The following is a 121,896-nucleotide window of genomic DNA, read 5'->3' as shown; positions in this document are numbered from 1 at the left end:
AATGTGTACATTTTGCATTAAAAAAATACAACAATAGTTACTTTCATGTGGAGAAGTACTCTGAAGTGATGATCTTAAAACTATTACCTTAGATTAAATGGAGTAAATTTATGTTTGGTATGAATGAAATTCCAAAACCTACGAATAAGAATTAATCAGTTATGCGTTTATTTTCATTTTAGTGCAAGTTCCTGAAATTGTGTACTTTAAGTTTAACTCATCAACAATGATTTCACTCATGAAAGCGACTAACAAGTTAATTGAAGCTGAACATGATGTCTCACGGTCATGACTTGGCCTGTCAGACAGTGATCCAGGATTTCTTATTTGTTTTGCTTTATTTACCTTTTTGAACCCTAAAGCTGAAGCCGTTCGTACACCCAGGCATCACAGATGATACAGGGAAACTGAAGCTCAGAATTCCTTGCAGCTTTATGATTCTGCAGGGCATAACAACCAGTATGAGCAGTGGATAATACAAAATTATCTTATTCATGAATCTTTAATGTAATCGAAGTTGTTACATGTCACGCAAGCATAAACACTGTACACAGCCAGAACACCAGCATCTGCTGAGTGACTGAACTGAAGATATTCTGTCAATTAACAATCTCTCTTTTGAAATATAACTTGCATTATTTGGTGTTTCGTCTAGTTTCTCCAATGCTGTAAATAGGTTCTCTTACATTGATCATCATGTTTGATATTTGTAAAGCTGTGTTGTTGCAAGACTGACTCTCTCTCTCTCTCTCTCTCTCTCTCTCTCTCTCTCTCTCTCTCTCTCTTGCACACACACACACACACACACACACACACACACACACACACACACACACACACACACACACACACAGAGGCTAAAGTGGTACCCTTCAGACACATTAGAGAGAGGGAGGGTGGGGCACCAGTAAAGATTTCTTAATGGGCTCTGCTGTCCTCTCGTCTATCTGGCTTGATGATAAACACACAGCTACTCAACATTGGCCTGGTGTGCATCAAAGCCTTCATCTTTTTATTCCCCGTTATTTTTCTGCAAACCATCAGGAGCTGGAGCACAGAGTGAGGACTAACACACGGACCAACTGATCAGGAGGATTTCAGATGGAAATAATGTGAGAAAGGAAGTAAGCTTTAGGAACAGTGGTGAGTCCCGGGATTTCTCTAACTGTGGAGTAAATCTTTTGGATGTCTGGTTACTGTCAGAGCGCATGGGAAGCGCACTCCGTGGGATAGTTTATATGTAAGTGACAGTACCCAGCCGGTCACAGCCATACAATAACCCCAGAAGCATCTGACAGAGAAGAGGATGCCTTCCCTGCATCACGGAGCAATCTTCATCGGAGCCTTCCTCATTGTGACCGGAGGCTCCACAGCCTTCCTGGCCTCAAACCAGAGCCGCCTGCAGGCGTTCTCCCTCTGCTGCGTGGTGCTGGGGGTGGTCATGCTCATCCTGGGGCTATTCTGGGCAATGAACAGCAAAAGTGCAGTGAACTACAACCACCGGGAGTTCGACCCAGAGTGCCCGCACTATCCATACAATGACTACACCAACTACCCGAACCATGCCCTCTTTACTCCCCCAGGGAGTCGCTTCCCTGAGTCCCAGTCAGTGTTTCTGCCCAGGTGGGTGAAGGAAAAAGGAGCTTTACTAAGTTAATCATTGCTCTGCATAGTTCAGGATCTGTGTGACGTCTTTTGTTGTATTGTTGTGATAAACCAGAAAACTTGAAATAAATATTGCTTCTGTATTTCCCAAAAAAATTAAAGTTTACCTTAACAATAGGTTTGACTGCAGTGCAAGTTGTCATTGCACTGCATTTTCTTAAATACTCTTATTATTACTTCATGTTCCTTTGAGCCAATAATTGCCACATACTAATTATTGAAGGGTTCTAAGATTGAATACAAAAGTCTTCAGTTCTGGATGAACACTTCATTTATAATAACAGTTCCTAAAAATAAGACAGGTTACTTACAATGTGACCGTGATCATCACCAAATAAAGAGAGAAGAAATAAGTTCTTTAGATTCAATTTATTCCTGTCAAGTGGTGAAAGATGGGAAACCTAATGGAATAAATTAAATGTAACTCAAAAGGTGAGCAAATTTGTGTTTGGCTGATTGATCAGTGAAAATTTTCTTAATTCAGTGGTGCCACATTTGTAAGAAACAGGTATTGGTGGGATGAGGAGCATAGCTGAGTGTGTGTGGGTTGCACCCATTAAAAATTGTCTTTTTGGCTGCTCTCTTTTTACAAGGATCACCAAAACAAGGCATTGCAGTTTGCACTGCAGACTTGATTAGTTTTTACATCATATGTGTTTACTCCTGCAAGCCAGATTCAAACCCCAAACCCAAGGTGAAGACGTGATTCGATGTACCACCAGGGGGACTTGACTGCACTTATAGGAAAAAATTGCCAGCTCATTTATGAGAAAGCCCAAGAGCTAATTACCCTTGTTTTGAGCTTCTGGTACCCACAGATGCTGACAAGCAGTCATCTTTACTTCACCCTGTGCTAATCATTCTAACCAACACAACCATGCTGACTGACTCGTGACAAATGCTGGCTGCAGGAAGTATGAGCAGGCTCGTCAACAGCATGTTGTGGTCCTGTAGGTCTCTATCTCTTCCATAGTGAGACTCCTCCTTGTTAAATTAATAAATTGTTTAGTTGTTCTAATGTCCTGTTTCTTTGGACTTTATTCATAAATCTACTGAAATAAAACATTGGCAGCAGTGTAGCTTGCTTGGTATAAGCAGTGAAGTTTGAACTTTAATTTAATTGGGGGAATCCTCGTACTCAGTGGTGTTGTTCATCCTACAAATGCGTTTAAATTACAAATGAGCAGGCTGTGATCCATCAGGTGTGGTGGGATCAAGCCCCTGTTCTGACCGAGTATTTTCATGATGGGGGGCCAGAACTGTTCATTCTCATTGGTCAAAAGTAAAACATGCATTGTCTCATGATTAGCAGCCAGTTTTGGTTGATGTCGGACTTCCTGGGGGAATGTCACTTTAGAAGATTTTGTTTTAATGGCTGTTGAGATCAATGAGCAATAAGAGCTTTTACATTAAAAATGGAAGTCAGGTGTGTAGGTCCTGAAATAGCCCCATGTAGCTGTTATGTGTCTTAAATTTGTGGTTGTTCAGCAAAGCTTATTTTGTGATCTTAATTTATCTACTCAACATTTATATTACTTTTAATTCAAAAGATGAGTGTTTTAGTTAAATAATTAACTGGTAAGGAATTATTGAAAGTTAGAAAACAAATAAGATACGCTGGAAAAAGACACAAGCACACTCCCCTCCAACCTCACTCTCTGCTTTGTGCATAAATCACAACAAGAGAACCATCAACCAAGCACAAGTTACCTAGATTTACTAGCTATATTTTACTGAAATAAAAGAAAACCTGTCAAGACATGACCCATATGTGCAGATTGAATTCACAAACCTCTTGTCACCCCACACAAGGATATCATTTATACCTGAGGAAACTCGATTCCTGCGTTTGGCAGGACTTGACAGATTCACATTCAATACCACTGTCTGCTCTCGTGTGTCTTGTTGTTACAGCTGCTGACATCTCGTAATTGTGCTGTACAACTCAGTTTGTGTTTCTGCACAGTCCTCACATGACTCCCTGTCCTTGTTGTGTGCAGGACGATGGAACGCCACAGACATGGCGCTCGTGGCGAAGACTTCGACTATCCACCAATGGACTCTGGAGGCTTCAGCCCCACGCCTCACCCTCCACCGTGGCTGGGGCCGCCGCCTCCCTATGAGGTTGCCATCAAGACCACCTGTAGCTCTACACAACTTCGGCGCGCATACTCGGACACACACCTGGCAACAGAGCCCCTTTTTGGACAGTCGCGAGAAATTAGCTTCGAGGTGTGACAGTGAACGCTCAGCCTCTCTGTACATCACACATTTGAGATAAAAAAAAAAAAAAGAACAGAAAAGCCAGAGATGTTGCTCTAACTCAAATCACTGTGTTTTGACCAAAACAAACTTAAACTTGAAGCATGCTTTTTTGCTTGATCCCTGCATGTTTTCCCTTCATTTCCTGATATTAAAACAGTGTTATTCACACAGACTGAAATCTCAGGCATTTAAAAAGGTAGACCAAACCAATTTCAGCCTTATCTGACCAAAACAAAGAATCGACACATATCATGTATTGAACAAGAGTGTGACTGCTATGAGCAACCACTTCACTGTTTTGACAAACATTATTAGGATGTTTGAAGTTGACTTTAAACAGTTGTCATTTATCTGTTGTTTTGACTTAAAAAACAAAATGGTTTGGCACATGATTTCCTTCTATTTTGTTTAGAGTAACATAAAGAAGCTTCAAGTCAGGTTTTTGATTGTAATCTGTACTTCAGGTTTCCAGGAAATAGTTGAGCATCATCAGTTGGTGTAAGGTAGTTCATTTTTTTGGTATGCTCTCTTGCCAGAGTTAAATGAGAGGAAATAAATTGTCTGCCTTGCTTGCACACAGTTCAAGAAAGCACAAGGTTTTATTTCTGCAGAAATTATGCTGCAGAAACTTCACCAAGTGTGACTGGTGATCCCGGGAATAATTTCAGCAGTGGGTGCATAGGATAGATTTGAGGAGCTAAAAGTCAGAATTTATTTTCTAGATTGGAGGTCTTTTCACTTCAGAGCAGAAATAAAAACACAGCATTGCAATTATTTTTAAGTAGAACAAATAGCACCTTGTGGTAGTGGCACATCAGATCGGAATTTCTTCAATTTGCTTTTTCTAGTTTCTATTTCCTGGTGCTGTGCACACCCCCAAAGTTCTCTGGCTCCCCCTAGAGGAGACACTTCTCATACAGCCCATCATGTCAAGACTTCAAGCCTTTATGCCTCTCTTGGGAACACAGTTAAAATACTGTACACATATACTGAACACAGGACAGCAGCTATTGACTACAATAAAAATAAGTTGAAACAGAAATTCCAGTTCAGTTGAGTTCAACTGAGTTCAGTTCAGTTCAAACAAGATCAAAAACAAAATGAATGGACAGTGTTTGTTTTTTTTCCCCTCATAACATAACCAATCAAATATAAAATGTTCAAATACGAGTAGACTAAGTCAGTAGTATTCACAGGTGGATAAAACACGAGCAGCTGAAGACGACCGTAACCTGACCACTTGCCTCTGAAACACACCAGGATTTCCTTTATTTCAGCTGCACAGACCAGTGGGTGAGTTCTCACTCTGGTCTCTCCTGCCGATCTCATGGGGCAGATGTCTCAGTTTTCTCGCCTGTTGAACACTCCAGTGGTCCTGTGGCTGTGGCCAACCCAAAATCCTGCACAAATGTTTTCCTCATCTTTCAGTTTGTGTGCCACACATGTACTCTTCAGCTTGTTGAAAGCAGGGGAACAATGACTCATCTGACCATATGAGTTTTTCCACAGTGCGGCAGATCCCTGCAGCTGCCTGGCAACTCCGTCAGAGCTTTAAATGCACTGACATGACCTGATGTAAACCACAGACACTCTATATTTTAAAGGATCACCCACAGTTTTGATACATTTCAATTTCTTGTTTCTCCTTCTGAGGCTTTTGATGTTCAACATGCAGTCACAAGGCAAATGCTGTTGTCGCTCCATCAGCCTGGGGCATTCAAGTACTGCCAGCAACTTTGAAGAATCAAAAAGGGGGGCTACTTAGTCTGTTTGCTTTGATTATGCAATGAAAGTGCAAACGTTGAGTAGGAAGGTTGTTAAAAGCAGACCTGAATTGTGAAAAATCACTGGAACATAAAAATAGAGCCAAATTACTTTGATGTATGTACATTTTTTTGCCTGTTAGGTAGTTGAATAAGCAATGTTTTCCGGTTAACCATTGTGCTTTATGTAGATGAGCCTGTATGTTTGTGTGATTCTGTATGATTCCCTATCCCCGATGAAGGTTTTTCCATTGTTTTTGCTGGTTTCTGTCATCTGATGTGTTTCACTGTGTTTCCTTTTTTATTTCTTCACAGTTAATTTTTTTTTTTTTTTTTTTTGCACTTGTAATGTTTGGCAACACAAGCACAAATGACTTCAGCTAATGTGAATCATTGCATAACATTTGTCATCGTGGACTGTTTTTTTGATTATTTGTGCCACTGAATATGCATGTGTCTGTGACTGATATGCTTTACTCTCTGAAGGGAAGCTAGACAGAATCTTGCAATATGGTTTCTATCCCCGAGGGTGTATATTCAACTTTATTTATTAAAAAGTTATGGAAAATGCTCTCTATTCAGACATCATGTTGTACCTTCAACCACCGAGATTATAATCTTCAAGAGTCACCACAAGTCATATGTCCTGCACGTGTTATTTGGATCAGTTCAGAGAAGCAATTTATTTGGGAAAACTTTGGTACAAAAAGACTGAAAATTAAACTCAGTGGCTGAAAAAGAAATATATAAGGAGCATAGAGGCATATGTGTAACAATCAAACAACAAATAAAGAGTTAAAGACAAGACTGAATCAAATTGAGAATGAGCAACGGACAGAAAACTTCTTAAATACAAGATGTCGGTGCACGCAACAGGGAAGGGCAACTGGCAATCAACACAGAGGACATATGCCATGATGAGCAACATCTGCTTTGGAACGAGAGGACATTCAGCAAAAACAGAACAACAAGCCAAACATTTAAACATGACTCACGCCTGTACAAAACAACCAGAACTGGAGAGAAAAGCAGAGAGGTATACAAATAGAACTAAAGACGGAAGCCGGAAAACTGGCCGGAAAAAATTTGTCATGACCTTAACCTGGACCCTGAGCCCTCTGACGCCAAGCATCAGAAATGAGAACACCTGCAGCCAGGAAAGTCAACATTCACTCCGTGTGTGTGTGTGTGTGTGTGTGTGTGTGTGTGTGTGTGTGTGTGTGTGTGTGTGTGTTGGGGGGGGGGCACAGCTTGCACCTCACTTCCTGAATGACTCACTTTTTAACCATCTCAAATGGCAAGAGGCTGCAATGTGTGTGATTTTGGCCAAGATTGAGATGATTGTGTTTTAATATCGTTGGACTGATGTCTTACGGTGAGAGAGCGTTGCAGACGGCCATTGTTGTGGTTGTCATGGACCGACAACTGACGAATTTGGAAAATAACTTTTTCCAAATTCATACAGCAATATAAAACAACAATATAATGTATTTGTTTGTATTTTAATGTGACGTTAAGCTGAATGGAATGTTGCAGTTATATTTTTTGGTCTTTGTGATACATTCTACTGCTTGTCGGTGTTCTGCCAAGACCGGATAAGAATGTCTCGCGTAGAATATCACAAGTCCTCGTTGTCACAAATGTGCTGAGTAGATTTTTGATTGTTTTCTATATTGTCTCCCAGGATCTAATTCTCTCTCCCTTGTCTGCTGTCTAAAAAGTGTATCAACCACACTAAGGACATCAGTCTAATTAACAGCACCAACCACTCATAAGCTAATTTCCAAAGAAATTAGTTGTCTTTGGTTCACTCCAACACAGTCTCACTGAGATGTAAATGTACTTACAACTGGCTGACACAATTTTTCACAACTCCTAAATATCGATATTTGTCATTTTAGGTTTCAGTTCATTCGTTGATTTAGTTTTTTGTTTCATGGAGATATTAAATCAAGACACTAAAACAATGACTCCACAATTTCAGTATATTCTGGAGAGCAGCTTCCAAATGATAACAGTATTACCTTTGTTTGTAGGAGACACAGCCTTTGTATCATGAGCCCACACCGGGGGAAATCCCTCTTTTCCTTTGTTTTTTAGGGCAAATAACGCAGACAAAAAAAACAAAGTCACAAGATATTCCTGTTTAATTGTGTTTTTTATTTTCTCCATTTCCATTCAATTATCTGGTCATGCCTTACTTACTTGATGAAACCTTTCCATTCTGTATTCCTAGAGGTTTTAACTTTTCAACATATTTAACAATTTTACTTCGTCAGATTTCATCTTTTAGCTTTTTACATGTTGTTACTGTTGTCTTTGGTGTTATTGCTCAACATTGTCTGAATGAATATTGTGTGTTTGAACTGAGAACCCATCAATAAATATCCCTTAAAATACAAATAAAGTCATCTGATCCGACTGAAACAATCTGAATTTGGGAATTAATTCATGCCCTTAGCAAGGCACAAAGGTTACTAGCCTGTGAAAGGTGTGACCTGTGTGCACCTCTGCTAGTGACTCAAGCACCAAGAGACGTTTGTTTAAAGATGTTTAGAAGATGGATGGATGGATGGATGGATGAGCACATGGGCCGTACTGGTGGTCCTCATGTGAAACGAGTGAAGCTTGTGTTCAAAGATTTGCAGTTTCACATCCATCTGTTAACATGGTATAGCAGTGAGGAGTGACCCTCAATCCGATGGAAAAGAAAAAAAAAATCCTCAAATTACCATCCTAACAAACAGTGTTGTGCAAGTTAAGTGAAAGTTTTACTTGATTGGTTTCTACTTTCTTTTTTTTATGTAAAATAGTGGTTAGTTGTACCCTGTTACTGCATTTTTTTTGTTGTTGTTAATACCTTCAGTTGTCTCCTTGAAACAGAGAGAGTAGCAAACATGCCAAATTAATGTAAACTAGCAGGACTGTGAATGTGTACAATACAGGCTCGATAGTCGGAATTCTTTCATGCCGTCATTAGACAGACTGAGTTACTAGTCACCAGCATGTCTGTGTTGTATTTACATTTATCCTGAAGTACTTCACTCACAACTTTATCAGCAAAACTATCATCACATAGAAAATTATGGAAGATGAGAGAGGGAAAAAACTGAAATTAAATCTCAACTCATCAAATTAAAAAAATAAAAACAATGAGAAGAATGCAAAAATAAATGACTAAGAATGACTGGAGATGCAGTACACGAACACCACAAAACATACACTGGTTTAACAAATTAAGCTATGCAAATAACAGACTGATATTAAATGTTAATTTTGGTTAGTGAATTAACTGTCACCTAATTCACTACCTGGTGTCAATGTAAGCACATTTATTTTACAAACTGAGTAGTTATTCAAGTTCTAATCAAAGCAAGTTCTAGTAACTATTGCAGTAATCCAGAACTAAAGATCAGTCATTCAAAAAGTAACACCGCTACATTTTAATGCAACGGCGGTCAACCATATTATAATTTAAGAAAATAACTCTAATTTTATTTGAGGCATTATGTATCTGTGAACATTTACAGTAACTTCAACAGTACCCACTTGTAGCAATAGTAATCCCATTACCATTGCAACAACTGGGTGCTGTAAAAGATGAGCTAAACCCAGGTCACCTTCCCGGTGAACAATGGGTGACCAATCCAAAGGTTGATTAGTTCTGTTCTGCAGTGATATTAAAAATTTAAACATACAGCTCCCAGTTAGCATAATACCGTAATCATTTCAATGAGACCACTGTACTGTGCTACAGAAAGCTGTAACAACAGTAGCCGTGACTGGCTATTACTTAGTAATGGATAAACACAATCCACAACTTTTTATTGATGCAACCAAGAAATCATACTTCTAATAAGTTGTCATTTTCATTTTTTCATTTAGTAACTAAAGCTGTAATTTGTAAAATTGTAGGTCTGTAATCAAGTACTCCATTTCAGAACGCAGAAAACAAACTCCATTACTGTTCAAACCAGAGTTCAGTAACTGTAGCAGTAATCAGGTACTGGGTTGTAATTTACAGTAAGAAAAGAAGTAGTGCTTAGCTGCAGTAAACTAAATTTCAGTAACTACAAAAGTAACACCACAGTTATTTAAACCAATAATTACAACAATGTTCCACTTACTAATTTTAAATCCTGATGGTAACTTGTTCATATGAATGCAAATAAGTAATAAATTTCAGTAACTAAAAATAATCCAGTTGAAGAAAAAGCAATGAATTATACTTCATGCACGGACCAGAAACTGTAGCTTAAATTAAATCAGAATTTTTATTTCATTCACCAACTACAAAAGCAACCCACTATTGTTCATTTTTAACTTTCATCACTATTAATTTTCAGCAACTATAAAGTAACTCAATTACTATTGAAAGTATTTATGAGTGGCCATACCTTTAATAAAGTGAAATTTGTCCATATCTTGTAAATTAACTCAAGTTCTAAAACTAATAGCTAATTTTCAGTAACTAGTGAAGTTGATCTAAAAGCAACTAAGATAATTCTGTGTCAAACTGCCTTCACTTATTTAAGCAGATGCACTGTTAATCGGAAAGTATGCATGTATTTAAGTGATATTTCTGGGTAAACTTTGGGATGAAAAAGTAAAGAGGAGGTCAAAGAGCAAAGATGATAACGAAAGTCCTCTGTGAATATAAATATTCTCATCATCACCAGTCCAGATGTTTATTAGACATTCACTTCCCCCTGGAAACCCCCCTCCCACCCTTCCGACGTGGGCCGGGGGGGATCCTCCCGCTCCACCTCAGCTCTGGTTTTTACTTGAAGTTCACGGGTTCATGAGACTATAACTCAGTCTTTGTGCGAGCAGCTCGGCCCAGCAGAGAAGTGGCAGAGTGGAGTGTGTGTGTGTGAGTGTGTGTGTGTGTGTGTGTGTGTGTGTGTGTGTGTGTGTGTGTGTGTGTGTGTGTGTGTGTGTGTGTGTGTGTGTGCGTGCGAACGCCCTGCCCTCCATTCCTCGTCACTGAAACCCTTCCTCGTTAAAACACACACACACACACACACACACACACACACACACACACACACACACATACACACACACACACGCACACGCTGCTGCTGCTGCTGCTGCGGCCAGATGAAAACCACACAGCTCGGCCCACATGCGACACCAACTCCTGTTCGACAGATTTTGGGAGCAGTAATCACTCCCCCTGCGAGGCGGAGGAAGAGAGGGAGCAGCGCGGACATGCAGGCGGAGGCGCGGGGAGCGGAGGTCTCGCTGCGGAGGGGCTCATCATGAGCGAGGCGCGGCGGGCTCGCGGCTTTCACGGAGCGGACGCGACTCTCTCTTCCCCCGCACGTTTTTCCAGGGAGCAGCCGCGGACATGACGGGGATGGCGGGAGCAGCGGACGCGCGGCGGAGGGATGACTGAGCTTCCAGGGCAAACATCAGCTGAACGGCGCGACTTCCTATCTGGTACAGAGGGGATCCGCGTTCATCCACGCCGCACGCCGCGCGCACGCGCCGGCGCGGAGTTGATTTTACATGTTGCACATGTCTCTGTTGTTTCTCACTGAAATCACCCTCTCAGTCCCCTCCGCGCACGCTTCTACCGCCCCATTTCCGCGTCCCTCGCGCACGCAGACATGGTCGTTGGTCTCGTCAGCGTGTGCTCTCTCCAGCAGGCTGGCTGTGGCTGAAGAGGAGGCGTCTGCAAGAAGTGAACTCCTCCAGAGGCAGGCGCTCCGGAGATGCCGATCCGCCAGGGAGCTCTGCTCTGCCTGGGCGTGCTGCTGATGACTGCTGGGGGGATCATCATCCTGGGCGTTGGTCTGCCCTACCAGTCAGTCCTGGGGCTGCTCCTGGGCTTGTTCCTGGGGCTGGGGGGCATGGGGCTGCTGGTCAGTGGACTCTGCATGGCCATGAAGAATCTCCAGGTGACAGTGCCCGGACACTTCCTGCTGCACCCTCGCACGGGGACACGCTTCAGCCCCCAGCAGGCCTTGGCCATTCAGAGGTACACATGCACAGAAACCTTAGATGAAGTTACAGAGTTGAGTTTCTTGTTTGTTTTCTTCCCAGAACAAACGTGTGTGTGAGACACTGTGGACCACATGACAGGGGTGACAGGATGCATTTGAAGGTTGCTCATCAAACAGGGACATAGTTATTGTGCTTCTCCGTGAGAAACCCTCAGTAGTTTCACATCTTCCTGCCTCTAGCAAGTGCAACGTGCAACACGTGACTGCATCTTGGGTCAAAATCTGAGGCTTTGGGAGGATTAAGCAGGCATGGCCATACCAGTGGCTCCGAAAGGCTGGCTGCTTCTGTCAGCTTGCTGTCTGCACATTGCTGAGAGTCAGCAGGTACATGTAGCATGTTCACTCTCTCAAATTACCTCGGTGCCATCCAAAAAGGTGCAAATAAGAGAGCAGGCATTAACTAACCATTAAACTAAAAGCTTCACTGAGCATTATTGAAATGGGAGGATAGAAGCCAGATTCCCTTCATCAGCATCATCATTCTATCATTGTTTTGTGAACAATCAGTTCAAGATGTATATATGTTGTGCTTATCTCATGGTGATGCTAAAGAGGATCAGCAGAGGTGTTACTAAGTGTTGTCGAGGATCAATATCTACATTTCCTGGAAATTCACCTGTCAGTAGCAGACCTTCCTCTGGCAGGTCCAAACGATCGGAAAGCTCTGGCCCTGACAACAAAGGACAGATTTTTTTTTCTTCTCACTGTCGCTAATTTCGACCCTGTAGCTTTTTGGCTTTCCCTGGTGTTGTTCAAATCCTCACTGTGTTTGACAAATTTCATAGTGCACAATCCAACAGACAGGCTCCTTGGCCACATCAGTGTGTGCTGGTTAACATTTGCATTCTGACACTGAGCTGATCAAGACTGCTGACACTTTTGAAACGATCCATTTTCCTCTTCGCATTTGTCTTTTGCTTCATTGCTCACCCAGTCCTTATTTGATAAAGCTGCATAGAAGATGGCTGGATGGATGTGTTGATGGTATATGCTGAACACAAAACTTTTTTCTTTTTTTTCCAAGGTTTTTTTTCATGTCCTGTTTGATATTTTTAACCATGCAGAACTTCTCTCCTTGAAGCACTTCGATGCATGTGAAGCTTGTTGATAATTACGGAAACAGCTCAAACAGTTAAAATGAAGTCAAATTTAATTAAACTAAAACCACTAGTAAAAAAAATGTGGTGCTAAAATCACTTGAAGTAGTGAGGGTAAATGTACATACTGCATGCACAAGCTTTGAGAGGAAGCTTCCAGCTGCTCCTGGGACGTTTGTTCCTATCGCTGTAATCAGTTTTCTATCGACTTTTCAGCCTGGTAAAGAGTTCAGGTCATACAGGCAGAAATCATTTGGAAAAGATGACAGAAAAAAGGTGTTTGTGATGCATTAAAGTGAAAGAAATTGTCACACTGGAAAAACAGTTCTGAGACCAACGAAAATCAATAACCATGGAGTGATACGTGCCGTTCTGAAAGCAGTTGAGGTGAGATGAGACCTCAGAGCATGTGTAAAGTGAGCGGCGATGTCGAAGACGTTTGATGAGATGCTCAGATTGGTCCGCTGTCAGAGTTCACACAGGATGTGGCCAGACACCCAGTCCCCTGGTATCTTATAAAGATTTCAATCCAATACCCAGACTTATAAGAAAGAAGGAGAATGAAAAATGCATCCAAAGCGCTTTCTGTGTAGACCGCCTATTCTGGAGCTCCACAGCCTTTATGGCCAAAACAGACTTTCTTTTTTTTTACCAATCGTCCACCTAATATTGTTTCACATTCAACAACAACAAAAGAACTCATAAACCTTTATAGTCTGCTGCTTTGCTATATGTTCTCAAAACTGTATGTCATGATGCATTTATGAAGCTTAACAGCTGCTATTAAAATCTGATAATATTTTATTATCATAATTGAAAGTCTGGGGTTTTGGTTCTCAGATGCAAAACTACCTTTTATTGTTTGGAGACGTGAGGATGTGACGCATATTTTAGTTGGATAACAACAAAACTATTCTTTTATTGAAGAGCCACATTTTGTCACCTCAGAGTGCAAAATACGAGCAACATTTCAAATCAGATACAAATGTTTCTTTACACATAACCATGTGAAAGCTGCAAGAGGCAATCAGAGAGAGGCTAAAGAGCCAGATGTGGCTCCACAGCTGTTGGTTGCAAAGTTTTTCTCTGTTGAATCATCAGTCACAACTTTATGAGCCCCTTCTTAACATTCTGTAGGTTTCCTTTTTTTTTTTTTTTTTTTTTTTTTTTTTTTTAAACCACAGTCCTGGCCCATTGAAATAGGTTATTTAATTTCTATAAACTTATTCCACATAGAATGTGTTTTTACAACTCATCTCACTGAATTGTGATTAAATTGTGGATACCTGTGGAATTCGAGGGGGATACATCATCCATCCATCCATCCATCCATCCATCCATAGTTTGGTTCTCAGCTCTCAGGCCGCACATAAAGTACTGTCTCACAAAAAGTAGTAACGTTTTGTTGAATGCTGGACGTCCCAGTATTTTTCATATTAAACATGTTGTTGTTGGGAAATAGCAACAAAGTAATTTGTCACCTGCTCATCGTGTTCTTGTATTTTTATATAGTCTGCAACTACCATACCTGCTACACCAAAGCTTTTTTATTTTTTCATTATTTTTTACCTGTCTCCATTATATTTATAATCCATTTTGTTTCAGTAATGTATTTTATTTTGAAGAAGAAAGATCAGTTTTACACTCCACTTACTGCAGGCTATCACTCTTTCTTCTTAAAACAAAACAAAAGAAAGTCAGGCTGAACCCCCTGACGCCCCCCCCCCCATGGTGCTTGGCGAGTGTTGTGCTACCAACGTGGAAAACCATAGTTCTGGACAGGAAACAGTTTGAGGTGATAAAGCTGTTCAAAGTTATTGCCAGATGAACGCCGCAGTTCTTTAATGATTAAATGCTGAAATAAGTGGAAGGCCTTTTAGCTAATACAGTTTGTCTAAATCTTAAAAGAAAAACCACAGGTTTGAATCTTTTCCTTTCACTTCTCATCTTGCCTCATTGCTTCCCGTCTTCAGGAGGCTGGACCGAATACGCCGAGAGATGTCCACGGACTCTGTCAGCAGGGCTCCAGAGCCTGAGCCCTCCCTGCCGTCCACCCCTCCTCCCTGGACTATGGAGCCACCTCCGTCCTATGACACAGTGATGAAGAGTCAGGAGCAAAGCGAGCCACTCTAGCCTCTGCTGGACATCCCACATACATGACAGTGCCTTTTGTCATCAGTTGTCAGTGAGAACAGTGAATGAAATGTCTGTTCTTAATCGTGGACTCGCTGCAGCTTACCTTAAAGCCGGTCAGGATGATCCCAGTCACAAGCCAAGAAGCAAGGGAAGACGGCAGCTGGTTAAAGACTTAACATTTGTGTGGACAGGACCCCCAAGTGGCCTTTATATCTACGAAATATCCTGTTGTGAATGACTGTGAAAGTAATTGAAACGATTACTACAACTGCTTCACTTGATATATTTGGGGGTCTTTCTTGAAGAGCAGCACTATTTAACTTTAACAACTTGGTGGGTTTGTGTCGGCAGACTGGCTGCAAGCCTCCTGTAGACACCTGATTTTATTGCCCTGCTCAAATTTATGTGACCTACTACTGTGGCTGCATGGCACTCTTCTTCAAACACTAAGAACTTTATTTATAACTGCAAAGCTCTTTGAATCTCTAGCTTATTTCAATACAAAGTGCCTTAAACGATGACAGCAGAATGTTAACAGGACAGTGTTATCCCCCTCCCCAGCCTTGTATCCACTGTTTGCAGAAAGTCCACTGTTGTGACATTAGTACAAACTTGAGGTAATGAACAGGACGCTCTGTGCGTATTGGTGCACTCGTAACTATTGGATTGTTTATTTAAAAGAAGAGAACCCCATAAAGATGGAGACGACAACTGTCTGCATACTCTAAATCAAACCCAGACGGAGTAAACACTTGACCAACTCTGCTCTGCGGCTGAGTTTCTGCCAGCAGCTTTTGGCAAGGTGACCCATCAGGCACTCGCTCACACCTGCAATTTTATACCTGAGCCGAGCAGTCTGTCTGCAGGCTGTAATAAGCAGCAGAGTGGAACACTAACTGCCTTACCTCCAGCCTCACCTTCAAGCACTGACACAGGAACCGAGCCACAAGCAGTTTCGAGTTTACACACGAACGAGCTCCGTGAGGCGGTGGCAGCTGGAACAATGGCAGAGGGGAAACCGTACCGCTACGGGCTGATGGTGGCAGGCATGGGCATGGTGGCGTTCGGCCTCTTTATCATGACTCAGGAGCGTACGCACATCTATGCCACGATGTGTGCGCTGGGCGTCACCATGCTGTGCGTCGGGACTGTGTGGAGCCTCTGCCAGTGCTATCCAAAGGTAGACACGAGAGAGAGACACTCAGGAAATATGTGATTGCTGCCAAGAAGAAATAGATCTTGTAATGGAGGGTGTCTGTTCATTAGGTGATTGTGGCTCCTGAGATGGAGAAGGAAAGCCTAGAAGACCTAGTGTGTGCTGCAGCTGAGGCAGAAAATAGAAGGTACAGTCTCGTGCTCACACACACTAACACAATATGCTCATAGGCCACAGACAAGTGAGTGCCTGCTTTGGGTCGTAATGACTGCCTGTTGTCTGTCTGTGCATCTCTAAATGCTAAGTGACCATCATGTGGGTGAATATGGCGACAGCAGCGTGCAATGTGTCTGGTGACGATGGACTCTGCTAATTAACAATAGACACAATTACTGGTCCATCTTTTCTTCTTTTTTTTTTTTTTTTAAGCCGAGAGCACTTAAAATGATCAGAATTGGGGGAAAAGAGAGCCAGTGCTCTCAAGGCTTAGATTTATAAAGAATTGTAATTGAAAACAAAAGGGCATTAATGCTCCTTTGATTAAAGGCACTTGAGTTTCTATTAATTTCTTGGCCAGTGTTGGAAAAAGAAAGGCTCCTATGAGTCAGGGTTTGTAATTACATAAATTTCCAGCAGCCAGATAAAGACATGCGAGCTCAGCAAAACCCTGTCTCAGACGCAGAAAGGAAGAAAATGTCCACAAAATGCTGGAACTAGACTTCTTCCTATTTCTGTCTCTGCCCCCTCCTCCCCTGGTTTTGATTTAATTTTAGGTACACTGAAGCTCGGGAAGGTTCCTGTGGCCAGAAGTCGAGCAGACTTCTCTCTGAGGTCGAGAAGAATCACAGTCACAGCTGTCCCACGCTGCATCTGGTCTGAGGCAGGGACGCCCTCCTCAGAGGATCCAAACCAACCAGGACTCCAAACTGCTCTTCACACTGCAAAGACATCCTCTGATGCATTTTATGGCTCTTTAGTGAATGACAGCATTGCTCAAGCATGGTGCTCTTTGAATGTGCAGTATTTTTACAGCATGGGAAAGCGACTGAATCCTGCATTATGTAACACTTTTGCATAACTTTGTGTCATTGTGAAATAAATGCTTAAATAAAGCCAAACATGTATTCTATGGCATTCCCAGAAGATGGCGCTATTTACTATATGGAAGTTTCCTTGCTTGTCTATTTTTCAGGGACAGTGATAACTTAAAATAAGTGAATTAAGGCAGATCCAAGTTTTGTTGTCTCTTAAAGTTGCATGTTTTGCAGGTGGCTTTCCCTAATGAGAGCCATTAGCAGAAAACACTTGGCCTGTTTTATTTCTTTTCATTTTGTTACCGGTACTGTGCTCAACTTTTGGTAAAATCTGCTTTGAATTGCCAACAAACAGCCATCTCTACAGCTTCCTGATCAAACTACCTTCATTAGCTGGAAGAGCTCTCACTGCAGGGATAAAACGCTTTGCTCACATCCAGCAATTGAATTTCAATGAAAAATGTAGACCACAAAAGAATATTGGTTTGTTTAATTGTCTGTGTAGTTTTTGCCCAGTCTTTGATCTCCTCATGTGAATAACTAAAGTAAAGCAGATCTACTTTGTAGCCTAAGTGATTTCTAAAAACTATTCAGTTATTGGGTTCACAGGTAATAAGATCATGGTCAAGCACTTTTGAATTGAAAATCAGCCCAAACTACTACGTTACAGAGCTTATCAAATGCTTGCATGTTAATTCAGCTTAGAGGGATATAATCGGTCCTTTTCATTAAATCAACAAGGATAATCCTCCTAAACCTTTGTGGTAAGTCTGTCACACTTCGGAATTAGAGTAGCAAAGGTGAGATTTTTGCAACCTTTCTAATTGTAATAGTTGCCAATTCCTGTTTTACAGTGTGTGAGTATTGCCGGAAACTCAGTAAATCAACAGATCAAAGAAGTTCCTTATGCACACCACTTTCGTCCCACAGGCCAAACACTTTTAGGTCTTTCAGATATACTGGTGACTCTGAATGGATAGGTGTGAATTTGTGTTTGTTTTGCTTTTAAATTGTACTCCATCTAATCATTTAAGAAATGTTTACGGGGTTATGAACAATTGCAGAAGTGAACTGAACAGGACTTGCAAAAGTACTTACATTATTTACTGTGTGTAGTGGTGGTCTTTAAACTAATTTTAACTTAAACATCAAAAAGGCCACTGATTGGTTTATTTTTCCTTATGCAAGCACACAAAAGAAGCCACTGTTTCCTGCTGCCTTTCCTGCAAACAAACAAAACAAAACAAAACAAAACAAAACAAAACAAAACAAAACAAAACAAAACAAAACAAAACAAAACAAAAAACAAAACAAAACTATAAGTCCACCCAGCTGCATGCTGGTCCGATACCTGCTGCCTACCTAAATAATCTTCAGGGTACCCATAGCAATATCTAAATCTACAAAAATAAGGCCCACAGAAAATAACGTGTCATTTAACCCAAACCAAACATGCAAAACAAATGTACAATATTATAATAATAAAAAGATAACTATCGAAGAGACATTACGTGAAATAATAAAGATATTTACTGAATAGCTCCTACTCTCTGCTCTGAGTAAAAATGAAACAATTTCAACTACTTTTTTTAATAAGCGCAATCTCTGACAATTGTAAAGCAAAAAGTCCAAATGCCTTATTATTATGGCAGGTTTTTTGGATAAACATGTGTGCACACACACACACAATATCAACCTCAACATCAAAAATCAACAATCAAAACAAGACACTGAATAAAAAGAATGTCACAGCAACAACACAGCAAAGCAACCAAATTCAGAGTGTTTCCATCTTTTAATTGTTTTGAGTAAATAGAACCACTGGAAGAGATTTTTGCTGATGGTAAATGGACTACACTTATATAGCCCTTTTTTCCAACGTGCTTTACACTGCACTACCACATCTACTCATTCACACTCACATTCAGACACCAGTGGAGGCGGCCGCCATGCAAGGTGCTCAGTTCATGCACTGGGGGTAATTTAGGGTTCAGTATCTTGCCCAAAGTCACTTTGACATGCAGACGGGGAGACAGGAATCGAACTGACAACATCCCAATTGTGAGATGACTGCTCTCCCCACTGAACCCCGGCCGCCCACATGATCTGTCAACACCACTAAGAAACCGAAACTTGTTTAAGAAACATATCTGTTTAACATGTCTGTTTTTGTGACTACAATGCAGATGTTACAAACATAATTTAATCACTGTACCCATCAGTTTGAACAGAGATTTTGTTTATTATGCCTGCATTGAAGTTACAGTGAGTACAATTCAGTATTTTTTAGCTCGATCAAAACTCGAAGAGCTTTGACAGTTTTTTACTAACTGTTGCCTCTTTGTAGACACCAGGGATGCTCATCACACCACCTCCTGGTACAAAGTGGCATTACAGAACTGGACAGTCAGGCTTCCTTGCTAACCAGTGTCTCTGTCTTCAGTGACACACAAACAGTAATACTAATTACACAGCATGTCCTTTAAAGTCAGGATCTGGGTGCAGTTTTCTAAACAATGCATGCATGCCCTCATCTGCCACTTTTTTGTTGTAACACTGATTACAGCTTCTTCACCAGAATGGACAAAGCACTTCAAGTGATTATATTGTATCTCCAAGTAAACTCTCATGCATCTTGTTTTTAACTCCAGGATCACACAACTCATGCTAAGTAGCAAATGTTTCCCTTCCTGATAAATCCCACAAAGATTGTATTCTTGACTGTAAATAGCATTAAACATGCTAGTTAGAAATTAGTCAGGTGGACATGACCTTACCATAATTTAAAGTAGGTTTTAAGTTTTAAAAAACATGTTTTTCTTCATTATTACATTCGATTCTGAAAATATGTATTTTAATAAATATATATTTCAAGGTTTGAACTCCCTTTTTTATTTTTTAACATATTATGTGAAAAGTATAACCATGTAAAATTTCTCTTTAGGCAGTATGAGCTGTAAATTATTGAACAGTTTTGGTGGGAGCCGGTCAGTCCACTCATCAGACACTGGAGGGAGTTCAACTCACAGAAAGGTATGCCTGACAGCTCGGGTATCTGAGCGCGTCTCAGCTGCGCACCACTGAACAGGTTCCCTCAAAAGTGATCACCACATAATGGAAATAAACTGCAGATGTTCTGTTATTATAACGTCTTGTTTATGTCTTCGCACAATGGGGAAGTTCAGGAACAAACAAATACTCACAATGTTCACATTAGGCGCACATGTTTCAACGGCATCAGTAAATTTAAGTGAAAATGAAGAGCTAGTTTCAGATGGGCATGCAACAATTGCAGGGTGGTTTAGGGGAGAGGATGAAACATGACTCTTTCTCAAAAAGAGGTGTTTTTAACGGAGGACAATCATTCGATACAAAAACGGTGGCGTGAGCCGAGCAGACGTCACCAGTCCCCGCCTTAATTTATAAGAATCAATTGTTCGATTTTTTTCCTTTTTTTTATTATTATTCTCCCGAATCTGACCAGATGGTCGGAGGCGCTCTCTGGTAGGCACGCGGAGCGCGCGCAGCTCTCGGACGCACCAAAACATCTGGACAAGTCAGACAGAAATTGAAAACTCTAATCAGCGCGTGCAGCTGAAGCGCCGTCTGGATCATTTTAGCGGAGACAGTTGGAGAGGTGTGAACGATGCATCGCACTTCAGCCTGGCTGGGTTGTGCACTGTGCCTGTGCGCATCTCTGGTCGCGTGCGCGCAGGACTACCCCGAGAACGACGAGATGATCCCGGATCCGGTCAGCGAGGACGACACTCAGTCTGACACCGGGGACGAGCCAGCTGCAGAGTTCCTCAGGTGCAACAAGGTAATGGCACATTCACAGCCGTCAGAGGCATCAAAGCGCATCATTTCCATGCACTCACAGTCTCATTAATGTAAAATGCCATCCCGCCATAATTCACCAGGTGCATCAACCTCCGCTCAAACGTGCGCACCTCAACTGGAAACCTGTAACCAGCTACTTTTATTATTTCCTGAGGTTATTAAGGAAATCTGTCTTTCAGGCTCCTGCAGGAATGATTCGTGAGGGTTTTGATAGGTTTATTGGAATGATTTTGCAAGCCTGACTTAAACTGTGTGCATGCGGACGCGCAGACCACCTGTACTCTCTGTTCCCTGCGCTGCATGCGCTCCAGGCAGCGTGGCGCGTGCCCGGCCAGTACCTTGTCATCCTGCGCCGGGAGACGCACGAGTCTCAACTCCAGAGGACCATCAGGAGGCTGAAAGCCAAAGCCAGCAGGAGAGGCCACGACCTGGAGGTCCTGCAGAGCTTCTCCGGCGCGCCGCGCGGATTTGTGGTCAAAATGAACAGTGACGTCATTCACCTGGTAACCTCACCTGACAACAGGCGCCTCACATCAAGAGAACGAAACTTATGACACCACAAACAGACAGGCGGCACTGGTTTGAAGAGTTAGAGACGAACGCGCTGCGATTATCAGTGAAGTAATAATCTGACCATGAAATATCTGAAAAGTAGCAAACTCTCTGTCAGGTGTCTAATTGGGACCGCAGGCTGTTATAAAATGATCTTGAGGCTTGTCAAAAGCCTGACAGCATTTTGTAGCAGCTGCAGTCTGTGGATAGTTCGCCTGCTGAGACTCAAAATAAAATGGATTACAGCAATAAAGCCTGGTTGAGATAAAAGCATGGGTGACCTTCCTAGAGGAAGAAGATGAAAAAAATGTTTTCCCACACAGAGAGAAATAATAATGCAAGTCTTTACACTGTTAAAGATACAGATGTGGAGACTAATGGGCTTTCAGGATCCTCCATTTAGAATAATTCAGCAAACGCAATTTAAGTCCTAAAAGCAATATTGATAGATCGAGCGTTGCATTAAGGCTTTATGTATCAATGAAAGTCTGCATAATATGAGGCAAAGATGTTCGATCGTTGAAGACGATGTCCAATAAAGTAAAAAAGAAAAGAAAAGCATCTCACTAAGTTTTTGAAAGTATGTTTTAGACATTGGTGTAAAAAAAAGTCATTGAATCTATGAGACTCAGGGAGCTAAGGAAAAAGTAAGGTCACCTTTAGATTTCAGTCTCCACTTCAGAACAAGTGAAAATGATCCATTTGAGACTCATATATGGAAACAGGCTGAGAAGTCAACATGTGTTCAGAATATTATGGGAACAAAACCTGTAATGAGACAGCACCTTTTCTTTCATCTGTTTGCAATCATGTTTGTATTTTAGCTTTGCTTTCTTCTGAAACTGACCAGAAAGTTTTATTGTGCTTCTGTCAGGCATTAAAGCTGCCTCACGTCCACTACGTCGAGGAGGACTCATCCATCTTTGCTCAGAGTGCACCCTGGAACCTGCAGAAGCTGCTGCAGCCCCAGGGCATCTTCTCCGAGAATGGGACATACAGACCTCTCAGTGAGTCTCCGTCCGGCTCCCATCTCTCTTTACCCGTCACAAACCATGAGAAAACAAGTGGGTTTTTTTTTCACACAATGCATCCACCAAAACTAACATAGGTGAACATTTTGTTCATTTGTCTGTAATGGTGATAACACGGACACACGTGACATGTCCAAGGAGTCCTCAAAATGCCAGCAAAAGGAAATGCAACTTCTGAGTAACATAAAGTCAGAGTTTGAGAGGCGCCTCACTCAGTGCAAGCTCAATTAAATGAATCAGCACTAACTCAGTGTCACCATGGCAACTCAGGTGTTTCAGATGAGCTGATGAGACCGAAGCGTCTGCGTTGTTTACCAAATGCTTCATGACAACAAACCCCAGCTGAATGTCTCAAACATGCAACTTACCAGAAAAAAAAACATTCAATATTAACTCATATTTGTTAGGAATCTTTACAGCAGCTATCAGGTGGATTTGGGATGAGGAAATTAAAACCCAAATTAAAGGTAGCTGCAGTTTTCAGGAGTCTCTATGGGTGTGAAAGATGAAACATCTTAACCATTCATATATACACAATGAGTTCCACAACAAGAGCTTATTTCTTCATATATAACTCAGTTTGCATTCCTGGGGTCTGTCACATAACTAAATAAATGTTATTCCAGACCACAAAAAGTTAACTTGTATTTATGTTTCAGGCACATTATTAACAGTATGAAGTATTGAACAATCTGGTCTCACGATGAGAACATACCCCTTCATTTGTGTGACTCGCATTTTCTCCCTCTGCCTTTTGAAATCACTTCATACATCCTTATATACATACACTGTTCCCTGTTCCAAAATCTCTACTTTCTGACTCCGTTTCAATAGTTTTTACTCTGCAATATTCATGCGTCTTTTGCTATATGAGCAGAGTTAAGATATTCTGCAATATTCATGCTTCTTTTGCTGTATGAGCGGAGTTAAGCCAGCTGTGCGGTTCAGCTTGTAGCTCCAGGTGCAGCCGTGTAGCTAAATATATGATTTCCACCATCCACTGAAGCTTCATAAGGAACAACTTTTTCTAATCATGTCTGATTCTCTCACTCACTGCCTGTCTTCTGTAGATGATGGAGGGAGGGCGGAGGTGTACCTGATGGATGGCAGCGTTCAGAGCTCTCACCGGGAGATTGAAGGACGGGTGCTTATCACAGACTTCAGTAACGTCCCTGAGGAGGATGGAGTCAGAGTTCATAGACAGGTCACAGACGCCAGCAGCAAAAAAAAAAAAAAAAAAAAAAAAACAAACAAATTTTTTTTCACTGCAGCTGAGCAAAAAAGTTAATCTGTTTCCTCAAACCATGCCTCCTTTGCAGGCCAGTCAGTGTGAGAGTCACGGCACACACGTGGCAGGGGTGGTGAGCGGAGCAGACTCAGGTGTTGCTCGAGGTGCCGGCATCAACCTGGTCCGGGTGCTCAACTGTCAGGGCAAAGGGACGGTGTCAGGAGCTCTGGCAGGTACGGCTTCTTTCCAACCGGAGTACTACTGCTGCCACTACTGCTATTACTATAAGTACCACCACGACTACTACCTATCATAGCATCTTGTTCTCCATGCAGTGTTGTTCACTTTCTGTTTCATTTGCTGGTCAGTCATTCCAGAGCAACACTTGAATTTTCACACAGATATCTGAAGTTTCCTTTTGGCTCCTGCATCGCTCTCACTGCCGGAGTGAAAATAACTGCATGGTTCTGATCTGTGATTTACATCCGTCTGGAGCGTCCCTCTCCCGTCTGTTTCAGGGCTGGAGTACATCAAAGCCACTTTAGAGGCTCGTCCACTGGACCCGATGATCATACTGATGCCGTTTGTCGGGGGCTTCAGCCGTTCGCTCAATGCAGCCTGTCGTGACCTGGTGGCGGATGGCGCCGTGGTCATTGCTGCAGCGGGGAACTACAGAGACGACTCCTGCACGTATTCCCCTGCCTCGGAGCCCGAGGTGACATAACACCCCTCATCTAAACAGCCTGGTGTGCTCACATGCAGTGCAAACATGAAGGTTCGTGTGTGTGTGTGTGTGTGTGTGTGTGTGTGTGTGTGTGTGTGTGTGTGTGTGTGTGTGTGCAGGTCATCACAGTGGGGGCAGTTAACTCGGTGGACCAGCTCATGTCACAGGGAGCAGGTGGCAGCAACTTCGGACGCTGCGTGGATTTGTTTGCGCCCGGCGACGACATTGTGAGCGCCAGCAGTGACTGCGGCACCTGTTTCACCTCCCGCAGTGGAACGTCTCAGGCCGCAGCGCATGTAGCAGGTGTGTGTGAGGCCACACGCGAGCAGCTACAACCAGACAACACACACACACACACACCCACACATACAAAGCACATGTGCAAAGCTGCAGCGTGAGTTTTGAGGAATTTCCCAATTCCAGTCCTCCGGCCCCCTGCCCAGCATGTTTTACATGTTTTACGTCTTCCAACACACCTGAATGAAATGATGTGCTCGTCTTCCAGCTCCGCAGAATGTGTTGGAAGAGGGAAACATCTAAAACATGTTGGACGGGAGGCCTGAGGACTGGATTTGGGAAACATTATAACAAATGTACCATCCATCACGATGAACACACAGGCACACTCAAAGATCTCAGATAAACCAGTTAAAGAAGCACCGTCACTTGGAACCTTTAGCTAGATCTTGAGTCTGCTTTTGTTTCTTTGCAGGTATAGCAGCAGTGATCCTGTCGTCCAGGCAGACCGCGTCCCCGGTGCAGGTTCTGCAAACGATGCTTCATCATTCCGTCAGCAACACAATCAACCTTCTGTCTCTGTCTGAAACACATCAGCTCGCCACTCCCAACCTGGTCGCGGGCATGCCGTCCGCCAGCAATGCAGCAACAAGTCAGTGACGTGCAACCCGAAGCTTCACATACACACACAAATGCGGGCGCGCTCAGAGATCACGAGTAGTTCACACTGTGTGTTTCTTTCTTTTCCGTGTGCAGACGAGGAGCTGCTGTGCCGGTCGGTGTGGTCGGAGAAGTCAGGAGTGGCGAGCGCCGACGGGGTCGCCAGCCGCTGCCGACGCGGGGAGGAAATGATGGGCTGCAGCAGCTACGCTCCAGGCGGCGCCCGCGTGGGAGAAATCATCACTGTGAGTTCGGTCACATTCGCCAACATCTGTAAAATAACTCCGACTTAAAGACTTCCTCTACTTGTTTGCAGGTGACAGATGGGCAGATGGAGTGTGTGGCTTATAACGGTCCTGGAGGTGAAGGCGTGTACGCCGTGGCTCGCTGCTGTGTCATAAGTGGCCTGCAGTGCCAGGTTCATGCGAGTCCAGCGCCAGGGCACGATGCTCACTGTGTTGGTCCGCAGCACCACCTGACTGGTGAGTTACATAGACTTCACATGACTCCGTCAGGGTAGAGTAGGAGACACGTGGTGAGATCTATGTTACTGCTCTCTCCAGTGGAATTGGCACCGGCATCGTGACTGCAGCCGTCAGTTTGACAGGAAACAAGGCCACTGCTATAACAGCTGAGGTCTTCTGCACTCTCACAGCATAAAGAACCTGTCAGAAGGACTCGGTAATATGTTACCTCCAACCAAAGCATTACACTAAAGCGGGGCTGTCTAACTTGAATACACAGCCGGCTAAATATGATTGCTTTTCAAAGTTTTCTTGCTACCACGGGGGACATTTGGTTTTTCCATAAATTGTTTTTGGTTGCTGCCTGTGAGAAAATGTTTTCATTAGAAATGACCATGGAAAGCTGCAGATAGAGCTAAAAGAAATGACTGCAACTGTTACAAAACACACATAGCGTTTCTGTGAAGGTGTTGACAGTTTCCAAGATAAACGTAATATTGAAATTTTTATATGTAAAATAGTGGGTCTCGTGGCTCGGTGAAGGGAATAAAATCATATATTAAAAAAATTATAAAAATTAAAATTAAATTCCTTAAAATATGTGAAAATATTGTGCAGAAGACAATTCTAGAATTTAAATATTGATAAAATATCCACGTAATTAGATTGTTTAAAACCATCAGAAGTGCATCCATTAGAAGCAAATATTGATCGCTGATGGAAAGTTCCATTGATATGAGGAGATAAGGTTATCTGTGGACTTTTTCCACACTTGTTTGCACTGATGAGAATTTATTATCTGCCCATGTTTTAATTTTATTCAGCAATTTTGAAAAAGGCTAACTCTAGGCAAAAATATATTTCCCCTCAATGGATACTGATGGGGAGTGATCAGAAATGCTCTGAATCTATAAAACACTAGGCGTCCGCATAAACTATTATAATGCAAAAAAAAAAAAAAAAGCACGAAGGCAGCTGAGAGAAATTGTGTTTTGATGCAAAAACATGTTTGCATGAAGCTCATATGAGTAATTGGAAGGTAATTTAATCTGACGGCTTCTAAACTGTAAAGTTGGAAATTTGATGGATTTTCAGGAAGACATCTTTCCATCAACGTGAGAAACAGTATTTCATGATGAAGGACTAAGGAGCAGAGCTGGCTTTCATGAGGCCATAGTGGAGACAGCTTCCTTTCTTTGTTTTACAATTTTATATTGCTCCAAGGAACGATAACCGTTTGTCCAGTTAAACGGAAAAGTTTTTTTTCCCTGTTCAACGAATATGACACAATTTATTTGGCATTTTGGTGAACTTTAAAACTGCTGTTAGGGAGACTTTCAATAGAGTAGCTGTGGTTTCAAACATCCTGCTGAACAAGGTGGACGAAACCTTTTCTTCTGGTGAAATATGGGGTGTTGTAGTACTTCTTCATTTCCAGGAAAAATGGCTCTTCTGATCGTTCTGCCTCCACATCGTAGTCGTTGCTTTCATCCAGTTACCATGGCAATCAATCTGAAAATAATCTTCACTCCTTGCTGACATAAACAGCCGCTACTGCACATGTGTGCACAATTTCAGGTGTGATTACAGCACTTGAATGGTTTTACATTGCACCGTTGATTTACCGCCCGCACAGCGATCCCAACGTGCCAGTCTGAGGACGACGACTTGACTATATGTTCAAGATTCACTGGTAACTATAACTGTGAGCATGCGGTTCATATCTCTCCAGGTTGTACGTCTTGGTCAACGTCTGAGATCCTGGCCGACCGGCACCCACACCACAGCCACAGGAGTCGCTGCTCGGGTAAAGATGGCGTCACGTCACACGCGGTGTGCTGCCACGCTCCGTCTCTGGAGTGTCGCGTGTTGGAGGCTGTCTCAGCGGACCAACAGCAGGTGACTGACTTCAACGCAAGCTTTGACCTGTGGCCCCGTGTGGAGAACGGCACATTATAAATATAGTCAAGCAATATTAACTGAAACAAGTCGACTATTGCGCAAAATAAGATGACATGTCCAGAGCCCACGTCCTTCAGCTTTCAGCATGCATGCTGTTCTAAACTCTCCGTCACAGTAAGACTGTGATGCTGATTGTACTATGTTTGCAGTTAATTAGCTGATTTCTTTGTCGCGGATCTCTGGGTGTCAGTGTTGTGTTGTGTCAGCTGCTTTTATCAACGCCGCCTGCTGTAACTACATTCACGTCACCGGTCGTTTCCACTGAGCTCTCAGTGTGGCTGTTCTCTTTGTAATATTTACACTTTGCATCCTGTGGGCCGGAATGAACTGTCTGGCAGGTTTGTTTGGGTCCACGGGCCATATGTTTGACACAGTAGATAGTTAAGCTTAGATTTTGGCCCTCAATGAGGCGTTGAAACGCTTTCAGGCGGCTCGAGTGAAAGTTGAAAGTGAAGTTGGTTTCTCTGCTGCAGGTGGAGGTGTCCTGTCCCTCTGGATGGACTCTGACGGACTGCAGCGCCGTCTCTCGGGACTCTGCCGTTCTGGGACCAGTTGCAAAGGGAAACGGCTGCCATGTCCGCGGCGCCGGGGTAGGGGCGGTCGCCGTCTGCTGTCGCGTGGGACCACAACCCTTCACTGACGCGGCCTCACGACACTCTGCCGTCCCATAAGCAACATCGTCATGTGTTCTAGTCGGTCTTCGTCCTGTCCCTTGGTCCCCCTCGTGTTTTCTTCAGAGCGCTCCGTAGGGCTGTTTGTGTGTCTCAGCTGTAGGATTGAGCCGGCGCTCCTCTGCGCGTGCCGATGCCTCAGACTCCCGGTTGCCTTGACATCCTGTCGGTTATTTTAAAGTCATCTGCCATGCACAGTTTGTAAGATGTAACCAAATATTTTTGTATCTTTTTACTAACCAGGAATAATAAAAAGATCTTTCATGAACACGTCACTGGAGTCACCTGCTGCTTGAACGAGTGGAGCTAGAAATGATTATGGACTTCACCGCTATTTGAGAGACGATACAGTTTAAACTATAAAAGGATGAATATCATGCAATTATAAGTTCGTCAAGCTTTCAAGTTTGAATAAGATTAAAAGGGCAAAACCCTTCTTGTCCCCTCCTTAATCGCCACCTTAGTAGACCCTTGAGCAAGACCTTTAAACCCTTATGATCCTCACAAAATGGCTTAATAAAACCTAATGTATTAATGTCAAAAATAGAGTGTAGGTGAAACAATAAATCAGGCATCTTCCTGAGGTATTTGTGTTATTGTCACATGGGGGGCATCAGGCACAGCTGCAGGTAAACCCTGCCTGATGAGCAGCTTGATTAATAAGTCTTCTACCTTTACCTCACACTGTTTCACTTTCAGTCTGAAACAGCAGGCGCGAAACAAGTTAAAGAGCGGATGTCAAGAGGGGGACGCTGAAATTTCAGCGTGTAGGACACACGGCTGTCCTGAGCAGTGCAGTGCATCGACGCTACAGCAGCTTTTATCATTCCGCAGCTCATGAGACGTTAAATGAGCTAAATAAAGAGTCTGTGTCATGACAACCACGGATTTTACTGGAATTAACCCTTCACGGGGCAGCCAAGACCCCAGAGCTTTATCTCTGGATGTTTCAATACCTAAACGTCAGAGTAAAAGACCCTCGTGTAACATTTACCTTTACTTGAAAGACTTTTTGCGAGCACCGTTTATCAGAGTATTTTGTATAATTTCCAAGTAAAATGTATCAATCAACACAAATGACTGACAAAACGTGTGTAGTGTTCAACTTTTTAATGCATTACCGATTGCTATAGATGCACAGTTATTCATTTGAAAGAACGATGAAGAAATGCAGAAGCTAATGAATGCACGTTAATAATGTGGGAAAATACAGTCACTGGCCTGATACAAGATGAGATTTTGCTGTTATTTTAAAAACAGAGCTGTCTGTGAACCACTGAGGAGTACAGACAGACAGCATGACTCTTGATGAAGATAATCAATCTGTATGATTATTCTCTCAGCAGTGAAGCAAACTGCAGGTAGAGCTAATTTTCATCTATTGGTCAAATGATGTCGATAAACATCTCTAAAGGTGAACTCATCTTAAAATTCCTCACATGCAGCACTTCACAGCCATCAAAGTTTCACAAGCCCACATGGACGCGGCGGCCAAGAAAACGAGCCTGTCAATCTGCGATAATGTCCTGTGCTTAAACTGAACCAAAGTGGAGTCCTTAGAAAAAGCATAGCACGATTAGATTCCATTAAATAAATGATATAAATAGAAATGAAGCCTGCCTGCTGCGACACACGATGGGAGCACCATCACCCTGCAAGGCTGCTTTACTGCTTCTTGAAACTAAATAAGAAGAACGGACGGATGAGATTTGCTTATGTCTGAGGCTCTTTAGATTTAGCCAGGGTCTGAGGTGTGGAAAACTGCTGGTGAAAGTGTGAGGTCAAACAAAGATCTGCAGGTAATTTCTCCAGATTTGTTGTTAAAATCAGCTTTAAACCTGACAATTATTTATATAATACTGGAATAGCAAGGTGAAAATTTCCCAAGTTTTTTGATGAGTTTCTGATGAAAACTTTTCCAAATGAGTAAACTGCTTCCAGCTGCAGACAGTACTGTAACTTCATCACAGATGCAGGTTTTTCAATTCTAATGCCAACCAGGATGGTCTACATCCGCACATCCTGTGACAGCTTCCCAACAATAATTACCAATTTATTTAAACCACTTACATACTGCAGACATGGTGGAGCCATGATTGAGGTCAGATTGCCATAATAAAGTCCCATCAGAACTGCTGCTGGCTGTGGGCCATCGCACCCCCCTTTCACTGGAGTGTTTAATGTTATTACATCCAGTGGATGACAATGTTATCAAAGCAACATCCGGAAGCTTCCTGAAAACTGGAGGATGATCAGTTTCAAAGACCAATTAAATAAATTAGTTGAATGACATATGATGAACACACTCCACAGGTTAAACATGAGGAAAAACATTAACTGTGTGGAATCAAGAAGACATTTAACCTAGGAAAAAGGAATGTTTTCAATGTGGCTGTTAAAAAGCTCTTTAGGCGTAAAGAAGAGGTATTGATTAGTCTGTGTTGTGTCAAACTGTGTTCACAGACACCTGACGTTATTTACAGTAGATGCTGCTCTGGTCATCCATATCTTATCAGTCTCACATAAAGGAACACCTGTCAAACTCTTCACTTTAACTTTCAAAAGCAGAAAAAGTTCCTGAATTGCTTTTTTTTAATGTGACAATATCTATTTTTGACCTCTGAAAATTAAAAGGACAAGAATATTGATCACAAAAGACAAAGGACACTTTGGACCTACACTTCAAAACCTCTGATGTGGGGGAATAAAGACAAGGACAACAAAGGAAACAGCCTGGAGACACATAAAAACAAGGCTTACAAAAAGTTGTGCATTCCAGTTTATTTTATATCAAATTTCCCCTTAATCAAACTCTGATGTACAAATCAAAATTGAATTCAACATGCATTACAGAATCCTGTGGTGTCAGAACAGCGTTTCTAAAACTCAATGATCATAAAAACCCGTAACAGATGCCAGTCCCCACCCACGCACTCACCTATCCTTCCCTGCATCCTAGGATTAAAACAAACAAAAAAAAAGATTGTTCTGAAGTTTGTTTTTCGTCTATTCTTGTGTAGTTGGATGAAGTTGCAGAGGGCCGCACCTGTATGACACACTCTTGGCTCAGTGCGACTCGTTTTGCCAAAGCTTTGGCACAGACCACATGCAGCTTCCTCAGACAGCACGCAACCAGCCAACACAGGAGGATCGTGTTTGTGACAGTAAGCGCAAATGACATCAAATTACACGGCAAACAAAATGTGGAAGAGGGGGAAGGGCTTCTCTTCCCCCCCCCCCCATCACACAGAAAAGACGAACTTCACCACCACTTACTGCCACACATGCAAATGTGCCGGAGAGCACAACGTGACATTCACATCTAGTGAGATCGAGAGGGAAATGAAGCTTGTGTGAAGTGGGTGCACGTGTGTGTGTGTGTGTGTGTCTGTGTGTGTAGAAGGTATAAAAAAAAATAAAAAAATAAAAACAACTTTTCAACTCTCCTCCGGGTCTGAGGATGTGGAGGAGACTTGGTGGATTGACTTCAAGTGGAAGCTGAAACAATGGTTTTGCATGATTGCCCTATGGTCCTCACACTGTAAACATTGACCTGTTAAAGCTGAGAGGCTAATCTGCTAAACTAGTTTAGGCTCATGTCTTCAGAACGACTGTGACTTTTCCGTTCTATAAAAAAAAACAAAAAAACAAAAAACAAAAAAGAAAAAGCTACTTTGCAATAATTGGTATCTACAAAGTGTCTCCGCTGGAGCGTGAAAAGCAGCATTTTTTCCCCCCAACCTCCACCCAAACCTGCGCTGACACCTGCACCCTGTTTCAACAGAGTAAAATGTACACAACCCCCCCGATCCGTCCACACGCGGCATCAACAGTCACATTCCTACAATCCTTTGTCACAACGCGGAGGGAATTCCCTGTCGTAGTTTGGGGAACGATGGACATGAGGCAGCCCTATTGCACTCCTACAGCAGAGCTATGCGGCCACAGGAGAGACCGGTTTGGTGGCACGGATGTCGGCGCACCTCATCTGAGATGCAACGTGTGGAGGGGTGGGGGTGAGGGGCGTGCGGGGTCGGGAGGTTAAGGCACTTCAAGTCTCCCGAAAACAAAGGGGTGGGTGGGTGTGGGGGGGGTGGGGGCAGGTGTTGCTCTCCAGTGAACACCAGAGCTACATTTGTGTTCAGCTCCTCAAGGTGTGTCCAAAGGTAGACGAAATGCAAAAGGTGAAGCAAAAAAGCGAGACGAGCCCACTGGGGGTGGGCTGCAGCCCCGGCATGACAAAAAGCAAAAAGAAACCTGATCAAGTGGAGGTAACGGTGACGTGAGGACAACCTGTTCTGTGAGCGATGTGGAGCAGTGGCACACACGCTTGCATCTTTATCCACAAGTTTTATCCAAGTGTTATTTGTGTGGTGTGTATTTGTGTAATATGTAACCTTGGCACCTAAAATAATAATAATAATGAAAAAAAAAAAAAATCATGAGCCCCCTCCCTACCCTCAGTTGGCACTGGCGGCCCACCACACCTGATGTGTGCGCTTTGAGATCAGCTTTGCTTGCATAAGGCTTGTCAGTCCTTAAAAAAAAAAAAATCCTCTCTGGCATTCAGTCCATCCAGACACACACACACATACACACTAAAAGTCAAAATTAAAAACCGGCAAAGAATAGTAGGGATGCACTGATACCAGAATAAATCCAGTCATTTCCCATAAAAAGCGTCTGGTGTTGATGGCGGGTTTATTTCAGATGTTTGATTGAACACTGCAGCACAGAGCCACGATCTACAGGTCTGCTGCACTCAGTAACATGTCATCCACAAACAAAGCTTTGTGTTCTTAATTAAATGTAAAAAAAAAAACAAAACAAAAAAACTTCAAAGCACGTAGAGTGGTATTCGATTAAAAATCAAACCTTTAAAAAAATAATTTTTTTTTTTCGTTTTTGTTAGAGCTAAGTGTGTAGCCATGTTGAGGGGAAAAAACTGTCAGTGATCAGATGTTCAAAGGAAAATTAAGTCAGAAATTAAAAAAAAAAAGAAAATCTAAGAAAAATAATTGCAAGACAAGATCATAAAAAAGTGGTATCTATGCATCCCTCGACATGAAACAGTCTTAAAAAGAAAAGACAGAAAGAAAAAAACTCTCGCACATGAGGCTGGCTGTCAGCAGGAGGAAGAAAAAAGGAGGCGGGAGGAGTGGAGAGAGAGCTGACGGTGGCACTGCTCCTTTCAGATTTGCTGAGGGCGCTGAAGCCGTCCCGTTTCTGGGACAGCATCTGCCTCCATACTGCATACCCCCTCCCCGAGGCTACAGTGTGACGGCCAGGGGTCAAAGGTCAAGCTGCAGCCTTCGCTATGGGTGGGGGGGGGGGGCGCGTCCGTGTGTCTGCATATGTGGCACTGCAAATATTAAGTTGTTGAAAGCGAAAAGAGGAGGACATGAGTGTGAGGAGGCCCTAGAGGAACCGGCCGGTGCTGCTGCTGCTGCTGTACATCACAAAGGACCGGGCTAGACTATAAAGTGCATACTGAAACCCCACCCTCCTCCCAGGTGCTCGTGTGTGGAGGTGTTCCTGTACAAGTGAGCACGTGTGTCTGTGAGTTCCTCTGGAGCGGCTAAAACCTGACCTCTCGCTATCGGTATGGCTGTGGAAAAGAGCACAGAAGACTTATACTATCTTACAATGGAAATTACATATCTTTACAGTATGAATATGTCTGTGTAGGTACATTGGCAAATATGAGCAGAAAATTGTTAAAACACAACCCAAACCCATCCTCCACCTGGTTGTCATTCTGAGTGAATGAATGAATAAAAAGATAAAACGGAAGTCATCCGTGATTGTGGAGGGTTATTTGCACTTCCCACCCAAATCAACTCTGCTGCCCTTAATGACAATGCATCTCTGCCGCCGCCGCCCCGGCTGGTCTCAAAGGAAGTAATTCATCGCTTATTCAGAGCTCCTTCGTTGCCGTAGCGACCGCGAGACAAACTGTTCTGATTGGCTTTCTGTGGAGTCCCGAAATGTCCAGACCAATCAGAGGTGAAGTGCAGCCCTTTCATTTTTTTTTTTTTTCTTTTCTCATATGGCTGCCGGAGCTGTGCCTCCGCTCCGCGGGGGGGAGTCCCACCGACCGGAGGAACTAGGAGTCGACGTCTTCTAGATCGCTCTTCGAATCACAGAGCATCATGGGAGACTCTGACCCCTGCGGAAGAGAAGAAGAGCACGATCAACACACGGGCCTCTCGTAAAGTAGAGAACACATCTGCTCTGTCAGATGTTTCTTCACTCAAAGAAACTAAAAAGTTTCAAGCATATTTTACTTTGACAAAGTTGGCCAATCGCCTTCAGATCCTGGAGGTTAAAGTGAAGGTTCCAGTTTGTGACATGGTTCCGAACGGGCAAGTTTCACGGACTGAATAAAAAATTGGGAAAAAAGCTCTATTCTATTTCAGTTTTTTGTCCTTTTAAAGAAACTTAATTCTTTAAAAATAATATAGCATTTTCTCAATCACTCTGTTTTTATCTTCTATGCACTCTAATGGAAATCCGTAGTTTCCTTGTGGGAATAATAATAATAATAATAATAATAATAACAATAATAATAATAAAGTGTTATTTTCCTTTAAATACGAGACCAGAGGAAATTTGTTTTTGAGAAAGAAAAGCAACAACAACAACAAAAAAAAAAAGATGTAGAAGCATCCAGCAGTGACAGCGGGATTACAATTCCGATAAAGCGCGCTCATTATCCATGGCGCTCATGCCAGAACAAGTCTGACAATCTGACATTGTGTGAGGATCCTGACGAGCTCAGCGGGAGTCAAAGAAGAATACAGCCGCTTCAAATCTGCCACTAATAACGACCGTGGGAGGTAACGAGCTGCCTTTACAGCTCCTGACAGGAGCCGCCGCCATGATCCATTTCTTTGCCAATGTTCCGTTTCTGGCTGCTGTAACTTCGTGAGTCACGGGCGGCCGCGGCGGAAGGTCACCTGTCGGAGGCTGCGGTCGGCGTTCTCGTTTGCTGGGCTGCCGTCGGAGCCGTTACTGCTGCCGGACTGCTCCTTCTCGTTCAGCAGCGCCGTAGCGTAGGCCAAGGTATCCTGCGGAGTTGAGCACGCACAGACAGAAAGACAGTAAGAGACGCAAGCTCAGCTGAGAGAAGCGTAGAAAAACACACAAGCGTGTGTGCGTGTGTGTGAGTGAGTGCGTGTGTGTGTGTGTGTGTGTGTGTGTACCTGTGCAGAAATGGTGCGCTGGAAGGTTTTATTGGTGGATGTCTCGTTGGAGACGTTGCTCTGTGGGGTCCAGTAATGTTCTGTCATCTGAGAACAGAGGAGACGTGAATCAGGACGAGCAAACGGGATGATTTAATCACAGAGCATGAACTGTGCGGCACACCGGGGACTTCTAACAACGAGGTGCCAGTGGAGTCTGCTGCGTGAGGCTGGTAACTACCGAGAAGCTCAAACAATGTGTAAAAAGAAATAAATCAAACACAAAAACAACACATTGCTTGCGGGCTGTAACAGCGCAGGCTGTCAATGTGATTTATATCATGAGTTAATGTGTGAACAATATCACCTGCCAATTACTGTAACTGTGTGTGTACGACGCACAGCTGCATTCAAATCCTGGAACAGCCAGCTTCATCTTATTTTAGTAATTTGTTAGCCTACCTTTTTCTGAAGCCACTGCACGGCCCAGCTCCAGTGACCCGACAGGTCCTTGAAGTAATCCTTGGCTGGAAGACACCTGGAGGGAAAACGTGTGTACAGTTAAAGGCAATGAGGAATTTCTCATAATAATAAAAGAAAGTGTGACGTTTGTTCTTTTTTCGTACTCACTTCTGGGCTAACGTGACCAGAAACTTGACGCACTGGTAGCAGCGCCGGCTGTCCACGTTGTTGCTCTGATGCATCAAAGCTGTGCCGAGGAAACACGGGGAGAACAATGTTTTATTCATATTTCCAAGTATTTAGGTTGCAAAACAAAAGCCAGACAGAGCATAGCAGCAGCAGTACCTAACAGGCCTTTCTCTGATTCAAAGGCATATTTGAGTCTCTGGGACTGAAGAGGATCTTCCACAACCTGAAAGCAAAACATTTTCTTGAGGTCAGTGAAAGACGACGCACAGCGGTGGCGTGACGGCTGAGAGGCTGGTGGAGACGGTCACTCACCAGCAGCTCCTGCAGCATCTGAAAAACGTTCTTCAGCTCGTGAGGCGGCGCCGTCTCCAGCTGGGTCTGAAGCACAAAACAAGCACCGTGAGACGCACGGGTTCCTGAGCGCGAGCGCCGCCGCTTTTTGAGCTTCCCTCACCTTCAGTAGCTGCAGCACTCCCAGAGAAAACGGCTCGTTGCAGTAGGAGCTGTAGGTCACCATCTCCATGAGGACGGAGAGAGGCCCCGACAGTTCCCGCATGGCAAACATCACCTGGCAGGCGGAGAGAAACACATCAGAGACTTTCCTCCACGGGGACGGTCGGAACAACGCCGGGAGCTGCTGTTCCTTCGGCGTTACCTCCAGAAGATAAGGCTGCCCCTCTGGAGTGAAGAGTGAGGCCAGGATGTCTGCGTGGAGCGGGAGGAGGGGCGTGGACGACGGGATGCTGCAGAGGCGCAGCTTAAATCCTCCTGGAGCTACGCAGGACGGCGAGAGAGACACAAAAACCCCGTCAGTCAGGCCGAGAGCCGCGCTGTGTCAACGTGAGCGAGCGGCAGAGAGAGACGCGCGGGGGGGGGGGGGTCTCACCGTGCGTCTGCTGGGGGCCGAGATCAGAGTGCAGCGTGATGAGCGCCAGAGTGGTGTGGAGGTGAAGAAACTCTCGAGCCTGAGCCGGGCTCCACCGCCGGTTCTGGAAGAACATACAGAACACTCTCAATCACCCACAGCAACCAGACAGTCTATCATATCATTCAAACGCTTCAAACGCTACACTCACTTCAAATTTTAAAAGCTTTTGTGAGTTTTTTTTTCTTTTTCCATGAATTTGTGACAATGAATAAAATTTACAATGAGAAACTGGAAGAGTGGAATAAAGTCTTTTATCACTGTGACAAATGCAAGGAAATTAGGTTCAGTCCTCCTTTGGGAATATAATAACTATCAAAGATGAGATAAGAGCATAATCACAGACAGCACGACTGCTCAAACCCCTTCACAATAATTGTCGTGTTATTCTCTGCTGTATTTGGTCTGTGGACGGCAACGGGATAAAAGCTTTAGTCTGGCTGCTCAAACACCTGTAAGGTCCGTCTGACAGTTAACAGGCTGAATGAGTGTGTGTCTAGTGTATGCACTTTAATCAAAAGAAAAGACTTTGGTTTTATAGGAGCAAAAGGGGAATACCCCCGGGGTTTTAAACACAGCTGGCCGACCACGTTGTGATCTGTGCGTACCTGGTTGTTCTGCCGATTAGGTCCCAACAGGAAGATGAGCATGCGGCGATACGCTGAGTGTTTCAGCAACAGCTGACAAGGACCGCAACCCTGCGAGAGAGTGGACAAATACGATGTAATTTACATATAAATAAATAAATATATAATTTACGTATAAAAACACTGGTTTTATTCTTGATCTGGTGGTGCAGGTCTGATCTTTACAGGATCAAATCACTCATTTGTAAAGTGTCATCAATAGAAATATGCAGAATTACCCTCTGAGCGAAGTTGCTGAAGAGGCTGAAGTACTGCGCGCAGTTTTTCACATTCTCAGGGACGTCTTTGTCCAGCAGGGACAGCAGGGCGTCTATCAAGTTGTCCACCCCCGGGTCTCCGAAGTGCAGCGCGCTCTCCAGCGTCTTCTCCAGGATGGATGCGACCACCACTCTCACCTCCCTCACGCTGCACTCCAGCAGACAGACCCTGAGGAGGAGATAACGTGATAATCAACAGCTGCACTCCAGAGGAAACCCAACGGCGTCGACGCCGTCGCGCTTGTGACGTGATAATGAGTACCGTCGGGATCCCATCAGTGCCACGGCTTTCATCCAAACGCCACTTAGAACTCAGGTAATGACGTTTTGACCCTTTCTAGACAGATGAAGACACTTTGTTTTTTCTTAAGAACACATTAAATTGAGAACAAGGTTGCAATACAACTTTAAGAATCTCCTCATCCATTTTCTCTCCTGCTTCGCCACGTCTCACGCTCGTGGGCCTGGAGCCAGTCCCATCAGAGCGGCCACCAGTTCATCACCACAGGGCAACAACACAAGACACACACAACTAGGGATGGGAATTTTTACTTATTTCCCCGCCGACTAGTCGAAAATTTTATTTGCGCCACGGAGCAGCGCGGAGCGGCGTGGTGCCTGCATGCGGTGTCGGACGGGGGGAGAGTTGTGGAGCGGCGTGGTGACCAACACGCAACGCGCACCTGCGCAGACATGTGAAGCATGGACGGGCCATGCAGCGTTTAACCGACTAGTAAAATACTAAACGTTTATAATCATTATTATTCCTAAACTGTGTAAAGCTCTCTCTCTGATCTGTTGAGTCTGTCTCACACCATGTTTGCTCATTTAAAGAGAATGTGAAGGATTTCAGGCCGGCAACACAAAAAAGAAAACGGAGCAGCGATAAACTACACCAAAAACAAATCCAAGGACACCACAAGTTGTCATTTTAATAACAGTTAAGCCAAGGGGAGTCAGACTCAGAGCTTGGTTTTGGACCCATTCCTGGTCATAACAACAACTCCGGTAATGCTCGATATCCTCGGATAGAGAACGTATGAAAGAAAAGAGAGGAGGTTATAAAACACATGTGCTGACAGACTCTGGTCTTGAGACAGTGTTGAGAATGACACTGTGTACCTCCTTTCTCCGTGAAGAGGCGTGTGGTATGTGAAGGGGGGCGGGTGTAGTATTGCCCAAACATCTGATGTTCAACAACCAATCATGTCTGAGGACTATATGATCACCCCATGCTCCAACACTAAGTAGTAGAAGCCAACACCTTTCTCTGGAAGACACACACACACATACACACACACACACACGCGCGCGCTATGGAGAACAGTCCTCTGGCTCTGCATGCTTGCATTCCTAAAACTGACCTGCCCTTTCAGCCAATCAGCGCTCGAGCAACATGCACACAGGTGTTTCTAATACTCCTGCTGTCAGTGTAGATGCAACTGTGAGCAGACTCTCAGAGGAGTACTACCGACAAGCAGAGAGAGAGAATGTGTGTGTGTGTGTGATGAGACCACGTTATGCAGTAATGAGGACACTCGTGTATCGTCAGGTTAAGCTCAAGCATGTGATTATACGTATATAAGAGAGAAGCTTCAGCAGCTCAGGCAACATTATCAGGCTGCGTTTGACCCTGAGAGTTAAGCGTGCATTGATTAGAGTGAGAGAGCGGCGCCGGGAGCTGCCAAGTCTCTAGTATCACATATCACCAGGACGGCTATGAAAAATGCTGCAGTGATTAAAGCCAGGCCGAGTCCCTGCAAAAAGCACTGCTAGAGAGAGAGAGAGAGAGAGAGAGAGAGAGAAAAACACAGCCGATCCATCTTAAAGGTTTCTTGAGCCAGGACTGGTGTGATTGCACCTTTTCATTTAATCTCTTTGAGAAGTTTCATTTTCTCAAATACTGCAGCTCAAAGTCTAGAATTAAAGCAACCAAAAAGACGAACAGATATTTCAAACTGTCAAACTGCTGCTCTGCTCTTCTGTGAATTAGCAAAGAGACCCTACTGTGAGTGAAGCAGCTTTACCATCAAAGCTGTAACATGTAACGGTCAATATTTGCATAATAAAAGCTTTAATATTAATACGACCTGATACGAAGCACGGCTTTGTGTTTTAATAATTCTCTAATATGCCTGAAGGTCTGAAGTCAAACGATTTGTTGCATTTCTGGATGCAAGTACCTTAAAAATGATTCATCAAGTGAAGGACATTTCACTTCATTCATTAAATTTTCAAGGTTTGAGAAAGATTTTTTAAACGTGCTCATTTTGAGAATGTTGCTGTACTTCTCTGCTACAAAACAAATAGAAATTCTAAAGTTTTTTTCCCCTGTAAATTAAAGGTTAATATGCAAACCTTTTTTGGTCTGGCCCACTGAAACTGGCGTCGCCTAATTTTCTAGACCACGCTGCGGCTGCTCTGTGGGTTCAGCAGGGAGTCAACAGGTGACTGACCTGGTGATTTCGCGTCCCTCCGGTCCCACCAGGTACTGAACCATCCACTGACACGCTTCACTGCTCTTCGACAGCAACACCTCCACCGTTGCCATCCACTCCTCGGTGTCCACGCTGCAGAAAACAAAACACACTTAACGTTTACTTCCATGAGACTTCAGACTTGCAGCACATGAGTGTATGACTGTGTGTGCTCACCGGAGTTTCTTTTTGGTGTGCAGGTAGGTGTGGAAGAGGAAGTTAACGGCCAGCTGAAGACTTTCTTTGGCCATAGGCTGATAGTCCGGATGCTTCAGCTTTGTCTGGAAAAGGTCAAAGTTTTTACAATATTTAAAATGCACGTATGATTCATGCATTTGCCTGTACATTGGTGGAATAGTTCAAATATCCTGTTGGCAAACCGTGCATGACAGCAGTTAGGCTATCTAAAATACAAAGCTGATTTCTGAAACTTCAGTGCTATCATACCTTCAAACCAGCACTGCAATACAGATGTATCGCAAAAACACTGAACAGTATCAAAAAGTTAATTTTGTCTCACTTATGCATACACCAGTTCTGTACATGCTGAAAGGGCTCATGGATTCTTTCAGTATTGAGTGTAAAAGTTCTGGCCTTTTAATGAGGCCCACACACATTTCCCTGCAAAAACCCATGGAATATGAATAAACAACAGAACTAGAGACAAAAACAAACAAAACCTGTTACTGTTAGTGATTTTTGTGACATGATTTCAGACTCAGTCACAAAGTTACCCCTCGACTGAAATGATTGTGAACATTAAACTGAAAAAATCCTGATGCATGAGAGGGAAGAAGTTTTTTGTCAAAACTTGTGACAAATACTGATCTTTTATGATTGCATCTGTTGAATGAAAATATCTCCAGCTACGAAATGGCATCAAGCTCCATGGATTTATTTGCTACAGTCTCACCAGGAACTTGTGCCCTCTTTCTGTGACTGTCACTTTATTTTGCTGTTGATTCTCAAAAGAAAAAATAAATATATTCTTTGAGATACGCAATATTTTCAAGTAATACTTTGTGGGGAATTGTCAATCACTGCACGCCTGTTGAAAATTGCAATTTCTTTTTAAACTGACTTTGAAAGATGAGTCACTTAGCCCCTCGCTGCCATCTCAGTTACAGTTACAGAGAAAGCTACAATGGTGCGCTACGTTTTTGAAGCAGTAGTTTATTCTGTGCTGTTCACTGTTTTTGATGCTGAAGCGACCACCGATGGTTGTTACTTCCTGTCCAATCGCAAGGAGCAGACAGTTTCTGGATTCTTTGCAATGAAGTAGAGACTGTCCTAAGAAGACTTTTGCTGGCGTTCCACCGCAATGATGCACAGAAAGCGTCTCCATTGTCATGCGAGACATTTGGGAATTGTTTTGTGGTTATTTGCACATGGCAGTGTTTTCCTCTGTACTAGCACTGGAAGTAATGCAACATGTTCTAAATATTATTGTGCGGGGGACAAATACCAGTCTGCTAATGAATTTGAAGTGGAGAAAAGATCACAGACTTTTTGTTAATTATTGTCGTCGCAAGATCATGACTTGCTGGACAAACTAACAGAATGAGACAAGAGGTCGACAAAGAGCAAGCTGCGTCTCCACTGAGCGGTGCCAGAGAGCTTCAGGACGCACTCAGAAGCAGAAAACAAGCCTGCCGTGGCAGACCTGAGGGTATAAATACCAATGAATGGTGGCAGATGCCCAAATGAATGCAGAGAACGAATGGAATAGACGTAAATAAACCTCGTTGAATCAAAATCCAAGCATTTCATTATTTCTACCTTAAAATGAATTTACCTTAGTAAACAAGGACTAATGGGTTTTTCTTTTGTAAGTGCTTCTAGACGCCACCATTTTTAAAAACGACTTTTGCGGGGTTCCAGTTACCCATGTCTCTTCTAAAGGTCATTTCCAGCATGTCTGCACCAGTCACAATAGCTGCAGACCTCAATTGTGCTTTTTACTGCCCACGGTTCCCACCAGCCCTTTATATGTACTGTGGAAAAGATCAGGAAGCCGGCAGGTGGCGGACGCAGCGTGACAGTTGGGGTAATTGGGCTCGAGCTGTGTGAGGTGGGCTCATCCTTCAGCGATTTCAAAACCCCGGATCAGACAAACCAGCAAAGTCACATACCGCATTGACTGAGGCCAGGGAGAGGGTGAAGTTGAAGTAGTCGCTGTTGTAGACGTCTCTGTTCCTCATGAATTTCAGATTCTCGTCTCTCACCATCTACACAGCGCACAAACACAGAAGTCCCCCCCCTGAATGCTTGTGACAATTGTCTCTCTGCGTGGCTCACGAGCCACTGAGCTGACGATAAAGACAGACTTGCTTCCGGATGAGCTCTTCATTCCGCAGGCAGCTCGTCGTCCCTTTACCTGATAGATGCTGGCGGGCATCTTCTCCACAAACAGACCCTTCTTTTCCCCCTTGCGGACCAGGCGGGTGAGGATTGTGAGGCGGTCGTTGTTGGCTCGTGGCGGGCGGGGAGAGGACTGTGGGGAAACATCTGGGGAGGATGGGGCAGATCTGGGAAACCGACATGACATAGCTAGTAGATGGAATTGATGAAATGAGGCAACAGTGAATGCTGTTCTTCTCTCACAATGTTAAATGATAAATAAGCACAAAATAAACAACATATAAACATGACTGGTAGCCGTGACGACTCTCAATACTTTTTCTATTGTATTAAACGTAATCTAGGCAGGATCTTAAATAAAACTAACATCAGAGCATTCCACAATATCAATGTATTTCCAGCCTTCTGCACGCTGTAGCAGGGAAAAGTGACTGATGCGCCGTAAATGATGTCGAGGCGAAACGCTCACAAAGTGAGCAACGTTAATAAAGCTGAAGCGTGAACGCGACTCACAGCGTGAGGTCCTCGGCCTCCTGTCTCATGATGCTGACTCTGCTCTTCTTGGGCAGGACTGGCGAGTTTTGATCGCTGATCTTCTGATAGAACAGCATGTAGGCATTCCAGTACCTCCTCCGCACATCAGGGTACGGATTCGCTGTGGACCCACACACAAATTTAAGCATGAGCTCCAATACACACTGATGCACATGTTGTCTCAAAGGCCTGATAACTTACACTGGTCGTAAACTTTGGGACGATACTCTCCTCCAAAGCACTCATACTCCAGAGTTTCATCGTTCATGTCGAACTCCTCCACCACGTTGTCGTTGAACTTGTACCAACGTCCACGGGCGCTGCCACTGCATGACACACAACGATGGGAGAAAGGCAAAAGAGGAGTTTGAAAAAATAAAGCCACAAGAGGGTAAACGCTATCAGTTGAAAGTGTTGCTACTGGACTGGAAACTCAGCAAGAGTGTAGATAAAGCCTGTTTTTCTTGCTTTGTTTTGTGTTTTTAACTTTGCAGGATGTCTATTTCTACAGCATCTGATAAACCTCCCACAGAGCAGGTTTTCCACCTTATCAGTTTTCCACCTGTGACCAATCACACTCCACAGAATATTTTTTTTATTTTTTTTCAATTGTCTGGCAACATAAACACAAATCCTGAATCAACAAACTATACCAGCTTGAGAATTAACTCTACAGTGTGTGCCACGACCTGAAAAGTGCTCGGCATGTTGTTGCAATCCTGAGCGGGTAAGAAAGTTAGGCCGGGGTGCCAAACGTTAGCGTCTGTGGTCTCTTTCCACTTTTCCAGCGAGCATTCCTGCCTCGCAGAGCCAGACATCTGGAGACACTTACAAGCTAAACCATGAGCCCACACAAAGCCTGACGCTGCATTCATGCCAAGGAGGACCCAGGGAGGTCTTCTCATGTTTGCTTTACAAACTAGAAAAACAGTTTTTCTTCCACTCATCACTGGATTCAGGCTCCTCGTATAAAACAGAGAAACACAACAGGGAAACAAACCGCCAGAGGATTCAACAGCATGAAAAACACAGTAGATGTTCATGTTTCAGAGTGTGTTACCAAAACAGAAAGCGAGTCTGATGAGTGATGAGTGTCTCACCGTCTGTCCTTGATGAAGGAGTAGTAGTGTCCAGCGTGCGCCTGTCCACTGTGGACGACAACTCCAACCAGCTCGTAGTTCTCAGAAATGGTGACTTTCTTTCGGGGCGACCCTCCTGAGGTCCCGTCGACTCTTCCCTCACCTCCCTCGCCGCTGCAGTCTTGACGAGCCATTCCAGAGACGGTGTAGGGCTCCATGTTCAACACCCAGGGGAACTATGCACCAAACAAATGAGGCAGATTTAGGACCATAACCAGGAAAAATGCAACATCAGGTGGAGGTGTGGATCACGGGATCAGAGACACTTCTTACCCTGATCTGCTCATCGTATTTGATGGAGCGTCCACTTTCCCAGTCAAAGCCAAAGCGCATGAGGTGAATACAGAGAACGCTGGGCAGAGACTTGATGCACGTCCTTTTTACGGTGGTCCTCTGTGAAAATTAACACACACACACACACACACATTTACATAATTAGAACATAAAGTGCCTGATTTAATATCGGTGCAAAATCAAATGTTGACAGAAACCGACCCTTTGGCTTGAGTGTGTGTGATCAGATAACAATAATAGCGAGACAAAACACAAGTGTGTGACTGTTTTGTGTGTGTGTGTCTGTTTGTGTGTGTGGGAATTGAATGAAGAGCTGAATGCCCACAAGCTCAAAATAAAATGTGACACCTTGGAGCCGCACATCTTTGTGGGGAATGTCAGACATATTTCATTGGAGTGAAAACAGAAAAGAACCTTGGAAAAAAAACAGCATGGAAAATGACAGACCTAGAAGAACTACAGCTGATTTCGATATACATACTGAATTAGAAACAAACTATTGTTTCCAGGTCACATCAAATTTACCACAATATGTACATATGTATGGATGAGGCAAATGTTTTCATTAACATAATTTCCTTTCAGTATTTTATGATGTCTGGTGGAAATGCAGGATATTCCATGTAGTTCAGGAGGTGGTGCTGAATAGCTAACGTGTTATTTTTTTAACCACCTGTCAAATAATCCTCACTGCGTAGACTAGTAGATGAGCATCCACGTGTGTCTGTGTATATCAAGTGAATCTGTGCTCGTTCACACCTTCAAAAAAACCAAGCCTTCAGTTTTTATTTTAGCAGAATGAAAAGCACTCAGTGCAGTAAACCCACCTTCTCTTTACATTTCTCACAGTAGTAGGCATTGCTGCCCTCCAGCACTTCTCCTCTCACGAACTGGTCTAATGAAATCTCCAAACTCTGACAGGAAGTCACGCCGAGGTTCAGCGCCATGAAGGTCTCCTCACGCTCGTAACTGTGAAATGAAAAAAAGAATAACAAATACGTGAGAGAGAGAGAAAAAACAACAACAACAACAGTGAAACATATTTAGGACAGAAATTGAGACTCACCGGTGAGGGCAGTCTTTACAGATCTTCTGGTCTGAGAAAATTCCCTGAAATGTGTTTTTGAAGATCTGCTCTCGACCCATTTTCTAGGAGAAAACAAGTGCATATACAATCATATAGTGAAACAAATAAACAAACCGAAGTATTATAATACTCAGATCAAACGGATGTGTGAGTTTTACCTTGAGATGTTCATCAAGCTGGTCCACCAGGCTGGTGAAGAACTCATAGGCATCTTGCTGCTCTCTCACATAAAGCTCTTTATTCCACATTTTGAAGATCTGAAACACATAGACCACATTTACATAATGAAAATCATGATTATATCTACATCTCTGATAAAGCCATGAGACACTAATATGATTAGAAAGCTTATGATGGCCGTATTTCTCGACAACTGAGTCAACAACATGAAATAATAAGCAGACCTGCCAACCTTGGTGAAATTTCTTGAGTACCACTTGCCGGAACACTTGTCGACCGGGGGGGGGGGGGGGGGGGGGGGGGGGGGGGGGGGGGGGGTTCTTTTAATTTGTTTATTGGCAAAGATTTAACAGATGTTTTTCTTATACACATTACATTGCGGCTGACCGTGCACGTTGTCCCCAGAAAAGAGCTTCAAAATGCTGCTACATGTCCTTTAACTAAGCATTTTTTGCTGTGTGTGTGCGCATGCGTGCGCGTGTGTTCCATTACTAAAACCTTTATAAAGCCGTGAATACGGTGTTTCAAATTAACTGGTGTCCTTGTTACCTGGTGACCGACTTCCTTTAGCATTTCCTGCTGCTGCTGCTAGTAGCCGCAGATGTTGAAATCAGACTCATAAAAGGTCTGACACGACTTTTTGTCTGGTTTTTAATATCTATCAGCAACAAGGGACGTGAAAGAAACCCAGTCGCCAGTTAAAAGGGACTCAGTTATTCCAAAACACCGGCTCCGCTCCGGTTTCGCGACACTCCTCCTCCGCTAGTTAGCTGCTGCGTTCAGGTGACTGGAACTGCTGCGGAAAAGTGAAACTCGGTCGTTAACACGAAAGCAGCGGTGACAGCTGGACTCAGGAGGGACTCAGGAGACACGTGAAGGAAGCGAGGACAATTTGCACAAAGGACCGACTCTCAGACAGCTGTGAACCGGCTCTCGTCGTTCACTTGAAAGAGCCGTTCAAACGAACGACTCGTTCATTGAACGTCGCAGCATTACGAGGGTAGCACACGTGTTTCCTCCCGGTTCCATAGCTGCGGCGCACCAGCCTAATTTACCGGTATTTTTTTTCAGCGTGACAAATACAATGTGTGCCGTGAATGTGTGACAACACACCGAAATGCGTGACACTTCAGAGCCCTGCTGCTGCATCGTGTTGTCAGACATGAGAACGTCCACGGTCCGCATTTATAACAGCGCTCACAGACGTCTGCAGCTTTTTGCGTAGTTTAATGAGGCGGAGCGTACCAGCGTATTTTGATGTCAAATTGCGTACCTGCTACGCAAAATGCGTACAGGTTGGCAGGTCTGAATAAGATGCTGATAACATTTTAAAGAGATTAAGGGAAAGGAACCATTTTGTTTCTGTGTATCATTACGGTATAACAAATCACAGAGTGGCGCTTCATTGAAAAAGTGAATGCATTACAATGACAACACTGGGCAACATAGGTTTTTAAGTGTAAACTGTGAGCTACCTTCCAGAAGTTCTCTGGTACGTAGTACTGCAGTTTGCTCTCCATCAGGTGTCCAAACAAAGACTGGACCTGGTAGAAGACACTCTCTTCTGGCTGGTCTGTGTCATCCTCAATGGACAAGAAAGCCTGGAAGCAGACATGAACACTGTATGCATGAACACGGTTTAACCCTCTGGATCGGGGCCTGTTCTCAAAGACAACAGCCTCATGAGGGCCCTGAAAACCACCATACCTCTGGCAGGCCAGGCTGCATGTAAAGCTGCTGGAATACAGCATTCATGTAGCATGTGGCTCCACCGTTCTTCAGTCCAACAAAACCTGAGACGGATCGGCTCTCCACTGGAGGCAGATACTGACGGGGAGACAACGGGAGGTTACACTTTCAGGCTCGAAAGCAACAACCGATTATTATTGTTAGCAGCAGTAACAAGAACACAGGAAGTCATAGCAACAGAAATAACAACTGAAAGACCGACAGCAGCAGTAACAATAATTTTAGTGGTGGCAGTGTTAGGAATTACAGCGCTGGTAACAGTAGAAGTAGTTACTACTGGTATGATGAGTAGCAGCAGAGACAGTATGAGATGCTTACGTCGAACTCCTTGCAGATGGAAGGGTCTGACTGGTGATGCATGGACAGCAGCTCTCTGGTGATGAGCTGCAGATTGGAGAGCGAGCTGTCTGCCAGCATCACCAGCACCTCGTAGGCCGCCAGCCGGCTGCTGGCTGTGCTGCACCTGACGGCACACGCACATGATTAAGTACTACTGTCAACATGAACATTTGGGTCTTTGTCCAAAAACACTGTGCTTTGTGCAATAGTGCAGAAGACAAAAACCTGACAAGAGAAGTGCCTGAAACATGCTCAGCTGAGCCACAAACACTCTTGCTTTTTTAATAAAAAGAAGAAAAACTAATGACTCATAAAAAAAAATAAATAGAAATGGCATCCGTACTTGGGGTGGAAGTCGTGGCTCGGGGCCGGGGAAGGTGTGGGGTTCGAACTGTTGATGATGATGCGTGAAGCTCGAAACAGGAAGTCATCCAAAAGCTGCTGGATGAGAGACGGACCTGAGGAGAGACACACGGTGTCAGATTACAGGCTCCAGTGACTGTCTGATCGCTGTGAATACGAATGCATGTATTGTTCCGACAGCTCACCGAGATGCTCTTTCTCACTGCCGCAGAGCGAGAGTAACGTCTTGATGAGTCTGAGGTGTCCTGCCAGGAGGATGTTATCCGCCTCGCTGGTCTCCATCTCGGAGCTCCAGCTGGGTTCAAAGTTGTCGAGCCAAGAGATCTCGTCCTCCAGCATGGTGGCTGCACTCACTTTCAGCACCTCCATCTCTGACGCTGTGGAAAAATAAAGTGGAGAAATGCAGGTAAGAATTGTTTGATACACCGCAACCCTGCGATGCTACCGTCCGATACCCCGCTGACCCAGAAGGCTGTTAATGGGGCGCAACTTGGAAAGACAAAATGTTTCTCTTCACTGAATCGAAGGTACCAATGACTGTGACAAGCTTCAGTACATGCCAGTGTCTTCATGAAATAAACACAGTGAACCAAAACTCGCAGCTTTCTTTGGGGGCCGCGAACGAACAAGGAAATATTTTCCAGTGGGATTTACCAGTGGCAGGTTGCAGCAGCTCTTACATTGTGTTGTATAAATCGTCCTAAACCTGGACTAACCCATTCCTGCATACAATACTGAGACCAAAGTTTCATAGCCAAGATGAGATTGTCTTGATTGCCTATCCTCCGTCACTTATGAACATGAATCACAGTGCATCACAGTGCCTGTTGAGTGTGTTCACACTTCTCACATCATTTGGTTAAAATGATCCCGACATGATTGTTGTGTTTAATGTCTTTCATTTGAGGACGTGTGGAAGCTGCCATGGTGCAAGACAAGTGGACTGAGTCAATTTCTTTGAAAAGTGGGTTTCTGTTTGCAAACAAACTGTAATGCGATTCAATTTAGGTTTCATGGGAATCTGACACCAGCATGAGTAAAAACGCTGTAAGCAGATCAAACTCGGAGGTGGTGTATCCTCGCAGTTTAATGTGACAAATGGGCATAATGAAGGAACTCCAGCTGCTGTTTTTATTCCTTTATTTAATTTATAGGCAGCTGGTGAGTTTGTAGTGAGCAAAAATTCCACCGAATGATCTAACATGTACAAGGAGCCACTGTGCATGTTACAGTTCTAAACAAACATCGCAGAGTGTCGAAGCCGTCATTTGGTGTAATTTTAAAAATGTTATTATGAGTGCAAAAAAACCCCGATTGAGGACTGTGCTGCTGCTGCTGCTTCTTCTTTTTTTTGAAATCACCTGGTCCTGTGCGGGCTATTAATAACACAAGTCACTCACTGGTTAGGTCATCCAAGAGCTGACATCTCAGGTCAAAGTACTCGGTGCACTGGGACAGCAGCCTGACAGGAGAACACAACCGAGGTGAGGTGCCTGCAAAGGTTTCTCTGATTTTCTATCTTGTGTTGTCTTTTCCTCCGTACCTCTGGTTGACCCCCCTCATGACAGATGTGGGACTCCACAGTGGCAGCTGGGCAGTGAGGACGACGGAGAGAAGGAACAGGTTCGGCTTCTGGACATCGGGGAAGGCCGACGTGTCCGACTGACTCAGAGTGTACAGCTGATCACAGGCTACGCGGCGGATCTGACAAGCAGAAGACACACATGAAAGGTAATTAAAGGCACTGCTGTGAGAGATAAATTACTTCTGCTCTTCCATTGTCATTTATGGAGTGTGCCGTTTACCTCTCCACTGGGAGACCCCAGCAGAACGTCGATAATAAAATCACTGACAGAAGGAAGGTTGTAAAAAGAACCTGTGGAGGGAGAAACTCCTGTTCAGTCTGTCATCAGCGCTCTGTGCGGATCAATCAATGTGCAGAAAGCACAACAATATATTGAGCTGTTGTATTTGTACTCAAGCACTAGACTTACACAGCTGCTGGCAGCGTAACTGCAGGCAGGTAACCAACAGCGACAAAGCCTCCCTGGCAATGATGGCATCTTTAATGGACACGCTCTGCTGCCGGACGCATATCCCAGCATGCAGCGCTGTGGGCGTAGTTTCACCCTCGCTGCTGGAGCTGCAGTTGCTCCCTGCAAAGGCACGCAACCTTGTTACTTTCATTTCCCATGACAAATGACAACAGGGCATCAAGTACAGGTCATAAATAAGGCGGCTGTTGAAAAATACATATTTATTTCTGCCTGTGTTTATGCACAAAAAAACAAACAAAAACACAGGAAGAGACGTAACTCACCAGTACTGCTGACCCGAGTGCGCACTCCATGCTGCAGAAGAGTGCCGTGGCTCTCTCTGATTGGCTGTGGGCTCCCAACCAGATCCAACCGGCCTGCTGCAGCGGCCCAGGTCAGACGCATGAAACAGGCCACGGTAGATGTAAAGTCCCCCACTTCCATGGTCTACAACAACAACAGCAAACACAATTTTAAAAGGTGCAGTCTAGAGCTAAATGAACTGTGTATCTGTGATGGAAACCATTTGATGCTACGTCCCCAACACCACAGGGCTCCTATGCAGGAGGGAAGAGCTGATCGCCCTCAGGCCAGTCAAAAGCTGTTCATAGGAAGACCCACAGGCGGTACAAAAGGAGAACTAAGCACCGGGAAAGGGATGTTGTCCCACAACAATGGAGACACTGGCGACCAGAAGAAACGATTGGTTTAAAGCCATGTCTCCCATCACTCATCATGGGAAATGCGAGATCGCCGGCTAATAAGATGGATGAGCAGATGGCACTGGGAGTCAGAGGGAGGACCAGGGGGGGTCATTTAATGTGCGCCACCGACACCAGGCTGCACTTTCACTTTCCCGACGACGTTACCATCACTGGCTTTCAGACAGTCCGGGCTTGCACCGAGAGCAATAAGTGGAAGAGAGGTGGGCTTGCTGTGCTCGTTAACAACCGCTGGTGTAATTCCGCTCACATAAACAACAACGAAGGAGGCCACTATTACCCGGACACTGAACTGCTTGCTGTTGGACTCCAGCCATATAATTTACCACGCGAGTTCTCCCACGCCATTACCGTGGCCGTTCATTTTCCTCCATCTGCTGATCTCACATGTGCCTGCAACACCATCCACTCTATAACAGCTCGGTTACAGACCCAACATCCGAATGCCTTCATTGTTATTTCTTACTTCAGCCTCGTTTTTGAGGTGACTGAAGTCCTTCAAATTCAACACTGGCTGCACTACGCTTAAAGTGGTCTATGAGTCTGTGGTTCCTCAATGCTGTTGCATGTTGGGGCAGCAGGCCGAGGGGGGCCGACAACAACAGGCTCAACAAACTCATCAGAAAGTCCAGTGACGATTTGGATCTGATCCAAACTGAGGTCCATCCCAAAAACTCTCACCCCTCCACGATGCTCCAGTCAGCAGCAGGAGAACCTTCAGCAACAGGCTCACATCAGCAAAGTGCAGGAGGGAGCGCCACAACAGATCCTTCTTTCCCGTGGCCATTAAAACGTACTGCTCTTCTTTGTAAATCATGTTTTTACTGTCGGGCCATTCTTCCATGCATATAATAGTCACTGTTAAACTTTGTACAAGTTTATATTTTTGATTATCACATTTAAATTCTGACTTCTTTGACACTCTGCAATTCATTCTATTCAGTGTGGAGCACTGCAGTAAAAGATTTCCCCTCTGGGTTGTAAAAAGCATTTTGTATTTTATTCTTTTCACGCCGACACTGATTATTCAGTACCTGAATAGCAACACGAGCAGCAGGTATGATCTCCTCCACTCGTATGGACGAGCGTTCAGACAGCGACATCTGTCTGTATGAGGACTTCTCTGGAGTTCCACAGAGAGACAACTGCCGCCCGGTTCGTCCAGCATTGCGGAACGGACGGGACGACAGCGCCTCTCCATCTCTGATAACGTCGTCATCCAGCACTGCGGGCATGCTCTGACCAACCAGAAGGAACCTGTAAAACAGCAGCTGCATGAGTCCTGAAGTCTGCCTGAGCATTTACACACAATTATACACCTCTGGAAAAGTTTCAAGGAAAAAAGTGCTGCACCTGGCCAGCTGGAGACAGATGGAATAGACTCCTTGTCTCGTCTCATAGTCCACTTCTGATGGGATAGAATCTCTCTGCATGACATTCACGACCAGACTACAAAGAAAAAAAAAACACACACACTGTCAGGACTAAAAATAAAAAGATTCTGTGAGGCAATTTGGACAGAGGCATATGCCATGTGGCATATGTACGCTCATATATAATGTAGGTCTGGAAGTGTGCTGACACTTTCCACAGTGGAACACAGGGCATAAAGGACAGTAAAGAAAGCTTTCTTTCAACAGGACTGTGGTGTATGTGGTTACCTGAGGCCGGATGCCTTCAGGAAGTTCTCGCAGAAGGATTTGCTGCTGGTTTTGGCCATCTCATCATCAGATGTGGGCATGAGCTTTGAGCTCAACACCTAACAAACAGGTTGGGATGAAAGACAAAAAGAAAACTGATGTAAGACTGAACAACCACTGTGAGGAGGGAGAATATGTGTGAAATACAGGAAAACATCCAGCGTTCGCCACAGAAGGTGGATGGTGAAATTTATAAGCACCTCCAGGTTGTACAGCACTCTGAATGTAGACATTCCAGGGGCGGAAGATCTGAACAATGACTCTAGGATGGATGCAGCGCTGGGCTGATGTTGTTGCTTCGAGGACATGGATGGAGATCGAGAGCCTGCACCTTGGCCGAGGGTGAACAATGTCTTCTGCAGAAAGAAGAACGAGTTACAAAAGCAGAATAATAATGTCGGTGGAGGAAGGAGAAAGAAAGAAAGAAAGATAGAAAAATCCTTCAGCATCACATTTATGTGGAGAAGAAAAAAACCCACAAGAGTGTTACCTTCAGGTTAATCTGACCCAGGTACAAAAGTTAATATGTCACAACTTCATATGCAAATAAATAAAACTGACATGGACTGCTTTATGCTCTTTGCAAATCAAATTATTTATGACAATGTTTAAATAATGGATATTTGATTATTATTCACAGCATTTGTTGTCTTTCCGAGTCAATTTCACCCAGTGAGACATGAAGTGTTTGAAGCCAGTATCCTGAATAAACTTCGAGAACTTCCCGTGTGATACATCCTGTCACTTTGAGTTCCTGATAGTTTAAAAATGTGAGTTTTAGAATGTGTGACAGTTATAGAATGCTTGATATAGGGCTGGGTGATATAGTGAAATGTACGATTAATTGACATTTTCTTAGCATTTTATATTGAACAATACAATATTGGTTAGATTTAAAAAAAACTTTGCTAGTTTTAAGAGTCGTAACGTTTCCCTGCTTCCCTCCTGTCGGCAGCCTCTCTCACTCTGAGCGAGCTGCTCCGCGGCCCGCCCCTCCCTGCACGCTCGCCCTGCTTAACGTCTCAAGTTCGCAGACAGATAAAGCATGGCGATAGACAAAGACACCGAAAAATTTAAAGAGGTGGTGTCCGGTGCTTTTGGGTGATGACAATCTACCAATGGCGCTGTGCAAATTATTGATCACCGATTAGTGCACACGCTCGCCGATCGCACAAATCAACCAAAAGCGCTTTACTGAGGAACTCAATGAAAACTAGGTTTTCTGCAAAAATAGGGCTTCATATGATACATTATACAGTTAAGAACAAAATATATGTCAATGTGCTGGAAACCAGATCAGTAACATCTGGAAGCAAAAAGCAACATGTGATCATTTGATGTGTCTTCATTTAAGTTAAGAACGTTAAAAGATTCATTATTCTCCAACAGCTGTCGCGAGTTAATGCAAAAGGATTGACAGTTTCTGTGCGAGTTACCTGATGGCTCCAGACACTGGACTCTTTGGGAACAAAGTTATCGAGTGCATCTTGAACTTCAGGATCAGTTGGAATGAGCAGCAGCAGCTTCCTCACGCGAAGAGTGATCCTGGAGATAAGAAGGAAACAAAATTCCAAGACGGTCTCATGCAGCCACAGTGATTGTATTGCTACATATACAATGATATAATCCAACCATTAACATTGAAACATTTGTGCACCATCCCATTAAACCAACAAAGTGTGTATCTGGATCATACCTGGATTCATCCAGGTTCGCCAGCTGGTAAAGCATCTCAAACACATTGCAGACCAAAGCCATCACTACCCCAGGTAGCGATTTCTCCTGTGAACAGAACAAAGCGTCGGCGTGTGTTATCTTCAGTGGGTCCACGGTGTGTGACTGCAGCCTGTGTGCGAGACGGTACCTGCTCCAAGGCATAGGCAGAGTTGAAGACAGCAGAGCTGGAACTGCTCGAGGCGGAGGCTGAAGACTCGGAGCTGCCAGAGGGAGTGCCAGTGCCTGAGCTCTTCACAGTCAGGCTCTGCTCGTCGTTGAAGCCAAGCTGGGACAGAAGCTTCTGGTCCCGATTCATGGTCAACTAACATATGGTTAAGGGGCAGCAAAGAAAAGACAGCCGTTGGTTAAAGCTACACGAGCAAACTGTTCAATGACAAGTCGCAGCATCTCCCCCAGAAGAACTGACTGTGCAGTCATTGATAGTTTGTGTACAGATTTTACAGAAAACACCGACCACATCGAAGCATGGGACAAGTACATCAGAGATAAATCTGAGCAAGTAGATTATAAGAGAAACAGAGTCATTAGCACTTACCACGCTATCATTGGCAAAGATCTGAACGTTATCCACCGGACAGCTCAAGTGCTCGGATATTTTCCACCGGATACTTCCTATCGTCTCATTACTGTGGGTCTACAGGGCACAGACGCAAAATGAGAGGACTCATTTCCTTTGTAGTTGGTGACTTGACAAAAAAAGAAAAAAAAAGAAAAATCACAGAATCTAAATACCTCTAAAGTGAAAGTGTCTTTGGTTGACTCATAGGTAATGTGAAGAGTGACAGGGTGTCCATTGAACGAGGCCCCATGAGGTAGAATAGTGCGAGGAACTGAGTACAGGTCCTACAAAAACACACGGAAATTATGAAAATTGGAGACAAACTGTGCAGCACAATTATCATTCATGTCTGCTAAGAATCACAGAGTCAAACCTCTATAGTGATGACGTATCGCTCAGCCAATAGCAGCAGTCTCTCAATGATCACCAGCTTCGTGGACCTGAAAATCAATGTGCAGGGAACAGTTTCAGCAGCACACAGCGAGCAACATTATGCTCAAAATTGTATATTTTCTTGCAGTGTGTGAGGTATAAAATGATCATGGTACAATTGTGCTAAATAATAGGTTTAGTAACGATGTCTTACCCAAACCCCCCTCTGTACCTGGATGGTGATTGTACAGATGTGGCAACTGTTGGCATGGCCGTGGCCGTCAGCATCTTGGTTGCCCTGGTAACAGCGTGCGTTAGAGTTGGCCCACCCAGGGCCGAGCTGGCTGCCTGAGAAAAGAAACACAGAAAGGCACCGTTGGGGGTTGATTTTCTCTGAAATGTGCCAGTAAAACATGGATAATATTCAACCACTTACCTCTAATCGCTTGTAGCAATCAGCAATGAACTTCTTGTGCAACGACACGGAGTCCTGTAAACGTTGTGCAGCTTTGTAATTTCACAATCTACCCATGGCATACTTGCTGAACATAGCTTTTTTTTTTTTAATGTCCCTACATTTAATAGTCTTAAGTTATGTGCTTAATTATTCACTGACCTTCTTCATCTTGGGATTGAGGTTGGTGTAGCTGTATGTGATAATAAGCTGGATTGCTTCATTTGCTATCTCTTCATCGGGGGTTTCCATGGCGATGCGCCAGATGAAATCCATCCCTGCGAGGTCAAGGCGCTCCACGCACTGAAATCAGACCACAGGCATGAATCAAATCTAAATGTCATCCAAGAAATGCGTTGCAACGTGCATGTCTCCGTGTGTCGCCAGCTCTGAACGGTTCAGAGCGATTAGGCAATAAATACAGAGAAAGGGAGGAAGGGACTGACCAGCTGAGTTCCCTGGCGCTTCAGGCGATGATCACAAAGATTAACATTCTCAAAGAAGGTCTTAAACAGATTGAAACCTGAGACACACACAAATCAAGAAATGTTAACTGGTGAATCAAATTCATGCTCAACAGCAATTTTCTGCGAAGCTGCAGGTCAATACGCCGTCTTCTTGCGGAGTCTCTCACCATTCATCGTGATCTCGTAAGGCTCCAGTTTTAAGATCTTCTCCTTGAAGAGCTGCTGTTGCACGTCGCTCTCGAGGTCATGTTGTCCTTTGGTGAACCATTCGAAACACATCTGCACGCATCAAATAAAACATGCTGAAGCTCAGCCGCAGCTAGACAGAACTCGACAAAGACACAACTACATGGATTTCGTTTATCTTCAGTCTGTTGATCATAGCTTTTAACCATGAATCCAGTAGAAGACACAACTGTGGAAAACAACATTTATCATTTCAGACATAATAGAATCCAAAGGGGAGGCAACTCTATCTGTACAGAACATTTCGCTAATGGTGATTGCAACGTCTCCGGAATCAAACTATTTTATTCTATTTGCATCAACATGATTGAAAAACGTTTGCAAGGAAATGAATAGAAAAGTAAAGCACACATAAGCACCACTTAAAATAACACAAATTAAAAAGAAAACATTACTAAATATATGCATAGAAATAAGAAAAAAATTAAAGAAAGTACGTGCGTTTACATGGGACTTTTTATTCCTCTATAAATCCGACTAAAGCCTAATTCCACTCTTTAGGTTTACTCTCCTTTGGAAGCGGAGTTATATATAAATTAGGCACGACTTCATTGTGGTCGTTCTGCGCATGCTTCGTCATGATGATGTAATTATTCAAGATGGCGGCCTGCAGTCCGCATTACGACTCGTATGGAGACGATTTATTTAACGGCAGTTTTACAAGAATTGGGTATAATGAAATGAGCGCATTGCTTAACAACGCGGACATTTTCAAAGCTGTAGCGCCAAAGTGAATCGAGAAAGAAAGAAGAGAAAAACGCCGTTTACTTAAGGGGGACGTCAGTACGTCACGGCCGCCCCCTGTCCAATCAGAACGCTTCACAGACTCCGACGTGAGAGAGGATTTAATCCTTCTTTTCTCCCATGTAAACACAACGCTCATGAATATAATTCCGAATTAAAAACACCATGTAACCACACTCTGCCTTTTTTTCCCTCAACATAAACCAAGGTTTGACCATTCCGCAGGTTTGTGAGTGTTTGCTCCAAATGTTCCGTGCATAAAAACTAAAAACATCTTCTGCGTATTTGGGTCGGGCTCTAAATCAAAAGCAGGTTTGATCTAGATGACCTGAGAGGCCTGGATTGATCACAACATATCAAAAGATCAGAAAAGTGTGAACCAGTCTCGGTCTGAGGTTCGCAGGCTAAGATTAGTATTTCAAAATCAATTCTGTGACTGACAGGAAGCCGGTGCAGAGACTCAAGAACTGATGGGAGCCATTTTATTTGACAAATAGATTTCTTAGAAAGGCCAGTAAAGAGAACATTAAATTGGCTCTGTCTACCGAAGATGAATGTACCAATTAGCGCCTTTTATTCTTGCTGAGACATCAGGCCTTTAACTCTTGCTTGATTCTTCAGGTGGCAGTAGGATGTCTTTATCACCGTCTTGATATGATGGACATACAGAGGCTTTTTCACCTCACAGATTAACCCTGAGCACTTGCTTCCTTCCTTTTTTATTCCAAAAACCACTATACTTCATGACCAACAAATGCCTGATGAGCAGGCTTCATCCGGTTCCATACCTCACGGTCAAGTTCACAAACGTCCGGCCCCGACACCAGACACTCCCAGAGCTCCTTGGCCCTGTTCCAGGCCAGGTAGAGGCTGGCCTCCTGGAGGAAGAAGGCCAGGAAGCGCAGGTGGCTGTCCAGATACTGAAGACAGTCAATCAGAAAGATGTATGTCAGTTTGAATCGTGCACACACACACACACACACACACAATCAAAAAACATAAAACACTTTGTTAAAATGAGCAAAGAGTCTGACATGACCAACGAACCTCTTGGTAGGTGTATCGTCCATCCACCAGGGTTGAGCCTGAGATGCTGTTATTACCCGCCGCCGTCACGGCCAGTCGATGGCAGCACACGAGGGATCCCGTGATCAGTTTGACGATCTCGAAGTTTTTCTTCAGATCCTGAATAATGCTCTGAAAGAAGAATTGAAAGCGGAAGGCGTTAAAACTGCGGGTGCTACTGCAGGACACCGAGATGATGTGTTTGGGTTCCCGTTGGTGCTACCTTGTCTTGCTTCTGGTAGGTCTGCTTTATGAAAGAGCGGGTGATCTCATGCAGCTGACGGAGAGCTGGAACGACCCAGACGGTCTGAGGACTGCTCTGCTGAGAGGCCTGTTGGGACACACAAATAAATTTCACTTATAATATGTTTACTTTTTTTGTGTGGAAAGACTTTATTAAAAAAAAGAAAGAAAGATGGAAAATATTCAGAGCTGGGGATATAAAGCACTTTAATTTAAATTGATCATTTTTTAAAAGGTCGTTCAACAAATGTAAAAACTACACAAACTCTTTTAGGCACCCATGGCTCTGAATAGATTCCTTGTTGTTTGAGTAAATGTGCTTGCACTTCCACCAAAGCTGACTACTCGTCATCCAGCTGCCAAATCGCTCACTGAACTGAGCCAGCTCCCACACAGGACAGGATCAACACCACTGTGTAATCATTAGTAAGTGCCAAAACGTTCTCAGTGCGGCAAGCGGAAGATTAACACACACCTGGTTAAACTACCTTGCATTTAAATCATGTGTGAAATTATCACCCTGTGACCAGTGAAACCCTTTTGTTGGCAAGCCCTTCCACCATGACTGGATGGCAGGCAGGCAGGAAGCAGTGAGATTGGAGCAACAGTCAGATTACACAAAATTCTTCTCTTACTTTAGCCAAAGAGTTTGATTTCTTCTTGCCCCAAGTGCCAATATGAAATGGGATTTGAATGTCGCTGCCTTTACTGTCCTCTGGATTGTGAGTCTAGAGACATACATTTCATTTGAACAGGGACATTTGCACACATTGTGTATACACCCGATAACATCTGAAATCTTTACAAGGGATGCAGATGTAGCATAAACCATTTCTCTGTTGTATTCAGTTAAAAGACTCTACCGCATTCACAGGCTGACTGCTGTGTTGGCTCAGTGATACCGACAAGAAAAAGCAGAACGATGACAGGAAAAACCTCTTCAAAAGGACACTTTGGCAAATCTCTGGTCCATTTTGACATTTTTAAGACATTTCAAAAGATTACTTTCTTATGCCATTAAATTAAATCTTGTCTTTAAAGTTCAGTTTGCAATACTTTATTTTTCTATATGCAAGTAAGTGTTTACAAGTGTGTAGCTAGGAAAATCAACTTCCATTAAAAACATTAATTTTAACATCCCTTCTATACTGGGATTATTTTCCTATTCAAAATATGTGGAGAACAGAAGTGCTGTGCTGCAACAGCACAAACTCAAAAATACATAAAAACAGTATCACTGAGTATCCTGGCAATAATTGTATGAAGAAAAGAAGAAGAAGAAAAAAAAAGCACATCAACAACCTCATAAAAAGCATGAGCTTTAATTTGTGAGTTCTGGCTGCTGTACTTCATGGTTGCCACAGCGGATCATAAAATCAGTTTGGACTTGGCACAGGTTTCACAGTGGATCCCTTTAAACACACAGCCTGAACAGCTGAGGCTGAGGGTCTGGCTCCAGGTCTCACAGAGGGGGGCCTGCACTTTGATTTAAATCTCTGAACTTCCAGCTAAAAGCTCACTTCCTAAAGCTGGAGGCCACCGATTCTAACGCTGCACTGCTCCCTCTAGTGGCGGTCAAACATATTTTTGAAATGTATGATTAATTTGAAAATGTGATGTAATTCACACCAGAACATTTTTTAAATCAAAACTATCTAAAACATGAAACTGATTACTGTTTGTGCATTACTATTAATGTTCAATCTTGTTATACATGAGTGGGTTTCTGCAAAAAGCAGTAAAATTATTAGTGACCTTGATGAGAAGAACTTTTGAAGACTAATGGCTCCGTCAGCCAACTGAATGCAAGTGCGAATGAATAAAACAGCTATTCTTCTCACCTGATGTATTCATGGGTGATAGAGACTGCAAGGATGAATTTAAGTGTTTTTCTTAGTGTGGTTGCATTTCTCCCCCCCCCCCCCAAAAAAATCAATGAATATTCCTGATAAAAGAAGTAAACATTTCTCTTGTGAACTGTCCATGGCTAATCAGAGAAGCTGTTATTGCTTTACAGAGGCTGGTGATACACACGGCAAAATGTTTTATATCCAATGTATAAATTCACCAGAACAAAATTTCATTAAATTTGATGACAACATATAGGGAAAAATGTAATATTATCATCTCAGTTGTTTACTACTATCATTATATATGTCTGTCTTTACTTTTACTATGTACTGAAGCTGCAGACGACTCCGTTAACACAGCCTCTGGTGAACAGGACACCCTGTCATTGCTCCTCAGCTGTGGGCACAGCAAAACAATTCCTGGAAAACTCACTGCACAACAACGTGAACTGACACTATTGCTAAGAAAAAAAAAAAAAAAAAAAAAAAGGAGGACATGGCAGCATTTGTGAAATTGACCCAGCAAAGAAAAGAAAATATATCCTTTAAAATAAATAATGAATTTGCTGTTTGTTATTGGGAGATATATGCCTGTCCTCTACCGCCTGCTGCACCTCCCACAGACTGCAGGACGGTGATGGTGAGTTTAGCAAACTGCTGCAGATCGGCTGGGGGGGGGGGGGGGGGGGGGGGGGGGGGTTAACATGCAGCACTAACAAGGACATGCTAACTTTAAAACAAAACTGTCACAGCAGGTTGAAAAATGCAGAGGCCTCGTGAAGTGCGCTTTTACACAATCTCTTTTCACTCACGTTTAACTACAAAACGGGCAATCGATGCATCCGGCTTTAGCGCAACACAGCAGAGAAACACTAAACCACAGGTTTTGACACCAGCTCTCACGTGTGCAAACACAACACTGCAGCATCTGTCTCACCTTCTTAATGTCCTCAATGCATTTGATGATGTAACTGCGCTTCACAGTCTCCTTGACGGCGTAGGCATCACTCAGGATCCCCAGGTGCTCCTCCAGAGCCTGCTGCACCAGGCTGGTGGGCAGAGTGGGGAGGTGGGCCAGCTCCCACAGCACTTCCAGCACCTAAGCAGACAAAACAACAACACAAGGTGCTTCAGATTCAACACAACAGTCAGCCTTTTATAACAGCTGTCTCAATTATATCTGGGGAAATAAAGAAAAAAAAAAAAAAGAAAAAAGAAAAAGGAGTTTGGCCTGGTGGAAAAAGGTAACCTACCTTTCCTGTTGTAGCTTCGGAGCGAGCTTCTCTGCCTATCCTCCCGATCAGGCTGAGCAGCTTTTGTCTGACCCGGTCACTCTCAACCTCCCAGCTCTAAACAACAAACAGATAAGTCATTTTTAACTATATAGAGAAACTAAATTAATGAATATAAAGTCAAAGCAGACAGAGAAAGACTGACCTTTTGGATGAGGACGAAGAGGTGAGTGAGCTGATCAAAGCTGAACTTCACAGCAGCGGCAGCGATTATTGTGTGAATGTTTTCTATTACAGTTGATGACTGGCCTGCCTGGAATAGTCAAAAGAAAAACACATTTAAATGCTGGGATTTGGAAAGTTCCATTTGTCAAGTTCTCAACAAGTAAGAAAATTTCATTCAGCTGAGAAACCTGCAAAGGATTTACAACGAAATGTTTTACCACATCGCACTAATATACACAGGTGCATTTCAAAAGTTTGAGAAACCAGAGGAGTCATTCATTTTTACCTGTATTCTCCAGATCTTGGACAGTTCATCCAGCGACAGTTTGCTGCCTAGCAGTTCAATGATTCCCTTAATCCTCTCACAGTACTGAGCCTGATCAATGTTCCCTGGATTAAAACAAAAACAGATCCACAATGTATTCTGTTTCCTTGAATCTTCCAGAAGCAATTAGTCTGCAAAACTGCCGTAGTGTCTGTCCTGCAAAGCACTGCCGTGCAATAAACTAAAGTTCAAGTCAATACCACACAGGCATGCTTTCTTACCTTCCAGTGCTATTGACAGGACTGAGTTCTCTACAAGCCAGTCTAACAGTTTATCAGTGTCGATGGCATTTTTCACAGTCTTTGACACCGTGCTCTCTTCTATCAGCTTTGTCACCTGAGACACAAACATACACGATATGAGATCAGCGGCTGTTTAAAAGAAATACCAGAAAAGTTAAAGCAAACAGGGCGAGTCTGAGCCCGACTGGAAAATGCCGACCTCTTTGAGGGAGTTCATCTTGGTGGAGAAGTGAGGCGTTTTGAGCATTCGCAGCAGCGTGTCCAGCCGCAGGTCATCAACGACAGTGACCAGCTCCCTCTGGAACCTCATACACAACAGCTTGATGGCCGACAGCAGATCTGGGATGCTGACGAGACGCTGAGGCGGAAGAACAAACGATAAAGTACTATACGTTGAAAGTCAAAATCAAAATAGCCACTTTTCTGGATCAACTGTACACAAGCAGTCTAGAACTGGGATCCTGACAGTTCATATAAATTCATGTATTCATATACGTTTCATAAAAATCATGTCTGAACTGTGGTCTAATGTGGCTCACAGTATTACACCTGCAATCTCGCCCTAATTGTGGAGGAACCATCAAATGTCACCAGCTGAGAGCAAATGATGAACCCACACCGCACACTGTGAAAATCCAGCACAGTCACATAAAGTGTCTGAAGAAGCTTGTTGTAAACGGTATCTTGAGATGGTCCAAAATAACAATACCTTGTCTTTAAGGTCCTTTTCTTCCAGGTTCTGCACATATGTGATCATCTTGTGGATAACTGGATCTAGCATAGGCTTCAAAAAAAAAGGAAGAAAAAAAAAAAGATATTAAGAAACTTGGTTCAATCTTTGTAGAGGAAAAAATACTGCTGCAGCAGCAGGACAGTAAGAAGATACTGCAAATAAAAATAGAATAGAAATCAAAATGTAGAGCAGGGGTCATGTTAACAAACGTGCACCTTGATACCAACATTGAAATACATCCCATCCGAGACAACAAAGAAAGGACACACCAGGCAATAAAACTGACAGCCTGTAGGGGTCGATATATTTTATGTGGGGGACAAAACAAACAAGTTCTTAGGACATGGTCTACAGTTAGATTAAGGTCGAACTTAAATGGGGGGGAAGTTGACCAGCATTCACAATCGTCTCAAGCAGGTCAGAGCCTCGCAAACACGTCATTTCACGTTTGAACATGCTCAACTTGAACATTTTCGAAACGGCATCATGGTCATATCAGATGTCTCAAACCTGTCAAAACCGGTTTGTTTTGTCTTGGTCTGCAGTAAAACCCATTGGAAAACACCACACGGCATCAACTTTTCATGAGTTAATGCATTATTATTATTGTTGTTGTGAAAATTGGCAGGCGTGCCTGTGAGCGTCACCAGCCCTCTCTGAGGGCAACGTGGTAAACCTTTCTGAAGGCAGTTTCCTGGGTTTCCTCCTGCAGTTTCTATATGCTTGAGGGACTTTGATTCCACTCGATATCTGCTGACAACATGACCGCTGGACCGTTGTTAGATACGCTGCATTTATGGAGAATTTTGTACTGTCACGCCACACTGTTGCACGACTTTTGTGTGTTGGGTGCAAGCATAAAAATCTGCATGATGAATGTCAAGTGACTCCAGCAAGTACCATACACTCAAATTCCAATTGAATTTTGGTACAGATTACATCTTGTTTTGTGTATTTTCTGTAATTTCTGTGCCTTCAAACAGTCACGATTTGTTGTAGCGGAGTGAGACGGAGGCTTTCAGTTCAAGGTTAGGAAAGTTGCTGTGGTTCATTTCAGATTAAAATTGTACGAGGCAGTGGCAAGCTAATGCAACGCCCCTTGAGAGGATGAATATTAAAAGTGTATTTGTGTTTATCAATTATGACAAACACCTGTTTGAAAGTCAGACCTCGTCAGTCTTTAACAAGTAGAAAGGAGGACACGAATGCTGGGTGTCCTCACACAACAGGACATTTGTGTGCTCACCTGGACAAGGCTTGAGTTTAGATATTCAGCACAAACTCCGAGAGGCTGAACCAGAGCTGATACACACTGCAGAGGAGGAGAGATGAAACACAATCACTCAAACAATACACAAACCAAAAGAGAAACCAAATCGTCAGCACCAGGTGTGATATAAACACAACACTGCAACTGAACTAGTTCCTCTTGTGGCATTGATGGGTGTCACTCTTTATTCAATAACATCATCCGAGTTACAAGTGTGCGGGCTACAGGTCAAACTAAAGTGTGTTTAACCCGACACTGTGCTTTTCTGGCTGAGTGAAAGGATCTTAGCATTAACAGGTGTCGGCCCGAGTTTCCATAATCTAAGCCCAGCTGTCACCTGTCATTCAGCGCACACCGACACAGGTCCAGCGAGAGCTCTGAGAGTTTATGCATTTTTATGAATGAGAAAGCGGCATGTTCCTTCTCCCATGCTCCCTTCTCCCCCACCCCTCCACCCCACTTGACTTCCTGCTCAAAGCAGACAAATGAATGCGTCACCCCTGGGAGTCAGGAGAGGACGGAGCACTCAAGAAAAGAGCACTCCTATTATCTCTTCTCCTTTCACTTTCACTGTCTCATTCTCTGTTGTTCTTGGAGTGTGTTAGATATCTGACGGCTTACTCACTCCGCTGAGCTCCCACCACGACCAACAATGCTCCTCAATGAGCTTTTTCCTCCTTAATATTCTAATGGTGTGTGTGTGTGTGTGTGTGTGTGTGTGTGTGTGTGTGTGTGTGTGGTGAATCAATGGCTATGCACTGCAGTGCTTCCGGCCAGGTTCCCTGAAGGAAGCATCAGTACAAGGATTCCTCAGATCACACGCAACAACCGAGTATTTCAACCGCCGCGGAGCAGGCGGATGAGTGTGTGTGTCGGTGTGTAAGAGAATATTACTGAGAAAGACATTCAGCACCCTGCAGCTGAGAGCAGTGGGGTTAAATATGATGACCTTTTGCCTGTATCGACTTTCGATCCATCACAAGAACAGGAACTATCTCTTTTTTTTTTGTTCGCATATGTGATAACAAACAAGAAGATGAAAGTGAGGGCGGGTATTCCTTACAGCAATCTCGATCTCGTCAGTGTTGAGCTTCGTTTGGATGGCTGTAAATCCTCCCAACTCGCCAAACTACGCACACACACACAAAAAGAAAAAGTGAGATGAGGGGGTGGGTCGGTCCATCGGCAGCAGCATATGGAGATCGTGCTGACAGATCATCACTCACTCGATTCACCAAATCAACCAGCCAACCATGAGGCTCCTGAAACAGATAATGAATTATGTTTTCAGAGGATGACACTGCAAATTGTTGCGACACACATACACAGCTTGGGTTTTATGACAGCTGTTGTGTGTCAGTCACACATGTTTCTCCAAAGTCCCCGCGGCCCAGTTACGCAACACTTGGGAGGAAGAGCTCGCCTGTCTGCTTTTGAATATGGATGTAAACTGTAAGGAATGTGCTAATCACTTCCATCTACATACACACTTTTCACAGCTTATTTGACAGGCAATGCTGTAGCAACCCTGCGTCAAAAAGTACAAACAAAGCAGGTGTCCCTTACTTTCTGATAGGTGTTGCTGGGAGAGACAGCAAACATGTTGGCCTCGTCTCCAAAAACTTCAGCCCAATTCCTCTGGCAGGCCTTCATCCGGTTCTTGAAGTGATATTCATTGTCCGGGTTAAGGGCCTGGACACAAGAACAGAGAAGAATCAACATTAACCCTCTTATCAGTGATGTGACGGGAGTTGATTTTATGACTGAAGTGTGAAAGATGTGCAATGAGAGCTTCTCACCTCAGTATCTGACAGTTTTTCCAATATTACAGGGGTTTTTTTTCATAGCTTAAAGTCAATATTAGCTTTATTTGTACAGCACATTTAAAAAGGTCCACCCGCCAAAGTGCTTCACAGTACAAAAAAAGGCAACTTCAAAGTAAGGTAGTAACAGTCAAAGAGAGAGTGCGCTGTCCAGAGGAGGCTCTGCTCAGCTGAAGGCCGGGGCAAACAGGTGGGTTTATAGCCGGGATTTAAAAGCATAAAGGTCGTCCACAGACCGATCTGAGAGGGGCACACTACTCCACAATCTGGGAGCCACGACCACAAAAGTTCGATCTCCTCTAGTTTTTAGGAGGGATCGAGGACGGTCAAGAGTCCGCTGGTCAGCTGACCTCAGGGCACTGGAGGGCTGCTGGACCTTAACAAGGTCTGATAAATAATCTGGAGCCAGTCCGTTCAATGGCTTAAAAACAAATCAAACAATCTTAAAATCAATCTTGAACCTCACCAGAAGCCAGTAAAGTGAGGAAATCACCGGAGTTATGTGCTTACATGAATATTTCGCTTCCGTATATCACCTCTTAGCCTTAGCATTCCTTTTATATCTTATTCTGCATTTTTCTTAGTAGTCACCTTGAAAAGTCTCACATATGTGAATTTATCATTGTTTAATTATTCATCTGAGGACAGTGCATCCTGTCCTACTGTATCCAAAGCAAGACAGTGAAGGTGAAGCCGATAAGCAGTCAAAACTGCGTAACTTTGTAGATTTCAGTAAAGAAATCCACATGTTTATGCATAAAACTGATACAAAGCCGACATCAGAGATCCAGACTGAATGGCAAAGAGCTCACTTAAACAATTTCAAAAGTCTTACCACGGGGCTTCACATAATTGATCCATTTAATCCATTTGCCAATTCAAATATTTTTTTTTGAAGAAGGAGAGAGGAAGCGATTCTCTGTATATTATAGATTTCAATTAATTTATCCATTGTTGTGATTTGAGTTGCTCAGGAGGTAACCGAGCCCTTGTGACTGATTCATGAGAAAAGGTTAATTGAATGAAAGCCATGTCAAAGTGGCCGTCTGAATCAAATAAGACAAGCAGGAAGGAGCTTTGATGATTAAGCATAATATTTCGTGCCTTTTCCAGTAAATGGATCTAAATTGGACAACGCACCATGGTGAGGACTCCCATCAGGTTCACAGGCACAGGATCCTGTTTCACCCTCTCTGCAACCAGCTCCACCAGCAACATGAGCATGTTGTAGATTCCCTCATGTATCTCAGTGCCCCACTTGTGCACGGCACTGCTGGTCAGCAACTGGTGACAGGCAACAAGAGAAAGAGCAGGAAATTAGGGTTGTGGATGCAAATTACTCAAAGGCTCACATGTATTATCTTATTGCTGTTGCTCACCTTTTTAAAGGCCTCTGGCATGCATCGGTCCATAAATCGCTTGCAGTTCTCGTCCGCGTCAGCAAGACCTGACACAGAGGAAAGATGTTAGCCTGCAACGCTAATTCCCATCACACAAACACACAAACACACACACGTGGACTCACCGTGTCGGGCAAGGCAGGTGGAGGCAATAAGACACTTGCCCAGGGACTCTTCTCTCTTGTAAGGTATGGACCAGTGGTCAGTAAAGACTCGACTCTCCAGCTCATACAGGTTGGTGGTGGGAAACTCCATGCTGACTCCAGAGCAGTTACCATTCTCATCATTGTTTCTCTGCAACACACAAATATGACAAAATCACAACTGGATGCAGAGGACGGCTTCACCTCGCCCTGCTAGTCTCATTGTTTCATAATGATGCTGCAGCTGTGCGATGCTATGATAATACAAATGGTCTCTGGAAAAGATAAAGTCAGACAGGATGATGCCTGATTCTTCGCCTCCCTCTGGGAGGGAAGCAAGCGACTCAGAGTGTCCTCTCCTCAACAATGTGCCCTTCATCCCTGCATCATTCTCCCTCCTTGATTACCTCCTGAGAAACTCTCAGAGCAGATCAAGGCAGGTGCCGGACTTCAAGTGCCTCGCCAGTGATTAAGACTAAAGGAGCTACGATGTGCAGGACGGCCTGAGAGCAGGACTCGAGTTTAATGAACACCCTGTAACAATCCACATCTCTGCATTGTTAACTGCGCAGTGCTTTCCCCGATGACCTTTAAAACGAGTCCAACCTGAGCACATTGTGAGAGAGGTCAAAGCTTAACTCATCTGTATCGACTGTAGTCAAATTGCAAACAGCTGAGCTGCACCAGTGACCAGCGGCTATAAATCCTTTGACTCTGTGGTGGAAAGCAGACCAAAGAAAAAAGCTGAATTATTTATACCACAAAGCTGCCCAATCAAACAAATCCCTTTGTGGATTGACAAATTACAACAACCACATGCAACACTTCAGCATGTCGCACCTTAAATGACCAAGTCATTTTCAATATCTTCACACTACAACTGTGCTATGTAATTAAGCTTGACCCACAGCCTTGTTATAAGAAGCGCGACACAGTGCAAGTGAGACCCAGAATTCAGCTCTCACTACATTATAAATGACCCACACTATTGCAACACATTTGTCCATTTTGCCTGTGGGTGCGGCACAATATAAATGTTAATACAGCAAAAATATAGTTAGGTCAAGCCTTACCATTTGGAATACATCTCCAGATATTACCATGCATAATTTTCAGGGCACCCACTGTATTGCATACTAATAAAAGTGCAGTAAAAACTACTAAACTGTACTCAAAAGACTGAAAGTGAAGCAAACAAAAGAGACGGAGGGGGTAGGGGTGGAGGAAGCAACAGAGAAGCATCATATTTCATCTCTTCCCTTTCTGAGAAAATTACAAATGACAGATAGATGGATGAGAAGAGGGAGACTGAACCAATACAGATCTTATAAGATGTCTTTTTTTTTTAAAGTAAATCAGTAAAGAGACATTTCTGCACTGACTGACTTATTAAATCCTAACTCTGCAGTGATCTTCAGAGTAAAAACTGAATAATCACCAGGGCATCTAAAAAACGACCATCAAGGATGCATCGGCGCTGATGGTTTTAGTATTTTAAAGACTTAAAACGTTTAGGGAGCAGTTTGTGTGTCCCAACAGAACAGTGCACATGTGCACTGTTTTGTTGGATCATGAGGTAACTCAGTGCCTCTCTGCTGTTACTATGCACCAGTAACCCTCCTGGGAATCCCAGCTAAAACTGCAATGTGTTTGTGTGTGGCACAGAGACTGCAGGAGCTATATTTAGGAGCATAACATGAGGCCAAAGACCTACGAGTACGACAGGCCTTTGACAGCCAACGCCAGAAGAAAGAGGAGGAAACACAGCACTTTCACCCCAGTGACTTCAGGGGGGTTCGAAGCTTATGAAGGCTGGCAATTCAATCGCCAGTTCACAAATGTCTAATAATCCAAGAATCGAGATGAATGAAATCACAGAGGTAAATGCTTTATGAGCGAGTTACAGGCGTAAATTACACATATGACAAATGAAAAACCAGGAAAATTGATATTTATCAAAATCAATAAGCATTAAACATGTAAATAAGATTAAATGCTATACTTAATTTGACAGTGTGTGTGTCTGTAAGGTGTATAAATCGATGTACCTTTTTAGATGATTTGACTGATCACAGTCTGTTGGAAACAAGGTATTTGTTAACAGAAATATCTAATGTAAAAATAATAAGTGACACTACGTTTATTCCCAAAATAACATAACACACACACACTTCACTCATCTCTGGTTCTGCTATATCTTTATTATTATGCTGATGTCTGCTTTTGTGACATACAAAGCTTTTGCTGGTTATGTTTGCATGCATTTCTACAGTAATTTGGTCATAAACCAAGCACAGTAACTCTGATTTTTTAAATCTAATCTGGCAAAATGTGAGGATTATGTAAAACAGAAAAGTAAAGAGACATTCAGTCTCTGAAAAGCAGAAGATGAAAATTTGACAAACATTAAAAAATGGTTCAAAGTTACTGAGGGCATTTATGAATTGAGAGGTGACTTAATTGTGAAAAACCCTAATTTTTCATTCCACTTTCAAAAGCTTGTGTTTCCATTTGTACAGTTAAACAGTAGAATGGCCTTGATGATACCCTGAAGGAATTGTTAGTGCTCGATGATTTAGTCTAGTAAGTCAGAAACTAAGAAACATCCAGTGAGCATTAGTTATCTGTCTGGGTCAAAATGCCACGTAGATATCTGAAAAGAATAGACAGACAGACTGGAGATTGGAGATGAGAGAAAGGCAACAGTAACTCAAACACCAACTCTTTTTTGCCAACATATGCAGGAGACCATCTATGACCACACAACATGTTGAACCTTTTAGCTGTTGGGCTACAGGAGCAGAGCATCAGACCAGGTACCACTTCTGTCAACCAGGAACAGGAAGCTGAAGCTCCACGCCATTCAGGCTCACCAATACTGGACGATATAAGATTGGAGAAAAACATTTCTGCTGTCACATTCAGAAGGTCAGAATTTCGTGTCAACAACATGAGAGCATGGACCCACCCTGCCTTGTTTCGACAGCTCAGACTGCTGCTGGTGTAACGGATCTATTCATGACACATTTCAAGCCTCTCCGTGTCAGCTGAATATCACTTCAATTCGACGCCACAACTTTCTTGATCCATGTCCACCATTTAAAACCACAATGTAACATCTTCTGATGGATACTTCCAGCTGGATAATGCACCATGTCACAAAGCTCAAATCATTCTGGAACGCAACAGTAAAGCCAATATACTAATATATCCTCCAGTCACCAGGTCTCAAACCAATAGATCAAGTTTGTGATTTGGGGGAAGGAGATATTCACATCATGGATGTGCTGCTGACAAATCTGTCTCAGTTGTGTGATACTATCATGTCAGTAAGGAAGGAAGTCTTTGATGAATGTTCCCAGCACCAGTACTGAAGGCTGTGAGGTGTCCAATCAGGTCCAGCAAGGTTTATCTAATGAAATAACCTGTGAGGGTATATAAGTAATAACAAGTATAAGGGGTGACTGTGGCTCAGTTGGAAGTCCTTCAGTCACAAGATAACAGGTTTGATTCCTCAACCATCCATATGTCAAAGTGTCATGAGGAAAACTCTGACATGCCATGACTAAATATTTGTGTAAAAATATGGCATAAAAGTAACAAGTTACATCAAGTTCAATATCCCATAAAGAGCATTATAAACAGTTTTCTCTTTTGTCCTACAAGGTCTTTGCAATCGTGTCCAAGTCGGAAGAAATACAAATCCAACCTAACAAAAGTAAAAAATAAAAAAAGGCAGTTATTTGGATAACAAACCAAGCAAGTGATAGAAGTCATACAAACTTAGGAATTCCATATCATAATTTATGACCCAGGACCTAGAATCAGCTTTTTTCTTTTTTAGAACGGAGTATCTACAGATCACATTATAGGGCGTTTTCACAATAGACAAAATAAAATGACATTGGAGCATCGGGCCACAGCGAACCAACACTTCCTTTCTTTTCCAAGAAGAACAAGAAGGAACAATCAGGAGCAATAAGCAAAGCAATCAGCGCACACAGACAATAATTTACATCCGATTCCAGGAATCCAAGATGAATTTAGCTTTGAATCATACAGACTTACACCAATTCATTCATAGTCCCGTCGAGTCCTCATATTAGTTCACCTTTAAATGTGATTCTTATAGAACTCACCAACTCGTGAGCACATGGTCCCAGACTTAGCAGATGTGGCTTTGAACAGTTCCGCGAGTTAGCTCGCGATATAATCTAGTCGGTGGTGAACCTGCATGGTCTGATCTCCGATCTCACCCAGCCTCCAGTGGGCTTCCTCAGATTGGGCTTCCATGTTATGACAGCGTTCCATCACTCTTCTCCAACGGCACAGCAGTGATGTTTTATCAAAGCTGAGAGCTGGAGGACCTCGCTATTGGCTACCGCCTTGCTCACTTTACGATAGATCAGGGCTTTATTTTTCCAACAATGGAGGTTGGCGCCTGGTTGGCTCTCCCACACCAGCATTTCTTGGTGAAAAAATCTTGTCAATTGCGCTGAAGGATCAACTGATCAATTCCATGTTTTTCTGTTCGAGGATTCACGTCAACTGACAATAAATTCCCAAAAGTTAACACAATAGACAAATTCAGACTGACAGCTGCCACCAGCGGAGAGTGATAAGGGAGAGAAACGCGCCCGCCTGCGACGAGAGTCAGAAGAAGAAAAAGTTGGCTGCTCTAATCACAGCAGTAAAACTAAAAGTGGTCACTTCTTTATTTAAAGGTGCATTAAGGACTTTTTCAACTTTAAACATATTTATTTTCCACCATAAATATGTTACAAGTATTCAATGATGTGTACAATGTGCCCTGATATATTCATTTAGTGAACATGGCATACACATCACTATTTTTGTGCATTTCTTATGGCTGGGTATTTATATAGTCATCTGGTTTACTCATAACCTTTTCAGCTCAAACTTGTAGCATGAGTGTACTTGCTTTCACATCACATACAGTCCACTCAATATTTCTCATGCAGCTGTGCTAATACCACCTCAAAAAGGTCGACATAGATACACACAGTGAAACATGCCATGTTACACTGTGTGTTTCCTTATTAGAGATCCTATCAAATTGGTTGCATTTCATGAAACTCTGCTGTTCTGACCTCGTGAACTGCTGGTATTGGAGATAGCTCATGTGGTCGTTGGACTTTTTTGGCTTCTGACTTAATAGTTCCACAACAATTACTATTTTGCCACCGTGACACTAATGCTGTAGAAATAGTATAGAACTATTATGTCATAAATCCAGATGGCAAATGATAACACATGGAAGAAATTACTGTTTTTTCTTTTCCTGTGAAAATGTACATTTTATAGAGTGGCTTTTTGCTTCAGCCTCTGTCTTCTAAAATACACAATTTGAGAGAGAAATATTGATGGACTGTCTGTTGTTTGTTTTATTTTTGTGCTAATCTACCAAGATGTGATATATAGAAGTGCATACTTGATTTTATTTGAGACAAATGATAGAAACCATACACTTTTGCAGAAAAGAACTGCAGCAAGATTTGCATTAAAAAAAATAACTGAACAAATAGATTTGTTTCTCGCCAAAGAATTACAATTCAAGTCATCCAGCTACATTTTATAAAAACTATGGTTATTATGACAATTCACATTTACCAATGCATATCAATCAACCATTGTTTATACTTTGTAAACCTGGATGTGTGTGAGTAAATGAGTGACAGAGGAACAGGGAGGGAGAGAGTGAATGTGTGAGATAAGAAATCAGCAGGGGTAAGACTAACGAATTACAAATACTCAGATCACTGTAATTAAGAGGCTTTAGGGTACTTTGTACTCAGGATTACCCACAAAGGGAATTATGCTCCAGTTTAATTCACACTGTAGTTTCATTTTATACTTCTGCAACTATAAATTGCTAATGAATACAGCCACGTGTTAATTTAATATTCAAATCTTTACTATGTCTTTACTATGTACTTTAGTGGCTAATAAATTTATTGTTTAAAAAGATAATTGTTCTGCTATGTGGCTGCATTTTCTTTCAAACACAATACCCTATTTAAGTATGCCTGAACACCACTGTTAATTTGAGAAATGTGCTTTGAATGTTGATATCATATCCAAGTAAACTGGACCAAATGTTTTACAATACCAATACAATTATTTGTAGCTGAGATGTAACTAATACTTGGAATAGATTTTGAGCAATTTTACATCAATATTGTTACTTGGAATTTGAGAAGGATGTTTTTCCACTCAAATACAAATTTCCAGTATTCTTTCCATCTGGAAATCAGAAGGGAAGAAATTGATAAGTGGTTTCGTTGTTCTGCTGACCCACATTCACAGCACCTCAAACAGCATCAAAGATCTCCAACAAGTGCTTGAACAGTGTGAATAAATAATCCCACAAATAAAACGATTACAAAGCCCTGCTTCTGGCTGCACCTTCAAAGATTTCGGAGATCTTAGAAATCAACAGGTCAAGCTGCTGAATTGAAAACAGCTTGGGGATGCTCGCGGTGCCAGGCGAAGCGGTGCAGGCAGGTCTCATGTGGACCGATGCTCGGCAGATGCCGATGGGGTTCACCGTGTCTCCACCACATAAACACAGCACGGGCTGGGATGCAGTGATAGGACCTGTAGGTTAATTACTGCCAGCGACTGTCTTCGATCACCGAGCATCACGGTCACCTCATGCGTCGTTTGGAGGAAAAAAAAAAAGCCATGCAATAAAAGGCACAATGTGAATTTGAGGTGACAGCCGAGAATGAGAAAAGTGGTGTGATCAGGGGAGCCACGTACGCCAAAGACATTGCGAAATCGCTCCCCGATCCCGGTCCGACGAGACTGCGGTGTCCAGCGGGGGAGCCGAGCACGATGGACCCTGTCAAGACCACCTCCGAGCTAGCGTTAGCTAATCGCGCGAACCACGCTTTGTCGACCTGGCTCGGTGCCGGCTGGTCGGCTGACTTACTACCGGCGACCAGAGTGAAATTCAGCGGCTGAATCCCGTGGAGTGATGCCGCCGTGCTGCCACTGGCGCCTTCAACTCGGCGTTCGCGAGCTAGCCGCTAGTGGCTAGCTGGGTTAGCTGGTAAGTTTTTCAAAAAACACATATAGCACGTTTATCTGCGAAACTACGCTTAATATTCGCACTTATCGGCTGTGTTAGCCTGCCCCGCGTGACAGGAGGGTGTTTCGCCTCCTGCTCTGACAGCTCACGCTGGCGCCGCGCATGTAGCGCTCAACCCGCTAAGTTTAGCTCGTTAAATGGGCGAGCCCCCTTCTCCTCTGCAACTTGCAGTTATCCGCGGTCTTCGTCGCTCCGTGAGCTGATGGTTGCAGGTGGTCCTTACCTCGCTGTCCACCACATCGTGGTATGCCGGAGGGGGGTCGAACCCTCCCGTTCCAGTCCGCCCGCTGTTTTCTCCTTCTCCGCTCGAGCCCAAGCCGGGGGCAGGCCCACTCTCCATCGGCTCGTATCCATACCCGAGTCCGGGGCTTTCGTTTGTCAGCAGCGCCACTGCCTCGTTGATGTCGTTCTTTGCCAGCCGGAGCGCTTTCCGTATCACGTCGGGGTCCGGGAAACCCATGCAGAGGAGCGTGGTGATATGCTGCTCCTCTTCGGTCTCCATTTTCGGGGTGTCTCCGCCTCTCAGACTAATAGTAACGGGGTGTTCGGCACAGCCCTGTAGCACTGCACGCCGCCATGTTTACAGTTCACCACTGCTTGCCTGTCACGATCTGACTTCCCCCACAACAGCTAAGACACAAGTGTTATGGAAAAGTCTGCACACCAAGAACTACGTGCCGCTGACGCGGGCGCGCACAGCGACAAGTCCGAGAGGCAGTGATTCCGACTGGCGAAGTGCAACTGCGTTTTATAGGACCCAGTAATCTATTAAACGCCTTGTTTAATGCAAGATAAAAGAAGTTTATTTCACTTTTTTATTTTGATTGTTTTTTTATGCTGCTCAATACACTGTGTATCCAATATACGTATCCATTGTTTTGTTAGATTGATCTTTTTCCGTTTTTAGGTTAAAGCTGGTCAAAATCTTTTCTTTTTCTTCTTACAAGTATTTAAGCTAGTATGGTAATGGATTGAAGACTAAAGATTTATCCTTATTAACTGATAACATAAAATAAAAATGTAAATCAATCATAGGATGAAAAAAGTCTAAAGAACCTCTCATTGCAATAAGGTGTGTTGCAACAAGCACACAGGAGTTAGCCATCCAGGACCAGGAATGGACACCCAGGCTTATAGGCCATAAATTGTTTAACATTTTGAAAATGTGATTATTTCTTTATTAAATTTTGCCATTTCTTGGGAGCATACCTTTAGGGGATGGGTGCTAGAGCTAAATATATGGACTGCACCTATGAAAACATATCCAAATTAATTTCTAGAGGAAAACTATCAAGAGTAGCAAGCTACTACTGGCTCCCAATGGTTGCACTGTGCACTTTGCATGGCAGCCACCATTATTATTGTATGAGTGGGTGAATGTGATTAAGAATGTTGAGCTCTCTAGGGACTATTCAAGCTCTATATAAGTGAAATCCATTTACCATACATACCTGATATACAACTTGCTTTACACCAGAAGTGTCAAACTCATTTTGATTTCAGGTGGGCCAGGTCAGTAAAGCATTGCAACTGAACACAGGTGTGGGTTTGACCCCCCCCCCTTTTTTTTTTTTTTTTTTTTAGTAGAAAGAAATTCATGTCTTTTTTGTCCTTTTCCACACTTTGTCTTTGATGCCATGGGCAGGATAGGACCAGGGGTTTGCTGGTTTTGGCCCCCAGGCTTTATGTTGTACACCACTGCTTTGGTGATCTAAAGAATATAGCCACTGTCTCAGCTGGCTGCACTTCAGTGTTAAGCACCATCAGGGTTCATTCATTTTTTTTATGCCGCACTCTGTTCCATAACAATTCACAAAGAAGTCCCATTTCATCGAAACAACTCCAAAATGGAAATAGCAACAGACATAAATGTATTGTGAAATAGCCTACAACATATGCAGTAAGTACATGCAATGCGTTATACTGAAAATGTGTCTACAATCGATGATTTACATATGAAAGTATGCAATTATCTTAAGCACTTTTATGCCTGTTCTCATTGGTTAGACAAAAATTATTTTTATCATGCCTTGGAAGATATTTCACCCCTTATTTAATTTTGCAAGGATGATCAAGGGAACAGCATAAACTGATAGAATGTGTCAGTATGTCTGGAAGACGTATGACCAGATCTTAAACCAGATCTTAAAGCAGATCTTAAACCTCTGACCTAAATGGGAAAAAGCCTTAATATTCTTTTCGATCGTCTTGCCTTCTTTCTGTAAATTGCAGAAGTATTGTACTGCAATTATAATAATGCCAAACATTTTAATGTGCGATTCATGCATGGGCATGTATTATCAAATGCATGATTGACGTAGTCCAAACAGCAGCTCTTAAATTCAAGTCAAGGTGTGTGTTGTTTGGTGCAGTTAGTACAGCTGGCATACACCCACTGTGTCAGACTAAATTCACTTTTCACAGGTGCAGAGAGTGAATGTGAAGGCCAGCATGTTGGCAACAAAAGTGTGCTGCAAAACACAACAGAAGGGCGTGGCCGTGCGCGCGAGAGGAGGAGGGGGAGGGGCGGCCTGTCACGTGCGGACTTGCATCACGTGATAATGGCTAATCAGAGACATGGCTGCAACTGGCGACGCAGCCGCTGCGATGGACAGCATCTCCAGGGCTCCAGCGTCCCATTTGGTCACCCCGAACCCGGCACCGAGCAGCAGCGTTCCGCCAGACGGCCCAGAGGATGCCGCAGAGTGTTTACCTGCTGGTCACAGAAAGCCAGGAGCCAACAGTTGCGTGCAGCTGTCTTTGTTCTTCCTTAGCTTGCTAATGCTAAAGTAGCAAACGCGAAGCCAGTCGTGTTTTTGCGCTTCCAGCTTCATCCGTGTAGATGTCAACTTCGTCGTTTTGCGCTGTGTGTTTGTGAGTCTTGGGGCCAGCTGTGATTCAGATCGATGTGTTTTCTCTCTGGTCGTGTTCAGGCGGTGATGGTGTGGAGACTGCAGAGGAGGCTGTTGAACCCGCAGAGCCCGATATTCAAGAGCTGTGCACTGACATGTTTGAAAAGATGGGCATCTTCCTCCAAGGGGAACTGACAGGTGATTCCACCATTGTATTTCCATTTCATTCGGAAGGCTTGGTTTTGGTCACAAGACCCAGAGACCTAGTCAAGCACAAGACTACTCCGTAATTTTTTTTTCTTTAAAAATAAACTAAATAAATAAAATATGTCGTTTGCAAATGAAAGAATAGACCTTGTAAATTAAGAATTCAATGCCATCCACATTTCCCAGGGTATAGGGTTGTGCAAGATAAGCATGCTAAACAGATATAATCACAAACCAGAAAATTAGTATGTACGTTACTAATTAGATTTATGCAATTTACAGTCAGCATGTTGTGTGACTGTCAAGCAGCTGCCTGTCGTTAGTCAGGCCTGCAGCACTATCAGACAGCAGTCCCTCCAGTGTTCAAATAGAAATCAGTTTTAAAACTGCATGGTAGATAATGAACAGATGTTATTTCGCTGAAGTGCAGTTTACAAGAACATTTGTTAAGAACACAGAAACTTGGTAATGCTGGTGTGTTTGGTCACTCCACTCAGCAATCCAGAGTCAAATTGAACTCAAACCCATCTGCTGCTACTCGGGAATAGGGCTCATTGTGTATTGTGTGGAAACGGCACACTCTTCTAGTCCTGTGCTTCTAGTCTGCACTGTGACTTGGCTTATGCCTTTATTTAAATGATGCTCTCTGGGAACTGGTTTATAATCTGCAGTGGTGTCTCAGGTTCAAGCCTATGTCTACCCCAAAAAACGGCATGGATGAGGTGAGCCGTCTCTGATGAAGTGATATGATTTCTAGCTTAAATATTAGGTGTTGATAGGCTTCATTCAGAAGCAAACAATGCCTTCTTCAACTCTTGGACTTCCAGCGATGATTTCCTCTTTGCCAGGATGCTACTGTAATGACACTACTGCCAAAGGTCAAATTTTGTGAGTCCTTTACAGGCTTATGGAGTGGCTGTTTTTTGACCATGTCTGGTCTTCCTTAGCACCCTGAAATAGAGCTCCTGCTGAGCTCTTCAGTAATGATCCAGTGATCTTGGTCCAAATAAGCCTCTAGTAAAATGTGGAGGCTGAGAGTCTGCTCTACCACAGCCCCAGTCTCTATCTGAGAATGGACCTAAGATGGGCTACACCTGCACAGCTACGTAACCCTCCAGGTGTATCCGTCCCTGCTCATTAAGTTTGGACTCTTGCTGGTGTTGTATAGTGACAGATATATATATATATATATATTTTTTTTTTTTTACCGCACTTTTGGCTTTGAGTAACAGTCCAGGCTACATTCACGTTTGATGTCTTGAAATCTGACTTTACTGCACATATGCAGGACACATCAGATTTGTTCTTGGACGACCATGGGAATTTTATTTTCTCAGGCACGTGGATTCAAATGGCCATAGTTAACAATTTAAAAGTCTGTAACAACATTTAGATGAGCATATTCACGTGAGGACTTAAATATATAGCAGCGCTGCTTTTAGCTTCTGGGATGTTGTCTTGTTACACACATTTTTATATGCAACTTGGGAATGTGTGTGCATATTTTTTGTAATTTTTATCTGCAGCATATTAAAACTTTTAAATGGTTTGTTTACTGCAACATCCAGCAACTGTGGCTGGCTTATCATAACCCCGGTATACCCTTCATTGCACACAGTTGACGTTTGACTGGCTCAGTCTGATCACATCCAGCGGTTTGTCCTTTTTTTTTTTTTTTCCAAGCCAATGTGCTGCTCTGCTGTATTACAGAATTGTGTGTAACGTCAGGAGTTGACTGAGATTCCACATATAAGACAGGAGCACCTTTTTAGACCTCTTTACAAGAAAAACAACACCCTATTAGTCTAATACTGTACTTTATAAGCACACTGTGCGGTGTGTGTACGCCATCACGCATTATTGACACATGCAGGTCAGTTCAGAGCCATAAACGTTTGACACCGGAGTCTGATGGGGGTTGCATTCAAATTGTAACCTGAAAAACTGTACAAATGGAATAAGTGTGACCGTAGCATAAATGTTTTAACTTTATTGCTGCTTTATTGCTCAGAGCTGCTTGAGAAGGCACAGCATCTCAATTCCCTGCTACGTGGATGACAGTCAAATTTATGTCCCACTAACGGCCAGCGCTAACGCCTCTATTGCATTGCCTTGACGACATTAAAGCCTGGATGGGAAAAAAAATTAACAACTCAGAAATGATAGTGCTTGGCCCCCGTGACTCCTGTGAACCTCCACCTGACTAGGGCTCCTTCACGCCATATGTAAAATGGACAGCGATTTTAAACGCCACTCACAAATAAGCACAGTGGTTGAGTTCAACTTCTTCCACCTCAGAAAGTTGGCGAAAGTGAAGCCTATTCTTGTAGCCTATTCTTACATGAGCACTTTGAGACAGTAATTCATGCTTTTATTATATCTGGGCTGGATTACTGTGATGCACTTTATTTTGGAGTCAGCCAGTTGTCCCCATCACATCTCCAGTTGGTCCAAAACGCTGCAGCGCGGCTACTGACTGGAGCTTGTGAGAGGGAGCACACCACTCCCACCCTGGCCTCCATGTACCTTGAGTTCATTTTAAGATTCTTAATGGTCTCGACCCACCCTACCTCTCTGAGGTGCTTCTCCTCTGCACCCCTGCTCGGTGCCTCAGGTCAGCTGATCTGCTACTCCTGGAGGTCCTGGTGTAAGCTCAGAGGGGACAGAGCTTTTTCTGTTGCATCCTCTAAGTTGCCACTGTGTGTCAGACAGGCCCCTTCACTGCCCATTTTTAAAAGAGATCTTAAAACACATTTTTATTCGTTGCATTTTAACTCGGCATGAGACTGTGTTCTTGTTTTTCCCTGTTTATTTAATGTATTTTTTTCTTGTTATTGTATTTTATCTTGCACTTTAACTTTTTATGACAATGTACAGCGCTTTCTGCCAACTGTAGTTGCTTCAATGTGCTTTAGAAATAAAGTTGAGATTTGATGTAACCAGAGCGTCATCACTGAGAAGCAAAGTCCCTGATGAACACTTGCAGCTTATTGAGTTTATTCCTCAAAAATGAAGACATTAATGAATTAGAAATTTGTGCCTTTTGTGGTGAGAAAGTGTTGAATGACAGTAAAACCAATCTTAAATGTGTGGATGTGTTTTTTTCCGCTCAATCTTAATTACCACTGTTTCTTTGCTCTCATTAATATTGATTCAATCTGTTTTACTTCTCAGCCACTTGTGAAGACTATCGTCTTTTGGAGAACATGAACAAGCTCACCAGTCTGAAGTACATGGAAATGAAGGACATCAGTATCAACATTGGTCGTAACCTGCAAGATCTCAACAACAAGTGTGAGTGACATGTTACAATGCACATACAAAAGACCGCAGTCAGACAGTAGCAGCAAGTCTCTCCACATACTCTCTGGTCTACACTTCAGTGTCAGCAACACCTGGCTGACTGGTGTGTTTGGTTTTTCAGATGCGAGCCTGCAGCCCTACTTGGACCAGATAAATCAGATTGAGGAGCAAGTGTCTGCACTGGAGCAAGCTGCGTACAAACTGGACGCATACTCAAAGAAACTGGGTAAGACGGTTTCTGTATGTGTCTGTGAACACAGATCTTCCAAACAAGAAACAGTGTTTGAGAGTAATCAATGTATATATATATTCATGCAGCACCTTTCAGATAAGAGGATGAACCTCAAGATGCTTGACCAATGATTGATAAAGACATTGACAGTAATGTTTGCAAACATATATGTGCACAGACGAATATTCATGTGTTTGGGTGAATCATACACGAGTATCCAGAGCACTAAACTTAAACTGTAAGACCTGTACACATCTGACGTGAATGAATTAAATCTGATGCAAAATCCATTAAAATACAGTTATAAATGCACGAGTGTGTAAAAGTACTATTTCCAGAGCACCACTCAAAGTCAGGCTCAAAAGTAAAGGGCAACTTTCCAGCAACTTATTTGTTTTGATCACATTCGGTTATCATTGTTTTACTTCCTTAGTGTTTGTTATGAGTCATGTTTGAATACAGTGTTTGCATAACAACCTGGTCATGTTGGCTTTTTTAGTGTGCCCGCTGTCTGCTTTGGTATCTGTAACGCAGCGTAGCATCCTTTTATCAGCGTGTGTGTCAGCAGATGGTGCTGTGACACCACAAACATTTTCTGACTGGGGTAGTTCTACTGGCAGCCTGTACATTTAGCCAGACTTGGCTTGTGGTTGTGCGCTTGTTCCTGCTTTTGTTAATAATTCATCTTTCCTTGTTTTTACAGAAGCCAGATTCAAAAAACTGGAGAAGCGATGAGGGCGGCGAGGAGGCCGAGTGACACTTATCCTGCCTTCTCACTTTCTTTCACCCTGCCTTGTCTTTTGCTCTATCTGCCCTCTGGAGCCAGCAGCTGCAGAGAGGATGTGAACTGAGACTGAAACAACAAATACTCGGTCACATTGACACCAAGAAATGACATTGCAGGAAGCAGCTGAGTGCACATGAATTAGTGCTGCCCAGCTCGCTGAGATTGAATGAGAACTTCTGATTTTGGCGACAGTCCCACAGTCAAGGTATACAATGTATGCCAGTATTTTTTTTTTCTCCCCTCCCTGATCTCCTGCGTCCTGAACTAAATGACGGTATACACTAGCCTATCACCAGTCACATCCACCTCTGCAGATTGACAGGTTCCTCATTCTACAAAGTGCATAACATTTATCTGCACTATTAATAATGTACTTTTGGACAGCATGCCCAACGATGTGTGTTTCCATCTCATCAAGTCAAGTTTCAGTTATCGACCTTTCGCCTTCTCACTTAAAAATTGCACTCTGGAGTGTGCACTGGCGCAATTTGTGTTTCTTTTTGTCAGGCCAAGGAGACATTAGCACAAACTAGTTATCTCAAAGGGGATCTGGGAGGATCAAAGCTAGAGCAGCTGATAGACGCGTTTTCAAAAGATTGAGTTAACTTCGCCTTGTTTGAAGAGAAAATCATTTGGTTTGAATACATTGTTGTATGTTTACCTGAGTTTACTGAAATAAATCATTGTGTGTATAATTGCTTGACTCATTTCTTGACATGGTAATGTCAAACACCTGACCCATAGTACAAAACCAGCACAAATTAAGACAACATGCAATTTTTGGATCGTCGCTGTTTTTAATCTGTCCACTGGGTGTCGCTCTAATCCAGTGACAGTAAAGCGCACAACTGAGCTGAACACAGCAGGCAAATCTGAACAGTCCAGCGTTGGCCTCAAGGCGTGCTGTAGGAATGTATTTGTGAAAATATGCAAACTGAAGGCTGCAGTAATGTACCATAGGCCTTTTCCTACATTAATCCAAATCTGTTACAACATTCACAATAGGTCTTTATCTGTCTGTAAGGAAAGATTATGCAATAATATTACTTGATGGAATAGACAGAAAGAAATAATACTCTCTATCTGTGTACTCCATATGCATGCAAATGACTTGTTTTACATGTATGATAACACTGACAAAATAAATGCATTCATTAACAAAATAATTTTGTCATTAAAATTTCATACCACGGGACAGCACTCATGCACTAGATTTATGTTATGTTATGTAAAAGCATCTAAAAAAACACAGCAATCAGTAATAAAGTCATAAGGTGCCAAGATGCCTAATGCTGTACTGGATGTAGTGTTGAAAGTATTGGATGCTTTTTTGATTGGAGTTAGAGCTGTTTTGTAATGGATGTAGGAAAAAAAAAAAGTACATTAAATGTGAAAATACAGGGATTTGATTGGACTTATTTGTACTTCAGCTAAGGGTGTATTTTGACGGTGCTGTTTTTATAGTTTATTCTCCTTGTCCCATTAAAAACAAACATGACAGTATTGTTTGGAGTTTGACGCCACAGCTGTGAATGCAATGAGCCAACCTCTGTCAGCAGATGGCAGTGTTGCACTATGATAGGCTGTTAGAACCATGCATACAAATCTGTTAATGAGTACATCGATGGTTAAAGGGCCAAGAAGAGAGTCTAATCCGGACGAGTAAAAAACAAAAACAAAGAAAAGCTCGTACAGCGGGGTTTTCTGAAGGAACGTTGTTGATGATACCGAGTGTTTAACGAGTATCCGGAACTTTGAAAGACGTGTGTGTGTGTGTGTGTGTGTGTGTGTGTGTGTGTGTGTGTGTGTGTGTGTGTGTGTGTGTGTGTGTGTGTGTGTGTGCTTGTGCAGGTCCTAATCTAAAACAGGTCTCTGTCATTAGTCCAGTTGAGGCCCTGGCACAGAGGGAGCTCATTATTCATACTGTAACATTATTTACTGTTGCACTCTGATGCTTCCATCTCTCCCCTTCCCAGCGTTTTTCCAGAACCCTGGGGCATAAATTCAGTTCCCCTCCAGAAGGCTCTCAAATCAGGTCTATTAAATGATTTTCGGTTGTTTTCTGAGAGCTAAATGTGAGTGCCAGCAGCCAGTCAAGCATGGAGAAGAAGGTAACACTCTAATCATAGGTAAGCCGCTCTTGTATTATGTAGTTTTGGGAAGCACGGCATAACTTGAACATGCTGCTGCAAAGCAATTTGGGTGTAGCGTATTCTCTGCTAAATGTGTGGCTTTCAGGCCCAGCCAGTGGAACCTGCAGAAGACAGATCTTGCATAGGTTCCCCTGGCCTTTACTGTATAGGTGTGACTCAGCTTAGTGATTGAATTATGATGCTGAGAGGAAAAATAAAGGAAGCAACCTATAATAGCCATGTTTACAGAAGAAAGTGCTGTTATTCTAAGGTGTTGCCTATACATAAAAGGAAGCAACGAAACAAAAGAAATACACGTCATAAATGATGTCATGTGAAGAAATGAGTAGAGAGACCTAGAATGATAGATAGATAGATAGATAGATAGATAGATAGATAGATAGATAGATAGATAGATAGAATTTCGATTTCTTATTTTCTTTAGATTTCCTTCATAAACTAAATGAGACTTTGCCCCATAGCATCTTCTTACGACATAGTAGGAGCAAGTGAGTGAATGTGTAATGGCTTCATGGTTGTGAACGCTGAGAATGCGTTCCACTTGATGGGACCATTTGCTTCAATGTATGTTGTGTAAATACTGTAGGCTCGCTCTCATATCGTGGTCCACTGTTTATGGAGTGGAACATAGTGGGAGGCGTAGCAAATATATGTTCTCTTGTTCTCTCTCTGTTAAAAACACATAGCTCTGTTTGGACCAACATAATCAATAAGGAGGGTTTCAAAGTGCTTTACAGAATCAACAACAGTTCTGTAAATCATGTACGATAGCTTAATGAATTGCCAGGTGACTGTCTCTCCAACTGTTCAGTTCTTCAGGGGTTGTTATAGCAGGTCATGTCACATGGACCTTATAGTTTTAACACCAGATACCCCTTTGATGCACTTAGCTTTCCCTTAGCTTAAGGAAAATATAAAAAAAATCCAAAAACATCAAGACATAAAAGCTTAAAGACAAATAGAATGTGTAGATAAAATGTTTGACTGAAGCGCCTGACTCAGTGAGATGATCCAGACATTTGATTTGGAGGCCGCAGGGTCAGCTCCAACTGGAGATCTGTCAGGCAGTTTCAACTGAGCAGAGGTCTCTGTGATGGCCCAGGACCCAGTGAAGAGGACATATCTCATTTTTAAAGCTTGCAGACGTTTGGATCACCTCCTGAAAAGCTAGGAAAAAGTTGCGGGGAACAGAAATGTCTGCGCTTCTTTGGCCTTCATACCAAGACGCTGCATGGACTGAAAGGGGAAGGAAATGGAATGGTAGATGGAAGCTCTGATATGCATAAATGTTTCTGTAATTTTCTGCTATGTTTGGCCCAAAACATCTGAGAGAGAAATTATCTAAACACGGAGTGACACTGGCTGGTATTACATTGACCTCCGCCGTGAGGAACCTGGGAGTTATTTCTGACCTGAACTCCTACCATAAATAAGTCTGCAGGACTGCTTTCTTTTACCTGCGTAGTGTCTCAGTCTTACAGTGCTGGCTCAGGGAGGCAGAGCTTTCAACTATCATGCTGAGCAGGTTCAAGTCAGGAACACACTCTTTACATTTAAGGTTAAGTTTAAATCTTTTCTGTTGAATTAAGCTTACAGTCAGGGCTCATTCGGGACCGTCTCGACCATTTTCTAATGAAGCATGAAGCTGCTATAGGTTTAGACTGCAGGGAGACCTACATTGTGCTGCATTGCAAAACACTTTTTCTCTCTACCTTCCTGCAGGTTCTCTGACAGTGGAATTGAAAGTTTGTGGTCTGAATCTCCTGCAGATCATGTCTGCAGCGAGTGGCTTTATGGCTTTATTATAACAACCTCTTTGTTATGACAGTTTGTTTGTGGCCTTTTGCTTGTGTCACCCTTTACCCAAACCAGGGTTTGTATCCCTTCCCACAATCCCTATCCTTTAGACTACGTGCCCCCCAACACACACACACACACACACACACACACACACACACACACACACACACACACACACACACACACACACACACACACACACACACACACACACACACACACAATATCCACTTCCTCGACTTTGTAATGACAGTCTATTTATTGCTTTGCTTTGTTTCTGCGATAGTATGATCCTGTTCTGTCTTTCTATCGTCCAGCCTCAACCAGAACAGCGGAAAGTCTCCAGTTCGGAGTCTGGTTCTGCAGAGGCTTCGTCCTGTTAAAAGCTCGTTTTTCCTTTTCACTGTTGCTTCTGCTTGCTCATGTCGAATAACTGAGTTGCTCTCTGTAAAAGTGCCTTGAGGTTGAGTGTGTTGCATTTTGGGTCTTCATAAGTTAAATTGAATTGAAGTGGATTGAATTGAACTGAGCAATAAATGAGTGTCACAAAGCTAACAATATTTACCAGTAATAATGTTTAAATTCAGCAAACTTACTTTTTGTATGTTCCGGACGTTTTGCCTTGGGAAACCTGTCGTTGTCACACCACTCTCAGCCTCACCACATGACCTTTTGCAACAGAAAATCTGGAATCAATAAAAATAAACAAGACACGTTTCCTGCTGTTTTAGAGGTGCTGGAGGAAAAAATTTACCTGTGAGTGGAGTTAACATGACTGTTTCTACTTGTATTTTTATGGCGGATCTGTTGTCTTAACTTAATTTCTGTAAATTACTCCCTTATCTTCATTGTGTTTTCTCACTGGTGTAACTTCATCACATTTCACTTTGTGTCAACTCACAATGCTAATCTTTCAGCTGCATTCAGTGGCCAACAAGTCATTTTTCAAGTCGTTGCCACTATTCATCGAAGAGACATCTCTCTTTCCTTTTTTCTCTGTGGATTTCCATCAACACGATAAATGTTGATTCTCGGTACTGATATATACAAACAGCAGGAAATGCTGTGCAGAAAATGAGTCCTCTTCAAATGGTATGTGAAAAGGATGTTACAGATCGTATCCCCTCCATGGTGCGTGCTTCTCTACAAAAACCCTGGGACAAAGCAGTACCCGTTACCTGCAGTCCCTGCTGGCCGAATCGGCAACAGAGGAATCAGTCTGACTGCTTGACGTTCAGTGTGGCCTTCATTTACACATCCAGCCAGACAGATTCCACGAAACAATCCAAACACAAATTAACAAGGGAACTGCCCACGATCAGGTTTTTTTTTAATGATGTATCTTCAGTTTAATTTGGTCCGACAGACCTCCAGAGATCCGACAGCAAGTAAATTCATGTCCGTCGTGAAATGAAGCAAAAAAGACTTCTACCTCCTTGAGTCTGAAGTAGAGCTCGGGCCAGCTAACAATAACCGGGCAGGATGCCACACCACACTGTTGTGTAACTGACAGGCATGCAAGAAGATTGGGGATTTTTTGTTTTTTTTTTGCCTGTGTTCATGAATGAGAGTGAACAAAGACACTCAAGAAGTCATTTTGAAACCGCAGTTGTTCATTGTTTTCCAGGATTTCTCAAAGTTAGCATTTCACATAATTGGGTAACATCTGCATAGTAAGTAGTATTGTAAAATTTCTCTTTTTTTCTTTTGTATTTCACTCATTTTCACACAAGCAGACGGTAATGACATAAACAGCAACTGCACTTTAAGGCGTTTAAATACCTTGTAGCCCTGTAAACCGGCGACACCATAAAGACAACCAAATGGCCTGAGATAAATAGCAATGAGGTTCATGTTTACATGCATTTCAAAGAAGCCAATAGATCTGGGAGGTATTTGAGTGCAAATATGAGCCACATGTGAGATCTGAAGGACTGAGTCAAACTTTAAAATACCTTCTTCCAGAAGGGCATGAAAAGCCACATGAGGTCAACTTTTGGCACTGCCGTCCTTCACTTCCCTCTAATGCTCTCACCTTCATCATACACTGCACACATGTGAGGTTTCCCAAAACCTATATGTGCCCTGTCTGACCTTTCTGAAACTCGAATCAAAGAGTCAGCGTCTGTCAAATGTGTAGTTCTTGGAACACTTTGAGCAGTGCTGAGCGAAAGCAATCCATTTTGATTATGCCAACGTGTCCGCACTACCACTCCATGTCTACAAATCTGAGAATGTAAAATGAGTCCAGATGGGATGGTGGCATAAAATTGTAGGTGCAGCATTATTCTGAGTGTGGGAGCGACCCCAGCCCTTCTCAGCAGGTGGGCAAGTCATGGTGTCAGACTGTGGCTCCGGCCTCAGATCCGGCTCTGCTTCATGGGGCTTAAACGGGGACTGAGGATCTTTCCTCTGCAGGAAGTCATAACTAACAACACCTGAGAACTGTCCGGTGTAATCCGGGTTAAAATGTGATATTAGTTCAGTCCTAGTGTGTCGCCCGATGTGCTGATGTTGTTTTGTGTTCCCACTCTGACTTTCTATGAAGAGTCTTCCTTTCATGTGCAACACATCCAGGCACCATGTCTAAATGGACTCAGCATCTCTCAGAGCCCTTCAGGAGCCCACTCAGACTCTTCGGCACCGCAGCCAATCAGTGTTTGTCTGCATGTGTGCTGAGTATACACAGTCACCGACGAAAAGCTGAGAGGACATGGCATACACAAAACATACTGAGCCTCTGTCTTAATAATTTAAACTGCTACGATACCGCTGCTCCCTTTACAAGAACAGTTCAAGGGTTCATACAGTATTTAAAATGCATCATAAAGGAGACCATGCAGTACATTTTGCTTATCTTCCATATTGTTTCAACTTCAGAAATTTATTTCAAGTGCATTTTCTCTGCCTTTCCAGTCCATAACAACTGTGTGACAACATTTTATTTATTTATTTATTTTTTTAAAAGAACATTGAGATAAAGAAGCAAATTTCATACTACATTGAACATGTCAGTAGATACTCCCTTAGTCATTTAAGCAGCTTTGAATTTTGTTCTTACTTCAATTATCAAATGGAATGTTCCCCACTGGTTTGAATCAAACCGGGGTCCAACCTTTTAAAAAAATCAAACCCTAAAATATATTGCTCCGATGTCAATAATTTCAGATCACATTTTAAGCTTCAGTTTTTAGCTTATATTTTAGAAAAAAAAAAATGGTTTAAACACAGTTCTGGCTCCTTGTGTGAAAATTATAACTCATCAAGTTTGTAAATGCTTGAATGGATGGATGAATCAAGTATTGCAAATACGAAAAATGTTAAATATATGACATTGCTTAAAATGACACCGCACTGACTCATGTCACTTTCCCACGTTTCACATTACATAACCAATGACAGTCTGTTTCACCATTTTAATTCCTTTTTTCTGTTAGGGCTTCTCAAGATTGTTGTAAAATAAGTATGGCTCTCTTGATGACGTGTCAATTACAATCATTTTGTTTTGAGGGCAGGTTCTTTCTCAAACCCAAATCTTTCTCTTACTTCCCATGAAAGGTTTTGACACTTTAATATGGAGATGGTGAAGAAGATAAAAAAAAAAAAAAGAGAGATCAACATGTTAGTAATCAAACATACAAAGATATTAAGTTGTCCAGTACAAACACACTGTAGGCTACCGGTTCATTTCAGACAAAGAAAAAAACGATTGATAAGACTTTAATACAGATGTCTGTGCAACTATAGATAGCTTGCATTTCTGGTCCACTTTCAAGTTTGTCATTCTGCCTGAATGACGAAAAGCATGCTGTTTTAACACATTGAACTGTTTTCAGGAATGTTTATGTCAGTAGAGTCACGGGGTTCATTTTTGGGGAGGAGCATCAATTGTTGACAGGACCACTCTCATAAGGCTGCCTTGCTGTCTACACTTGTGCTTATACTTCCATGTGGAGTTTGCATGTTCAACCTGAGCTTAACTGAGTTGATTTTAGGAGCTTCAGCTTTATCCAACATTTTCAATAAATGTTAGTTAGGTAAACTGATACTCCTGGCCTGTCAACTAAAACCGCTATAGGAAATTCATGGTTGTGTGGAAGACCCAAGATGAGAAAACACAGATGGTGATTATTTGACTGAATAAACATGTTAAACTAATTCACGGATTTAATTTATATAGTGGTTTTTCACTGCTCCAAGCAGTCTCAAAGCACTTTACATTGCTATTCACGCTCATAATTTCAACTATTAAAGAAAGGAAACTTTAATTGTAAAATTCTAGATTATAAAACAGACAGAAATAACATGCATAAGCTCCTCAACTTCCAATTACAGCAATTTGGGGCTCATTGTGTGGCACAAGGACACTTTGACACACAGACAGCGGCAGATGAGATATCGAACCAGTATGATGACTCTCTTTAATAAATCAGCCTTTTCCTAAGCAATAAGATGCACTGCAGGATGCCCCCCCCCCCCCCCCCCCCAAAAAAAAAAAAAAAAAGGAAAATATAACTAACATGTAAATTGTTAAACAAAATCATAATCAGAAAATATTTCAGTTTGGGTTGAATATGAAAATGGTTTTGTAACTGTTTTCTTTCCCTTTTTTTAATCCATTTTGTTTGTTTTGCTTCCTTTCTAAGCAACTTTTCTCTTAAAATGTAGCTTATCTTGTGAGGACAACAGGAAACCATATAAAACATTCTGGTTCTCGTTAGCTTTTGTGCATGCGAGTAGTGTGGAAGAGAAATTCAACAGAACATTGAATTAGACATGCTTTTATTTTCCCCTCCTTATAAGCATCATCAGCACTAAAGGGAGGAAGAAAGCCAAAGCACAAAATGTGCAATGACACACAGACTTTTAGGAGACTTTTAAAATAAATGTTTAAGACTCAATAGTCTTAAACTGAAGAAAATGAACAGTTAAACTAAATTCAAAGTAATTGATAAGTGCCTAAATTATGTTCAGTGCATCATCAGTAACTGTCGCACCCCCCCCCCCCCCCAGCACTTCCCCTCTGTGAATGAATGAGCTTCGGCTGGTTGTCCCAGCTAAGAACACCAGCAGAGCGCAGCCCAGGCCATCTGGCTGCAATAATATTTGCCATAATTACCAAGAGAACATAAACACACCTGCACCTGGCTCAGCTCGGCTACCTGGCCAGTCCTGCTGTGTGTGTGTGTGTGTGTGTGTGTTAGTCTGTAGCAGGTGGTGCTACAGTAACTGTGTGCTCAGGTCAAGATGAGGTCGGCTCTTGGTCTGCCAAAAATATCAGCCGCTTCTTTTGTTTTTTCATGCTCTCACTTACCAACTTTCCCAAGATATTTCAAACTGTTCCCTGTCAGCCTCCTCACATCTCATATCATTCATTGAGTAAATTACCAATAAAAGCGATCAGGTTGTGAAGAATGACCCATGAGTCTCTCAATTTATTACCACAAAGATATTATCATTGGCTCGAATCGATTTTCAAATATGCCTACAAAATATGTGTGATCTTCTCACTCGAAACAGCATCTTTCACATCAACATCGTCTCCTGTCAGTTTTTAAACTTTGTTCCCAGAATCTGAAAGGAGATTGGCAGACATTTGAATTTAAAGCTCATTTTGGAGGCAAGCCGATTAAAACCCGGATCACTTGCAGGGTCAATCAATCCGGGTCGAGATGTTGATTAAACCCCCTCCCACTACCATGAAGAGCCGATTATTAGCATGTTTAAACAGGTTTTTTGTCCGGTGGGAAATGGGTATAAGTTTCATGATCAGCATTCAATTCATTCTGATATGTCATGCCATGCCAAAAGCAAGCTACAAACGTTCTTGATTATAAATAAATCACCAATATGGATTACTCTGGGTTATAATCCATTGTCAGCCTTGGTGCTTACTTCAGTCCCTGATGTACAAAACATTAAACAAAGATAGAATACTACTGTCTTACACAGCTTTTCGATCCCAGACTTCCTAAAGACTTGACATATGAAAAGACCGCGTTGTCAACAACTGTCGCCATTCCAGTCAAAAGATTTCTTAAAAGGCATGTCAGTAAAACAAGTTAGGCTTAAATGTACATATTTTGTGTATTTCTTTCTCTGTTGCTATGGCATTTCACTGGTAATGTCTTGTGAGCATTTTTTGCATATTACCACACAATGTTGCAAAATTAAAATTAAAAAGGAAGAAAAATGGCAGTGTTGTTTACTGATGTGGGGTTATAGTGTCTGAAAAACTAGAGCTACTATAACAAGAAACATAATCAGAATAATTTGTGTCTTGAATGGTGCCATAAGAAATTATAGTAATACTAATTTAATGGTAAAGCCCGTTTATTAATTTCTCATTTTTGTAATTCAAAAATCTTGCAAAGATTTTGTGAAAGACTAAAAGGAGATTACAAGACAAGTCCTTCTTTGTGCACCGATGTTTCTGAGGCCTTACACAATCTCACAGCTTAAGGCGACGTGATGTGTTTCATAAAACCCACGCATACTGTGAAAGCGACAAATAATGAATAAGTCTCTGGGTATATGCAATTACAACTCACAGGAATAATTCATTTACCAGTTAAAGAAATACCAAAACAATAATATTGCAGATTGACATTTATTATGACTTTGATGTCTCCATAACAGTGGAAATACACTGGTGTAATTAGCACACGCTACAATTTCTCCTCATAATCTAACTGTGTGGATACAGCCACCATGATCAAGTTACTCCATGGAGAGGTTCTACCAAGATATCACTGAAGCAGCTGTGTAATGTGATTGTAGGCTTGAATCTCAGAGCAAACAGATGTGAGTTCTTACATCCACAGAAGAGCAGTCACAAGTGTAGTCCTTGTCCTGCTGTCTCTCTCTCTCTCTCTCTCTCTCTCTCTCTCTCTCTCTCCCCCTCTCTCTCTCGCTGTGTTCAACTGTTTATTACATTTAACACACTCCCTCCCAGTCTCCAAACCCTTGTTATCCTTTCAGCTCTGAGTCTACCGTTACATGGAGGAACTGTCCACATATTGAATTAAGAGGAGAAGGGCCTAACCCTCTGGATCAATGAGAAAATATTATTAGCTCTGAGTGTGAGTGAGGTAGTGCGGCAGCTACACATTTTCCCCAGAAGCAGCTCTTTGCCAATCACATGTAACTGAATCTCTTTATTTATCCCTCGGACTTGAGTCCAGCTCTGAACGATTACCTCCACTTATCCTGTTGACGATGACACTCCTTTACTGTGATTTAAAACTCTGCGTACGACCAACCAGCGTGGAGCCCTGACGTTCTCTCTATTTGAAGTGTAAACAGGAACAGAGGGTTCAGCTTTACCTTAACTGTTACAGTTGAGCACAAACCTTTTCCCCTAGATGGCTGAAGTGTCATGAGAAGAGGGGAAACGGAGAGCGAGGGAGGTGTGATTGATGGCTGTACCCCCTCTGGCTTTGAGATTCATGCGCTATGTAACAGATCTAACCTACAACAGATGTGAGTGTGTGTGTGTGTGTGTGTGTGTGTGTGTGTGTGTTTGTGGTTCACATATGAGAAAAAGAGACTGCGTGGTCTCTGTAGGGCCCTTATTTTGAAATCCACTATTAATTGTTTCTGGCTGAAAGAATAGGTTCACAAATGATTCAATTTCAAAACAATATTCATATCCGTGTATGTATTTCAAAACAGTTCTCACTTGTTGCAGTCACAATACTTGTTATAGGTCATGTTATTTAGAGAATGTCTACCTCACCATCTCGTCCCTGTGCTAACATAAAACTGCTGTTTTCTGGTTTATGGGCTAAATATAAATCTAAATATATATAAAAATGTTCTTTCTCTCTCTCTCTCTAGTTGTATGAAATGCTGTTATGTAGTTTGTAAATATGTGTGTGTGAAGATGATGTGATATGGATTGCTGATTTTGAAGTAACTGACTGACAGGTCATCAATACATGTGCTTATGTTTAAGAATAGTAACATAAAACTTCCGACTCCTTTTCAATCATGGTGGTACACTTTTTGTTTGTTTTGATCTGAGGCTGTGCGCAGTCATGTGCTAATGAATCACGTAAAAATATTTCTGTAAGAATGAATTGTCTCAGCTTCTGAATACTGGTTAAGTAAAAAAGCCAATAGCCACCCCCAAAACAAACGAAATATTAAAAAAAGTAATATATTACTTGCACTAGGTAATGTTGTTCAAGGCACCGACTGTAATATTTTGCGTAGAACAAATACATTTCTTGCTCAGCACTGGCATTGCAAATAATATATGACTTTCCCAACACTGGAGTTTATCACTCATACACCTACAAGTCATACTGGTATGTAAAATATCAGAGAGAGCAGAGTGATGTGAATCATCAAACAGCAGATCCTTCCGGAAAATCTTTTATGTATTTTTAGTGGGGCATTAAAAACAAGCATACAAAACTAAGACAACACTTGATGTGATAATGAACATCTGTGTTGAAATCCACCAGTTGATGTGCTGTTTTTTTGGAGTAGGGTCGTGTTTGTCTGTTTGAATCATTATCGCGAGGTCTTTAGGCAGTGGGTGATACAAGGAGCAATGCTCAAGGGACCCATGGTTGGTAACCCATCAGCTGTAGAAGCTGAACCAGCAATACTGAAACTCCAAGTCTGTCTGTCTAACCTCTAGGCCACCTAGGTAGGAAAAAAACAAGAATGTTCCTTTGCATCAATTCTTTGGTATAATTTGCAACATCTTTTGCAACACAGTTGACTGTTTTTTCCCCTTTTTTGTTCTTAGCCAATTATGCCATCCAGGGCTCTGCTGCGCGTCAGAGGAAGAGGGCTTGTTACTCGGTAAACACTTTGTGTAAACACAACAGTGTTCCATTTGAGGTGAAACATGTTGTAATGAGTGTGTGGCCCTTGTGGAATGGTAATATATTCCAGGTTAATAATGATTCCACTAGGATAGGATCAGGCATAAATTATACATTGTTTCTCTGTGCTACATTATATTTAATCACATGTTTACAGGTGGATTGATTCAAAATAATAATAATAATAATAATAATAATAATAATAATAATAATAATAATAATAATAATAATAATAATAATAATAATAATATAATGATACATTTGTTTTCATGTTGAGGGAGGACAAAGAGGATACAAAACATCCCCTATGATTTCTAATAACAACAAATAAATCTCAGAAATGTCTGAAGCAGAATTCACCAGGCATTGGATTGTTCACCTGCTAATATTGAGAATGAGCTGAGTTCAGGCCGTCGTGAGACAGGCTGGTTTTTCCCGTCTGATGATGTGTAGTTGCAGTAGTAATTGAGGAAATAGCTATTTTGAGCAGACCTTGACTGTGTATGTAAGTGTGTGTGTGTGTGTGTGTGTGTGTGTGTGTGTGTGTGTGTGTGTGTGTGTGTGTGTGTGTGTGTGTGTGTGTGAGTGTGTGAGTAGGTGTGTGTGTGTGTGTGTGTGTGTGTGTGTGTGTGTGTGTGTGTGTGTGTGTGTGTAATGAGAGTGTTTTTGCGTGAGACTGTTCCAAAGGCGTGTCTGTCATGCCACCGGTGACCCTCAGATTCCCTCCTGTGCGACGTCATGTCACTTCCCCCCTTTGTTTCCCGGCTCAAGAGGACCTTTCTAAAAATGTCTTGTTGTTTAAAGGTTCTCAACAGCCCTCCTTCCTTTTTTGCTTGGCAGCACCGTGTGTTTGTACATTATGATACTCTATATAGCTGACCCTAAAAACAGGAATTGTTGGGATGCAGATGAGGATGCTGAAGGGTGTGTATTTTCCTCTCTTTTACCTATATAGGATGCGGTTTCATAACACTCAGGATTTAGACAGTTGGGACCCACATGTCGCCACGCACTTTGCTTGGAGTGACACGCATGACTTTGAACATTGCGTACCCCCCACGACTGATATTTCACCACTGAACAGGGTGACTTCTGATCCAGACCACAGCACGGTTTTGGGACACAAACTGTCTCCAGAGGCTTATTAGGAACCACTGATTGTTTTCCAACAGGTATGATGTAATGCTTTCCTTGGATCATCGTCACTGTGTTGAGGAGGTGCAGCGAGTACACAGAGTAATTTTGTTAATTTACTTTGTTTTGGTTCATCAGTTGTGAACATTTCCAGAAAGTGGCCGGCCCCGCAGATACTGAAAGTGTACACAAGCACACATTTGAAGTCAGAAATGAGCACAGATGCTTTTCTCCTCAATGGAAAGTGGCTGTTGTCCAGGTGAATAATTCACTTCCAGACTTCTAACACTTCCAAAGCTTCCTTCGGTGCAGTGGCACAACAATGAGAGTCTGTAGTGTCCATTCAGAAGTAGCGTTATAGGATGCACCAGGCGGGAGAACTGATAAGCTGACCTCTTGGGACAAGCCCAGACCAAGCCCTGCCCTGCCCATGGGATAGAAACTGCAGTGAGCAGTGATGATTGTGAAAACAGACTGGCTGCATGTCACTCTGTGTGTACATATATAAAGCTTATTAATAATGTATTCTTGGGCCAGTCTCATAAACTCAGGCAGGGTTATTTCTCATGTGTCAATGGAAAAATCTAACTACCAAATACCAAACAAATCATGAAAACAAGTCATATGACTATCACCAGTAAAATGTGTCCACCTGTGTTATCTGTTACTGAATAAAAATGCACCAATCACCACTTTTCTTAATTTTCTTAATTGTTAGATGGTTGATTGTCTACAAATGGTGATGCGGTGTTCAAAGATGTTTTTTTTTTTTTTCAACATCCTTCAGCTTTTTGCTTTGGGTTCTCTGGGAACCGTCAGGCTTGTTACTCCTATAATCCTAAAATAGAAGATGAAAGCAAGACATTTAATTTAGAAAGCAAATATAGCTAGGACATGTCAGTGATGAGTTTACATATTCTCCCAGTTCTTGCTGAGAGTTTTTACGCAGTTCGGTAAAACTCACCAACTTAATACATTCTAGTGGGATTTATTGTTGATTCTAAGATGTATTTGAAAGTATTGGATGGATCTGTCCAGGGTTTGCTCTGCTTAAAGTAAGCTGAAATATGTGATATGTACAAATCTAATCAAGGTTTACAACAAAATGGATGAAATTGCATGCCAGTAACCTTCTTTCACTGCCCAAGTGGCAAAAAGTGATCACTGAGTGCATGTTAGACCCTGTCACAAATAGGATGACCTGATTTATTTTTTAATTTATAGCTTTGGATTTCTAAGTTCCACCTTAAGTCAAAATTATAAAAGCCAGTTTAACACAACCAGAAATTGTGACTGAAAGTGGAATCAGACTTGGATGGAATGAACTGTTGTGATCCTGAATTGGAGCCCAGCAGAAAATCTTCAGATGAAGTAATAGTGTTGTGGAACAACTAGGAACTACTTGATTCTTAGAAGACGAAAGAGTGCATCCAATCACAGAAGCAACAATAAATAAATTGCACTCCTGTGCATGAGTGCTAGAACAAAGGCAGTAATCTTCCAGTTTAGTTGAGCAACAACCTCGCCTACACTGCGCATATAAACATACTGACTGTTGTGTTCACTGTGTTAACACCTGCTGTTTGCTTTTTTGTTGAAATGACAGCAAAGCAGGTGTAAGTGTGCTTCACTACAGCATTCTTCAGAAGATGTTACTGAATTAACAGAACAGCTTATCCTGTCTAGCCAGTGGACTTCAGTTAAAATCACTGCAGGGTACAACACAAACATCTCTGAGACGAAATTACCTGTAAGTTGATATATGAGGCTTTTCCTTTGGATGATTTTAGGATTTTTTTAAGCTTTGAAATTGCAGCAATCAATTTCAGTCATGACTGTCTTTACCGTAAGGCCTGATTTATGCTGCTCATTGATTTCATCATTGCTTTATGACAAATCTTAGAGGGGTGAAAACTGGAGCACCCATCAGCTGGAATATGTTGTTTCAGCTGTGGCCTATAGGACAAGATGTTCTGTAGCACCACAATGTCTACATACAAGAAGGAATTATTGTTTTAATTTAGGATTAATGATCACAAACATGATAATTGAAACATATTTCTATGTGAGCATAGTCATTGACCTGTTTGCAGCCTTTGCAGATTTCTTCATCTAACTGAGTGGAGAATATGTTAATTTTGACCATTTGGACATTGTCATTTGAAAAGCAGGCTCCCCTGGGGTTAACTCTTCTGTCCAAACATGTCCTCAATGTCCCTTCCTCTAAATCTTCATGCAGTCATTTCTACACATAACTGGGGATCCTGTCTTGAATTCCATCCGGAAACTCTATCTGCAGTTTCCCACTCAGCTTCTTAAAGGGCATCATAGCCCACTGCTCTATTTGCAGACCTGTGAGTGTGTTTTCCGGCAACGCAGCTCTGAAATAGCTCTGCCAAAGTGCGGCCGGAGCCACGGAGGCACCAGATTCTTCTCTTAACACGGATGTCCACCTCCGACGCTGCATGATGGGTAAATGTCTGTCACACAGAATACAGAATGAGACTTTAATGTGTTCAGGATAAAGGATAAGAGGGGAGGAGGAGGGACGCAGACAGTGGGAGAGGAAGAGCAAAGGGAAACTAGAAATGAAGGGAAGTGAAAGGATAAATAAAGGGTGAGAGCCTCAGCTGTGTAAAGTCTCTGTGTGGTGAAACAGCAGAAGTCTCGGACCCGCTTTGAAGAGGGTCCACCGGGGGGTTGGAGTATAGATAAAGGGAATGGAGAGAAGAGGAAACAAATGTGTTTACTCTCTGTGTGTAGTTTGAAGATCTGTTCAGAAAGACAATTTGACACATCATTGAGCCTCTGCTGAAGTTGGCAATTGAATAAAACAGAATCTCTCAGTTTCAGCCTGGAGGAGTACGGGCCAGCAATCTGACCTCTTGATCAAACCAGTTACTACCACCCACTGAACCCAGATCAGTTACATGAGACCCCCACGACGCCACTTCTAGCCAGATAGAAGTGTTTGATTCCCTGGCAGTCTGCTGCTTTGCCACACTGTCCAAACTAAACACATTTCAAAAGCGGGGGCCTGCACTCACTCACACAAATGCATCATCACAAGCTTCACACACACAAACACACACTGCTTGTTTGTGAACCTGGCTGTGGATCAGAGGACATCAGCAGTAACACAGACCTTTACATAAAAGAGAGAAGGAGAAAAAAACCCGCATCCTGTGGGAGCAGTGGGTCGATCTCATCCATCCACGGTGGTGTGATAACACCAGGCCTGCATTCAGACACACACGAGCAAACACACAGCATATTTACACATAAATACAAGCACATATAAAGCTTGCAGTTGGCTACCACACACCCCAACTCTCATAAATACATGGGGCCCCTGGGCTTTGATCCTTCCTGGCCAACAAAAGAAGGGCTAATGACTTAACAACAGAAACATGCGTTAACAACTTTTCTCACTCGTCTATAATGTTTGCCAGGTTGTGCCAGAGCCATTAAGAGGGAGAAACAACCGGCAGGCTCAAGCAAGACGTTATCCATCTTCTTTTGTGCCACGTGCAAAATATATGGTTTAGCCTTAATGTTATTGCCGAATTTCGCCCTTGGTGATATCTCGAGGATCCTGAGAGGTTTTGACAACTGTTTTCTATATGCTGTGACATCTGTTGTGAAGCAGAGTTTTGGAAGGAGTCTCTGCCAGATCATGTCAGTGTCAAAGGATGTGAGAACTTGTACGATATCTGGGGATGAAGTGTCAAATGTAAAGTGCTATACTTTAAATGGCTTTGACGGATTACTTTACACAAATGTCGCTTTTTCCCAACAGTATATCTGGACTGAGAGTTTGAAGTCCTTACAGTTGATACTTTTGCTGTTTTCAAAGCTACTCAACAAGCTGGAAACTACAGTTTTTACAAATCTGCCAGAAGAATGCTGCAGAAGAAAACCTAAAACTCAAATGATTTACGTATGTGGGTGCATGTATATTCAGTAATGGATCCCCAGTCAATGGATCTTGAGCGTGATGGCTTAATTAATGCTTTTTGGTTGTCTAAAAAGAAGCTTGATGGTCACGAAGCCTAAAAATACAGTATCTAAAAATGTTTCAGTTTTTCACAGGATCAGATGCTTTTCACTTTTTCATGCTTTTCACTTTTTCTTTTATCAAACTAATATTATTATTATTATTATTATTATTATTATTACCATTGAGATATACTTGGAAATTGTTAGCTTACTTATAGTAATAACTAAAACATAAATCAACTTTTCCATTAAACACTTACATTAGATTCACCCATATTTTCTGCAGGAACTGATAAAACTAGGTAGGAAGTTCACGATCATGTTCAAGGTCATGTTAACTACCAGGTTATACATATATTTCACCCCTGCAGCAGCTTGTGGCTGCATACCTTTTAGAAGCATGCTGACAGTATCTGAGAGACTACACAACCAAAAATGATTTTGGCTGTGATTTTTTTTGCTCATTTGGAATACAGTTCTCATTATACAGTTTTTTTTTTTTTGTACATTTTTTATTGTACTGCTGACCCCGTTGTAGTAGTGTAGGAAACTTGGGTCACGCCATAAAACTCTCCAATTTTGCTCTGGACTTGAACCTTTTCTTCGTGGGGTTTGCCTGTCCTCCCTGTGCCTTTGTAGGTTTTCCCCTTTTGCTCCAGATTCCTCCCACAGTCCAAAAATCATGAATTTGACAGTAAAATGATCAGGGTCTAAATTGTCTGTTGCTATGAATGTGAATTTGTGTGGTTTCCTATTATAGTGCACCCTGCCTCTGCTCACAGTGTGCTGGGATCAGCTCCAGCCTCCTGGGACCCCAAGTTGGATAAAGGTGTGCAGAAGATGGATGAGTTTCATCATGATAGGGTGTTTGCACATGCTGGGGGGGGGGAAGCTGCAAACTCTGGGGTCAGCGGTCTGACGTCACTGCCACTCTGGTGTTCGACAGACAGGATTTCCTTTCAGCAGGTTGTTTACCTGGTACCCTGTGTGTCAGAGCGAGGTGGAACCAACGCCCGACCCCTGATAACGATAACTCTGCACGGACCACCTGGACTTTGTTTGTTCCACAAGAGCCACAGGGCGGAGAGCACATTGTAGACGATGTACAGACTGTAGTCATCTAAACAGGCTGCCGTCTGCGCTACTGTAGCTCCCTCAGTCCAGCTCAAATATTATCGTCTTTTCACTGCTCTGTAATCACTGTCAGGCATGTGTCCTGCTTGGTAAGAAGAGGAGGGAAGCGAAAACCAGAAAACTCTGCTCCCCTCCTCAGGGTAAGCACCTCTACATCAGCCCCGTGGTCCCAGCAACAGTTCAGCCCTGTCACTCAGCACAGTCAGGGGTCCTCCATGCACACAAACACAATCATGCCTCCCCTCAGAGCTCACGCTGCACACACCTGGTTTAGTTTTGTGGGGTCAGAGGTGAGGCATGGATGGATCATTATCATAGGTCATGTGTGAGGCAGGCACAGAGAGTGGATGTGCCTGATAGAAAGTTGCATGGCAGATCTTGCCGTAGTTATTCTAGGCTCCAGGTTAAGCCCCTCTTGTGACTGACACTTCTTGTTTGCTAAAATCTCAGCACGTATTTATTTCTTTTCCTATCATCCGCTGATAAGAACTCTTGTGCTGAGGGGGGATGGAGCACCGGTGGAAATATTTCAACACTGCCGTGCAACTATCCCACGTCCACTCCCTGGTGACCTAACTGTTGGCAAAATCCTTTTCCTGTTGGAGCGATCCGCAATATCCCCAGTTGGCATTGAACCTAGAACTCATATTTGCAATTACAGTAAAGCGCAGATGCGCACAACCACATGAATTCCGGTGACTAAATTAAGGAGTGGACATGACTACAAAGGGAATATGACTTGAAAAGATTTTTGGTTTGCTATATTTCATTTATTGTAAAGTTCTGTGACAGAATGAAACACACCTTTTCTGCAGAACCAGGCCTGCTTCCCTCTGCAGTCAGAAAAGTCTGGCTTGGCCTGTTGCTGGGAGATGTTTCAGGTTACAACGATTTTCCCGTGTGGATTAGTTATTGTCAGTGTGACCTCATAAAGAAAACACCATTTCACATTTCTGTTTATGAGGTTATGTAACTGCTATTGTTTTATGGTTGACTCCCACCAGGCCCACATGTGCAATTTTTTTACCGTGTCTGTGTATGATTACAAATGTAATTTAACACTACTCAGCAGGTTCTGGGGGAATCAATCCCCAGGTTCTTTCCATTCATCAGTCCTTGTGTAAGAGTTAATGACAGCAGAGCAGCACTCCATCACTGACTTGGCTCGCTCAGAAAGCTGTCATTAGTGTGCAAAGAGTTTTACAAGGTACAGTGATGCTTATGGTAAGACTGTTTGTATTGAATCTCATGAGGCCACACACACTTTGTGACATCCAGACAGAAAATGGAGTTTGTTTTTAAATCATGCTGTCAAACGTGTCCTTATCCCTCCAGTTTTCTTCTCAGAGAAATGGCAGTGACACATTCACTTCCCAGTGTGGTTGGAAGGTGAATGTGGAAAAGAAAGTACACCCCAAGGAAAATGTTGAGCAATTTATAAATATATCATGAAATTCTGACCCTCCCTTAAATATTTTCAACAACTAAGGATAACATATGAAGATAAAAACAGAAATATATATTTCTAAAGTTATGTTTTTTCAGTAGAGTATTCTATAGGAAAACATACGTAGTCTCTTTATGGTCAGGGCCAAAAAATAACTTGTCTTGATTCTACAGTCTTCTTTTCTTCACACCTCCTTTGTTGGTTGAATTTATTCAACAGTTATGTAACAGACACCAAAAGTCGCTCAATAAACTCAATTCAAATGTTTCGAAATTCTGTTTTCCCATTTCTTCAGAATGTCTGTTCATGTTTATAAGTTAAATATATCTTGACTGTCTCCACACTTCAAGGGTAGTGCGGAGGCTTGGCTACACTACTCTACAAGCCTTCACTTCCCTTGTCAACGCTCTCAGGTTTGGGGAGGGTTCTGGGTATTTCATTCCCCTTGGTCACCCTTTGCTCATTGGGCAGGGGGGAGGCCTGCAGCTGTGGATCCTCTGCCCAGCTCACAATAAACCCTGTTTTATTTAGCTTTATTTACTTATTCATTTAGTATGCACTGATGCTTTTGTTACTTAACCTTGTTGTGCTTGTTTTGTGTGTGTGTGTGTGTGTGTGTGTGTGTGTGTGTGTGTGTGTGTGTGTGTGTGTGTGTGTGTGTGTGTGTTTTCCTTATATCCTTATATATCTGTGTATTACCATTTATTTTATTTTTGAAACCAATGTTATGCTAAAAACTATATTATACGCCAAAAACTGACACATTTGTAATATAATGGAGTCTGATGGTTCCATATGTCTTACTCTGTGCATGATGCGGTGGTGGCGGTGGCTGGGGAGTTGGTTGATTCACGACAGCTGTGTGTGTGTGTGTGTGTGTGTGTGTGTGTGTGTGTGTGTGTGTGTATGTGTGTGTGTGTATATATATGTGTGTGTGTGAGCGCGTGCGTGTGTGTATATATATGTGTGTGTGAGCGCGTGCGTGTGTGTGTGGTTATTGTTGTGTTTTGTATTTTTGGTTTTGTTTAGTTCTCTTGTTAATTCATTGTATTATGATTATTATGGTTGGCCCTTTTTTATGCCATGCTCCTTATGTTAATTGACATTTCATTCAGAGGAACCCCTTGAAAACGAGATGATGCATCTCAATGGGTTACTCCTCTATAAATAAATGTTAAATAAATAGTGAATTGCTGCGTGTAGGTCATGTGATGAAATGTCAGGACTTGTTGGCTGAATTTGCTGAGAGGTTGTTACATGACAAACTCCCTATTTTGGGAAATTTTACTTCATTTGGGGAGATGTATTTTATAGACAGACGTATTTGATTTGAAATCAGTGATACCAGTCATTGCCAGCACTTCCTCTTAAGGTCTTAAAGGGCAACTCTGGTTTTTTGACACCTGGACCTTATTTATAGGTGTGTGCATGCTCATATACTCACTCAGACAAACATCGTGCAGCTCGGAGTCCTTCAGAAGTTATTTAGATCCAACCGATTTAGCCGCACTTACTGGCGGCCACGGCAAGGGAGCTTCAGCACGGGACATAATCTCTGCAAAATCGCTCATTTCAGCTATATTTTTTCATCCATCGCCAGTGTTATCATAAAGTCAGCTCCTCTACCGTCTTCAGGTGAGTCAGCTGATCTGGATCAGGAGCCTCCCGGTGAGGAGAGAGCTCCAGGAGGAATGTGGCGGCTGCATCTCCGCCTGTCTTCGGGGCCTCCGGAGCCTCCCGCCGGGGAGAGAGCCCCAGGAGGCGCGCGGCGGGTCCCTGTGGGCCCCGTGGCCTGGACGCGGTGCGCCTCCGCTGGCTTCAGGACCCCCGGAGCCTCCGTGGAGCAGCTCCGGGCCGTTTACCCAATCGGCCCCAACTCGGCCCCTGGAAGTCAGGCACCCAGGTGCCGTGACAGCCAAGGCTGAGCCAAAGTGCCTCTCTGCTGGGGAGAGGAGCTCCGCAACATTCCCATCCAAGCTAATTGTGGCTAAGTTAGCAAAAACTTTATGATAACACTGGTGATGGATGAAGAAATATAGCCGAAATGAGCGATTTTGCAGAGATTATTTCCCGCGCTGAAGCTCCCTTGCTGTGGTCCTCGGTAAGTGCAGCTTAATCAGTTGGATCTAAATAACTTCTGAAGGACTCCGAGATGCACGATGTTTGTCTGAGTGAGTATATGAGCATGCACACACCTATAAATGAAGTCCAGGTGTCAAAAAAACCAGAGTTGCCCTTTAAAGAGTTCCTCAAATTTTTAAAGGGGGTGGTGGAGATCCCCCTGGGATAGCCAGAGTAGTGCCAAGAAATATGAGTGTGTTTGTGATTTATTTAGATGTTTTAAGTCTGAAAATTGGAATTTGTTGTCCAGTTAATTAATACATGCATCAGTCAGCTATTAATTCATTTACTTCAGTTAGCAAAAACCAGTATGGTCCAGAGATGGGGACTTGAGTCATGTGACTTGGACTCAGTCTATAGTCACTGTGACTGGAGAAAAAAAAAAAGAAAGACTTGAGCATTGATTTGGACTTGGAAGTTAAAGACGTGGGGCTTGACTTGAGGTACGATGACTTGAATGACTTGAGTGTTGTTGTTTTTGTGTTTTCGGTTTTAAAAATAAATAGAAAATGATATAAAATATTATCTGACATGATCTCAGCTTTAGAATAGCATAATGACTGCATGAATGCCTTATCAGCTCTCTTCCTATAACCTCCCTAACACGTGCTTCATCCCACAGCCAATTATAGAGCTGCCTTTTGTCCCTCAGCCAATCACAGGACAGGGAGGAGGGTTAGAAGCAGGAAAAGTGACAGGATGGTAAATTTCTCAGCCTCGCTTTGGATTTCATTTCTTAATGTGACTAAAAATACATTGAGTGTTGCTGAAATCGCTTTCTTAGATAGCTGATGTGAATAGTTTGTTCACTGAGTAATATTACAACAGCACTGAAAAGGCTTGCGGTGAAGCAGGCAGTTTTACTGCCTCATGTCAGGGGGCGCTCCAGAGTCCAGAGACTCCTTACGCTACAGCTGCAGAAGAAGTAACGAAACAATCTGTATATTTTACATGGTGGAGGATTACAAACCCATACAGGATCAACCTATTTTCTAAACTGAATTATCACTTCAAACAGGATTTTAGAATTCCAGGATTTTTTTCTAGAAGCATCTGGATATGAGTTCCTTTTGTAAGTAAAGGTAAGACCATATTAACATTTTTTTGTGGCGCATGACATGGTCTAAATACCAACACCTCATTATGCATATTAGAATGTACTCAATTAATATTCCATCCTTAATTATGTCATTTTTTTATTGTTCGATTCTATTTGTATCTTTTTTACTATTCTGTATGGAAAATTAAGAAGGGCTGCATGATGAGGTAGTGGTTAGCTCTCTCACTTCACAAGGAGAAAGGTTCAAATAGTAAGGGGAATTTGCATTTTCTCCCTGTGTGTGAGAGTTTCACCCCACAGTCCATAAACATTCATGTGAGGTTATTCTACATTGCCCCAGGCTGTGTGTGGTGATCTGTCTCTATGTGTTTGTCCTGTGATGGATCCAGTCCTCACCCATAGTGAGCTGGGATGGGCTCCCTGCACAGGATAAAGTGGTGTAACTGAATCATTTTCTCTACTGGGAGCTGGGGATGCATCAGTTTCTGATAGAATCAATATCCAGAAACCTGAGCCTCAGCAGGTAGGATCCTGACCGCATGTCACTGTAGACAACTGCCCAGATTTGATCGAGAAATACTGATGACTCCAATCCGATTGTACAGATAATGTCAATCAAACCCTGCATTGATTGTGAGATGCCCAGGTCTTCAAGATGTATGTGCGTTTTTTTCACGCAATGCAAATCTAATCAAGGGCTGAAAAAAGTAAATTTTACAGTGACGAAGTACTTAAAAAATGGTTAAACCTGAGTAACCTCAGTTAATAAAGTTTTAAAGTTGATTGTTTAAGATGGACTGAATGAAGTACTTGTTCCAAATGGAATAGTTACAAGCTAAAACACTATTACTATAGCTTAAAATCAGACCATGGCATAGATATGTTTATTAAAACTTTGCAAAGTAGTAGATATTACATGCAATTTAAAAAAACTAAATATATGTTAGAACAGTGCATGAAAATAAGGTGGCTTGACTTGGGCTTGATTAACCTATGACAGGACTTGACTTGCCTAAGAAAAAATGACTTGGGAGTGGGACTTATTTGAGACTTGAAGGCTAAGACTTGAGACTTATATGAGACTTTGACATGTGTGACTTGGGCCCATGTCTGATTCAGCCAATAGGTGCAGCTCGTGGATTAGCCTTGAATTTACCGCTTTCCTGTTAAAGAGAGCACTTTTATTCTGCTGACTGTAACTTACTTAAAGTAATAAAACATAGAGTGCTTTTAGTTAAAATGCCCACATGTTGAAAACGAGAGTGAACAGAGAGGGAATTTAACTCCAACTTTGCTTTCGCTCTCAATCACAACAACCGACATTTCATTTTATTAGGACAAGTCAATGATTATTGCCTATTGACTTCCAAATTGTGACTCCTTCTGATTATCTCTGCATCTGTTTTATTAATGTTATTAGAGCTATTGAACCAATCTTTATAGTTACAGACTGTATCTCACTTGAAACAATGTAAACATTAACAGTCAAAATCAAGCTACTGATTATGAATTTCAGATACTGAAGCTTATCCGTTAAATATTACAATGTCATGCATTAGGGAAATATCTTTTACGAAACAACATCAAGTGTTTCTCATTGAAACTGAGGAGTTTTGTTACATGCCGTATATATCTTGTCGTTTTAAATTTTTGCAGTACACTGTCTGGCTACTTGTTAGATTGACTCTTTAATGACATTCATATAAAACACAACTTGACTCATTACGATTGCCTTTGACTAATTTGCAAAGTGACGCTATCACCTGCTTTGTTTGTGATGAGTAATCAGTTACATTTCCCCAGGTCTTGTGGCAGCTGGGTGAAAGTGACAGATGAAATACATTAGACAGAAAAACATACACTCATATATCTGTGCTGACACACTATCCCAGTAACCTTTGACTTCCAGCTGGATCCAGTGTCCAGTCCAAATTATCCTGACCTCATCTCAACCCCATCTCCGAGATTTCCCTTCAACCCTCACACTGACCCCAGGATCCCTGTAGAACCACATTTTATCTCTGGTTTGTGGACCCTCCTCATTCATCCCTCACCTACAGGCATTATTGTCTGGCAGTATAATGTTACCTAGACCACTATAGAGGAACAACAGCATATATTTAGATATGTGTGCATGTGACTGGCGTATTGAGGGTTACATGGGAGATGAGCAAAAAGCAAATGGATAGCAGATGTGAGCTCTGCATGAGAGGAGAAGCAGCACACATGCACCCTTGCTATGACACATCCAGTTCACAGTAGTCAGGTATTTCACCATTCACTTTGTCCCCTCTGCATCTTAAAACACTCATCTCCTTTTCCTTTAACACCGGTGCCCGCTTTAACAGTGAGCTATCCTTGAAACAGCTGGTTCTGCGTGTTACATGACTGGTAGTAAAATGTCTAATACAGAGGAGTTTACTCCTCCAAAGCTGGAGTAAATCATTTGACAGGAAGAAAGAGATGGAGAAGGATAAGAGGAAGGAGAGCATTTTGGGGGGTAGATGGTGAGATACAGCTGGCATCATTACAGGACACAGGTGTGTTTACATTGTGAGACTGTTGCTCCGTGATTAGCACTCTCTGGCAAACGATAGTCTGAACAAAGCCATGACTGGCTGACACCTCCAGAGGGACCTCACTGTTGAAAAATCTAAGTCCAAGACAATTACTTAAGCCCCTTCAGCAAAATGTGTGTGTGTGTGTGTGTGTGTGTGTGTGTGTGTGTGTGTGTGTGTGTGTGTGTGTGTGTGTGTGTGTGTGTGTGTGTTTTGACCTGAAGATACGGCTATAGAACAACACATGAGATCATCTTGACTCCCTCGCTGACAAGTGTTTTATCACCCAGTGCCAAAGGCCGGCTGCACACACCAGCTCTGTGCAAAGAGGCCATGGAGAAGGTAAGGCTTTGTTTTCTCAGTTCATTAATGTGACGTACGAATAGAGGCCATTGGAACTAATTGGCGATTTCATGTGGAGGATGAGGAGTAGAACTGTGCACACAAGCATCAGACTGTGATTTCATGCCTTTAGGAGTTGCTTAGAAATGCAGGTCACAGCTTGGTATTTTGATAATAAAACTTCAGGTAAACATCATAAAATCACCATCTGATGTTGGTTTTGTCATTGTCAAGATACCAGCATCAAATAGATTTTTCATGATCTGAAAAAGGTTTTGTTACATTTAAAAATGATCAATAACTCTAGTTTTGATGGTGAGTATGAGGAGTATAAAAGAGGACGGGTGATCTGATTAGCCTGTGTAGCAAAAATGGATTGTGCAGCAAAACAATAACTTTCAACAAAATAGACATTTCCAAGGTCTGAAGGAGTGAAAGACAGATCCCACCTTTCTACCTTAAAAAACTTGCTTTCATCATGACCACTAATGAAGCCGACAGGAAATAATGTGTTATTGCATTATTTTATAAATGCTGTTGTTGAAAAACAACAAAAACAACTGTTTCTAACATTTGATTCAATTCAGGGTCTTCTTAGTTCACCTCACAAGTAGCTGGAGTATCTGGAGAAATCCACATGCACCTGAGGAGAACATTAATATTCAACAGAGAGGTTCCTGACATGGTTTCGAACTCACAATCTTGTCGCTATAGTATTTAGTATGACGTTAGCTTAGCACTGCTATTAGCTACGAAGAAATCGACAGAACTAAGTAATTTACATTTCTTTTCATGCTGATGTGCCGCTTGAACTAAACATATATTAAAACACAAAAAGGCAAATCATATTCCTGTACATACAGCTTAGACAATACACATGATGACATGAAATCTGTGATTTCCAACGAGTCATAAAATGTAGAAAGGTTAAAATATGATGATATTAAACCACTCAGTTTTGTATGAAGTACACTCCAAAACTCCATTTCTCGCTACGGTAAATTACTGTTTTTTTCTTCAGTTCCTCCAAAAAAGGCTTGATTTTAGTGTTTTGAGGCCAGATTACAGACAATACTGATCATAGGTCTGCTCCTTTTTGTAAGCGTGGTAGAGCAGCCTATTAGACAAGTCTCTTTTTTAATGCTTTTTTATTACACAACAAAGGAAAATGGCATTCTGTGCAAAACAGCTATTTATTCAAATGGCAAAAGAAGATGTTTGATCACCCTATCAAAGAGTTACTTTCTGAAAGTAAGATTTATTTTCTTCATTCCTGTTTTGCTGATTTTGTCTTGCTCCTCACCCAAACTGCACCAAGCTAACATGTAAGTATTCCTTCAGTGAATAAAAGTATTCCTGCTTGTTATTTCCATAGGAAAAAAGAAAAGATGATTTGTTTGCCTTGGTATTTCCCTCCTAAATTATCAAATTGAAGTTGCCTCATCTCTTCACTTCCACTGGTGCTTGCTAGTTTAGTTTCTTCATCTGCATTTCTAAAAACAGATGTTGAGTCTCAGATCCAGCAAATGATGATAAATAACGCTGAATAAAAAGGTTGCTGTGGTCTAAGCGACACAGAGGGAGTCTAACTGGGCAGGGGATACAAGTCTACTTCTCCAGCTGTAGTTTTTGCTCAACCATATTTCTTGAACCACAAAGTTACTTTTGAAGTACAACAGGAAGTCTACAGGAAGCTTTCTCACTTTCCTGCCAGAAAACTTACAACAAGGTGTTCCAGTTTTCCTTAAATTCATTTGCAGTAAGGATTTAACCAGAAAGAAGTAGCGCTACTGATGGAAGCATACATCCACCACAGAGAAAATTGACAGATCTGTGATTAATTTTGAGATACTGGTACCTGGTATATCAATTGGTTTGAAGGGTGAAATATGAAAGGAGAACAGAGACCTACTGGTGATCTCTGCATCCTGAGTGAAAATGTCAGGTCTTTTATTTTAAACAACAGAAAGGCAACCTGAGAGTGAGAGAAAGTTTGTCCCACAGAGAGAGAGAGTGAGAGAGAGAGTGAGAGAGAGAGAGAGAGAGAGAGAGAGAGAGAGAGAGAGAGAGAGAGAGAGAGAGAGAACAGTCAGCAGTTTGTTTTAAGCATCAATAGAGAAACTCTCTTCTTCTCTTTCAAGACCTCTGAGGGTCAACGATTTATGCCACGTCTACACACACACCTCAGGACTTATGAGGCAGGAAGACTTAACTCAGTTGATTAGCATCGTCATGTTTTGTCTACCACAATTTAAATGGTCAGTTGCCAGATTTCTGTAATAAATAGATATATTTTCTACTGCTCGATGTCAGTTCGTTTTTTTTTTTAACCAATGTTGTCAAATATCTAGCTGCAGCATTTTGCTTAACTGTTATGTGTCGATTGGTTCAAATTAAGTGGGACTAATCTGTCATGCAGGATGAATGAATACATTGTGTGTATTTTCTACTTGAAATTAGTCATGATTAAAGACTGAAATGAAATTTAAATCCATAGCTGTAACCAAACTGGAAATATGAGAAGATCACGGTGGAGATAGAGTTTTGACATGCATTCCCACAGTGCTTCAAACTAGCGAAACATGAAGTATTTTCTTTCATACAAACGTGTTCTCGGTCAATCGTTACGTAATGAGTCGCTTGAATTTAAAGCCAACACAAACAGTAGCTGTTTGTGTTATTCCACATTAGGTTAAGCTGGGGTCAACTTTCATGCCCAGAGAGATGCATTCATCCTGCAGGATGTTTATGGTGTGTGTGTGTGTGTGTGTGTGTGTGTGTGTGTGTGTGTGTGTGTGTGTGTGTGTGTGTGTGTGTGTGTGTATGTGTGTGTGTGTGTGTGTGTGTGTGTGTGTGTGTGTGTGTGTGTGTGTGTGTGAAGCCAGACCACGTAATACACTACTTCTTAGTCATGTGATGAGAGCATATCTGATATTTGTGTCAGAAACAGGTAATATGACCAGAACGCTGCAGCTGGGGCGGCACTGTATCGTTTTGAAGCACTACACCACAGAAGTATTCGGCACATGTGCATCTGAATATTTTCACTTTGTCGCTGTTGTCGCTATGCAACACCCATCTGACTCTCTTTTTTGTTTCATTATAAACAAAAAAGTGTTCAAGTACTCACTCAAACTCACATCAATACGTTTATTCCTCTTAAAACACGTACTCACAAACATTGACATGCACATGCACACATACAGGGCTTTGAGGCTGCAGGATATGGCCTCTCTAGGTCTTAAGCTTGTGCTGTTTTTCTTGGCATTGGACATAGAGCACAGCCTGCTGAGGGATATGCTGCTGCTCAGTGGCTAAACAGGACAGACTCTACTGTCAGTTCAGAATGTACAGAAACACAAGAGACACTTTTTTTTTAATCGACCTTCATCTCTGAAATAGAATCAGACACGGCACTGATGTGCATGTTTAGCATGAAGCGGAAGGACACTACACAGTGACCGCACAAGGCTACCCGAACCTCTTGACCTCTCTGACCCTGTCTGCAGGCAGGGGTTGATCCCAGTCCTGTTAGTATGCTTGTTTGACACATAACTGCTCCATGGTAGGAAACATATGGACAGCGGGACAATAGACAGTGGCAAAAGACTCATGGAGAAGGCGTAAACTTTCTGTTGCATTACAGAGTCACCACCTTCCTCTCTTGTTCCTCTTTTTGTTAGACTCACCCTTCCTTTCATGCAGCCCATTTGATAGAATCTGTATATTATAACATTATTTTCCATAATTTTTATTGACCTTATTTTTTTTGCTGTTATACTGCCTTCTGTGGAATATTTTATTCACCTCATCCAATGTAGTTATTTTTAAATGCATGTCTTTAATATTAAAGCCAAAAGACAGAAAACACAAATGGCTATTTGTATGTTTATATGAAATATAAAATGAAAACATGTTTGAAGTTTACACCATTCAATTTGAACAACAGGTCCTTTCATAACATCCTTTGTATGGAATTTAAACTGCTCCCTGAAATGGGTGGATGTGATTAAAATTAGGCACTATTCAAGGTTTAGTTGGCCAATCCAGTTTCCCTGGGGTTTCTTTGATAGTTCTCCCAGTCCTCTTTGATTGGCTTGATTTTTATACTGCATAAGATTCACACGGAACCGTATGAAGTGCGGGGTCTCTTAGCAACCACCAACATGAAGTGGTGTTTAGGCACCCTCTGAGAATTAGTATTTACTTCAGTCCACAAGGACAGAAGTCAATTTTCACTGTTAGAACGAACGATAAATAGAAAACAATTATATTTAAATACGAGCAAACATATCATAAAATGACAACAGAAATATATATGAAACCTTTGTTTCTGCTATTTTTCCACTGCATGATTGGTAGATAGAAAGGTTTGTTGTTGTTGTTACTACTTGTGCAAGTTATATGTATTATTGTATCACTTGTGAATAGATATTACTTTCAGATCCATCTGTTAAAAAAATGTATTTTGATATGCATAGATAAATGTAAACATTTAAAAGCAAATGAAAAACATTTTAGAAATTCTTACTGTATCATATATATTGTCATAATTAGCTGGGAGCAGCTTCACCTGCTCTTGGTGGTATGAACAAATAATAAATAATAATCAATGAAAATAATCAAAGGAAATCTCAAGAAGGCTTCCACTCAGTCACTTGTCTTCTGTACCACTTATCCTATAACCAATCCCAGCTGATTATGTGTGAGGGCAGGGTGAATTGTCATTAGCTTGCCTTCCCTGCATGAATGACATCATATGTATGTTTGAAAGTTAGAGAATTTGTGATTCAAAGCTATCAGTTGTGATCTCTTAATCGTTTAGATGGTGTAACAACATTTTACATTTTATCTTAAGAACATTTCATACAATATAGATTCATACTTTCATGTAACTGAAAGCAGTTGACTCTTGAGTTTTCACATGATGTATCCACTTCCTCTTGAACTTTATTTATTTAACCTTTATTTAACCAATTGAGTTCTTTTGAGATTGCAGGACCTTTTTTTCTAGGAGGCCCTAGCCAAGATGGCAGCAGCACTAAGTTATAATTTAATTTAAAGGAATACTCCGAAGATTTTTGACCCACGCCCTATCCCTATCATTGACAAAGTTAGACAAGCTCACAAATACCTCTTTTGTGTCTCTGCATCCAGTGGCTGGTTCGCAGCTGTTAGCATCGTAGTTAGCTTAGCTCAATTGCTGGAGGTGAATAGGAGACAGAGGACTGACGAAAGTGGACAAAATACTCCTTCCAGGGGATGGCGTATTAGCACGTGAAGTAAATCCGAATGGTTATAAAACATTTTAAAAAACATGTTTTCCTTTCAATCCGTTAAAATAACGTTTTGATACACACAGACCTGCGCATGCGCAGTGCTCCATGGAAGGATATACCGGAGTACAGCGGTAGAAGCCATAGACTCAGCCGCTGTGCGCCGGTATATCCTTCCGCCGAGCACTATGCTTGTACAGATCTGTGCTTATCAAAACATTATTTTAACGGATTGGAAAGGTAACACGTCTTTTAAAATGTTTTATAACCATTCGGATTTACTTCATGTGCTAATACACCATCCCCTGGACCACTGGAAGGAGCATTTTGTCCACTTTCGTTAGTCCGGCTCTGTTCCCTATTGACTTCCAGCAATTGAGCTAAGCTAACTACGATGCTAACAGCTGGGAACCAGCCACTGGACGCAGAGACACAAGAAAGGTATTTATGAGCTTGTCCAACTTCGTCAATGATAGGGATAGGGCGTGGGTCCAAAATCTTCGGAGTATTCCTTTAGCAAACATTAAAACATTGTAAGCGTGACTGTTACAAAACACATGCATTATTGAACAAGCATCTTCATTAAAACAAAACAAAACAGATACATGACAAAATGTACAGTAAAAATTTAACAAAGGAAGGCCTATGCATAATTTGGATTGGGAGTAAAGCGGCTATACACTCTGTTATGCACTGTTTCCATATCTATCATTCAATACGTAGTGAATGATCTGTTAATAACTGTTCACTCATAGGCATCATTTGTTCTGCTGTTGCTGGATTTAACCATTGCTTTTGATACGGTTGATCACTGTATTTTATTGGACAGACTTAAAAACTATTTTGGCATCTCAGGCTTGGTGCTCCAGTGGTTGAGGTCTTACCTGGCAGAGAGATCTCAAAGTGATTTTTTTTTCATGATTTTTTTTAATGAGGTGATATCTGAATCCTATGCTGTTGAGCACGGGGTTCCACAGGGGTCTGTACTGGGTCCACTGTTGTTTTCTCTCAATGTGACACCCTTGGGTGAATAGTCTTTATCTGTTGGTGCACTGAACAATGTGGAACAGGCTACCTGTTGAAATCAGGCAGACATTTTCCATTGATGTATTCAATGATGTATTTTGCACCTAGTCGAATGCAGCCTGCAGATACTCAAGACACAGCCTGAGATAAAGCAACGATATCACCTCTGCAGTACATGACAGTGTCGTCAGCATATAGATGAAGCTGCACATATGAAATGTTAAGACCCATGTTGTTAAGATAATAAATAAATAGCAAATAAAGAATGTGAATAAATTTTAAACCTCGACCCAGCTTTTCCAATGTATGATAAACTTAATTATGTCTAACTGTCCAGCTACTTTGTGCAAGAGTCGACCACATGAGTGAGGGACAATGCTGAAGAATTTTATGTAATTACAGCTGTAAATGTGGTTTACTCCAAGGAAAGGTGAGTTACTCTCTGTAGAGTGAATTCCAGAGGTCAGTTGCTAATGATACACCTTAAGAAATTATGCCACATTTTGGTGGAAAAAATTTGTAGTTGATAAATGGGCTGCAGACCAAACCACCAATTCAAATACAAAAAACCCCCCACACTTTTCTCTTGTGTTAAGGGCACAAGTGCTTAAATGCATAATATTTTAATTACATGAAACTACATATCCATGGTACAACTATTTTTTTTTCATGAAAGTCAGTTGTTGAACATCTATTTTTCCTCCTCAGTGATTTCCACCTTTGACACTCTGACATAGATTATGATTTAAATCATCGTGCACACATGCAATATATACTTTATATTGCACAGTCATTTCAAACAGTTTGTGCTAACAAGCGTTTCGTGTTAAGGCAGTAAACTCATTAAAAGAAATGAGAGAATACTTGAAAGGCACTTCCATAGTTGATGATTCATTTTCTTTCCACTTTGTCTTTTTGTGGAGCTCATGCAAATCGAGTGCTACCAGCAGCCTGCTGCTGATTGAGTTTTGAAGTACTCATTTCTCTGCAAACAGGTTTCTTGGCATCATGACTGAACAGCCCCTCGATCCAGACCTTTTCAGCTGAAGAGAGCCTTTGAAGTGCTCTGGGTGGTTTGTATATTGACGAAGACCTTAATGGCTGTAATGAAGGCTGCACAGAGCGTAACAAATGCATGATTCACCTCCAAGGTCCTTGATGTAATTGTTCCAGAGTGCTTTGTCCTCCAGCCAGTAAACTCAGGTTGAACAGTCAAGCTCTGTATAAACCAAATAAACAAGTGCGCAGCAAACATGTGTCCTTCCATGTCGGTGCGCTTTAAAGACACACTCCAAAACATTTTTTTCTGCATGTATAGTATTTGGTGTATGCTGTGATTGAATGAGTGTGAGGCTGCAGGGTGTAAGAAAGGTCTTTTAATAACTAACAGGGCTGTGTAGCTCGTGGCCATCAAGAAAATGTTTATTTTGATGGATAAGCCAAGAGCGACCAGCTGTTTTGAGTTGGGAACAATACTGGAGATTCAGCTGACATGTGGTTTTGATTTGGCTCTCCCTCCTCCTCTGAATCTCAATCCTCTCTCTATCATCCCCCTTTCTCTCTCCACAGGCCAGTATTGCCTGTATCTTAATTTCCTGAGAATCCTGCTATACCCCCTACCACCCCCGCCTCTTACCCCTCACCTCATGATCACATTCTTTTTTTTTTTTTGTCATTTATACTTACTCCCCTCGTAAGCCCCTGACAACTTGAGCTGATAAAATAATAAATGACTCATAGAAGTACACCATATTTTATTGTTAAAGGTTAACAGCACAAAAAAAAAGTTGGATTATCCCTGAATTGCTGGCCGTTCCGCTCCGTTGTGCACACCGAGGGAGGGGAACGGTGCCTGCGGCCCCCTAGAACATTACATCCCCCGGTTATCTGTATGGGAATTAAACACAGTGTGAATCAAAATTCAGATAAAAAACAGACATTGCACTGGTTTTTGTTGTTACAGAAAAGCTGAAAAATTGTGTTAATACAAATTAAAGCTGCATGTGATTTACAAATGACTGAAAAGCTGTACACAATTGAAAACCGTGTGTAAAACCTTAGCTGTTCATATCTGATGTTGTATTTGAAAGAATGATACTGATTTTAAATTTAGTTCTGGCGATATTTTCCAAGCGACGGAAACAGTTGCAACAAAAGGCTGAATTATCTATGTGGCACATCTCACAACGATTTAGTCCAATTGATTGCAGATCAGCAATGTGACTGTTACAAAACAATTTTTCAGAGGAACAAATGAGGAGTGTGTATCACATGGGGAAAGTCTGTTCGGATGCAGAAAAAGCAACACATTTGATATTTTTCTTCACCTTGAGATTGCAAAGGAGTCAAAGAATTGAACTCTGACTCCAGGTCTGCCTCTCTACACACAAACACAGCATTTCTCTGTATCTTTGTTGTATATTTGACTATTTGCTTATTTCCAATCCAAATGCTTCTTGTCAATGAAGCAACAGAAGATGCATCATAGTGGTAAATCTATCTATCTATCTATCTATCTATCTATCTATCTATACTCAGACAAAATTTTGAAACACGATGATGCATGGTGAGAATAAATTTCACAATGATCATGCAATGGTTAAATACAATCATAATTATTTTTTTCACATATATTGTCTTCATAGATCATAGAAATTCACACATTGTCCCAATTTTTGGAACTGGTGTCATAGAAGTGAGTATCTGCTTAGGCTTCCACAGTTGATTGTGTTGAAAAACAAAAAAGGGCATATGTCAGCCAGATGAGGTGTGTGTGTGTCTGTTTCTGCACGAATGGGTGAGTGCGTGTGTACGTGCATGTGAGTGTGTTTGTGTGTGTTTTTGTGTGACATTGGCCACACCATCCATCTTATTACACCACCCTCATTGCCTCAGTCCCAGTGACTGCCCGATCAGCTCAGACCGCTTCTGTTTCACAGAGCTGGTTGTGGTCGCGCTCCTCTCAGTCTGTGGCTCGCCTGCGGTCAGTGGCCTCCTCACACAGGATTTGGTGAAGTGTTTCCTCTTTTTTTCCCTCAGTTTCCTGTTTCAAACCTTCATGCTCACACAGACACAAACATGTAAACACAAGTCTGAGTGTGGACATGCAAGCCGGCCCGTCACATATGGGCTGTTAAAACACGTGATTCTGTGGTAAGCTCATTAGTTTTATGAAATGGTGTATCTAAACATTAGGACTGTGTGCGGACATGGTATGAGGGTTGAGGTACTTCACAATGAATGAAGGCCTCAAAGATTTTTCATGTTATTAATTTGCACTTTAAGAAATCTGGCTATATTTTGGACTGTTCAGCCTGTAACACCGATAATATCCAGACTTTTTTCTTCAGCCAGCAGCAGGTTCCAATTTGTGGATTAACACTTCATGCAGTTTATGCTCAATCTTTACAGCTGCAGACTTCTTTGGTTTCTATGGTTTTCTGTGAGCGTGCATATGGAAAAATCGGTGTACCAATTATGCAGCTAATTGTAGAGCTGGAGCAATTCCTGTTTTAAAAAAAATATTCTATATAAAACTGCAACATCAACACACATGATATCACAATGAAAATGCAAAATTTACCATCATCATCGACTGACAAAATACTACATATGCTATGTATCTTCAGTGAATGAATATGACTCATAGTCCATCCACTGTTTCTGGTTTTAATAAGCAAACTGGACCAAAAAGTTTTTTTTTTTTATCTCCAAGTATTGCAGAACTATTGATGAAATATTACATTAAATCAACCAATAAATGATTAATAGAATCCTTACACATTCCTGCTCGGACCCCAAACATTGCCAAAATGTTTTTACAATATAGGATTAAATATGTCACATCTTCTCCTTGTACATTCATGTGCTTTCTCCAGGTATTCCAGTTCCCCTTTACAGTCCAAAATCATAATTAGTGACTCCAATTTGTCCCTAGTAGTGAATGTGGGACATTTTCTGTCCCTTTGTCTTTTTCCTGTGATGGACTGGTTTACTCTGCATTCACCCAAAGTCAGCACAGACCAGCTCCACCACCCTATTGCCATATTATGTGGCAACCTGTGCAGTTGAAGGTAATCAAGAAGTACTACTTTTATGCTTCACCTGATCTCACTAATCCACCTCAGTTGATGTACGTATTTTGAATTTTTTGGCACCACAAAGCTGAAGCTGGTTCCCTTTCTGTGGCATTGCCAGAAGTCTTTTCAGTGCGCTGAAAACAAGTTACCCTTTTTTTTCTTTTCATTTAAACTGTTGTCGAGCTGTTAGCTTTAGCATCAGCTGTCATCTTAATGGTTACCATTTCACACAGCTCCTGTTTACAGAAGGAGCACCTCTTTAATAACCTGGCAAAAGCCATTTTGACATGTGCAGCAACGAATTGCTTCACATGTCAATCTGGGATTTCACTCGGTAAATCCGTTCTGGGAAGGAGGGACTTGCTGTAGAACTCTTTGCATTCATTGGACGGAAGGACCCGAGTCCGATCCCGAGCACATAGGCGCGAGCGGTACAAGATGGATTCTCGTGGTGTGTGAGAACAAATACCACGAGAATTCAGCTTGCCGGCAAGGTTACCTCTTTAATTCAGAACTAATTTTTCTCTGACGGAAAAATTAAATTTGACAGCATTCACAGTGCAGGCAAATGCGATCCGATGCTGATTTTTCTGCTGTTTGAATGTTGCACTTCAGATTTTTGCAAACCAGACCCAATTATTACAAAAACAAAATTACATGGAAGTGGCACGTTCTCAGTCTCCTTCTTCTTTCCCTCACCATTTTCTTTAAATTATGTCAGCTCATCTTGAAATTTGACATGGATTACACGAACAAACACTTTGAATCTTTAGTATTTGGATTGAATTTATTCAACAACAAATGAATTAAAATGAGTGGGAAAGCCCACCTACTGTATCAGTTGCTTCTATCTTGATAAGAAGCAAAATATTCATCAGTATGTTTCTCTTCAGCATCAACAAAGAAGTGCTCAGCTATTCACTTCTTGCTTGCATCTAGATTATGCATCAGTCTTTCTAACGTTATGATTAGCTGACAGTTTGTGGGGGTGATGATTGTTAGTTTTGACAAGGGAGACAGAAACATTTAGAATAAAAACCAGGCAGCTGTGCTGCCTGCATGATGTGGACATATTTTCATTTGATCATGATATATAATACGTTCTCAATGACTTTACACGGGTAAATGAAAGGCGACAAATTCCATCATGGTGTGCAGTACCAAAACAGTGTCCACATGTGTGATGTTGACAGTCATATGATTCACACAAAACTCTTTGGATTTATTACATTACCTGTGTGGAGCATCACTGTTGACCGTCCAGAGTTCGTTTTGCTCAGGTCTCCATCCTGACCACCAAGAATAACTTTTGCAGAAACAGGGACAACAGCTGTGCTGTGAGTTCAGCCTGAAAACCCTGCTGCAGGGATCCATACTGCAATTGTGTAACTTTGGGGTTTTGACATTAAGGTTTTTGGTGACTGGTGCATTTTGACAGTTACAAGCTGAGCAGAGAAAGCTCTGGCAAGGCTGCACTGTAATCTTCTACGTGTGTGCGTGTGTGTGTGTGTGTGTGTGTGTGTGTGTGTGTGTGTGTGTGTGTGTGTGGAAGCTTAGGCTCAATTGTACTGTTACTTCAGGGATTATGGAATTTAGTTTCACTGGAGCCGTATCTGTGTCCTGAAATGATTGTTGAATGTTTTGAATTAATTTATGTTTTGGGTCAAAGTCATGATAGAGTGAAGTCAGACAAACAGCCCCAAGGTCTCACACACACACACGCACACACACACACACACACACACACACACACACACACACACACACACACACACACACACACACACACACACACACGCACACAACTGCATATGTACAAAGTAAAGACCTACGAGTAAAAAAGAATAAAAGTATGTCATCTTGCTCAATCTGTGTTCAATTAGTTGAGGGTTTATTACTGAATCAAGAGACGAGATGAGTGAGGGAGTTCAGAGGGGGAACAGAAAGGGGGAAGATGTGTGTGAGTGCACCTCTGCTCTGTTTCGTGAGAACCTATTATTTGACAGAAGAAAAAAGAAACAACTTCAACTCCTCTCGCATTTGTTTATCTTCTTGATTTCACCTTTATTGAGCCAAGTTAAATGCTTTACAACCTCCTGCCCCCCCCCAAAAAAAAGATAACTCACACGTAAACATGTGCTCACACACACTTACAAATTCT

At 42.4% G+C, this 121,896-nt stretch overlaps 3 protein-coding genes across 5 annotated transcripts; 2 read left to right on the top strand and 1 right to left on the bottom strand.

Annotated features, from left to right (window-relative positions):
• The first annotated feature begins 20,585 nt into the window (after positions 1–20,585).
• On the top strand, positions 20,586–28,755 carry pcsk9 (proprotein convertase subtilisin/kexin type 9). Its single transcript, XM_030082815.1, has 12 exons — positions 20,586–20,947; positions 21,279–21,470; positions 22,394–22,526; positions 23,621–23,754; positions 23,870–24,011; positions 24,297–24,493; positions 24,622–24,805; positions 25,215–25,391; positions 25,496–25,644; positions 25,716–25,881; positions 27,596–27,762; positions 28,299–28,755. Exons 1-12 carry the CDS (start codon positions 20,774–20,776, stop codon positions 28,494–28,496), a joined length of 2,013 nt encoding a protein of 670 aa, XP_029938675.1. The 5' UTR covers positions 20,586–20,773; the 3' UTR covers positions 28,497–28,755.
• Positions 28,756–31,257: 2,502 nt separating this feature from the next.
• On the bottom strand, positions 31,258–76,020 carry usp24 (ubiquitin specific peptidase 24). Of its 3 annotated transcripts, none has more exons than XM_030082812.1 (67): positions 75,609–76,020; positions 68,254–68,422; positions 68,108–68,175; positions 67,869–68,012; positions 66,472–66,597; positions 66,132–66,167; positions 65,969–66,034; positions 64,882–64,947; positions 63,612–63,686; positions 63,102–63,260; positions 62,882–62,996; positions 62,622–62,725; positions 62,316–62,423; positions 62,132–62,227; positions 61,816–61,977; positions 59,664–59,756; positions 59,009–59,116; positions 58,768–58,917; positions 58,509–58,640; positions 56,898–57,009; positions 56,710–56,786; positions 56,426–56,566; positions 56,246–56,299; positions 56,024–56,157; positions 55,811–55,877; positions 55,611–55,721; positions 55,414–55,512; positions 55,006–55,179; positions 54,838–54,923; positions 54,578–54,686; positions 53,342–53,497; positions 53,103–53,200; positions 52,795–52,890; positions 52,476–52,698; positions 51,004–51,166; positions 50,678–50,839; positions 50,489–50,559; positions 50,227–50,387; positions 50,084–50,145; positions 48,869–49,060; positions 48,664–48,778; positions 48,300–48,444; positions 47,940–48,059; positions 47,708–47,833; positions 46,211–46,309; positions 46,032–46,114; positions 45,793–45,934; positions 44,945–45,064; positions 44,633–44,847; positions 43,734–43,858; positions 43,512–43,653; positions 43,015–43,165; positions 42,770–42,865; positions 40,815–40,918; positions 40,617–40,730; positions 38,122–38,329; positions 37,865–37,954; positions 37,218–37,320; positions 36,987–37,105; positions 36,786–36,899; positions 36,644–36,709; positions 36,488–36,554; positions 36,311–36,389; positions 36,143–36,218; positions 35,702–35,788; positions 35,456–35,566; positions 31,258–34,665 (listed from the first exon to the last, which is right to left on the bottom strand). In XM_030082812.1, exons 1-67 carry the CDS (start codon positions 75,885–75,887, stop codon positions 34,603–34,605), a joined length of 7,884 nt encoding a protein of 2,627 aa, XP_029938672.1. In that variant the 5' UTR covers positions 75,888–76,020; the 3' UTR covers positions 31,258–34,602. The 3 variants fall into 3 exon arrangements, with proteins under 3 accessions (XP_029938672.1, XP_029938673.1, XP_029938674.1); XM_030082813.1 differs by having other exon boundaries at positions 56,042–56,157; XM_030082814.1 differs by lacking the exon at positions 59,664–59,756.
• A 1,934-nt stretch (positions 76,021–77,954) lies between these two features.
• bloc1s2 (biogenesis of lysosomal organelles complex-1, subunit 2) lies at positions 77,955–83,461 on the top strand. The gene is made up of 5 exons (XM_030084003.1): positions 77,955–78,128; positions 78,319–78,435; positions 81,619–81,738; positions 81,869–81,973; positions 82,683–83,461. The coding sequence occupies exons 1-5, from the start codon at positions 77,963–77,965 to the stop codon at positions 82,712–82,714; spliced, it is 540 nt and encodes a 179-aa protein (XP_029939863.1). The 5' UTR covers positions 77,955–77,962; the 3' UTR covers positions 82,715–83,461.
• The last annotated feature ends 38,435 nt before the right edge of the window (positions 83,462–121,896 follow it).

Source organism: Salarias fasciatus, chromosome 23 (genome assembly GCF_902148845.1).
Source record: "Salarias fasciatus chromosome 23, fSalaFa1.1, whole genome shotgun sequence".
NCBI classification, from domain to species: Eukaryota; Metazoa; Chordata; class Actinopteri; order Blenniiformes; family Blenniidae; genus Salarias; species Salarias fasciatus.
This window is presented reverse-complemented; position numbering and strand designations above follow the sequence as displayed.

Excerpts from the sequence above, each read along its gene's own strand:
- usp24 (XM_030082812.1), bottom strand. The coding sequence starts at position 75,887 with ATGGAGACCGAAGAGGAGCAGCATATCACCACGCTCCTCTGCATGGGT. Across the intron at positions 37,321-37,864 it reads CTAATCGGCAGAACAACCAG|AACCGGCGGTGGAGCCCGGC; the intron begins GTACGCACAGAT and ends ATGTTCTTCCAG. Across the intron at positions 34,666-35,455 it reads CCGACCGCAGCCTCCGACAG|GGGTCAGAGTCTCCCATGAT; the intron begins GTGACCTTCCGC and ends TCTCTTCCGCAG.
- bloc1s2 (XM_030084003.1), top strand. The coding sequence starts at position 77,963 with ATGGCTGCAACTGGCGACGCAGCCGCTGCGATGGACAGCATCTCCAGG. Across the intron at positions 78,436-81,618 it reads CCTCCAAGGGGAACTGACAG|CCACTTGTGAAGACTATCGT; the intron begins GTGATTCCACCA and ends TTTACTTCTCAG. Across the intron at positions 81,974-82,682 it reads CGCATACTCAAAGAAACTGG|AAGCCAGATTCAAAAAACTG; the intron begins GTAAGACGGTTT and ends TTGTTTTTACAG.
- pcsk9 (XM_030082815.1), top strand. The coding sequence starts at position 20,774 with ATGCATCGCACTTCAGCCTGGCTGGGTTGTGCACTGTGCCTGTGCGCA. Across the intron at positions 22,527-23,620 it reads TGGGACATACAGACCTCTCA|ATGATGGAGGGAGGGCGGAG; the intron begins GTGAGTCTCCGT and ends TGTCTTCTGTAG. Across the intron at positions 23,755-23,869 it reads GAGTCAGAGTTCATAGACAG|GCCAGTCAGTGTGAGAGTCA; the intron begins GTCACAGACGCC and ends CCTCCTTTGCAG.